Raw genomic sequence first — 121,896 nt, 5'->3', positions numbered from 1 at the left:
GATCCCAATTTCGTAGAGCTACTTCAGGCAAAAAAAAGGTGGTTACAAGTTTTCAGCTCAGCCAAAATTAGCAGGAAACCAGTCAGAAATGGTACGAATGACACAGTGGTTTGGCTGGTAACTCTTTAGTATGGCCTAACCAATCACAACTGTTTCGTGCTTAGCTTATAATGTTTTGCCCAAACAGCCCTACTGTGCCACTTATCCCAAACTTATGCAATGTCTACGGAGGTAAAAGGTTTACGGAAAGTATAAATGTATCATATATTAAAAACAATGCGACTAATAATAAAGTTCAAACGATCAAAAGCTTTTGAAGAAAATAAATGTTGTTGGTACCAATTCACCTTTCTGATATTAATAGTTTCGCAAGGAAACAACACAATTGTCGCGAAGTGATGATTTTTCATAGAACAGCCGCCTGTCAATATTTTGATTGGCTCAATAGAGGTTTTCTCGTCAAGACGTTTCAGATTAATTACGAACCGATCTGTTGCGATTTTGATAAATTTATGAGCAACAGAGTGAAGGCTTTCACGAGCTGGCTGATGCTCCGAAGGGTGACGTGCGTCTTAGGGACCGTGTCGCCCGGGCCTGGCGCGCCGTACTACGGGTCACACCCCTCAACATGTCGCCGCCCGCAACCGGTGGCGTCCGCCTTCTTACGCTCGGACTAATGATACCGACGAAAAAGCGATTCTCGGCGGGGAAAAGAAATAAAGCGGCTGATTTTGTTTTTTTGTGTCAAAAGCTTTACGGCCTACGGCTGTTTATGGTTCGATTTCATTCTACTTCGAATATCGGACCTTAGCTGCTGAGTGAGCGTAATAAGGCGCAATAAGTTACTTTGGCCGAGCAAAATGGCCGAGCAAAATATTTAGTTATTTATCAGGCGACCAGTTCCCAGCTGCGAATAAAGGAGTTGAAAACCATTTTTATTTCCCGCACTGTTGCTTTTTGATTCGGTGTTTGACAATGAAATCACTATTTCTGAGTAATATATCAAATATTAATGTGCGTCGGATTATGGCACTGCTTCATAATGTCTTTGCTGGAACCAAAACGCGGCGTCTGAGAAAAGAACCGAACCAAATGGCAACAACAAAATTGAGAACATTATGGAATTAAACGCCACTTTCTGAACATACAATAACTTTCAATGACGTCATCACCTAACCGACAATTCCAGTGATGAATACGTTAACAAGTCCATGTCGAAATAAAAGGGGAATTTCGTTTTCTGGCTCACGTTTGAGGTCAAGTACGAAATACGATTATCCCAGCATATTGGTATGTTATTATGCCGACAAATGTTGATTTATAGCCTTTCGTCTTTAAAAAACGTCTGCGTCAGAATTGGAACAGAAATTGTGTCAAAATGACACAGAAAAGGGTCAAACTGACGCAGACTTCGAGTTAAAATCTCATTTAGAACCACTTGATGTGTCGCCCTGACCCGGAGACTTATCAGACGGCCCCGGGGGTCACCTCCGACCAGAGATGTTTGACAGTAATGAATAATAACAAATCTGTTGCTGGCAGATAAAATACCGGATGTCCCTTGCACAATGGGGTCATCTCCAATCTACCACTGTACACGGTGTCGCTAGGCCAGCCAAGGATTAAAGACCAGAACCCATCTCCTTTGTGCTTAAATCAAATCAAATCACTAAAACTGAGGACCCCTGCATGAAAAATCGAAACATAGAATTGTCACCGGGCTGCGCCCATAACGCTCTTCGGCAATCTAGTGGCTGGGAGTAAATTGATACGGCCCTTAGATTACCAGGTGGTTCATTTCAAGTGATAATATTGACTTTTTTTATCTAAACGCTTGTCGCCATTCTGTTTGGACAGATCCAGCTAAACCGGCCCTCAGTCTGAAAGAGTGATATCATCGTATTATACCAAAATGCGTAATAATCTTAAAGGCACTGGACACCAGTGGTTATAAAAACATAATTGGTAATGAGCAACCATAGAGCAAGGACTTGGAGCAACGGAGAGGTGTTGATAGTATGTAACTCATTGTGATAAACGGCTCCCTCTGAATTGAAGTAACGTAGTTTTGAGGAAGAGTTAATTTCTAACTCATAATATTAAAATACTCCATGTAAGCTTTGTATAGGCATCTGAAAGCAAAGAAATTAATTGTGCAACAAGGTTGTTTTTTTCTTTATTTTCTTACAACTTTGACGACAAATATTGGGTCGAAAATTTCGCAGATTTGCTATTGTTACGCTATGTTGGGATAAACCGAGTGAGAATACTATAGTCTTTGACAATTACCAAAGGTGTCCAGTGCCTTTAACACAGGCTCACTGCTGGGATCGTCAGATAATAAATAGAAAATGCATAGGCCTAGGTTCCACACGGAGTCCACTGACAAATTAGTTTGACTGTCTGCTGAAAGAATGTGATTAGCAAAACCTATAAAGATGCACCGAACGAGAACTGACTTGGTTTCATTCATGCAAATAATTGTGACCCCATTTAGTGTCCGATGTCATAACAACATCGTTTTATCTGACTGCTTTTGGGCTGAATGCTTTAAACTTCCCGGCGTCAGTTTTCAGTTTGAGTAGTTTTATAGGTGAGCTCTGAAAAATTGCTCAGGAAAACTTGTTTAATTGATAGAAATTGTGCTATGGCATCATCCACACTGTTTTACTGTTTTAAAGTTTGTGTTATTGTGTGTGTATTGGGGGGGGGGGGGCACAAATATAAGGAAGCCCACGCAACTCTGTGTTGCAGTCATCCTGTGGTGAAAATCCTATTCTGCAACATCGTAAAGAAGCTGTGTGGACGTGTGGACGTCCACATAGTGTAGTCCCCATGGACCTCCTTTGTTCTCAGGTTCGCACTTTCCGGGGTCTCTGGGATTCGAACCGGGGTTCACCATGCAGTGAAAATCACATTGTTTTGGTCGGTTGCTTCTCAGCAACTTTATGCCAATAACCATATTCTTATTGCACTTAAGCTTTAAGTTGCGATGAGGGGATGGTCTATCTTATATTCGATAAACATCCAAGTTAACAATGTTTTTGCTTGTTAATATAAGGTTGTTTTGTAAGCTCGATCATTAAAAGCGCCTTAAAACACTACACAGTCGAAGTTGATTCAATAATGTCCACGGCAATCGATATTGGCTTCCTTATCTGTACCTGACACCAAAACAAGAACTTTATTATCGAATGTCAACAACTTGATGTTGTCATGACAACTGTCGATAATGTGTCAAATCATTCCCACCCCCCTCTCTCCGGAGAGCCAGCCCCGGCTGGACAGTATGGCGCGCGAAACTTTAAAATATTAAATAATCTCGCGCCGAACTGGAAAGAACGGCTATAGGTACACTTTTTGTCAGACAACGGTGTGTTGCGTGCTCCCTTCTCGCCTGACCAACAAATCTGGCGCCATTTTGACGTGACGTTTGGCGAGTTTCCTCATGTTTATTAGCGATAAAATTGGCGGGAAATGCTTACACCTGACCAGCTGATTCCACCTCGGACGGCTGATCATTAAGTGCAATCCAGGACGTTATAGTATAAAAAAGCAGGAATGAAAACCTTGCTGGATTTCTAATAGCTTGTAATGACGTTTGCGAGTTGTGCATCTCTTTCCCTTAGGGTCGTGGGGTCCAACCGCATATTTTGTTTCGTTCACAAGAAATTGTGGGTTTCTTTTTAATTCGTGAACTAACACGGCCCGCCATTTGTATAACCAACTGTTTTACTCCATAAAATTACAGACCATGTTTAGTTTACCAAAAAGGAAAACCACAAAGAGATTGTACGTTTGGTTATTGGAACCCACTGTTCGTTTCAATCTATAATTGTTCATTCATTTCAAAATGTGGTAGCGTTTTGAGATATTTCCAAAAATCTGGAGCGATTATGTCCACACCGAAAAAATAACCTGCTGTTGGAATACACCATCTGAGAAGCGTTACCGCTGTAAAGATTTTCAAATTCAAATATTTGGGGATAAACAGTGATAGCTTTTTCCATAGTACTTCTAAATGAAAACTTCTTAAAATGCATTAGCTGCTGTTCTTTTTACCAAGTAAGATTTGATTGCACTTCATCTTAAGAATCATTACCAAACGTACACAAGCACTTTAAGAAAAAGAAAAAGTATAGACCTTGACGTGAGATGCGTGAGAGTCTCCTAACGTGTTCAATAATTCATTCAAATAATTCCCGCCCTTTTCTTACAACAATGACGCCGTGCTGAGGTCATGGGTACTGTTGTTTACTCCCGAGGGATTCTTCCAAACAAGAAAGAGCGAATTAAAAGACAGATCTTAATTAATATTTATAAAGAACAGGTGCCAGATTGTTTTCTCCCAAGGCTAATCTGGAGTGCATGGTCACGGCTTAGAGACCCTAACTCATTTTTATTCTATCATTAACTGGAAACCAACTCAGAAATCCCTGCGGGTCCATCACCTGAAGTAAAGAGAAAGTGTAGGATGAGAAGAAACAAATTAAACCGATGACTATTTCATGATGGTTCTCTCATTCCACATCATTTGTTCAGTCAACCTGAAACCTATACATGCATCTATAAATAATTTACGGGCAAATCTCATTTTTTGAGTCACGCAAGGCCACGTTCACTTTCCGTTTCAGACATGAAACAGTCACAGTGCGTTGACTGACCAACGTGTAACAGTCAGCGCGTCAACTAAAATAGCAATGCAGTCAAAAACCATCCATCTTCGTTTTGCTTCTTCCCTGCATCTTTTAACATGATCGCCCAGGGGACGCATTACTCCCTTTCCATCACAAACCCTGTCTTAACTCCTCTGGGTTTAGAGTACTTTTCCTTTATCAGGCGGCCGAGGGGAAAGATGAAGAGAGAGAGAGAAAGGGTTGATTGTACTTTTGATTTTAAGATTTCAAGACACGTCTCTGTGACTAGGAGGGTATAAAGTGCTCTGAAATTAACTGAATAATTTAGACGTTAAATCCGTACACATTCAATGGTTTCGTGCGTGACGAGCCTGTAACTACCCCATAACACAAGCACACACGCAACCTTAGATTCGATTTGTGTGGTCCTTCCATTGTTGATATATTATTTCTCTTTTCTTATGAATTCCCTTGTGGGGTCCAAGTTGAACAAAGATTTCCCTTGTTGGGTCCAGGTTGAACAAAGCATTCCCTGGTGGGTCCATTGTTCAGTTGTGTAACTTCAACCCCACAATGACAAACCCGTAAGCCCAAAGCTCTGTGTTGCAGTCACTTTGTGGACATCCCTTTGTTCTAACTCAAGAAAATCCTGTTCTCCAACGCTGCAAATAACACTTTGGGGACGTGTGCGACTCCACATAGTGTTGCTTTTTGGTTTTGTTCTTCCCTTTTCTAAAGAATTCCCTTGTGTGGTCCATGCTGAACAAAACAATCCCTTGTGGGGTCCATTGTTGTGCAAAATACCTCACAAGGGCACTCCCGTATGCCCAAAGATCTGTATTACAGACACTCTATATGGACCTTCCTTTGTTCTACGGAAAATAAGAAGTAAGAACAAATCATTCTGACCGGATTCATGTGAAACACGTTCAGTTTCTTTGAATATTTGTCACGAACCGTTACTGCAGAGTCGACCATCTGTCAGTGTGTCTAAAAGCTTAAAAATTCCGCGAATCGCAGATAATATTTATTCAAACCATCCTTGCCTAAAGCAATCTCTATATATTTATTTTGACGGAAACGCTGAACAACTAAAACGTTCGAACTGGGTTAGTCTTAAGAAGCTATGTCCAGGTGAATCTATTTTGATTCTGCCCCGTATCATTGTTGCTCCCTAAACCGGAAGGAAGACCCATCAAGCTATTTGGGTCAAGAGGTCCAGTTTGTGATGAGAGTATTATTGAGAATGAAGTGCGTTAATATACGGCTCGGTGTATACATGCATATTAATCATTGGCTGTGATGTGTCTAGATCTTCAGGAACAAGAGTCAAGATGGAACTGGCAAGTAGCTTGGGTGGAAATTAGAATAGGCCTATCGTCTTATCGAAGAAGTTCCCACTCGTGTGGGGACAGCTCTTCGTGCTGCAGCCATTATTGTGTCTGTCATTATATAGGCCTAATATACAAAACAAATCAAGTGGAGGAAATGTGTCAACATTTTGGAGCTATGAATATGATCAAAATAATGTCCCTTGTCCATACAATCAAATAATTTGTTTTATGCTAACGTTTTGTCATCGATCTATGAATGGAGGTAGATCTATGTTAAAGTTTTCTGGTTGTCTCGCTGACTCATGCAAACATTTCCTCTCCCCCCCTTACTCTCTCTCTCCCCCCTCTCTCTCTCTCTCTCTCTCTCTCTAAAGTTTGAAACAATGCAGGCAACATGACTTAAAGTTAAAGGCTCTCTCCCTTATTGTTTTTGTAATGACCCCCTCCCCCACCCCCACGCCTACCCCCGGGCCGCAGTTGCTTATACGAGGGGCTGATGGTGGCTGCTTTGGCTCCCACATTCATTGACGACTGGAGGGGAAAGGTTGCAATCAATTCAGTGGAACCCCCTACCCCCTCTTCGATCAAACCCTTTAAACTTGACTATTATAGCAATCTCTAGTTGATGATCTCGAGTTAGAACAAAGGATATTTTTGATTTGATTAATCTATCCCAAGTTGAGATGACGGAAGCTATGCAGCAAGTGTGGATTTTCTCATCGGGTTGGACGGAGCTTTAAACGGTATGACTTGTCCCGAGGTACTTCGCTGACAAGTACTTTTTCTCGAGGGTGATATTTTTTTGTAGGTTGATGAATGAGAAGTCGGAACCGGATTAAGGCTTTCATTTTTTTTTTCAATACGGGAAACCTAATCTGCAGAATGATGAACGTCATCAAATATACATGCGAAGGATAGAGGAAATGTTTTGTTGTTCAGTTGATGAAATTTGAAGTAAAGTGCATGCATGTACATTGAATACTTTTTAGGAGTGAGACCAAGCAAAAAGTTCAAGTCATGTGCGTACGCGATCAATCAACGGAGTGAATTTCAATGTAAAACTTATAGAGAATTGACTTCCTAGTTCTTGCTGCCAGCTGGTGACCCCAACCCCCCGATATCCTCGACTTTACACTCCACACCAAATTGTTTGGACTAATATAAGATTGAAATGCCTGCTGACCAAGTGATAAGCAACAGTTAAAATGGACCCAACATGCCCTCATTTTGGGCAAAGAGGGTCTAGCAGGATTTGGGATGAAACTTAGCATTGGGTATGCATTTTACCGTCGCGTTCTCTGAGCCTATAGCCCTATAGTGAAAGTGTCTCGGAGACAGGGTCCAGAATAATGCGTTCTCATCAGAATTATTTCGATCTTGATCCAGTTCATATACACATTCAAACTCCTTTTGGGCCTTTTGTTTTGCCGTTCCGATGTCAAAGCTGAGGAATGTGGCATTTGAATAAACCTCATTCATAAATACCTCGGACAGTTTCGCTATCCTATTGGTAGAGAGCGCGTCACGTGGGTGTGTTTAAACCTTTGTTTATGACCGGTAAAAAGTGTTGAAACATGGGCGTAACACGCGAGCTTGCACCTGTGCTTTTAAGACAGTTTTTTCATTCCTATTGGTCGAGAGCAACGGCCGGGACAGTTGTGCCACATCACGCGATACGCGCGACGCGCACAGCATTCCCTTATAAGGAGTTGTTTACCCGAAGGCGGCGGAGGGCCTTACCATTTCAGAGCTGGAGGGGTGTTTTGTTGAAAGAAATCATTGAACAATATAATGTTTGCATTTATTTTACTTTTTGACCAAAAGTGTTGATGTTTTTTTACCGAAAAGGTATTTATGAATGGGAATCAAAGTGTGTTGAATCGGTTTTCAACTAGTGGTTTAAACCCGCCGAGGCCTGGTTCTTGATAATTTACCTCGACTTCGTCTCGGTAAAATTATCAAGAACCAGGCCTCGTTGGGATTAAACCACTAGTTGAAAACCTCTTCACCACACATTGATTCCATTATTAAACATTATTGATTCCCTTATTAAACATTGTGTTACAAATTAACGTTTTACGTGAACGTATTATTTGCCAAATTTGACAACTTGTTTGTATGCAAAATGATCCTATAGCCCATCAACATTCAGTACTGTGATTTCCCTTCAAATTGTTCTGTGTTTCAAATCAATTAAATTAAAGTGCATTCACTTTTAACTTTTAACAAGAACCACCAACTGGACAAAAACAAATTGGTCTGGTATATTATTTATGGATCCGTGATGCATTATGGATGCTATTAATGTCTCTGTGCATAGAGGCTCTATCTCTCATCAAATACTTAGTGCAGAGCGATCACAAAATACCCGACAATAATTCCGATAGCTCGGCATTGTCTGTTGTGCGCGAGATTTTACAATTAAGAGGCGACTCCCCGTCTCAAAATATACTTAAAAAAATATCTGTCTTCAACAAGAAAGCTGTTTGGGCACAGACAAAAGGCGGCAAGACCCCTTATATATACACTCACCGAGAAAGAAATTAAGGTCTTGTTTTTCTTGTGTTTTTACATGATTTAAACTCCGTCCGTGCATCCTTTGGAGGATATTGCTTTTTCTGCAGACAGAATGTCGCCTGTCTTTTCCCGCTTTTTTATTTATTTCTTATTTATCTCTGTTTATAATGTAAAATACCTTTGTACCCCGTAGGTATTTGCTGCCATCCAATGTCCATCAGGAACCAGGAATTTATTGAACTGGGCCTAGTTAAACGTACAGTGGTTTAGGGTTGTCCAGTGTTTGTTTGTTTGTTTATTTGTTTGTTTGTTTTTTCGTTTTTAACCGTTCATATTTTACTTGTGGCTATACCTTGTTGATAACTCGTGGTTTGGACAAAAATGAGAGCACATAAAATACAAGTTGTATAGCCTTTTTATATTTGGATAGTTACATAGAGCGAGAGAGTGTCATTATAACGGTCTCACGTCAGAGACTCGGAAAAATAAATTGATATGCATCATTAGGTTGTGATGAAGCTTGATTGCTTCTCAACCATTTTGTTGTTGCCGGTTGCTGGTGCTGTTGCTGCTACTGCTGTTGGTGTTGTTGTTGCTGCTGCTGCTGTGGGTGATGTTGCTACTGCTGCTGTTGGTGTTGATGTTGTTGTTGTTGCTGATGTTATGTGTTGTTGCTGCTGCTGTTGTTATAAATGTTTGAGTATATTATTGCATTATGCCACTCTTTAATACTGCTTGTTGATAGGCCCCAAACTGCTCGCTATACCGCTTTTGAATATTCGGCTTTTATTAAAAAGGAATTTCGGGAGCCAAGTCTAAGAAGTCGGCAATTTGTATTATCAGTAATCAAGCATTTCCACGAATTCTTGAACACAATGAATTTGACCCATCAGATGCACATACCGTTGACATCTTTATTCATAAGAAAGATTGATACCGAACTTCCACACAATGGCGCTTAAAATATGGTATTAACTGGTGAACAATGAAAATGTCGTCTGCCATATTATTTCTAAACGTAACTAATTAGGCGTATCCTACATAATGACCCAACTACGTCCAGCTTTGTCCTCCATGAGTGAAATTTGTTCCTCCTTGAACAATCAAAGATGCGGACAAGAATCCTCCGGTTGGGCCAATTATATTCTTGGTCTCTCTTCTCTTGACACTTTCCTCCCCGAAGACGTTGCGGTGTCTTCTTTGATCTCGATGCTCCTGTTGCTTGTTAACATTTCTCATTATTATACGTTTTCTCATCATCAAACAAGGCACCGACAAGATTGAAGCTCATCCTGCGTTTGTTATCAAGTCGTGGATCGTTCCACGGCTGTTTTATGTCTGATAGTATTGGTTGACCAAATAAGAAGGAAAAACAATTGTTTTCATCTTTCTTGTGTGTCTCATGTTTTATAATTATTATTATTTTGTACAAGAAATCATGGGTAAATTTGAAAGATATTCATAACTTAGGACTAGTCCTAGAGAGTCTTTGGGACTCATTAAATACTTAAGCTGGTTAGTCCTCGTCCTTACTCGAAATAAGACTAGTGAAATGGTAATTTTCCATTTACCGTTTTGATTGTGAAGCTGCACGTTACCTTGGTACTTTGCCACATAAAACGTTCGTTTGGTGACCAATTTACCCATCTTCGCCCTCGTTGATAACAAAAAAATGTCTTGGAGATATATTATTTTAAACTGTCTGGAAGTCATTGTAGCTCGGGGTAGGTTATCTGAGTCGGTAGGTCACCTTTGATGGCTTAATTGGCGCTCAGGTGGCTTCAATCCAACACGTAAAGCCCTCACTGTTAGGGTGGCCTAATATTTCTCTAATTTATTGCCGGTCTTTGTTTGTTTAAAAGATAGAAGACATATTCTCAATCTTGTGTTTTTATTCACTGTCCCAAATCTTCAGAAACTAAATCCATGTGAACGTGGATGAAGATAAATAGCAGCGGGAACTCTACATAGTGTGACAGAGTTTACTGTCATATAATTTGTCTGGCACGATCAAAACAAATGACCACCCGCTAGCACACAGTCGTATTAAGTTATCAAAATAGTGCAGATGACGAGCACTGCGCTAAATCTGTTTCCCGTTAATTATGAATTCAAATAATCCTGAAGTGATGTTATTAATTTCATTTGGGGGTGGGGACACGGGTAGCTTGGGGGGGGGGATAATGTCTAAGAAGTAAAGCCTAGGGAAGTTCTTTAGTTGAGCCGTTCGAATAATATGTCAACACTTTATACCATGTATATTTTTCCGTGTGTGTGATAACGTTGAGATCTTGGTCCCATGTACGTTTTATCCAAGAGTCAAAATTGAACAAAAGCAGCATTTCCCTTGAATGAGATGCACTTGTCTTTTGGATGAGGTCCTTTCTCTATGGTTGTACAAACTTATCCATCTAAATAGTTAACTACAAACAAAAAGGTAAACTTGCGGGGAAAACCATGTAATAAATCTCTTTTAGTGTTGGCTCTGAAGAGAGCCGGTTTGGTATCGACGTTTCGAACAGTATACTCTGCTCGTCTTCAGCAGAAAGCCTCCCGATAGTATCACGGTTTCCCTGACATTGTTCCTCCCAAAATCAATGCTGTATCGTCTGTAAACGATCACGAGTCGATCAGGTCTAGGCATATCATTTTGAAAATTGGCCGTCCAGAACAACGACGTTTTGGAACAGAAAACCCAATGAAATGTCATGTCATGTTTGTTGCTCTTCATAAACAGTGTACCCTTTGTGTTCTTTCGACCCGGAAAGTTGTTGTGGAAAGTGTTGAAAATGGTGCCGACACGGAACGATCGCGTGACTACCAGCGAAATTCTACACTGGTTCCCATTAAAAGAGTATCTTATCAGTAAATGGAGTCGGTATCTTTGAAAGACATGCGGTTTTGTGGGCGTTCTCCTGATCAAAAAGACCCGCCAAATTTGCGGTTGCAGCTTTGCAACAACCCCCCCCTCCCTCCCTCGCCGCCCCCCCCCCAGTGCGACCACTGTCAAGAAGAAACTAAAGTTTTAGCTAGGCCTATGACGTGTGTGTAGGCCTGTGCATCAATGACAGCTTTATAAGAGTACATTCATTTGGTGTTGTTCCACGTAAAACCATGGCGACAGTGGGCACTAACGATGTTTAGGGACATAATGATACTCGGAAATTGTGTTCGAATTCATACCGGCATAAATATATAGAACAGTTTCCTCCTTTGCTTGTTTTTGATCAGACACTAATTATGACTTTTTGAAGGTCAAAAAAAAATGATTTTTTTGGGGGGTAAAAAACTTTCATTAGCAACGAAGCGGCGCTACATTTTACACGGTTGATTAGTCATAAGGCGTCACGTTGCTTGTAAAACACGACACTCCAATTATCTATAGCCTACAACTCAAGGTTTGTGCACAAAATGCGGTCACTAATAATGATGTAGGAGACTGCTTCAATCAAAAGACATCCTACCACGGAAGCATTTTGAACTTGACCGCCGACTGACTTTAATGAGTGCTGATTTGCATACGTGCATTTTGAACATTGTTCGACAAGTTTTCGCGTTTATGGAAAGTCTGTGTTTTGTTTACATGTTGCGTATAGGGGGAGGTGCAATACAAACTTTGTTTAGAAGCCTAAAGGTGCACAAGATCTCTAACTAAACATACCTCGTGTTTTGTGGTTTTCACTGTTATATAATTTGATAATATAGGATTTGAGGCATTGCATGGTGAGGTATCAATGTATATTTAGTTTGCGGTAACACCATGTGTGTATCTACTTGCCAGGTAGAGCAAGCTAGTCGAAACGTTGAGACCAATTTCAGAACTGACTCCGCGACAGTACAGTTATTACGATCCTATAAGCTAAAGTAGTAGTCCAGCCTAATTTCTATACCATCCGCCCTGGTATTAGTTAAAAGCAGTCTACTCCACGGCAGTAGAATAAAGTAAGACAGTTCCCTAAGAACAACTCTACCTGGCAAGTAGATACACACATGGTGTTACCGCAAACCAAATATACATGATTTGATAACTTGTTTTATAGTTGTAAGACTAGAGGATTCATGGCAAAGAACAATGAAATTGTTATCCATTAAAATAAAAGTTTGGTAAGTTCACTCTTAAAATAAATGGCAATACAAAATGTTGGTAATGAAGCATACATCAACTTTCGACACCATAAAGCACTTTGGAAGCCTTTCACTTTTAAGTAAAATGTGGTTATGTTAAAATCTATCATCTTCTTTTCGCAGCGTAAATTGGATCTAAGAAGCGTTGCCCGCCAGTAACGTTTCTCATATGTTGTAGTCCTAATAGGGATTATTCTTCGTTCATTATTAGGAAAATAATCGCGCCAGATTTGAAACTATGTTTCCACATGCTTGTTTTATACATATTTTATAGGTCTAGGATTAAAACAATCGAACGGGTCCAAAAACCAAAAGTAAACTCCACCTTTAATGACAGGATATGTAGAACCTGATTTTAGAATGTTCATGATTATTGACGTCTGTTTTTTTAGGTGTTGTTTGACATTCAGACAGGAAATATTGCGGAACCAATCACGGGCGTTCCCCTAATACACGTCTATTTCACAATACCGAGTTTTATTTGGCAGCCGTGCTGGAATTTCGCCAACTTGTAGAGTTACCTGAGTACTATTATTAGATTCCAGAAACAATCGTCATCAGGAAACACAAATCTGTAACCACCCTGGGTTGATTTTTTGTCGTCATCTTTTTCTACTCAACATTATTGATTCCTTTTCTTCTGTTCCGTTTTTGTGTTTGTTTATATCTCACGTCGTTAAAATGTGTTTCTAAACAGACTAGTGATGTAACCAGATAATTTAAAAGGGGAGGAGCAAACGGGGAAAAGACATAAAGAGGGGACTTTTTAATGTATGAACAATGTCGAACAATTAATTTGGTATTTTTCGATATAATTTTACTCTTGGTTTTTACTATTATTTCCCCCCTTCAAGACACAGTGTGCAGCTGTTATTTTTTTTAAAATAACTATTACATTTGTTTGGAAATTATTTCACAAAATGTGAACATTTCCAAAAAGACAAGTACAGTGTCTTGCTTGCCAGAAATGACATGGAATTGTATAAAGTCACTCTTTAGTGTCAACAAATGTACAATGGTATATACACGTAACAAACATGTGAAAGTGAATCGCTTTCTTGGAGTGACGAGAAGGTTCTCACAACCAAGCAACAAGGATTTAGTTTTTCACCATGAACCCTTTACAACGTTTAATGCACATCTGTGAATAGTGAGACTGCCAACATGGCAGAACAGTTGTACTTGGTAGAGCGCCGGCACGTTCAACCGGAGGTCGTTGGTTCAAATTCCGCCATAGTCAATTGTTCTTTGTGCAACCCTAAATCTTTTTTAATTTACCCAGTCAGTTTCCTTTGTGGTTTGCAAGTTTACATTTTGTAGTTTCAATTCTACTGTTTTGCACACCCGAAAAATTATGTTTTGTATTTTGATTATTCACCATCATAAGTTATCTAACTATCCCCGAAATACATGATTTCCACACGTAATAATGATGTCAACACGTAGGCCTACTTGACGAGTTTATAGAAAGAGATTCAGAGATGAAAATTCCCATTTATAGTTTCATAATACCACTACAAAGTACCCGTTTTATGAATTGAATGTAAAAGGACATCTGTATTGTTAAGCTATATCAACAATCATATATAATTGCCAAACACGCGACAACGTATCCGAAGTTGGCTTTCTGCCAGACTAGTTCACGTTTTGGGTGGGGTGTGCTGTGTGCTGTGACGGCCCGGTTCGCCTGGCTGTTTCAACAAACATGAGTAAAGCAAAGAGCTCTATATGAGTAAACAAAGCCTGTTATTGGGGAATGGGAGTTGGAATCGGTGCCAAGTATTGATGATTATGTGTTGAAGAATGGCCCCAAATGCTTAATGAATTACAAGTGAAACATTTATAGGATATAGACCACAAACAGAAGTACCTGCAGTATTTAAATATGAACGGATATGATTATGTTTTTTGGGGATGATGAAATCGACTTTCCCCCAAAAATAAAAATTACATATTGGTTCAACTTTAGAAAGCGAGTATTTTGCGAATGAAATTATAGAGAGGGGAAAAACAACACCAGAAAACGGTCAGCACTCGAAAAAAACACAAGTCTTCCAACAACAAACAATGTGACCCTCAAACAAACAAACAAACAAACAAACAAACAAACAAACAAACAAACAAACAAACAAACAAACAAACAAACAAACAAACAAACAAACAAACAAACAAGGAAAGACCCAAAACAAGCCAATCAGCAGACAAATACCGACACTGTCAATGAAAAAAAAATCATCAGCTGTGAGCAATTTGTGTTATTATATAATTTGATATAAGGCACCTTGTCATAATTATATTGGTCCATTTCAGGACTAAAATAACCAACCCGTGTGTCACAGATCCCCCCCCCCCGTCGATCAGGGTATTTATTCCACATCAATTAAGCCCCAACTAAGGAATATGATTTCCCTACAAGTAAACTATTTTCAAGCATTCTCATTATTAGGTTTCATCTATAATATCAATTACGGTGACTGATACCAGGCGACCAGCAGCGGCCGGCCACACCTCCCTCTCCCTGGCACCTGTGAGCCACGAGCCGGCGTGGATTGAGCGCGCGCCGTCTGCAATTTAACAAGGGTGAAATTTGATCTGACCCACGGGTCAAGCCAGTCGGTAGATTTACGCTAAAACAAAAGACCACAATAGAAGAAACACTGGTTTGGTTTGACGTTACCAGGCAATCTGATTCGTTTCAACTCAGTTGGATATTGCTTGTGGAGAAAAGCTACTGTTTCGGTACCTATCCACTTTCATTTCTTGGTTTCTATATTGGTCGATATAAAAAGTTTTTCCATTTTAGTTAGTGCTCATGTTCGCCTTTAAGTTTTTACAAATCTTGTAAACAGTTTCTACTTCCTCAATTACATTTTCCTTTTTCCTTGAAGGGGCACTTTCTTCTTCTTTTTTAATGCTTGGCAGTTCCTCTTTTGTAGGCCTACCATCAAATTTCCTTTGTTGTTTTGTGCTATCTCAGTACAGGCCGTCCCAAATCAGCGGTTCTGATCTAACTGCAATTGAGTTTGGTAATTGTAACCCACTGTTTGTTTTACTCTTATACAGCTGTAAATAGGCCCTTTACACCATGCTAACCTGTGGAAATTTATTTTCAAAAAGTGGTAGCGTTTTTGAGATAAATTTGTCGAGAAAAAAACCTGGAGCGGTTTGTGTACGCTTAATCTTCTATTGGAATACATTATCTGAGAAGTGTTAGAAGCGTTACCGTGTTCTTCACGAGGAAGAATAATTACAGATTGATATTAATGAACAACGGAAAAAAAGAAAGGTTAATGCAAAACACAAACAAAAGTTTGTTTCTTGTAGATTGTTTTAAATCCCCTCGCAGATTAATTGTGAAAAAAACGACAACAACACCCAACAAACAAAAAACAAACAAGCCCACCCATCTTGATGAAAAAAACCAGACACAATCTGTTGTCAATATTTGACTTTAATAAAAACTGCTCACGTAAACACTTCAACAGTGGTGTGTCACTCCTGGGAGGTTATTGTTCTATCAAGATTCATCGATTACGTTGACATCACAACAATGAACCACAGCCCAGACCACCCTCTTGGGCTTTCGTGTGTGCGGTTTTAGGTCCCGCCAAGCTCTTTACGGCACCAAACCCCTCCCCCTACCCCAGGTTAAAGTTCACAGAGCTAATTGCTCAACGCCCCAAGTCGCACAGGAGCTGTTTCTCGTCAGGAACTGTTAACCAATCACAACTCGATGTGATGTGGATTGTTTGGTGACTCAATCCCTCCCATTTCTGCTTTGCAAAACGATTTCATACTAAGCACTTTTTTGTTAATAGACTCTTTGTCACCAGAAACTTAGGCCCATTACTCTATTAGGCAACCCCGTGCGCTTTTATTATTCTACTTTTTTGTAAATTTCGTCAGGACGAGAAAAAAAAAACCCATTTTAGATAACTTTTTGTATAACTTTTTTTTAAATCGTTTTAATGTTTTAATCATAAATGTAGATTTATACAATAAAACTAAGACATGGAAGTTAATTTCAAAAGATTGTCACGTTTTTGAGATATGGCCGGAAATCACAGTGTGAATAATAATGTCCACACATGAAGACTACTCCCTGATTATAGGAATACACAACCCGAGAAGCGTTACTGCAGTAACACTACTCAGATTTTCTCAGTGAAATGTTCCTCAAATTGCTTTATATTCTATAGAAAGCTGCTGAAGGCTTCTCACCACAGGTATTTTTTGGCCATTCATTTTAAGAGCGATTACCAAACGTACACATTCCCTTAAATTTTAAAGTGTTTGCTATTTCCAATCACCATTATGCAGGATTTTATAGTTTGCCAAAGATGAATAGTGAGTTTTATGAGGAGAAAGGAACACAGACTTGTGAAAGAGTAGGACACCAAAAATAACTTACAACAGCAGAAACATGTTCAATTATTGAATTTTAATGTTTTCTTTAATTCAATGAAATATTGCGAATAATTAAACATATTTACAATAAATTTACAATTACTAGTGCTTAATCTTTACAAAATGCATTACAAAAAACCAAAAGCTTGTCTTTGTTTAACTCCAAATTGTCCGCAGAATGTTCAATTAATGCTGTACATTTCATTACAAAATTGTTAACATTTCGGGGAAAAAATCTCCACGTTCGTTCTCGACAAAACACAGAATTTGCCACGAAAATGGCAATAATAATGTTTAAAAAAAAACATACCAACAACTTCAAAATGGCCCTTCAAAACTTCATACTTCCAAAATGCTCACTCGACAATAAAAACATGATAATAAATAAGTAACAATGGCGTAATTATTCATAAATAACGGATACAAATTCATTCACATCCCTTCTCGAACAAAGATTGCACCTTCTGCTCACAAACAAGAGTTGTTTAGTTTTTGTCAAAATTTCACTGAATGCACCAATTTATAGATGTTTATGATGTACGCTATAATAAACTGTATCTTTTCTTTCAAGGTCTATCTGTTAGTGTAGATATAAGTATCCACACAACTTTCAGAACAAACTATCAATTTGTGCTTATCCCCACCCTACCAAAAAAAATAAACAAAACCAAGAGGTGTCCGTGCATAATTATTGCACGGACACCTAATAAATAGGCCTAATAAATAATTAAATTGTGAAAAATATCTTGTGTTTACTCCAATTAAAAAATGCGTAAATTTTCATTCAAGAAAAGGCAAACTTTCAAACGGAAGACACTTTCTGTTTGAAATCGTTATCGCCCCTCAGAAACAAATTGTCCACTAAAATGTGAGATGAGCTTTTTCTTGAGTATATAACCAATGCTGACTAATCACATAATTCATCATAGAAGTTGCTTTCCTGACACTATACTACTGCATTCTTTATAAAAGATTTTCGACAATAAACTCTCTTCAAATTTCATCAACACACGACTATAAAACAGGGCCCAATTTCATAGAGCTGCTTGACCATAAAAAGTTGCTCAGCACCAATCAAAATTTGCTTAGGCTACCAGAAATAGGAAACCAGTCCAAACACCATTCTATGTGTACAAAGTGTGACTGGTATATAGCTGAGTTTTGCTAAGCAGAATAATGTCAAGCAATTTTTCTGCTTAAGCAGCTCACTGAAATTGACCCATTTTTCAGGCCTCGAGGCCAAACAACTACTTCAAACGTCCATCTTCCAACCATCTGAAATGTATACACAATGCACTTCGAGAATTGTATATTCATTAAGTCAAAAGTACAAATACAAACAGTCACATAATGGTCACTTGTCCAAATATGTGGTCAAAAATTTGACACAAAATTTCAGTGTTCGCAAGTCGATGTTTTTGTTTTGTTTTCGACGTCTACTATCAGTCTCTGTTTTGACAAAAAATTGTTTCCTCGTTCATCATCAATTAAAGTATTCAGCAGGAAGCACATTCAAAAGTCCCTCAAAAAAAAAACGAGTAAAAAATCTGTACATGTAAGAAAAAACTACAGAGACACTTGAAGGTCATTTACAAACAATCTGCTTGCTTTGGTTGAGAAGGCAAGTTCTTGAAAAAAAACTAGGCCAATCTTCCTAAAAAGAATTTTTCAAAAGTAATGAATGAATATCCGTTTGTCATGATCAAACTCTACTTTTTTTCCCCCTTTAGATTTTTGCCCTATGTTTAAAAACAAAACCGAAAGAAAATAGTCAGTCTCATTCTACTAAAATAAGACCATCTACTGTATTTATCATGGTGTATACAGGGTACATGACCTTTCTTTTGCAACATCACATCCCAAGTTTTGCCATCTGAGGTTGGCACACATCTGCCTTTTTCATACAACACTTGAAAGCCCCGTTTTATGAACGTTTCGGCTGACACAATGGATTTCTTATTTATTTAGTAAGATGGGTAATTTGAAAGCATCATGGTATTAAATGACAAATTATTGAATTTTCGTCAGTGATGCTGTCATTACTTTTACCAACTAATGGCTGGTAAAACTTGCGCCTATAACATTGCAAAAGAAAGGTCCATATGGCCTATTAATGGTTGATCGTTGATCTTCAAAATTGAAATCACACATTTGTCTGTATGTTAAATGAAAAACTGTCCTCTTATTATAAGCACCCCCTAGAAACCAAATGTACCCCTCCAAAAACTTGACCTGCGTTTTGGGTCTGTGCAAACATTGTAACGCACCATTTTAATTTGTAAGGGAAAACAAGTTTTTGGAAAAAGGCATAAAAACTAGAAACAAAACAACATGCAAATAAAAAAGTTCATTGGCTTCTTCAATTTGAAAAAAAAAAAAAGACATAATAACTGGATTGTTTCGGGCAAAACAAAAAGCGTTGATTGTAGAGTCTTAACTCTAAGCAACATAATCATTTATTTTTGTCACTGAATTCCTTGAGTGATTTCAATCATCAACTTTCCCCCAACTGTACAAGATTGTATATAGACCAAGCTTTAAAATAAAATAATTTATACTTTACAAAATACCTACAATTGTTTTAAAGTAGCATTCTACTTTTCTTTTTAAAGTTATTATATTACAAAATGTATAAATTTCTGTACAGACAACTGTGCATAAATTACATATTTGGCAATAATCTAGTCTCTCTTTTCATTGTCAAAATTAGGCTGACTTAGCCAAAGTCTCAGTAATTAAAACCAAAACAAAGAAAATACAAACAATTTAGACCTTAGCAGGATTGTTGGGTCAGAAATAATTAGTATGACATACGTAAAGAGAGCCAAATTTTACTTGACATCTCAAAGCCATTCATCCAAACCTTCAGATGCCAACATTTTTGTTTACAATCAAGAGTTCTCTTTAGTAAGTTGTTAGGTACAAAGCAAGGGACAGCATTAGTTGTAGTCTTTCCTCAAGGTGCACAATAGCTTGTTGCGTCTTGTTTTGATTTCTCTACTATACACGATGTGTACAACAGGTTACCGCCCACCTTGACTACAGGCTAGCTTCTGCCTTTTCACTCACAGTGAAAAAGCAGATGAACTTTCCAAACAGGATTTCACGACTTCCTAAATCCAAAATTTCAAAGTTGAAATGAGCTCACAATCACCCCCGCCCAGCTCAGAAGTAAAGTCAGTCACAACTCGGCTGGTCACAACCACTGTATGTTTTTAGAAAACTTAGTGAACCAGTGCCATCTCTTTACTTTTAAGTAAGTTTTACACACTAAGCCATTATACTGATCCGAATATCTAAGTTTAGCCAACACCTAATACTGGAATGGCATATCATTGGTTAACTTAATATCCCTTACATCCATGTTGTCCATCTAGTATAGCATAATGCCCAAATGAATCCTTACACTGTGGTATATTAGCTTTAATGATAGAAAAACACCCAATTCAAACAAACAGCACCAATCAGTTGGAATGTTGCATCAAACTCTACTGATCGACCATTCCATTCCGTATTACCGCCCGCCCCCCCCCCCCCATTCCTCCACCTACAAAACTTTTCATCTCATACTGATATTTATGAAAACTAGGCTGGCCATTCAATTACAGTCCGGTTCCCTACCAAATGACTGTTCAGTGCTCAGTACGATTTAAACAAAACAGAGATGGCTTAGGCATGAAGCCATCTTGTCTCTTTCCTTTTGAAAACCAATGGTGCCATACTGAGGCTGGTAAAGAAATAGTATGGCACCTTGCCTCAATGGAATCAGGTACATGTGTACTGGTGCATGGTACCTGACTTCTATGGCTAAGTAGCCTGGTCAAGGGCTGTAGTAGGTCTGACATTTTTACAAAATTTCTTGTTTCTGACTAAACCGTACCAAATAACTTCTACTCCGTCAGTGTTAAAACTTTTCCTTTTTCTTCTAAAGAGACAAATTATCCGGAAACTGTTCCAATTGGAATGTTGTCTATAAAGTGAATGTGAGTAAAATGTGCCCTGTTTGACCAAAGAGTCAGAAAACCAAATAATAAATAACCAAAATTATAAGAAAAACAATACCAATGCCAAACTTGGAAACAGTTACGTTCAACGGGACTTCCCCAAAACGCCAGCGTTCTTAAATTATGTAAACACAATATAGCACCTTTGCAGACTCTCAGCCTATTCAAAAAAAAACAATATATGTAATAAATACAATAAATAGCATGGAAATAAATAACCTACATGTAAATACACTTTGCACTTTATCTCTTTCTTCCCTCTGCATTGTTTTTGTCCCACACCCTCAAGCTCATTGAAAAAGTACTGAAAATCTTAATTTAAAAAAAAACAAAAAAACTTTGTTGTTCAAGTCTTTGGTAAGTCATGTCGCAGGAATTCCTCTATTGACTCCCAGTTGTCATTGCTAATTGGCAAGAAACAAATGAATCCAATCATTATTCAATCACTTCCTAGATATTGCCTCACACTGCCACAACACCCAGGTGCTATACACTGCCACAAAGTACCAGGGCACAACCTCATAAAGTCTGTAATCTCAGAAACTTACTAAGCACAACATAGTATTGCTTCGCAGAAACAGGATACCAGCCAAAACTACATTAAGTTAACATCGTTGCATCTGGTGGCAATTTTTGCTTAGCAAAGAAATTCGTCAAGAAGTATTTCCTGCTTATTAATTTTATGAAATTGGGCACATATCTTCCGGGCTAGCATGTGTTTGTACAACTGGTATTACATGAAACCCTTGATACTGTGGACTTGAAAGTCTCCAGGTTTCTGGGGGAATTTATTTTGTGGACAGAGCCAGCCATGGAGTACACTGATAGTAATGGTGCTCTAATGCAAGGGAACAACTCTGCACTATGTGATTTGACAGCCCCCCCCCCCCCCCCCCCCCAGCCACTTAATTTGAATGGCAAACATGTAATTCAGCTGGGTGGCAATTCATTGTTTCATATTTCAATTCCTGTTGACCATGTTTTTTTTTTTTTGGGGGGGGGGGGAAATTGTACTCACTTCAAATGAACAATGTACACAGTACTGACTACAAGTACTTTAAAGTAATTGGCAATAAATTAAAAAAAACAAATCAATTTGAATATTTGCAAGCTTTGTTGGAAATTGTTAAAAAGAAAAAAGAAAATATTATAATAAAACTAATAAAAACCATATCGGGAAAAAATATTTAACTACTTCTTTATAAACAAAAATTGTTTGGATAATCTTTGGAAAATAAATGTCAATAAGGCAACACTGCGGAATTATATGTCACAAAGCTTGTGAGTTTTTTTTTGACACAGAATTACAGCTACAGTCTACCAGATATTCATGCGTATGGATCTTTTATCATAGTGCAGCCATTTTGGCTAGTCTCTCATACAAACCAATGTACCAAAAAATGACTTTCGCATTTTCTGTCTAAAAATGGTGGTGTATTCACGACAAAGGCTTGTTTAAAGTCTATTAGCTTGATAATTTCTAGTATTTGATGAAAAATACAACACTGGTATTTCTTTTAGAAATGCACATTTTGAATGGTGCGGCCATCTTGTTTTTTGCCCACCTTTCAATGCAATGAAGTGACATCAAGGCCGGATAATAGTCTGGCTCCTCTATAGGAAATGTGAAATTAAACCATTATACAGGTAACCTGACAAAGATAGCCAAAAGTGTACTTGCCTTCAAGCCTCTGCCTTTTCAAAATAAAAGTTCCCAAAAATTGTAAATGCAGGGAAGCATTTAATTAAATTGTTTGAAACTGTTGGAAAGTTTATAACACTTGTATAACATCGCATCACATTACAGTAAAGTTCTCTTTTAATGCAAAGTGAGATGATCTCCTTGATTTTTAAAATAATTGTCAGTGTTGGAAATACCAGTATTGTAATTTCCCTTTGTGAAAATAAAACAAAAGCAAACATGTACAGGCTTTCAACTTGACTTTGGATCAAGTTAACAAATAATAAATAAAAACCAAGAGTAGCTTGATTTCCTTTAACACTTTTATGCTTACTATTCATAATTAAATTACTATAAGTTTCCATGGGCATTTTTACTCTAAGTAGTTATTTTACTTGTATATTACAAACATTTGAGCTTTCCTTTACATTAAATTCAATTTAAAGTGTGCATGGGTTTTGGGGGTGATACAGGAGCTGTATTGTTATTTCCTGACCAGTAGAGTGTGTAGAAAGTGATGTTAAATTGTGTCAGTTGGTAATAATTGATGCTAGTTGGGAAATCCAAAGGGTTTACCTTTTACTTGTTTAGTGACTAGCCAGCCAGATCAGGGAGTTTGTCATTACACAAGTCGGCAGCTTTGTATATGCATGTGTCCATTTCAAAGGTTTTCTTTCAACATTGTCATTTGTAAGGGACTTGACTTTGAAAGCATATGGGCATTCTGGGCCAGGAGACCAATGTGGCTGGCTTGACCACAAGAATTTTGACTGGTCCTCAGAAGTTTAATTGACATTTTGTCCTGTGCACCACTGTCTTAAGGAAAACACTGCGACATTGTTCATCATCCACTGTACTTCGTTCATCGACCACTAAACTTTGTTCACAGACAAAAGTGTACAAAGTTTGCGAGTAAGTAAGAGGAGGGCATGGTCGCACATGAAGAAAACAAAGCATGGCACAAGATGGACAGCAAATGTTTTGGTCTTTCCATCCAAGAGGGAAAATAAACCATTCCTCAATGATTACGGTACACTGCCTGCCACTTCGTATTAAAAAGGTGCATACCAAAAACACCAAGCTATATATTGTGCAACTGTCACTACCACAGACTTCGCAGTATACAAACATTGCATAATAGATTAATACTGGTCAGTGGTTAACTGCAGACATCTTTTAGTTTAGCGCATGGCTTTACAAATGCTTTATCAATAATTGAGGTAGCTTCTGAGAAAGCACATTTAAATAGGGATAGTAGCAATTATACTGGTATATCGCACAGCTTTTCAATAAAACACTGTGTCTGATAGGAGGTATTATAACAGTGATTCAAGCACTGCTTTAAACCGTAACGACAACTACTTAACATCAAAAACAGTCAAAGTGAAACATTTTCTGTACAAACATCTAGCGTATTATATTGACAAGGGAAATGGAAGAAGTTGTGGGGGTGGGGTGTGGGGGGATGATGGTGGTGGGGGTAAGAGAATGTAAACTTTTTGTATTTATGCAACCCCAATCATTGAAATGGGAACCGAGTAGGTTGGCCTTCTTGTAGCTTGGTTAGGTCTTGACTTAAATAACTTGAACCCTTGTCTTTATATGACTTGACAACCCTTCTGCACGCCTGACCATCAGCAGATCAGACACAAATGTCGATACTCACTTAAACATTACGCTTCCAACAAACACTGCTCCACTTATCACAATCAGAAGAGAAGTCCTGGGAATTCCAACTGGCATTTTGCTTTTTTTTTTGTAGCACACAAAGAGTTTTCAGTGTCTTATTGCAGCTAGAATGGACAAAAAATCATGCACAGTTTCTCAGTGTTCTTGTCTTTCAAGTATAAACTGTCCTTGGTCGAAAGTAGTTGTACAAAGAGTCGTTCCAACTCATTGTAGCAAAAAGGTATAAAGAAGCGTCCCTGTACACGTTAAGTTTAAAGTTTTTTTCAAGTGCACACACTTTTTAGGAAACAAATGTCCTGCGTAATTTAGTTGATATTTCTCGTTGATGGCTCACCTGGAACCACACAGCATTGTTTTTCCTGGAACCCTGGCAGGATTTCTCGGTGAAAAAGTTCGGTTCTTATCCAATAAAAGGCATTCGAGAATGTCTCCACCGTCCTCCACGTTAAAAGTTTCGGGGCAACTTTTCCTCCTCATCGCATTGAGCTGTCAACAATGTTTTAAAATAAATTGCGAGAACTGCCAGCTAGTCCAGGACATCACACGTAAATGCAGCATTTCAGGGGGTGAAGCCATGGACATGGCATTCACTGGTACTTTGTGCCAGTCTGGTTGGTTGATCAGACTGGACTGCCGTCATGGCGATCATGGCGTGGTTGATGATGGCTATGCAACTGCAGTATGGCCTGGAGTCGCTGGAGAAAATTCTGTTGCCGTCGGGCTCGAAGCATCTGTTTCGAAGAAGAAGAAAAAGAGGGCAATGTTAAATAACTCTTCCGCAAGTCTTTGTCATTCATAATTAAGGTGACCAAATCGAGGCTGGAAGGGAAAATAGTCTGTCCCCTTCAAGAGTACAATGAGAATCAGTACCCATTAGCACTATTGCATGATTGGGAGCATGACTAATCAATTGCAACATGATTAATAATGTGGGCACATCACCAATCCCTAACGGATTGTCATCTTGAACTTGTCAAAATAACAATTAGTACAAAGAGTCCCAAGATGACCCCTTGGTGAAGGTCACGATACAATGAGAAACAAAGCCATCATCAACACAAAGCAACACCTCAAATAGAATCCACACATGGCATGATGAGTGGGTCATTTCCAAGAAAGTTATCCCAGGCAGGGTAGGGCACCCTTTGAAGTTCAGTAGCATGAAATAAAATGTAAGGGAGGGGGAAAAGAAAAGTAGGATAGTATCTTTACGGTTGAGTGAAGTCTTCTGGTTCTCTTTTAAATCAGGAAGTTCCACTTAAAACTTAAAGAAAAAAAAAAAGTTTTAAGTTTTAAAGCTTGTTTTTTTTTTTTTTTTTTTGGGGGGGGGGGTGTTTTTAAAAGCTTGACTACATAAGTCTGAACCCATTTATGTCATAATAAATATTATTGACAAGTCTTTATCAATTTATGCATCTCCTAAATCTAAGAGAAAACAGATAAGTAGCTGGTGATATTTTGAGCATTCCACAGGAAACCAGGAAATCACCTGCCTTCCCTAACAGGGGTGATGAAATCAAGTACCATACAAAGCCTTATCTCACCTAGACTGATTTCTTTCTGTCCTAGTTTCCCAAACCACATTTGTTTTTTATCAGTATATCCCTTGTAAAAGCCCAACCGACAATGACAATGCCAATACCGTTCAGCGAGTGTTGTTTGCACTTCAATTGTTCCCTTATTTGATTCTAAATGCAGTGACACGTTATTGATTATCAATTAAGAGAGAGAATTATTCGCAGACAATGTTTTAACCTTGACTCTGTACAAACTGCTGGCAGTGCAGCGGCCAATATAGCTAGGGTTAAAAGAAGAAATCAATTAACCACAAGTAATTTGAAGATGGTCTGGAGAGTGAATGTTCCTTGACACAATTGATTTTTCTCTCCTAAGGGGTCAAGACCCACATCCTTGGGTTGAAGCCCTTCCATACGACAGGATGTCGTCGGTGTATAAAGGTGTACAAAGGCATCGCAGTACAGCCGAGGGTTCAGACGCATAACAATCAACCAGCCAGCGTTACACTCACTTTGTATGACTCATTACAAAGGCATGATAGACAACCTACCCTCATCCCTCTCTGGCATTGTTTCACAATGTCGTCATTACACTCAAATTTAATCAAGAGAGTTTTAAATGTGTATCAGATGCACGGGGACTCGTCTGCTATTACCGTAACCGGAAGCCGTGTATTAATCACATGTTTTTATTGGGAATTAAATCACCCCGTTGATGACTTGCGGGAAAAACATTGACATTTTGCAGCTTGCTGGGGCCTTTTTGTTATTTTAAAAACAAACAATTGAACTGTCAAAAACAACTGTCCTCAACACATGAACATTCTTGTTTTGAAACAGTCAAATATCACAAAGTAATTTTGATGGATACAATCATTTACATATTCCAATATTTAAATTTCAACTGAATATTTCCGGTCTGTAGCTACCTATTGTTTTCCTCTCTTAAAACAAACAATTGAACTGTCAAAAACAACTGTCAAAAACACATGACTAAATCTGATTTTGAAACAAGACTTATCTTGGTCTCAAACATTACAAAGTACTTTTGATGGACACAATCTTTTCCGTACTTCAATCTTTACATTTCCAGTAAATATTTCCAGTCTGTAGGTACCTGTTAGTTTCTTCTTATTGAGGAGCCATATCCTCCTCCTGTTGGACTACATAGTGCTTGCAGAAGTGGCAATGGACCTTTTTCTTGTCATTCATCTTTCTAATGGCATATATTAATGGGAAAATGCACCGCAGCACAACAAAGGACAACTTGTTACATTTTCCGTTTCAAACTTATAACACTCATACCACCCTCAAGACAAAATTTAAATTGAAGTATTTGTGAAGGAGCAAATTTTCACTGTGTGGCTATAAAAAGTACTCTTTGAAACCATGCCAATGTTCCAATTTTGTCAAAATATTTTTAAACACCCTTTTTTGTGTCCAATTACTAATAATTAGTGACCACAATTGCATGAAAACAATCAATAAAAAATGCTTTTTAAGGTCCCCTGTATTTTCACTCCTCCTTAACACAACGGTAATTATTTGACATCCTGACACCCAATCATAAAGAGGTGACAATATAATTCTATTAGACATCTACAATAAGCCACGGTAGTCCCTAAATAACCTTCCAATTTCCGTTTGCAGTGTCAACAAGTAAAGACATTTTCAAATCTTTGCAATCAGAAGCAACCAGATGTTGCCAATGAGGCTTCATTCCACTTCCTGAATCTTTTCCCCTACCCTGGATTCTCAGACCTCAAACTAACCTACTTAATTTACTGAGGGGTAATGTCTTGCTTTGGATGTGAACAAGTCACGCACACTACCGGTAATTTAGTGCACCATACTATCCAGCAAAAAAATACTATTGTTTTTACTCTTTGTTCAAGTTCTGAGCAAAGCATCAGACCTACAGTAAATTTTCCTAATGGAATTGCACCCGACTCCAAACCTGTAGTTATTTAAGTTTGGTTTTTGCACAGAGTCTGTCAACCTTCAGGTAAAATCTGGGAGGTTCTAGATAGCACCCATGTTCACAGAATTGCAAGCCAAAACAAAATTTCCTTCAAATATTATCCCTAAACTTTTGTTGGTGTGATTTAGGATTTCTTTTTGGGGGTGTGTGTTCTTGTACCATATGATTTCAGCAAATGTAAATGTAAGTCATTGTTTCCTATAAATTGATTGCGGACGTTATAAGCTGATAGTCTAAGGGATTGCGTTTGATGCAGTGTAATTTGATATGATATTACACCCAAGGCAGCATTGAGCGATCATGACAAGCACTCATGCGTGAAATGTGTCGTGCCGGCTCGGAAGACACTTTTGGTGTAATTCGGTTATGGTTGGAAATTATAGGAAAATTGGCACTTACCAGCTTTGGAATATTACACCAGAGGGGTTTAGGATTTAACTCATGAATCATGTCATGTGTAAACTGTGCCTGATATTGACAGACCATAATGAGTTCTTGTCCCGTCAACCATTTCAGTTTTTAAATCAGTTCAAAGCAACTTTGTTGTGTTAACCTTACTCTGGGATAACTTCAGACTTAGACATGGTGCGCTTTTTATTTTACTGCTTTGATCCAAAGGCTCAAGGTGATTTAGGGAAAACATCTGAAATCGGGAAACAAAATTCTGAAAAAAATCACACACCTGTAAAAAAGTCTTACCTGTCGGTCGTGGTACGTCAAGTGGAACTCATCACTTATTCTACGCAGCTCTCGGCCGACGCTTATCTCCGGTCGCATCAGGTTGGTCGGGGCTGAGTTGGAACGATCCCGAAACGCCACCACATCCGGGAGTGGCATTCTTGAAGAGGCTCCCGAATCTTCGGCCTCTGCCTCCTCTTCTCTTAAGTCATCACTGTTGTTCTCCGAGTAAGCTCGGTTTCGTACTCTACGTTCTGGATGAGGAACAACAAAACAAAACCATCTTTATTCTCTTGGAAAGAGGTTACAGGTTTTTTTTCTTGGTCATTCTCTGAGTGCTTTGCATCCTTTGGAAAAGGCACTTTCTAAGTGTTGTTATTATTATTATTATTATTATTATTATTATTATTATTATTATTTGTTGTTGTTAAGAGTTAATTTGCAGCAACTAACTCCTGAAAGTTGCAACTAGCCTGTCAAATCTTTGTGAATCGTATTTGTATCCATCACATCTTTAAGTAGGATTTAAAACTTTGCGTGGTGGAGGTTTAACTAAGAGAAGTTTGTGGTAACACCATGAGTAGTGTTGGTTCTGAAAAGAACTGGTGGTTGATGACTCAACACATCTTTGTTCTTTCAATCCTGTTTTAATTCTTGGTGATCATCACTTCGTAATACACAAATCCTAACAATGAAATCAATCACAACTTTTAGCAAATCAGTTTTGTTTCTGGCTCCATTCAAACATTAAATAGTCTAGTCTACTGATATGGCTTACCCAGAATTTTCTGGCTTACCCAGAACATTGCCATTAAGGTGACCAACTCTGCTATTAAGGTGAGCATTATGGCTTTGGATGAATCGTGTGTTGTCAAATTAAGTGAGAGCTCAACAACCGTGGTGCTTATAATTACAAACTGATTGAATAAATGTAAGACCCAAGTTTTTACATGAGTAATAGGTGGTGCTGGCCAATCAAAGTTCATTCTCTTAATGTAGCGGCAGATTTCCTGTTATGGTCACGTGATCAAACAAAGTTACAAGCTGAACGCCCAATAGTTTTTAATTTATTTGATTACACAGTACAAAGAGCGCAAGGGGGAAGCCCCGTTGCAATCAGGTAGGAACTGAAACCCAAACCACATCTAGGCTCTAGTTTGAAGATGGATTTCAACCGGGGTCCACTGAGGTGAATGACAGTGCAAAAAAACAATGGGCCAACCTGTTACACCATGTTTATCGATTCCAAACCAATGAGAGATGAAACTACGTAACTTTCTTATCAGAATAGATGTCTACTTGTAAAGTAGCCTTGATCAAGGCTGTGTAGACTAATAAAGCTAAAACCATAGAGCACCTCAGCCAGCCCGAATGTCCCCCGACTGACTCTTTACAGAATGGCACACCTCACTCTCACGCACACACACAGCGCCTGTGTACTTGTACTCAGCCCCATACACACACCGCTATTCCACACACCGCTATCGCCCACAATCCTAGCCCGTGAGCCGTCAAGGCTACTTGTAAAGACGTGTTTTAACTGCAGATACAAAACAATTGTGTTCACTTTAATATTTTCATTGCCACTATTGAAATAAACATCATTCTATTTCCTGATATTTTACTCAGAAATTCACATTATCTTTTGCGGATGTTGGTACATGCATGTGCTTGATACTCGGCAAGCCACCAAATAAAACAGTGTTCAACCAAAGTTGTTTTACCCTGCTGAGAACAAAACCTTTATTTTATCTTCAAAGCATGAATAATGTAAAAATATTGTTTTCTTCTTTTCTTTATCTTGAAAGCACTGTAGGCCTAATCATCTAATTATCGTATTACTTTCTATCTCTTCACAATTTCTTTGAATTTAGTTGTATATCTTATTTTTTAAAAGCAAATTTTGTAATATTTGTCTGTTCTTTGCAAATCAAGGAATGACATGAATTCCCTTTGTTTTAAGTTCCCGGGTGCAATGAGTAGATATCTTGTGTGATGATTTTATCGGACATCAGACTTTATAATTGAAAAGGAAACAAAAAAATGGGAAATGGGAAAAAGGAAATGAGCAAGCTTACAATACATTGTGGTATTTTCAGTTTCGCGTGGCTCTATTCTATTCTGTTGTTATTATCCATCGTCATGACTACATTATTGGCTGACTAGCTATTTTGACACTTGATTTTGTCTCCCCCCAAAAAAAAACACAACAACAAAAAAACAAAGAGAGAAGAAAAAAAGAGGAAAAAAACACAATCAAACCAATTAATTAAAAACAAATGTTAACCACATTGTTCTAGAACACACACCACTGATATGGGCTAAAACGTAAGAAGTGACACCATCTCCAGAGTTGTCATTAAGATAACCAACTAGCTTTGTTTAAAATTGAATTAAAATATTTACCCCATAACAAGTTAATCATAGGCACAACCATGGATGTATTATTAACTTACCCATTCCAAATAATTGTTTATCACAGCACATGCTTGTTTGTGTAAAAAAATATATCCAAATTTTCAGCCTACACGTGTGAAAGTGATTGCATCTCTCAGTATAACTGAGCACTGTTATGCACAATACTCCACACAACAGATCTTTATCTTGTAGAAACTTGTTTACAACTTTGACTGTACATTATTCAAATGAGCTATGACATCATCCCATACCAGGTTGCAACAACATCAATGGGGGGGGGGGGAGTTGCCTTAACCTCCACTCATTGGTTATTGATTGGTATAGTAAATGACTTGTCCAGACAAGTTCAGTGGTGTTGGGGGGGGGGGGGGGTGGAGAACATAAGCTGCAGTGCCTATTTTGTGATGGGTTTTCCCATAGATCACTGGTTTTCAGCAAGGGGGGATGTCTGTAGTTTGCCTGATGTATTGATTTCCACTAAGACCATTCATTACCACACCAATGATATTATGGTCATTCCCAAGGAAAATCATCACCAATGGGGAATACCCAATGAGGTTGCACAAAGGAGCTTCCACCCAACCCATAGCACCAGTGACTAATTCTTAATTGGGAGGATTGATAATGTTCCCTGATTGACAGGCTGGTGCTCCTCACTGGCACCCAGCAGGGGCAACCAACCAGACAATAATAATAATCCATCTGACACAAGCCCCAGCTAAAAAACACCACCAGTTTCTGATTGGTCCAGGCAGTGCTGGTCTCCGAGGGTTATTTACATACAATAGTAGTCATACCTTTAGCTCATACAGAGCTGAGTTTACCTTACAGCACCGCCTAAAATAGCCCTATACACCTCCAAGTTCTGGCCCCTTGGCCACAGGGCCAAGCAAAGCCCATCAAAACAAAAACACCACCCCTGGGCCCAGTGCATGCGCTGGAGCAGTAAATAAACCCACTTGGCACATGTGCCTGACCACAAAAGGGCATAACACAATGAAATCCTAGTTCACTTTCAGTCATCCTGACTACCCAGGTAATCTTACTGAAGGTTTCATGTCTGGCAACTTGCCAGGCTGTACTTCAGCGATCTAGCTTCTGTTGTTTTTGTATTCTGGCAAGAGCTGCTTAGTAAGCTTACTGCTTAGCTTAGCAAAAATTAACAGGATACCAGTTTAAATTGTACATGTGACATGGTAATTTGGCTGCTAACCCTGTTTTGGTTAGCATAATGTTGTTGTGCTAAGCAACTTTTTATGCTTGAGCAGCTCTATGAAATTGGGCCCTGATAGTTGAGCATTTGAGAAGGTGTGTTGTTTCACCAGGACAAAGAAAAAACTTTTAAAGTTATATTTTCCCATTGTTGGGCACTGGCTCATGGTTATTCCCCTATTCCTCATCCATTGTTTCGCAATGACTTTTAAAGTTTTGATACATCATCGATTATTTCTTAACAGTGTCTGGATTTCAACATTTCAAGAACTGTCCTGTAATAATTCACAAATAACAAAAAGTAACCTCGTTTTTGAGAAAGAGGTAATTTCTCACTCAAAATATTAAAAGTCAGGCCACACAAATTTGTGTGCAACAATCATGTTTTTTCTTTCATTATTCTTATTCTCCTGCAACTTAGATTACCAATTGAGCCAAAATTTTCACCGATTTTAATTGTTTATGCATATGTCAGGCATACCAAAGGTGTCCAGTGACTATTAAAGGCCAAGCTTATACAAGAGAGCATTATCATTTTGTACATTGACACAAAAGCTTCCTGTTTACCGTTACCAATGCATAACCGCTATATCCGGAGAAGAGAAATAGATATTTTAATGGACATGTTGCTGTATTATCATTGGAATTGAATACTCTTTTATTTGCTATTAAAACAGAAAACAAATACAGGGACTTTTAACTGTTACAACATCCAAGCAAAATGACCCGCTAGTTTGTCATCACTTTGTCCAAGCGTTGGCAAGTTAATGGAGAAGGGGCAGGGAGGGGTGGAGGGTGGACGGCAGGGGGCAGGAGGTGTAGGAAAGGGGAGTTGGGGAGGGAGACGGTACTGGCAACCCCAGTTGTCTATTTCACAAAACTCTTCCCAACTTAAGACTAATCTTAGGACTTAGGACGAGTCCCAACCCTGCACTGTAGCATGCAGACCTTAAGATTAATCCTAAGTTAGGACGAGTTACGAACTAGAGATAAGACGAGTCCCAACTCTTTGTGAAATCGACCCCAGCACACTTAGTCAGTTTTTAGTCACACACTTCTAGTTTATGACTTTTAAAAAATTCTATACGACCACACAGCAAGTCAGAGAGCACCCACAGAGCACATCCCTTGAGTTATTTTTTGTCATTTGGTAAAAGTATGAAATTCTCTACATAGAGACACCTCTTTACTAGTGGAAAATTACTTTACTTTCACAATATAAAGTTCACGGCCTGAAGCCTGATTAAGTTGTCACTTGCAAACAGCTAGACATTTTTTTTTTTGGGGGGGGGGGGGGGGGGGGGGGTTTAGGGGGGGGGGGCATGAGCTGTGCCTTCCCAACTAATTAATTATTTTTAAGTCAAACCTACACTAATGAGCAGCCTACCCTTGAAAACTCCTCATGTCTACAAATAATTAATCCCTCATTAACTCAATATCGACATCTGGTTGTCCTCTCTACTTAGTCTCAAACTGTACCCAGCTACACGGACTGCCAATTGAAACGAAACATTGAATGCGTTCAATGGATCCCAGGTCACACTTAAAACTAGTCAATTTACATATTATCGATAATTTACTGTTAGCCTTGATCTATTGTATTCATATCAACCTCGGTTTAATGAAAAACACAAAAACGTTTTGCTCGCACGTAGACAAATTTTATGCACAAACTTCAGGACAAAGAAGGCTGTTGTTTGAATTGCAGCAGTGCGCGCTGAGTGTGTTTGTTTACATATTCAATGTTTACATCATAGATGTCAGTCAATGCAAGCCCCTAGTTTATAATCCCCTGGTATGGTTGCCACACAGTCACTGTTTAACCACACAGTTTTTGTCCCCAATGTGTTGTTTAAAGGGCAGAGGGTGTTTTTGTCCATTTTGTCTACTTCTATAATAAATGCTTTATGCTTTGTTTTCTGTCAACAATGACTGCTGGTATGTGTGGTTGAAGCCACCAATTCATACAAGGCCATATAGTTTGGTTAACACTTACTTGTTATATTAGCAAAAGAAAATTGGACATGGCAATGGAAACCATACTCCTCCACCCCCCCCCCCTCCCATAAAAAGAAATGTATTCAGAACAGATTCGCCATACTATATTTTTTTGCAATATTATTTGTGTTTATGTTTTCAAATGGGAATTCTTTCTAACCACTCGTTACTTAAGTGTGTCAAATGGGAATTCTTTCTAACCACTCTTTACTTAAGTGTGACAGAAACTCTTGTTCAGGGCCCAGACTATTTTGTTCCTCAGTTTAAAAAGGCAAGATCGCTGCCCAAAACAAAAGTCAGATACAAGTACACCTTCCCCTTTAATTAATTTAACAAGAGCATCCCCCCACCACCTTTTGTCCTTCCTGTTGGGCGAGTTTCCGAATCGCGTGCAATGACACGACAGCAGCTGCCGCGGCTCCCAGCGACTTTCTCAACGTGTTTCTCTCGCCGAAAGATGATTGGTGTGGTGGCAAAAAAAGAAGAGAGCAGTTGAATGTGTCATGAGGCTTTATCATGTTTATATAGGCTGCGTAACTGGATGATTTACGGAACGAGGCTTTCATGTGGTATCAATTTCGAATTGATTATTTCTTCTGGTATTGATGGACTGGGTGGTCACGTCTCGTTAAGCACAATGGATTTTGACACCCAGGATGATAAATGGTGATGAGGTTCAGCCGCTAGGGAGATCAGATAATCAATAGCTCTCCAGTCAGCTTTGTTTTAGCAATATCAGTTTTTTTTGAGGGGGCTGTGATTAAGATATTGGCGGGGGCATAACAAGAAGATAACCTGAGTCGCCACCGATTCTTTTCAGAACCAACACTGCTCAAAGAGATATCGCAAACCTCTCTGCAAGTCCAAAGAGAGTGTCCCGCACACATATATTTCAGTCTAGTTTCAGAATTTTTAAAGGTTATCTTTCTTGTATTGAACCCAATAAAACAATCTGGGATTACATACTTTTTCTCCCTAAGATAACCACGCATTGCGTGCCAGTTCCTTATTACAAAAGCATCAGTACATACACAACCACACTCCTTCTATACCCAGCCTGCCCTCCAAAGGACGACAACCTCATATTTTGTGTACGTTTTCCAGGTTTTGGGGCAGGGGGTTAGTATGCTAATTTTCCCCCAACCAATAAATTGTGTGTTTTGATTGCCTATCAAGTCTAATCATCTAATGATACGGCTTTTACGTTTTCAAATGTTCAAAGTACACAATAACTCACAGCAAGATAAGCAAACACTTGCACTTCCTAAACATCAACCATACCATCAAAACATGCCTCAATCTTTCAAAAACATCCAAATCCTCCAGATGCCTTTCCCATGTCAGTTGATAGAGCACCATTTTCATCATGCACAAGGAATTTTGAAATAGATCAAACCAGACAAAACAACCAATGGAAATAATAAATAAAACTTCAGATAGGATCTGTCACATATAACTACTGTGCAGAACTTCAATTGGAACACCATTTTTCACAAACCAGACAAAACAACCCATGGAAATTATAAACAAAATTTTCAGATTGGATCCATTATCAAGTTTACTACTACTGTGACAGGATTTACTGTTGTCTCTATACCTTTAGTTTTGCTGCTCCCTTCACTTCTACTCGGTGAGCAGTCCCTATGTCTGCTTCGTGGTGAACGATCCACCATGATGGCTAAATCACTGTTATCCAACCACGATATGATCCAATGTGAAAACACTCCCAATAGAAAACTCCTGGTACGGTACGTCCTGTTGTTGTATTCTAATCCTCTCATAAAGAACAGCAAGTTCTGTCTCATGGAACTCTCACATCATGAACTCAAATGCCTGGCTCAGCATTCCTTAGCTTCTTGATGTAGGAAGAACTGCAACTCTCAGTGAATTACTATGGGGCAACATTCACTGAGGAAATCTTCAGAACTTTTACCAAGAGAGAAATTTAAACTGCAGTTTATTCCTTCTTCCAGGACGCGGATGTGAGTCTGTGTTCATGGGAAATTCTGCAGAAAGCAGGGTTTTGTCCAGCAAACACTATTAGAACTGGTATGTGGACTGTGTATGTGTGTTGTGTGTGATTGGTAAATAGATTGACCTTACACACACCACTGGATATCCACTCAAAAGATCAGACAGTCTAGTCTCACTCAGTTTTATCATACAGCTAAAAAGTACTCAAAAGTGAAAGAAAACCCCCAGATAAAACGCCCTTTTATGCAAACATTGTGTTGTTTGGCTTACAGTACAAAATAAAAAGTATTTTAGTTCTAAAAGAATACTTACCTGTATTTTGTGGCGATTGATACCAATATAAATTTCCAGAGTAAGTTAATTCCAGAGAAACTTCAAATAGTTTGAAAGCTAACTTTTTACAAAGGTGGGGATAAATGCACCTCAAACACCAAGGGGTGTTCTGTGGAACAGTGTTGACAATATTAAAAGGCAATGGCCAAAAAAGTAGTGTACATCGTCACATATGTGGATTGTCTGAAAATAGTTATCAGTGAAACAATGTATTAAAGTCCAACATCCAACTGTGGACATCCTAGACTATTCAAACATAACAACTACACATCATTCCATCACATGAACCATTAAACAGATGTTCAAGTAAAAGCAGATACCTTAAGCCAAGTACTTTGTGGGAAAACATTTCTTCATCTGCAGATCCAATTTCCAGGGGCGGGCAGTGTGTATTTTGTTCTGATACCAGCATGTTTCCAGTTTCAATGACTTGTGTTTATTTTCAGTCTCTAATATAGTTAAAGAAAGTTAAATATTACACAAATTTTACACAAACTAGTGAAACTAAAAATTCCAGCAGCTACGTTTATGTACTTGACAGTTCAAGTTTGTACAAGTAATTCTCCAAACACGGCCTATGGGAGTCCAGTGTTTGCAAGCTGACTCTACCACCAACAAGTCATAATAATGATTCATCCGCAACGCTTGCTCTATGGTAACAGTAACATCCATTAGGATGAACCCTAGGTTACCCCTAAGCTGACCCCGCATTCACCTTTTCAGTTCTTTCCCTGTGCCAAGTTGAATTTCTACCGCACCCTCTGTGTTCTTTTTATAATCCCTGTTGAAAAGTTGCCAAATCCTGCTAATTGGATTGCACAATCAGGTAACACCCCCCCCTCCACACACAAACAAAGCTCAGCAACAGCAACAGCCCATAAAAAAGTTGCACTTGGCCCACTCTTAATTAAGCGCTTAGTGGTTGTGCAGTTAACTACACACCTGATTTGAAAAGGGATTTTTATCACATAAGTACCTTTAATCAACCACTGAGGGGAGAGTTCAGCCAACCTTGGCAGAGTCTTAATTAATCACAGTTATTTTTTAAAGTCCCAGGGTAAACTTAAAAACCAGACAACTTGTTTTCTGTGACCCAGAGTGTGTTCAATGCGCCCTAATATATATTTGAACAATTAAGGGATAAAAGTCACTGAACTGGATTTAGCTCACAAAGCGAGTCACTCCGTGAGACTGGGGCGACAATGCAAACAATGGTCGGATTGAATTTCTGTCTGGGACAATCCAATAATCCTACACAGGTTATTTAAACTTTGTAGCTTATTTGTAGGAATTACATTAGCAGTTTCTTGCTTAGGAAGCTTATGCTTGATTCACAATGAAATGGAAGATTAGATTGTTGCTAAAGTGCAGGTTAAAAACATTCAAAACAACTTGACTAAAGGAGCATAATCGGACACATGAGTTCTGAATATCAGTAAAAAAACAAACAAACACAAGACCAGTTGGAAGTAGGTAGGCCCAACCAGCTCTTCTCAGATCCAACACTCACTCAAAAGAGAACTATTACATTTTTTTTTTTTTAAACTATTTCCAGTAATTACCAAAAGTGTCCAGTGCCTTTAGGTCACAAGCACATCATCTTTTTCAAAAGTAAAAGAACAATATTGCTCTTGCTAGTGTCTTCATTCCTGTCACCAGAGGGACCCAGCAGAAGGCCATAGGAGGTGTATTAATTTTCTGGTTGACCTCATTATCAGGTTGAGTAATCAGACCACAACAGACACTCTGAGTATGAGAACCAGATGTCAATTGGGCGGATCCCCAATCACATTATAAGGGGGTGTGACTTGACAAAGGTGTTGTTTTTTAGACTCCCCAGTCTGAATGTGTTATCATTGCATCCAGGTCTCCCAGGTAATGCTTCCTGAACCTCCTGGGTGTTTTTCAGGAAGATTATGTCACCACAAATCACAACTTAGTCTGTTTGGACACCACACCAGCTAATTGTTTTTTCCCTCTCATGTGTTGCCATGTTATGCACCTGCCATAGATAAACACAAAGAGCCCAATGTACACTGAGAGGGACAAGGCCCTTTTCATTTTGCAAAATTCCCTTCCATAGCAAAATATTCCAAGTTTAATTTTGAGAAAATAAAATCAGCTGATTGCAAACTGCTTACCAAAACCAAAAAGGACCCAAGGTATGAATTCAGGCCATTAACTATTTTTCGCAAGTTTAATTTTGAATGGGGCACCAAGGCCAAGACCAGGTCATTCCAGACCATGCTCTCAAGAAACTCTGTGCTGATTATTGTGTATGTAGCATTAGCATTTATGACATTTGAGGCTTCATCATCCAAAACACAAAGCTGTACTTAATAACCCTTTAAACTGAATATAACAAATCAATTTCAAAATCATACAGCCTAAATCTGTTTGTCATCAGCTCATTAGTAATAAAACACCCAGGTGTCCTCTCTAAACCATGTAGTAAACCTGTTGAAGAAGTCTAGACACCACCCTAACTAATTGCCCAGTTGACCTCTCTTAAGGTCAACCTAGCTCTCAAACCCAAGAGATCTTGGGGTCAATTTGTTCCCATCATCAGGGACCAAGGTCCTATGATTCTTTGTTTGAATACAATCTCAGCTTGACTCTTCTGGCGTTTATTACTTTACAATGATGTTTACCTTTACTTAAACTATTGCTGTCACAGCAATTAATCAAGTCTGATAATAAAATATTGATCTAAGCACTGATCAATTATGTATAGTTTATGGATTCATAAAAACTCGCTGGCTTTGCTTAAGTTGGGATTACCTCTTGTGGCCGGGTCAAATTTCAGCATTTTGATGTCTCCATCCATAACAATGTGATGGTACTGTGATTAGTATATTTGATAACGAGATATGGGTGGTTCTCTGAAAGCTTTAATCTAACTGAGGTCGTTGGCGGAGTAAAGTCTGTGTACCAACTTGAAAATTTATTACAACTTTTGTTCATAATATTTTGATTTTCACATTGCAAACAAGAATCTATTTTTAGTAACTGTGACTCATCAAGTCAGCCGCCCAACAATGTGCACTTAAACATTGTTTATAAAATAGTAAAGAAAACAAAATTACTTGGCGATTATCCATTTAAATCAATATTCTCAAAATATAACCCATTTTTAATTCAATAGGTATGCCCCCACCCAATACAGTCTTTGCTTCTCCATCTTTATGAATAAATGCATTTTTTTTTGTCACAATTTTTTTTTAAATTGATTTTTGTGTGTATGTGAGTGATCAAGTTTGTAGCTATACAGTGAAATGTCAAAGCTGGGCTGGCAGGCATGGACATGTTCAAACATGTTTTGGCTTGACACGTGTGAGGGGGGGGGGGCTGAAAATATCTCCTTTGATGGATTATTCTAAATGGGAGAATGAACACAAAATGCTATTGGATGAATCATATCACAATGGCTTGTCACATGCAGCATCGTACAATGAATTTATCTATAATTATAATTTTTTTTTTCAAGCTAGTTGAGAGCTGTATTTACAAATATTTTGGGGCGATTTCCAACGGTCCTTTAGTTTAAATTATTTTTGGGAAGCTAAAGATTTGAAAAAGAAGTGTGGTTTATATTTTTCTATTGGTATGGGTCTAATATTTTTTTTTTTTTGTGTCGCCATCGAATCTGCTACAATTCAAACTGTGCAATGATTGTTGCTTATTATTTATGGGCCCAAAATTTATAGAGCAGCTCCAGCAGAAAATATTGCTGAACATTTCCCTGCTCAGCAAAACTAAGCAGGATACCAGGTACATTTTGTATAAATGAAAGTGTGCTTCAGCTGGTAACCTTCTTTGGGTAAGCATGATTTTGTTGTGCTTAGCACTTTTTTATCTGTAAGCAGCTCTAGGCTACTCGGCCCAGGAAAGATCAAAGTTTCCTCTTAGGGGCGGGGCTCACTTCCAAAACACTGCATCAGGGACCAATTTTATGAAGCTGTTTAGCAGAAAATACTGCTTGACAAATTTCTTTGCCATTGTCTTGCCAAGTAAAAATTTAGTGGAGTACCAGCCATAACAATGCAAACTTAATGTAATTTTGGCTGGTAACCTGTTCCTGCTAAAAAACACTATTCTGTGCTTAGCAAGTTTTTTGGTGCTTACATGCTTTATGAAATTGGACCTACAAGCTCAAGCCTATTGTTTTCTAACTACATCTCAATGTCAATAAACAGCCACAGAAAACCACAAGTTCAAAGACATGCCCAAGTATACACCATTTTATAACTATATTGTATTTAAAAACGTACTGTACTTTCCGAATCGGATTATATAGTATCCTACTGTCCTTGAGCGAATCAAAATGCAGAGTAAAATGTGCTGGTACCCAAAAACCCATCGATGCTTTACTTTCATATAAAAAAAGTCTCACCGTACAAGAGTTTATCAGCGTTTTTGACCATGATGCGTGCAAGATGTATATTAAACCCAGGAAGTAGTTAAATTTTATTGAGTATTTTTTGGGGGGAAAAGTAGTATATTTTGAAAAGTTAACAAAACAACAATTGAAGTGCAACGATCCAAAAAAATTGATAATTTTGGTCTTTATTGTTTTATTCAGATACAAATTTGTAGTAAGAAACTTTGCGTACCAGTAAAAGTTGAAAACTTACTCTATGTGGACTTTCCTTACCTTGGGGTTGTATCCGCAGCCGCCTTGTGGCCTGTTGTCTCTCGTCACCAGAGAAACTTGAGATTCGCAGACGTATTAATGTCTCGCAAAACACGAGAGTTGATGGGGTTTGTGTCGAGGTGGAGTGGAAGAACCTAGAGGCCGAGCCATAGCCAGACGATAATGGGGAACCGGAGTCACTCTGGGCACCGAGGAACATTCGCCCGATATAACCCGGGCACTGGGGTGGCGTTCCTCCTGAGCTTGGGCGCTGCGCCCGCGGGGCGTGGCCAGAGTTTCCCGGGATGTTGATGGGAGAGGAAATGGCGTTGTTCAGGGAGTCCGACTGGGAGGAGGCACTCATAGGGGAGGAGTCAAACCCCTCAAAAGTGTCCGACTCCTCTTCGTCCATCATCACCTCGTCGTCTGAAATCTCAACGTCGATGACATCCTCGAGATTGTCCTTCTGCATTATATGGAAATCGTCCGGACACAACTCGATGGTCACTCTGTTTTTATAAACTGGGCGTATAAACTCGTCGGCCTGCTGGTCGCGCCGGTTGGTCCGAGTAGGGTGGCGGTCTGGTAGAATAACCTGGTCGGTGTCGGTCAGTTTTCGCAGTCGAGTCCGCACTCGGATCTTCAGCTCACTCATAATACAGCAGCGTTCTGTCAGGAACAAAGAAAAGAGAGTGTCTGATTTGTGAAAAGGACGAACGTGAAAAAGATGAGTCATCAATGAGCAGAGAAAAGGATCATCTTCAAAGGATGAAGACAGGTCAGACGGACAATAGCCTTTGGACAATTAGAACAGCAAACAAAACGATCGATACTTCTTAAGCTCTAACAATGACTTGAGCTTGTCCTACGTGTTCAGGTGTCATTGATGTGAAACCTATTGTTTTTTTCCCGCCACAACTAGCTCACGAAATTTCATCATGTTTCAAAACTCTATCTTCAACAGTTGATTTCATTCAAGTCTTTCAACATCATACTAATGTTGCTAGCAATTGACTCAAACAAATAAAAGAACATAAAACAGGTTAATACTTTCAAGGGCAGCCAGGCCCCAGGTTGTGGTTGACCCAAGCGCCACTACCAAAACCTCACACCCCGATGATAATAATTCAGATTTTCAGCATGTTACCTTCTTCCCACCACAGAACAAAGAAAATCCTACCCTGCAGTTTTCCCACTAGAGTTGAAAAACAGTGAGGGGTTGTCGACAACATAATATCATAATATGATCAGACTGTATCCATAAAGAGGGGCATGTCTGAACATGTCTACTGCTACAGGGGCATAAGCCAAAAATACAAGGCCGATTCCAAAAGAAAACAACAAATAAAGGTAGAAAATTTCTGTCAAAAAAACCTCAAAGAATATGATTTCCCCATGCTTGCTCATTGTGAAAGACGTTTATTCAAAAGTACGCTGTCTTAGCCTATCTATGGAACAGAGCGGTCTTTGTATTCCACGTAAGCCCCCCGGAAGAGATAATTGCGTTGAACTTTTCAACTTACTTATTTGTGTGCAGGCATGTATATAAAAAAATCAATAATTAGCTTCTAATGAAATGAGGTCTAACACAATGGGCCGAGGATAGCTACTGTTAAACCGATGGCGTTAGACAATCAATTCAGGGTCTGAATAGTGTCATAAATAGTTCTAGGGGTAGATGATGAGTAGAGATAAAAATAAGCATCTTATCAGATTATAGTGTATTGGTACAGGGTGTCCCGACTTACAATTAAAAACAAAATAACATAGAACAAGATTTTTAAGCTTTGCATGGTGTTGAAACAAGATATAAATTAGTTTCCCGAAAAATGAACCATAACAAAAAAATTGGTGGCTTCTGTAAAAAAGCAGAGGTGAGATAAGGGTCAATGTTTGAAACATTGCACTCTTTCCTTTCTTAAGGAGATTGCGAAGACTTATCCCAATTCTTGCAAGAGGAGATTTATACATGGCTGTCTTCTGTGAACTTGCTTATTTCTCAAATTGCTTTTATGCAAAACATGTGAACTTGTTTATAATATGGTTTCTTAAAAAGACATACAAATTAAAAACACGGCAAACAAACTCTCCTCTGACAAAGAACACACTTTTTAAATAATAACTACTGTAGCCTACCCATAAAATAATCTTTTATTTTAACAACTCTTAGGCCTATAGCTTTTTGTAAAATCATAGGTGTTAGGTTTATATAAATAAATAATTTGCAATATTCCACATACTCTGAATTATTGTATTTAAAGTACATCAAAAGACACTCGCCTCCAATCACAAGATACATTGAAAGGTATCCACACTCATCAGACAGTAGAGCATTTGGCAGATTTTCCTTGCGACCAAGAAATGTTGAATTGAAAACATGAAACTATTGAATTGGCAACAGTTATTGCATACATATTATTACAAATGTGAGAAAGAAGTGCAGACAAGTATTGGAAGTCTGCAATGATGGAGTGTAAGACGGCAACTGCTTTCTTGTATATATCGAACAGCATGGTCCTTTTCATTGAACTAATGCAATACAATCACTATCACTCCATCCTACCATGGGTCCTTTGAGTCCTCCATGACTTCTTTTAACAACCAGACCATAGCAAGAATAAAACTCGAAAACGACTTTTCTTCTGTTGGGGCGAAACCATCCAGAAAGAATAACAGTCCAGACAAACTGAATCAGTACACTGCAAATTGAGACCGTCCACGTTGATGTTTACATCATTGCTCAGCACCCAGCAGTTTTGCGGTCAGTGATCTTTCATAATAATTCACCATAACACAAGAAGCTCAGACAATGGAACCAGATCTCCCCAATACACCACCTTAGACCCAGTAGTAGTAAACACAGCTGGTTCACCAGGAGGTTACCAACTGAGGCTGCTGGACACTCTAGCATTGACAACAATCATGACAGGGACCTTTAAGTAACTCACTGCAGGGTCCCTTACCAGTCAATGGGGACTCACCCATCAAGAAACCCACTCAGAGCGGCATTAATTACCCGGTGCCCTGCCGGTAAAAAGTCTAACCTTTTAAAATTGTTAAAGGTACCCTTTGATGAGCGAGTTTGTTCTCCGTCTAGTTTAGGCTACTTAATTCATCGGTGCTTCATAACAATCAAGAGAAAAAAGTGGTCCAGTTTAAGTTATCGTTTTCCTTGTTTTGTTGGTATACCCATTCAAAACATTGCAACCCAATCAGAAAAATAGTCGGTCTCTTTTTGGTGTCCTGAGAATTTGTGCTTGCCTGACGAAAAATGGTGGCTGTATGATTATATTAAGAAGAATCGAGTTATCCATATGACAAGTAGTAAAGGTTTTCTTTATTCTAACATCTTAAGAGTTAATCAGAACTGTCAATGGGGTTTCATGTTTTCCAACTCTCCACTGGTAGCTAAAGTTTGTTTGGTAGCACTTTTGTGTCTGATATGCCCCACACCAACAATCAAGCATCCTTTGCTTAACATTTTAACGAGGATCCTGCCAAAGTCAATGTAAATGTAATCGTGAACATCAACAACACCAAGTTACTATATCAGCCACTGTCAGAAAATGTATCTGAAATGCATCATGTTTGGCTCTTACAAGGAGGAGGAAGATGCTATTTTTCCTCTCCAGACATCTGTAGGCATCCAGGGGAGAGGATGGTGTTATAGATCACACTCTCTTTTCTCTCTCCTTCTCTCCAGTCCACCCCAGTAATCCATCCCAAACACCCAACCCCAAACACCCTCCCTGTTGAAATCAATCCTATGGACGCACCACAAGGGGTCAATCTTACCAGATTACCCAAGTAAGGATTTGACCCCAAGTTGGGCGGGTCAACAGAGGACCCCCCACTGGAGGGTTTGTCTATACTTTGACCCACAGGGTTCTTTAAATGTTGTTTGGTACACAATGGAATCTGTCCTGGGTCAGGTTTGTTTTGATCCAAAGTTCAACTGTTTTTAAAGGAGAAACAAACGGAGGCCTGGCCTTTTAAAATTATTGTGGGAAACGGATTTGATTTGGTCTTATTATATATGAGCCCCACGCATTGTCAATATTAAATATTTGATAGCCTATATAATATCCGACTAGTGTGTTTGTCTTTGGAGGGAGTTTGACTTTTATTTTTGAGTAGGTTTGGACATTTATAATGTGGAGGGGAAACTCTTGACTGTTTAAGAATAATCACAGTCTTCCTTGTAAAGGCCGGGGGGGGGGGGAGGGGGGTACAAGGGACCAACTAACAGACTCACTAGGTATGAACCCTATTGTTATTATGGAAAAGGTGTGTCTGCCAAGAGCTACATCAAAAATGGAAATTTACCCAGTATTTCCTTTGCCACCCAGTATTTCTGTGTCCCCCATTGTGCAGTATCCCCCTCCCCTCACACAGCAACTTGGAAGAAATTTACAAAATAAAAATAATTTCTCACATAAATTATTAATACACTTAGTGACAGTGAAGCCAAGATGGAATTCTGACTTACACAAAAGCAATCCTACAGTGGAATTACTGACCTACAAGTCATTGAATGCCAATCTAAAGAGTAATATTTAACAAAAATATCATGTAAATATCAATCAACGGCTTATATCATACATCATCAAAAGTATTTGCACAGGAAAGATCATAAAATCCTTTAGTTAGTTATTAATTACTAGCTGGAGCCACTCATACTAAACTACAACATCTGGCGATGTCGTGCTGGTATGTAGAGATTTTTCCCCACTTGTTACCGACAACACGCCGCCAGTGAGCCCCACCCAGAAGCCACATCTGAGAGATCGTCCAGCTGGCCTCCCCCGCGCTTGCTTTTGTACGTCATCTGACACGCGTACCGTGACAACGGATGCGCATCGAGCTAACGGATCGAACAGACCCCATTATTCATTTATTGATCGGTAATTGCCATGGCTGATGTAATATGAATTGTGTCTGACACCACACCGGTAATGATTTTTTGATGATTTAATTATTATTTTTTTCTCTTGTTTCTCTCCGCTTGTATATAAGTCCAGCTCCCATTGTTAAGAAGGGGAAGCAACTGAGGGGAAGGCCTTTCAATTGGATTACGCAAGCGAAATCTATTGTTTTCCAATGTTTATTTTGTTACTAGGTGCGAAGTAAACAAAAACAAAAACAAGCCTCAATCAGTGAACAGAGATAATCACACAATAGTGACTTTAAATAAAAGCATTATCACCTGTTATCATATTAAACACACACTGTTCCTACATTGTATTAAAAGACTTGTTCTGCCTTTTCACTGGATGATTCTAGCCACTGTATTTCAATACTTGGATGACTAGTCTTATTTTGTCAACAATATGAACTGACTAAGCTTATAGTTCGTTTACTTAAACAATATTTCTGCGCCATATAACCTTGCTGTAGTAAGGCCAAATAATTATTTTAAAAACATGGTTAGCGTCCCGCCTGCTTCCTTTTTAGAGACCGCCTCCTTTTTTGTTAAAAAAAAAAAGAGAGACATTTAACAATTTCAGAAAAGATTTATTTTTTATTTTTTATAAAAATAGCCCAGCCGGTTGTCTTTAAAAATGTGTCAGCCGGCCATTTTGAAAAAAGAAGAAAAAACAACAACTCCTCCTCCTTCCTTCTTTTCAAAAAGGCAGGAGGAAAAACATATTTGTTTTTCTTTGGGGGGGGGGGGTGGCCTAATAAGCTTTGAATTACCATTGTGTGTTTCAAGTAAACAACCCACACTGTGCACCGTAGCGTATCAACACTCGCCCTATGCATGGGCAACCAAACTCTTGACCAATCAGAGAGCAGGATTTACCTGCATGGGGATAGGAGCTCTATATAAACCTCTGGTGCAATGATGTGGTGGTCTGGTCCAACTTTGGAATCTTTTATAAAGGATGTCTTTGTGTTGAATCACTGGTGTGTGTAACTTTGTATTGCAAATGATTGGATCAGGGCTATTATTTGATTACCTTGTCTGCTTACATCAGCGGAAAAAATCCCTACAATTGAGTTGTTATGCAATGCCAGCCCCCCCCCCCAAAAAAAAAAAAAACCCCAAAACAACAATCCCAAAGTACCCCCACACAACACCAGAAGTTGATTTTCAATCTTTGACTGTTTTTTAACAAAGTCAATTTCAATATGAGAATGTCTTGCAAAGCTAACAGTTGACAATTGAAAAATAACTAGATTTTTGCACCAAACTCAAGTTATATTTGACCACTTTACTACAATTCAATGTTAAATTCTTAAAACCATTGAATTGTAGCTTGATATAATGTAGATTTGTATGTTTGTTGAAAACTAGTATATCTAGGAATAAATGTTATTCTAAGAACCCATAGTATAATGTAACAGTAGCTTTCAAATAATCAATAACTTATAATAATCAGTATTGAAAATCAAGGCACCGACAGCCAAAATTCAAAAACACACACCGGGTGATTGAACTGTTCTGTTATTATGAAACAGCTCTAGAACAAATCAATCAAGATTTCTACAAACCAGTTATCAACAAACCCCCTATTACCGCGAAGTAATCAATAATTCAGTCCTTATATTGTTACTGTACTTGTTAATCTCGATTAAACACAATACAGCACTTTGCAAATAGAGCACTACATAGTCCAGTTCATCGATATGAACGTCCCTTGTTTACATAGAAATGGTTGGGTCTGTCGTTGACAAATAAGCACAGAACTCGCTTGTTTACAAACAAAATAGCAACCATACTTGATAGCAAAATTGACTACAATTGCTTTTTAAACGTCACTGCCCACAAAAACCACACATCAATGAGCACTACTGAAATCAAATTAAAATAAAACCCAACGTTATGTATTTACATTAATTTGTTTACAAAAAAATGGCATGTGTAACAAATATACCCAATAAAAAAGTATAAATTAAAAAACTTGCAAACTAAAGGCATATCAGGCATGCTTAATTAGTAAACAACGACATACCTTATAGCCAATGTGGCATCCAGATAGACCATGGAGAAAGAAAAACTGTTTGTGCTTTGTCAAGTTCTCCCCAAGACAAATCCCCAAAGAATCCAAAATCTTCTTTTGTGCGTCAAATAATTTAAGTCCTCTCTTCACAAAGAGCCGTCAAAATATAAACAATAGCTATCAATTGTCAAACATAAATATAGGTGTTCCTTACTGGCTCGTTCTATTCCGAATAAAAAGAAGATAACAAAACAAAATGTAGCCTGAGTCACCGCACAATCTCTTTATGATTTTCTGTTGCTGAGCAAATCAAACAAAAGACAAGGTCACTGCTTGGCTCTGACAGTTCTGTAAAACTCCTACTGTATAATTAGTCAGTGTATAATACATTTGTACACCCTCTATATAATAGACAATCCTATCCCCCTACTCCATGGATACAGCGTATGCGCAGCAGAGTGTGTTTACAACTACAGTGTGATGATGTGGCCGGGCGCTTGAACTAAGGTCACTGGTTGAAACTGTGCCAAGATTTGTTACATACAGAACACAGCACGAGCAGTAAGCCTGCCAAGAGCACGCCCATCCTATTCACTCCTAATGCTCATTGTTATCAGGATACTGAATGGGTAACACTGCGTATACACACACAGGACAATGATCTGTGACTGACTGCAGACTTTTTTTTACCTAGTCATGACAACACACTGGCCGGGCACAGAGTTTCTCAAATCAGTTTCTCAAATCATAACAAAAATAAAGTTAAAGCAATCAAAACATTTGGGGTCTAGGGTAAAATTTGACTTTCCACGCCTGCATGAAATGAATTTAGAATTTTCATGAGTCTTCTCCAACAGAAAAAAAGACCCAGTGGCACCAAGTTACAAGTAGCACAAAGTTATCAAGTGCCACAAAGTTTTTGACTTTCCAAAAACAAAACTCCAAGAAAAACAATGGAAAATTCAAATTGAATCGAGGGTATCTGTGGCAGAGTTGGTCTGTATACATGTACCTGTCTGGATAACAATGGGGATAGATTTGTACAATGGAAATCTGCCCCAGCGAGAGTAACCAGCACCAGAAAGTTTTCAAACTTTTCAAAATGAAAGCAGTTGGCCAGGCTGGTAGTAATCAGTTCTTGAACCCCTGCACTGATAAAACACCAGGGCTTTCTGACTACCCTCGGCAATCAGCTTCAAAAAGAAATTAATGTTTGACAACTGTCCAAAAAGCCTTCAAAACATAAATAAAAAAAAGTTGAGACAAAAACAATTGGAAAAGGTCACGATAGGGTAGATTTAAAATCAGTTTCCTCTACACCTGCACTGATTAAACATTGGGGAGGTTTGGCTTACCCGGTTAAATTTGCCAACTGAAGAAAATGGCCCAGTGCCAAGAAAAGTCATCAATCCCATGAAAACATGTTGAGGTTTAATTCCTGGACCGAGATACCTGTTTAATATTCATGAAGTCTAGAGAGCAGTAGACCCCTTCAAGAAACCATAGAGCAAGGAAGAAACAAAGGGTGTTAACAATACACCTGGTTGTTGAGTCTGTCTCATTTTGCTCTGAGGGACAGTGCCATGAGGGTATGTAGTACTCTCTCTCTGCCAGTAGGCCATTGTCCTGCTGTCTCACCCTCCTCCAACCAAACCCTACCAGCAAAGACTGGTGGTCCTTGCTCTCTATTCCTTGCTCTATGCTGCAGATGAGCAATCTCTTACACACATTTCAAAGAAAATGACAGCTTAACTCAATGCAACATGAATGTAGTTCACTTGGAGGCAGACACTCGCTTTTTACTACATGTCGAGAAACATGGCTCTGATAATCATGCTCCCTTCCAGAAAAAAAAGGAAGAACAGTTTCATGCACAGTGGTCTCTGCAATGCCATTGTCCCGCTGTCCCACCCTCCTCCAAACCCTATCAGCAAAGACTGGTTCTTGCTCTCTATGCTCTCAGCCCAATGCTCTTACACATTTCAAGGAACATGACAGCTAAAAGGAGCAGTACAATGCAACATGAATGTAGTTCACTTGGAGGCAGCAGACCCTAGTGTTATGAAAGAGCCATGGTATAATATGTACTACCTGTCCAGAAACATGGATCTGATAATGCTCACTTCCAGAAAAAAAGGAAGAACAGTTTTATGCTTTACATAGCATTTTGTCAATCAGCCGGACAGAAGATTTTGTATAGTATGACCACAGTAAATGGTATAAGTACAGAGATAACATTGATTTTTGTAACAGAACTTAACAAGTACATTAACCCATAAGGTAAGGCACCCATTTGAAGGCACATGACCTCTCATGTACTCCGACTGTGCAAATTACGTAGTTTTGGCTAGGAGGACTATCTGTTGGCAGTGATATGGTGTTTCATGCTCTGTTGGTGTGTTGCAGTAATCTAATACATAAATAGACTCCCCTACATCGCCGAGGTCAATCAACAGTAACTTGCGCCTGTATGTGCCATGCTCAGGGAGCGCGCTATCGGGCAAATAAGGGGGTCTAGACCCGGTCCCCTGTCTATATCAGCAAGGATATGACAGGTTTTGGTTTTACATGTTTACAATTGTACATCAGACTTGACTGTGAATTTCCAGGACCATGAAGGCCATGTAAATGAAGGCGAGGTCAAAGGTGATTATGGATGTAGGCTCAAGGCAGATCTCCTGCATAATTCATGAGCCTCGATTATGTGATGTTCAGGTGTCAGATAGTCGGATGTTCAGGCTATAGGGGGGTCTTCCTTTGACCTCAGTGAAGGTGCCGTTTCAGCTTGTGATGTCATACGCAATGTGTCTTACGCCATACGCAAAGTGTCTGAAGCCACAGTTTTGAGCTGCAATAATGCGTACCGGCTTATCATGCGCAAATAGAGGAAATGCATCAACATGTCAAAGACCATCAATCCCTGTGGTTCCTGTCTGAGGCCACCAGATGTAAAAGGCAATGGCAAAGTACTTAACAAACAAAAGGACTTGGCTCATATTTGCTCTCAAATTTCCTGGAAAGAAGTTGATTGACTTTTAAAGCAGAATCTTTTATGAATCAACTGGACTTGCTTTGTTTTGAGAGACGGTTCTGTTTAATACAAAAGAATGAGACAAAGAATGAGGTTTTTTTAAAAACAAAAATACATGTGGTGCAGCTACAAATGTAGCTAGGGAAAGAAAAGTATTTTTGGTATTTTATAACTGACAGATTGAAGAGGGTACCAGAATGCTTTCAATACACAGGTTAATGAAAAAGTTATTTTGTGTACACAATAGTGGTCATGAACCTTTTCACTTTCCTTTCCTGATTGCTAGATTTGGGTTTGAATCTTGGTCATGAAACTTGTGTGCTTAAAATTATCTCTTCAAAGTCTTCCAAAGATAAAATCTAGGTGCACCACTAAGTATCCGTTTTTTTATATGACATGCAAATACTCTTAACATTATCAAGTAGTCCAAAATGTGAAGTTATGCTATTGTAGCTCTTTTGTTTTGAAAGTAAACTGGATAAAGTTCTTCAAACTCAATTGACCTATCATGCAATAGAAAATAAGACAGAAAGTAAAGAAGGTTATGAGAGTTTCCAATGGCATTTTTTTTAATTCTAAACAATTAAAACGGACAACAGTTAGACAAGTTCAAACATGATTTTTTTTAGAAACTAAACTAAAATTTGTCAGGTTTTAAAACTCCCATCACGAATAAAAATAAACCTCATCCCATTTTGTCAATATTTTGATTGAAACTGAAACTCAAAGTATATAAAACTTGAAAACTTGGCTGCGTCATTAGTTATAACTGATCACAGATTTTGTGCACGAACTTTTGTGAACAATCTTGTGTACAGTCTGAAGGATTTTGATAGGCGTATCATGGCTGAGCAATCTTCTTCACCAGGCTCATATCCTGATGACCATTGGCTTCAAAGTGATAGGTAATACTGACAGGACACTTATATCATATTTTTGTTTAGATAATCCATTGTTCATAACATTGAAACCAAGTGTCCACAATTGTGGCGCTGCACAAATGAAATTGAAAATAATCATCCCTCTTTGTTTTGATTCATAACCTTTCGGAAAAAAAGAAAGAAAAAAAAAATACAAGATAACTTTCAGTAACTTTGTAAATGATACGCCCATGAGTAGTAAATTACGCATACAACCAATTACTGATGATCAGCTGATCGATCTTTACAGGATCAAAATCAGTGTGAAAAGATCGTAATGTTTTGGCAACTAGCCACAATTGAAACATCAGATTACTCAGATTGCTTCAAAGAAACTTGGCAGGTAATCAAAGGTTTTAACAATAGCATTATACCTTTTATTTTTGTATTTGTAGATACTTGAAACCTTGGCCACACATAACACAAAAGCCTACCAGCTTTGTTATTGTTGGGCCCTCTCAAAAATAGACTGCTTTAAGTGTAATTGGTGTATTGTGCAATACTAAAAATCAATCTAGTATTGTCACACGCCAGCAACCAAAAAGTTTGTCGCAGTTTGAAGATTTGTGAGCGGTAAAAATAACGTTGATAACAATGAACAAGTTCTCTAAACATGAACACATTCTCTAAACCTTGGGTTTTGTTTTCGTTTTTTTTGTATAAAGTTCAGAGTGCCAACTGGTTAAAAATACACCTTGCTTATTGCGTAACTGTTCTTGGAACAATGCCAATGAAAACCACCCATGTTTAGCAACCTCAAACATTGCTCATCTTTTGAGTCGCGGTGACTCAATGTTAGACAATAGAATTGGTAGGAGGTGGGGAATCTGTCACAACTTGGCTTTGAAAAAAAGAAAAAAACAACCTTAAAACTCGTTGGGGTAACCGAAGGTTATTTTCCAAATTCTGTAACATGTACGTACCCTACAGCAGAAGTTTGTCAACATGACTCAAATGTTTCTTCTTGGAGTCAAAATTAAGTTGAACTTCAAAATCTCACCTTTCACCAACAGTTGGTTTACGTATTTCATAGTCTATCTTGAACATGGCTTGAAACCTTTCACTGACACCGAGATACAAACACTGATGTATGAACAACCCATAAGCAGTCTAGGGGTTGATTTCACAAATATAGTCCTAACTCAGGACTATAGTCCCCGGAGAGTTAACAACTTTAGGCTAGGACGAAGTTAGGATGAAGTTAAGACGAGTAATTCAGCCTAACTTGAGATAAGACTAGTCTTAACTCTTAGTGAAATCTACCCAGTGAGCATTCTCCTGAGATCAGTCAAGATGAGCTGAGAGTAGGCCTTTTAATTAAAATTGTTTGAAATGTTGAGATAGCAATGGCTCTTTATAAAGAAATGTCTACATGGTTGTACCTCCGCATGTTTACTTATAGTTATAGTTACTTCCTACTATTATCCGCACCATGCTAATAACATCACTCAGACACAAACAAATTTTGACTTTTTGTTTTTCATAGTCTAACTTGTAGACAGTTTATTTTCTTAAATGCTGTCATAATTCACCTTTCAATGACAGATCCCAACTTTTGTTTGTTCCATAGTCTAACCAAAGAGTCAGAGGGTTTTTCTGGCCCTTTTCCCTCATTCTGGAGGTCTCCTATCCAATTCCAGACAAACAATGGTCCCCAAGGAATCTTAGTTGGAGTGAATGTCACCATAGTTGGAGTGAACGTCACCATAAACACCAGACAAACTCCGAACCTCAGTTCATGACCCTGTCAACGATAACTGGTCCCCAGAGACACCACTCAATGCAGCTGGTGCCCTTCTTGCCTGGCCCCAGACTGCTTCATAGGCTTATACAGACTGGAGCCAGCCAATTTTCCTGTAGCTAAACTTATAGCCAAGTACATAATTGATAATTAAAATGAGTGGTCTCATTTGAAAACTGTATTATTGTAAGTTTGAACCAATTACAATCTTTCAGAGCTGACAGATACCAACTTTTTAGTTTTTTTCCTGAGAGTAACTTAGAAATGAATTTTCTAGCTCCTCCCCCAATCTTTAAGAGCTGATTAGAGTACTGTTGAATTCTACTCTTCTCTTTCTCAAATGATAACCCAAATTTATTAGTGAAATTTTTACTGTAAAAGGCTTGCTGTACCCTCTCGATCTTTTAGCGTTCTCTTTCTAATACTAACTTCCTAAAAATTATCTTTGAAGACGTTTTATCCCTCAAACAATCCATAGTAATCCAAAGGTTTATTTTTATCTCGTCCACTCCAAAACAATTCCTGCTCAATCACCCTTAACAACATCGGACAACAAAGTTGTGACAACCATTCCTTCCGAGTGGTCTGTCACTACCGACAACGTCCACCTTAAAAGTTCTAATCATTATTGTATTCATTTTGATGGACAGGCAAACGCAACAGGAGGTCTGGAAATAACATCAAACCTTCCTCAAGGCTTGGCCCCCAATGTCAAGGATTGAAACCACTTGAGTGTTACAAAAAGCTCTTCTTAATCCAGGGGGATCCTGTCCTAGTGGTAAAAACTGACTGACTCTCAGCTTGAGCCATATTTCACACAGCTGTTGCCCATACTGAAATACTGCTTGACACTTTTTTTCGTTTTGCCTGACAAAGACTGAAAGGGTATCAACATTAGTATTACTTGTTTTTAGGAGTCGGTGACCCATAGTTAGTTTGATGTGCTTAGTCAAGTTGTTTTGTGCTTAACAGCTTTATGAAATAAGGCCTTGGACTCTAGTCAGTTTCCCAAGCATATATCCCTATAGGTCATATTTCTATATCAAAAAAATGAAATGTTTTCCTTTATTTTGTTGCTTGGCTAGATCATGGTGTGTACTCTCTTGCTAATTGTCTTTAGTCGAAGATGCTGCCATTCACAAAATTTCCCAAAAGTATCTCTTTCTAGTACTCAATTACACCCTAAGGTCTATGGACCTCATGCCCTGGTCATTGCCTTGGTGCCCCTTGAAATGTTCCAGTAGAAACTTGAATTTCAATCACAGAAGTGCCCTTTACTGAGGAAAAACTTCTTTTCCTTTACAAGAACAAAGTGTCAAACTTTCAATGAAGTCTCAAGTAATGAAAAAGAAAAATCTCTCAACTAAAATGTTAAAACTTTAAGTCTTCAAAAACATTTATGCAATTGCTGCATTTTTTATTCAAAGATCGAGTTGGTGCTTCTGTAAACACAATAACTCTCTTTTAAAAATGAAACTGAATAAGCTGAGTGACAAAAACTCATTGGTAATTTCCTTGTTTTTCACCGAGCATTATCTAAGAAGGTTTTTTTAAATGTTAAAACATTTTAGAACTATCTACTGAAGTCGCAAAGCCGCAAAGTCTTGTAACGTCTCAATTAGTATGTGCTGATTGTCTCTGGGTGATTAGCTGGCCTCTGCAAACTAGCCCTCACTTTGGATAAGATATAGTCATACTTAAAGGCAGATGGACCACGACCGTAATGAAGTCCAGGATTAGGCCACAATACAGCTTTAATTCCTTAAAGGAAAACCATCATCAGTTTCAATCTTGAGAATCTTATAAAGGCTCAACTGATTGTTTAAGATTTGTTTTCCCACAAAGAAAGTTAAACACAAGAGAGGGTTGATAAATTCTCAAACACACAGGAGGCGCACCGCTAACCAAATTATGATTTTCTTCATTCAGACAACTAGGAGCCAGGAGATGTCAGACTTGAGTCCTTAAATGCAGCATAATCGGAGGGAATTCTTTTCTTCTTCTCAAGGGATGGGTAGCCGTCCTTGCCAGGGAAAGCAATCCCCCATGGTCGCTCTCTGATAAATCCATGATAAGACCAAGGTTTTCTCCCAAGCTTGGTCGAGCCGCTGCTCGTCAGACATCCTGCCTCCAAGAAGAGCGCACCGATGTCTTATGATAGATACTTGACTGTCCAGTCAGGCATGGTCGTTTGTTCTTGTAGAGGCACTCCATCAGTCACTGAATCAAAGCCCGCTCCCTGTCTCTACCTGAACCAGACCCCAGTCCCCCGCCTGGCGTCATTTCTCTCTCCCCAATGTCAACATGAAACACCTGATGGTTGAGAGGGGTTGGTTGCTATGTCAACAGGTGCTCAGAAGGATGATGTCAGAACGCAAGCGTGGCCCATGTCAATTAGAATTAAAACTTGTTTTCACTGGGTATGAGCTTGAAGATGGCGTTTTGGAGGTGACAGTGTCTTGACAGCCCCCTGGAGTAACAATGTTTACCCAACCCTTCTTGGGGTTTAGGTTTCTGTGAACTGGGTGAGAGTACTTGAAAGATAACAACTGAAAGCAGCCAGGCTGGTCTTGTCTAACTCTTAAAGACTCACTTGACACCAAAGTATTGTTATCCCTGGAGTAGCTAGAAACAAAGGGAACCCCTCACAAAACTAATTTTGGCGATTTTGCCCCAGGGAAAGTAATAGATGCTGTTGAATGAAACCTACAATTGTTACTCTTAAAAATAATATGGTGTGATGACAGCATTTTGTAATTGGAGGACCTCAAAATGTATATTGTTTATTTTATTACACATCCAACAGCACAATTCGGGCCAATAACAGGATGAAGAAGACAAACGAAGGAATGTTCAGTTTTAGATGTTGGAGGAAAACCCCAATGATGAAAACCCTTGCTATCGGGTAGGGACTGAAAACCCAACATGTCTGATGTGGGATTCGAACTGGGGTCCACAGAGGTGAAGGGCGGGGAAGGACCCCCTCCCCATTCAGCCAATCTGATTCAATCCAATGTATTGTAGACTATTCCCCTTCCTTCAACTTCTAGTATACAAATGCTACAAGACTAGTATAGTAATCCATGATGTCGGATCTGGGATAAAGTTAAGCTTGCATCGGGATACAGAATATGATTTGGTTTTACCCCTACATCCAGGTGTGTAAAGATTTCTTTACTCAGTACTTTCACAAGTCCTGTGAACAAAATCAACAGCCATATTACTTGGTTGGGATTCGAACCCACAACCTTTGCCCTTCTAGAGCAGATATCTCATCACTAGACCACTGAGAATGCAAGGTAGCTTTAGACAGCTGAAATCCTCTATTACAGCAGTGAGTGCCGCAACAGTGTAAATTTGTATCGGGGATATAAAGAATATTGTTTGGTTCTTATCCATAATAATGTAGGTTACAAGCCATCAACCAATACTCTTCTCTTCATCCTTCACTACAGTTCTTTCCAAAGAAGTTTTCAATGAGCGCTAATCAAATACACACAACAGGTCAGGGGGTTTTAGAAAAGGCATATCCTCTTGACGCCAGCAAAATCCAGGCGGAAATTGAAGCGTGCACACCGCACGCCAGATATATTTTATTGCCCCAGACACCTGTTTGACGAGCCAGGGTTAAGTCATTTCATTTGGAGGGGGCCGCCGCGCCATGGAGATTTCTTAGCTTCTCCGTTGATCATGCATGAATTCATAGCTATTCGATCCTGTGCGCGCTAAATGGCTGTACCGGGTGGGTAGAAATGTCAACCATGGCGCCACGGCATTTGTTCTGACTATGGCTTTTTGCATCCGAAGGAAAAAGAAGAAGAAAAAAAAAAAACAATCCGAGGGTGGCGCTTTCTTTTCTTGCACTGATGCCTCATTTGCTTGAACAGCCTGTTAAGCAGACGGAAGTCCGTCAAGCTAGTAAAACATCGCCACCCAAAGAGATGGCTTGCGTCGACGACAGACTGAGAAGACTACAAAAATGAAAACAGGGTCACCTATAAGGCGTCGTCGGTACGCTTCTGATTTAGCAATTTTGTCGCATGGGGGGCAGGCAGGGAGGGAGGGGGACGGACGGTGATAACAACAAGCAATTATTGATTCAGTGCGGCCGCACACAGACGCTGCTATCATTTGGGGGATATTTGAAGAGACAGTTCGATGATGGCTTATGGCGCTAGACTATAAAGATACCTTGCCAGTGTAATTCAATGGATGGGTAAATCAAGCGATAATAGGCAATCACTTTACGGGGCTCCCGCCACTTGGCCGACTGTCAACAGGCTTATTGTACACAGGAAATTGTACAGCCCCTCTGTGAGAAACAAGATTTTGAATGCTCGCTCTCCAGGGTTGAGGAAAATGAAGGTTATAATTTTGACTGTCCCATTAAATTCCCCTTAATGTGTGGTTACAAGTCTGGGCGTTCACTTACAAGTTATATGGCACTGGTTTAAGCAAATACTTTGTTGTGAGTGAAAGTGAATGTGTTTGTTGTTGACAAATTTAAACTTCTTGGGAGTAACTTTGAATTTGGATTGTGGATACCCTTACTCTAGTTTTAAGCACTACTATCCTGTGGAGAAAAAAAATCACCTGTGCATCCTATCACTCTGCTGGGGTTCGAACCACTTCAAGCTTTTGAAACTCTAGAGCAGATGTCTTTCTGCTAGATCACCTGGCTTGTCCGGTATAAAAAGCTATAGCTAGTGCATTTATATTGAATTCTTAAATTATCTGTGATTAAATTTGGTAAATTATTTATTGTCCATACACCAACAAGAACATTGGACAATAGAATCATTAGATTTCTGGTACACCGTATTCATTACTTGAATTTTTTTCTTGAAGGGGCACAGCAATGGGAGACTTTCTGGGACGATAGAGGGCAGCAGACTTACCGGGTAAATCCATTGTTCTCAGAATTATGCGCATGTTCAGAACTACGTAAACAATGGAAATTTACCCGGTATGTCTGCTGCCGCCTAGCGTTGGAAAGTCTCCTATTGCTTTGGGTGCCGTGGTTATACCCCGCTCACACATAGATGCCACTTCTACTACGATGGAAAAGTGGCCGAGAGCATGAGCAATCGCGGACTAATCGTGGGCCAAACGTGGGAGGATGGTTTGGTCTCGGTGGGATCTCCTAGGTCGGGAAGCTGCAAGCTCTCCTCACTCTTATTTTGAACATGTTCAAAACAGGTTTGGCCAACAATAAGCGGGGCAAAGTCGTAGTGGGAACGCCATCTATCGTAAAAGCAGCGTGGTAGCATCGTGGTGAGATCTCTGTAGTTGTAATAAAAACGCAGCACCGTCGGCAACCATTTCCAAGTTGGCATTGGTCTTGATGTAATCGCCAGTAATCTTAGTGACAGCGAGTCAAAGACACTTTTTATGTAGAAGCAGTAAATTTGGGCGGAGTCTTCAATTTGCCAAATTGCTGGATTTTGACGCCGATCGTACCCCGACTTGATAATTTTTTGAGATCGGGGTGATTGGCATGATCTTCAAAAGATCGTAGTGCTGTGTGAACGGGGTATTATTTGGAGGCCTGAGGTGTCTGACTATTTTGTCTTCTTCCAGCCTCGCTCTGATATACACGCAATTGATTGATTGGCTGAAAGCCAAAGGTCTGTATTTTTGAGTCTGGAAGACCAAGACTGACAGGCAGTCAGCTGAGTGTAATGAGTGATGATCAGATTACGGTCTGCATGGCATGTCACAAACTCACTGTTATGGTTTGGGGGTGTAATTCCTGGGCAATCTCTTATTTATCATCTCCTCTAATGGACATTAATGATAACAAGATTGCCTTCTGAGCATGACAACAGGATGGGGAGAAAATGCTTGAGGGGAGGGGGGGGGGTTGGCTGTACATCATTGAAGCCAGGATATTAACATCAATTGGATTGGTCAATATTTGGATTGACTGGTTTCTCTGGATTGGTTAAAAAGGAGAACATTCATTCTGTTTCTTCCAACTAGTTACCACCTACAACTACTTTTATTTACTCAGTATTTAGGTAATTTTTGTTTTATCTACAGTTTTATTGTTGCTCTGTTGCTTGTTTTTCATTTGTTTCATAATTTTTATTTGTTGGGTCAAATGAATATAAAAAAACCAATAGGCCTATCAAAGATGGTGTTGGAGGCATATACTTTCAAACTCTCAAATCATACAGCAATGCTCAAATTAAGGGCATACTTCCGAACTCTCAAATCATAGAGCAATGCTCAGATCGAGAGACGCATAAAACAAGTTCTATATTCAATTTGTGTTTTAAGAAATACAATTTCTCCCAAACTGTGTCAGTTTCTAACTAAAGACATTGGGGGAACAAGACTGACATAAAACCAAAAGCGAAATATTCAAAAAGAATTCTTTGGCAAAAGTGATCAGGGGTGGATTTCACAAAGAGTTAGGACTAGTCCTAACTTAAGACTAGTCCTGGGAGATATTACAAACATATGGCTAGTCATAAGTTAGGACGAGTAACTCATCCAACTCAAGATAAGTATAGTCTTAACTCTTTGTGAAACCCACCCCAGGTCCTTGACTCTGGCAACCATGTCAGTTTAAGTCAAAATCCATCAAGGAATTCCTGGGATTTATGGATGTTATTGAATTGTTATTAAATTGCAATCACAATCACATCAACTATTGACAGTTTTAACCACCAATTAAATGATTCAATTACAGAGTTAATCTAATGGCTTTACTTTTATAAGTAGCTTAGAAAATAGTCTGCAGATCAGAGTAACCATGCTGTAAACAATACTCAAATTGTATAACTAGAGCCATACTGAAAAAAGTTATTAAAAATGTGAAACATATTCCCTTTAGCAATTAGGCCTATCCATTGAAAATTACTTTTTTATTTCATTTAAACCTGATCAAATTTTTGGAGCAACAGTTGGGGGTTAAATTTTTGAGTCAATTAAATTTATTATCGAAAAACAAAATAAAAAATGATCAAACAATATTTATTGTTTTTACAAACATACCCCTTTGAAATTTGGGGAGAAAATATAGAAAATTGTCAACCACAAAAGAATTTGTAGAGTTTTATACTTTTTAGTCAAAAAGAGGAAATCAGCTAATCAGCTAACATGCCAATATTTAAAGTCTACCACAACATCTGCAATTTGGTGGAATCGATTTCTTGAGTATAAATTTCTGTAGTTTTTTCCCACTTAATACAACACCACACAGTATCATTAATAAATGACAAACATCGACTGATTGACTGTACCACAAGGCAAATTAATTCCCCTGCCAAATTATCACATAAATCGTTAGCGTCGCGATGGAAGGAGGGGGGGGGGGGTGAAGGGAAGGAAGAGATGCAAGTGCATTATGACTAATGCCTCGTCCCCACTTCATCTTACCTTTGTCTTCTACTAGCAGGGATGATGATGATGAAGAAGAAGATGATGCTACACAAGTATGTTCCTCGTCTCTGTATTCAAAGCAGCACACACACACACGCTCACGGTACGGTCCTCAGTGTCAGCTAACATGGAGGATGCATAGGAGCTGTTTACTATTCCCTGGTAACTGGGTTGTCTGCGTCCCACTACGGACCGGACAGCTTTTTAAATCATCCGCATCATCACCATGGCCACCACCACCTCTACCTCTTGCACCACCGACCCAGGGTGAAACAGTCAATGTCAAAGGATGGACCGAATTCATGGTGAGATTATAGTGTTGATTTTTTTGTTTTGTTTTTTGTTCTATACAAAATTCAGGGCTCTTGTTTTTTGTCAGCTCCAATGCAACCTTCATCACTCTCCCTATACCCAACCCATAGCGTTTCCAGCCCTTCGTATCTCACATTGGCCCAGGTGACATCATCACCGGTGACCAATCACAGCGCGGCAAGGCACCGCATGCTGACAGCTATCTCATTATGTACACAGCATGTGTACATAGAAAGTGAGCATTATGCAAATGACGATATCGGGCTTGCAACCATGAACCAGGCAACATTTTTTTCTCTGTATTTTGTTATCATCTCAGTATGCGTGGGAGAATCTTAACAAGTGCCATACAGTCACCGAACGTGTGATAGCAGTCAGTACGCAGATTTTTGTGTTTACCCGCTTCAACCGGATGCACTTTGAAACTGATTTTTAAAGCTCTCGTGTCGTCAGCTTTTGTTTAGGATTAACCTCGTCAACACCCACTCCTCATCAGACTTATTGTAATAAAGCTTATGATGTTCCGTATGGTCATTTAACACTGACATTACTACCATCATAATGCGATTGTTAAGTCAATTCAATAATGCCCTCATCAATTTATTCATTTCCTGGTCTCGCCGGATTTTAACAGCGCCGAAAATATGCCGCACGCTTTTATGTTTGCATCAGTTTAATATATTGTTTTCCGATTGCAATTGGACTGACAATCCAAGTGTAAAGGCACTTTGCTTATCACAGATCAATACTTCATATTAAAACTAAACAAAATTGCTCTTTTAATGATGAAGACAAATTGCACAGAAAAGTTTCCAGGCTTTGAATTGTATTATGTCTATATTCCATTGAAGAGGCGCTGTGTCCCCAGCCAAAGCGCCAGACCAGTAGAGCTGATAATTGATTAATGACCAACATGTGTAATCAATTACCTCTCCCTCTATTGGAAAGGTGACACAGGGTAATTAATGGCTACATGGACAATTACAAGAATAATAGGATCAGGCTGTCTGTCAAGGACTAAAGAATTGTCTACATCATCAGCACAACTACCTCATTTGACCTGCCACTCACGCTCAAAGGAAAACTGTATCTATTTCTATGCCTTTTTAAAAAAAAAACATTAGTCAAATAAACTAGCTTGGTTTGTTTTTGAAAACTCTTGAGAAAAAAATTCATAAAATAAAATATAAAATACCGGTTTGATTACAACGAGGATTCCTTCTCCCCAAATCCCCAGGGTTTTTGTATTCTATTTTCTGTAATGAAATTAATATTTTAAAGGCTATGCAGATTTGTGAGATGGGGAAAGGGGGAGTGGATATCAACATGCTTTGAACAAGAGTGTGAGTTCCCTAATCCTCCTACAATTGCTTCAAGTTTCTACGGACTATTTTTATCAATACTAGGAATTTACAGACTCTCACTATAAAAATATACCGTCTTGAAGAGAGAGGTTTGAAGGTGAAGTTGCAAAACCAGATTTGGATAGGCCTATGATGTTGAGCTCTTACCACTTCGGTGTTGAAAATTCATGCAGGGTTTTTTGTTAGGCATTATTTAGAAAATTGACAAAGGTAAACTTCAAACAGCTGCTCATCAACTGTCACCAATCATTCAAAAACATAAAAGGGATCCGATTGAATTTCTTATACTTCTCATCAAATTTTACTTCGATCACATAAACTTTTACTTTGAAAGAAAGTATATGAAGTATTACAACCCTTAATTAAGTAGTTTTAATTTCGCGCTGGACACTATCTGCCACAAATCAAATATTTGTTTTTGGTTGTCCATTTCCTCTACTTGACCTCCTCACCATCGGTCAATGAGCTTGTTCCAGATGCGCCCTCTTAATGACCATCAGATAAAAACAAAAAAAGAGGAAGCATTCTTCATCATCCACCCATGATCTCAGAGAGAAACACCACAGAGTGACCATGAGGCTCCTCACAGGTGCCCGGGCAATACCCTCAAACAATGTCAATTACACAGCTGCTTGGCCCCTAAACACTTCTCCCCGCATCCCTGTGTGTTTGCTCATTGATGTTCTCCCCCGTCTCCCTGTAACAAGATGACACATACACACTTGAACCAGGTTCAGTGGGAGTTGAAGGATGTCCCGTCATTATTACATCTCGCTCATATACTGTTTTTGTTTACATTGTGCATGTTTCCACCCCCCCCCCCCCCACAATGAGTGGCACAACATTTCTGACAATTTCTCTCTCGGGCCTATTGATACTTCACGGACACAACGAAGGCAATTGCCTCCATGCCCCCTTGGTCATTGCCTTGGTGCCCTTGAAATGCTTCAGTACAATTTAACAATTTCCTCTTAGAGTGCCCTTTACCAAAAAGAAAATGCCTTGGTGCCCTTGATGCCCAAAACGAAGCATACATGTCAGCTCTCTTCTCCGTAACAAACGCAAAAATTGAGCAACAATTTTGTCTTATGTGTGTTGTGGTTTAGACTATTGAACTATCGACAGGAAATTGGTTCACAAAAAGTTGAAGGGTAAATCTGGAATTTCAATGAGGACTTGTTCCCGATTATTTTTTTCACTCGTAACCTATTATAAACAAACACGGTCAACTCAAGTCATCAAATCACAATGAAAATGCCAATCATTGTTGTGGAATAATTATCTCCTCGATTAAAACCCCCCATGGTTAACGAGCCGTAAATTAATTGGAAATTTGTAGCACTGGTTGATTAAGCAGAATAAAAATAATGAGACAGTTGAAATTCAGAATATGTAAGTTGATACCTGTACCTTCTAGTGAGAGAGCTATGTGATAATCAGTTCGGCAGCAGCGAAGGTAAATGGTGCATCATTCACTCACGTAGTGTAAGAAGATATTTCTTAAAGTAAACAATCTGGTTCATTGAATCAACTACAATTTTAGTATTTGATAGGCACAGGAAGCTTGACTTGTGACCACAAGCAACAATTTCACTTCAGGAAAGAAATAAACTCTACAAAAGATATCAAGAAATCTCAATCTTGGGACCGAACAACTATAAAGTAAAAGTTTTGACACAAAAAAAGTCAATAAAAAGATAAAGAGTAAATGTTCTCAACCAAATGTGATTCCTACACTCTATTTTACTTCGATCTCCAAATAAAACCATTGGCACATTCTGTACAAAAGATTGAGGAAATCCATGAATGTTTATTTCCTGTCAGTCTCATTTTTAAATTTTTTTTAATCAGTCTTGGAGGTTTGGAATTGAATTGAAGTTTGTGCTTCCCCTTCTCCTTTGTTTTGTTTATGTTCCAGGGTAGGGCTACGTACTGTTTACAGCAAAGGAGCTAGACCACCACCGTGCTGTATGATTAGTATAATTGGCAATAAAATAGGCCAAGAAATGTTTCACTTTGCAAGAGGAACAGTAGCGCATCCTGCAATACATTAATTCAATCAATTCATGAAAGTACTTTTCTATTCAACACAATGGATGTAACGACCCTGAACTAATGACTTTCTCCATAACATGAACTATTCACATTAGTGTAACAATTGGAGATAATACGGCTTTACTCAAATGAACCTTTCGTAACTTTGGATGTCCTTGTATGGTTGTTATCAAATGAAACATTAAAACCTTTATAAGCCTATTAGGATTCAGAGCGGAAATGAATTTAGGTTGTGGGTCTTTATTTCCTTAAAGCATGAGTACACCTGTGACGAGATATAGAGCTCACGTCCATCTGAGCAGAAAAGGGCAGGCCTGGAATTTAACAGGAGGCCACAGTGGCCCTGGTCATGGTGGCCCTGATCTTGGCCATGGTGGCCCTGATCTTGGCCTTGCTGCCCCTTCAATATTTAATAGGCCTACTCTCATTTTTATGTCACTTTTAAAGATTTGAGAGAACAAACCAAGAAATTTTCATCACGCTTGTAAACCGGCAAGAATGACTGTACAGAAGAATCACTATTGTTATCTCCATCATGCAAAGCTTCAAAGACCACAGAAAAAATTACTGTTCGATCATTGACGTTAACAATGACTTCTTAGGAAACCAAAAATTGCCAAAAACACCTTAACAAACTTCAACTTTCCCTTTTTCCCTGAAAAAAATGTCACATAGACCTGAATACTTCAATGATGTTTTTAAATGCCGTCTTTTATGAGCTATCCATATTGATGTTTAGTTTTGGGTGGAGACAGACAATGACAAATATGTTAAGCAGTGTCAAGCATTTCCATAAAAAGAAAACCATATTGTACAGCAGTGTAAACGTATGGCAAACTCCTAAAAATAGTAAGCTTCACTGTAATTTGATAACTCAAGGGGAACACTTGATCTCGTTGATTGTGCCCTTCTCTAAAAAAAACTTTTATTCTAAATACTGTATGCGATAAACAAAATATAAAAATCCTTCAATGCACCATCAGGAGTTTTGTTGGTTATATGGATAATTTGTAATAGGAAACATAAATAATGTATAAAAGTGTAATAAAATAAACAATAAAATATGATAAAACCATACAGTGAAATAAAATGAAAATAAAGTGAAACAAGATGAAATAAACAAAACTTTAAAAATGAAACTTAAAAAATCCATAAAATAAAGTTTTAAAAATATATTCACCATAAAGTAAAAACAAAACTTAATACTTCAAAACTGATTTTGTGATAAACTTGTGTGGACTGTTTCTGAACAAGCTTAACTCACTAACTTAATGTCAAAGTACAAGGGAAAAAACAAAAACACACTTCATCCAAACGACACAAAAATCAAGAATAATGCTTTCAATCTCATAACACAAGAGGGCGGTGTGCTCAATCGCTTCAGCCGAACCGCGTTGAAAAGGCCAAGGTTGTTCGTGATGCAAGGTAGAGAGCGAGCCAGAGAATGAGAGAGAGTGAGTACATCAGTCACCGCTGCTTGTGCATAATCCGCTCAGCGCTGTAACTGTACCAGAAACAAAACTCTCCTGCCTCACTGCGCATCTCCAGCCCTGCTCACGTACACACTCGTACACTTAACACAGCAACAGTGCTATAATGTTATGCGTGATAATTTCTACCCCTCTCATCATCATTCCCACACTGTACGGCCAGCCGCCGGAGTCCAATGGGTTTTCATTATGCATGAGAATCATATGTTAACCGTGATATTCTTAGCGGCATATTGATGTGGAGTGCATGGCTAGAATGTGGACTGTCATGCACAGTAGGCTTAAATAGGATCTGTTAACATGATGTAGCGGAGGGACACCATCAGTGTGTATTTGCTACCTGTATTTGCTACCATGAGGTTTTTTAATGTTACATTTTGTAGAACTTTTCACAAATTTTACTATTCAATGGTCATTTGGACATTGAATTAAAATAAAAAAGAGAGAAATTTTAATCAGTATTTCTTGTTATCATGGTTTTTGTATGATGTTCAATGCTTCTTTGTGTGTGTCTTGCACTTGTAATGATACGGCCTCGGAGAGTTTTCTAACTTGTATGATGCAATCACAACTAATGCTTGCATGCGCATTGCCAGTCAAACTTTGTTCCTAAATGACTTTTCTAAAAAGCCATCACTCATGATCCTTTCCAAAAAGAGATTTTTACATTCAGTTGTACAAAGGTACCAGTTTACTACATATATGTAGTTACTTCATTTTGTAATGCTATTTCTCTTGCACACATATGTAGGCTGATTCTAATTTAATAATAATACCAACTCTGGTCTGTAAGATGCAACCCACTTTTTATAATGAACACTTTCAACAAAAAATCTTTTTTTTTCTCGGTCAACTGACATGGCTTAAACCGTATAATGCATGGAACAATACTCTAAAATTGTTTGCAAAGTCGATTTAAAAAATATATGTATTTTTTTGTATATACTTTCTTAAAATGGTAAGTTTTCTTCAAGAAAAGAACAGATACAAAGTCATGGGTTTGTTGGGGCCTTTGTCTTTGTCAGTCCCTCATCGAACACAAAAGTATAATATAATTTGAAAACAATCATGCCTGTCTAAGAGAGGCCTGCTGTAATACTAACCAGACTCCCCTAAGTATGTGGTTGTGACCTGGGCCAAATTTCATAAAGCCTGTAAGCACAAAAATGTGCTAAGCACAGAAAAGACTTTCTTAGCAGAAACTGGGTACCACCCAATTGTTTAGCTAAGCAAACAAATCTGCTAAGCAGTATTTTCTGCTTCACCAGGTTTATGAATTTTGGCTCTAAACAGAGGGGCATCCACAGCATCCATCGAACCTTGCTCAAATACCAACAAGATTATGAGTACATATGATTGACCGATGGAGGAAAGTTTTGGGGCGTGACAGGAAGCAAGGGGGGAAACGTTTTTTATTAACGGCAAGAATGTTCATTTGTTTATTTTAATGACCTGTGAATAATTCCTTTTCAGAGGAGGGCTATAACTTCCCTCTTTGGCCCTCTCACAGAGTTGTAAAACTCATTTATTATGATTATTTTGTGGTTCACCTGTGGCAATAAATAGTACCCCGTCCAGATTCTATGTGTCCTTTATCACACCTGAATCTCTTCCCCACACGCAAACCACACACTCACACACAATCCCGCAAAAAGAAATTATCTAAGTCTGGAACACGAGATGAAGCAATAGACTGTGCAATGATGATAGGTGGAGTTATCTGCAGACCTTGACCTTAATCTGACACGAAACAGCGGTAGAGAGATGGCTTTATGGCTAGGTATCCAACAATCTCCCCCACAATAAAGATTCACATTAATGACATGTAAATGACATTGCCTCGCTGATGCTGTGCTAGATGTTGTGCTTCAATGCCTGCGACTGCACACAATAGCATACTTTAGGCATAACTCATGATTCTCCAAATGTCATTGAAAACACGAGGCTGGAAATATACCCCTTGCTCAACCACAACCTCTGGCTCCTATTATTTTAACTCAACCAGGCCTGGAATTTCATCTTTGAGAGGGCAAGGCCATTTTCATTTTGAAAAGAGCACTTTTATGGAAAACTTTTGAAGAGGCACCAAGGTCAAGACCAGGGCAACAGAGGCAATGGCCTGCTCAACTCAACAATCACTTATTTATTTTCTACACAAATGGAAACAAAATGCAATAAAAATTTCAAAAGTACAAACATGCCTCTAAACCACCCTAGTAGACTTACGGAAACAAGTTCTACAATCGTCAACCCTCTCAATACTTTTCTAAAGACAAAAACAGATGTTAAAATTAAATAAAAATAACACGTTTAGCAATGATGAGGAAATAGCTTGAAACACTGCCCTACTTTAGGTTTCCAAAGAAAATAAGTTGGGTTTTTTTTTTTTTGGGGGGTGGGGGGTGGAAGCCATTTCAACATCCTTTTACAAGTTCTATTACTTGGTGGATTTTAAAATCTGCACACCCCATTGTTATATTTATAGACACAATCATTGAATCTGGCAATGGACAAATTGGTACACACAAGGAGATAAGCAGCCAGTTTTTACCCTATTGAGTACTGCAATTCCAAAGTCAACAATCAGAAATTAAAGCATCATTATTAGCAAGGAATTGATTAAATCTGTCAATTATTGTCCCATCTCATGCCAATTAGCTTTTACAGACCTTAATTGCCCCTGATGCCCTGGTTTTCATAAATGCTGAATTCTTTTACATCCATTTGTTATGAATATATAGAACACAGTAAGAGAGAGGTCATTATAATGAGGAGATGAATAGATAAAAATCCACGTGCCCTCTCGTTCAACTCTAGCGCGAAAATTTGTCTGCTTATATGCTGATGGGAATTTTACGCACGTCGTGGTCTCTGCATTTATTAATATTGCCGATGCATCCTGGCTGTGCGCCTACAGTCTAAATTTCCAATTGATTTCCTCAATTTAAACCTAAATTGGCCTTCACCAGACGGCGAAGAAAGATCCTAAAATACAGACACCCTCATTATCACCAGGAATCAGTAAAACAGCACGGCTTACTTTAAGACATCCCTGTTCTAACCACATCAGGTGATCAGACAACCCGTTGGTTCTAACCACATCAGCTGATCATAAAGTGAAAGGGGGGGTGTTGATATACAGCAGGCAAGCGGGCAGTGGTCCCTTAGCAACAGCATCATCACAAACGCACCTGGTTGTCATAAGACAGAGAGGGAGAGAAAGAGAGCTCTACAAAGAGGGCCCTGGCCCACAGTCCAGACAGTCAGCCGTTTACGTAGTTCACAACCCAAACAAAATCAAATAATCGCTTTGCTGAGGCTTTGCTGGCTGCAGCTTTTCTCTTTTTTGGGCCCCTGGATGGTCAGAGATGAATGAGTCATCATCATCTTTACAAGATAACAGGGAGGGGGGGGAAAGGAACATTTTGTGTAAATAATCAAGCCTATATATCTACTGATAACAGTTAACCTATGCCTAGGATTTTTTTTCCCACGCTATGTATACAAAATGTGTCACCTCTTGCATCTTAATTCATTCTAAGAGTGACAGATTATTTTCACTGGATCCATAGCATTTTCCATTGAGTTAAAAAACAAACAAACATTTAAAAAACAAATCCCAATAAAAATAAATTTTAAACTATATTTCCAATTCTCCACTTTGGAGGGTGAGGGTCGCTTGACACTTAAGTGGACATGGTCTTTGGGTGTGGTCAATGGTTTTTTGGTGTGGTCACACAGTAAGGTCGAAATATCTTAAAGAGTACTCCAAGGGGCCTATAGGTAGAAACAATTTCACCCATTTTGTTATTAAATCAAATTTACAACCCCAAAAGCATTTAAACACTGGAACAAGTGAAATTATCTTTCCCTATGCAAAGTTTCGTCCAAAAAAGAAGGCGTGTCGTACTGTCCTCTAAAATTCAATCAGCAAGACACAAAACTAGCTCCTAGGGTCTCATTTAACACGAAACTATCTCCTAGGGTGTAGATCTGGAATTACACTTGTGAATGTAATATAAGCAAAAGTAGTTGTTCCATAAAAACTGAAAGGATCCAAACAGCTTACAAGGATTTTTTTGGGTAGAAAGGTAATCAGATGTATCAAACCACAGTAACAAGATACACCACAAAAGAAAAATGCCTTTACTATTTTTCTGAAAGCACAGCAATGATCACAATGCCATAACTCAGGTTAATGATATTTTTTATAAACGATCAGGAGAAAAATGAGTTCCCTCTCTATTTGCATCTCTCCCCAAAAAACTTTTCATTTTACCTCCACTTTCAGAAGTTTACATACCTCAACAATTTTCATTGGCCAATGACCTATGGGTGAGCAAGGATACTTTACTAAAATGACAATACTTTGTGCCCAATGTCACTCAATCCGACCCAGGCAACTTTTCTACAAAGATAATTTTAGATGGCAAGGCCACAGAAAAACACAGAAGTTACTGGTCTTACTCATCACAGGCAACCTTGCTTTACTTTTGTAGAAAACACAAATGTTTCTAGACTACCATTTACACAGGTAGGTTGCATCAATTCAGCGACAGTAGCTTACAAACAAAGGAATGACATTGCCTACATTTCTACAACAATTGAACAGTACTTCGACAAACTTCATTTGCGAAATGTATCACAATTAACCCAAATCTAATAGTCCACTAGTCATGCTAGAGTAGTAGGCCCCTAGTAGTAGTAGTAATTAATAATAATCTATACAGCAAAGTTAGCAATTGAAAGTCGAGAGTACACACAAAAACATAAACACAGCGCGGTTCTCTTGGTCTCAATTTATTTCAATTCTGGTATTTTTTAGTTTGTATCATTTAATCTTTCTATCCCGATATTTCCTGCGGAAAAAGGAGATAAATTAATTACAAATCACACACATCTGTGGTTGCCTCTGCTCTGTAAAATGAAGCCAGCACACGCACACACACACACACACAATATTATTAAAATACCTCACTTGTTTGAGCACACACCACTGAGACGAAAATGTCTATAGCAATAATTATACTCACTTTCCGATGCGTTGTCCAAGTGATGTTGTCATCCGCCCACGCACTCAGAATTTACGTCGTAACTGTCAAACAGGCACGGAAGATGGCGCACACACTCTGTCCAAACTTCTCCACTACACCAAGTTTTTAACGACACTGAGGTAAGCGCATGGAAAACGTTCATACAAAAAGCCGTTCCAGTGCGATTCTCTTGCATCCAATCGACCTGTGTTTAACGTTCATAAAATATTCGCATGTAGCTTGCGGAAACCTCTTGGTCAAAATAAGTATAAGAAAACGATGTACTCTTTTTTCTTTTAACATCAGCTAGTGCGCGACCCACCTGTCGTCACGAACAACTCCTCGGCAACTAATTTCCCGCGAAAAAAGTTCGGGGGTTCTTTGTTTGGGACACGGGCCGCAGCTTTCGGCAACAACATGATAAGATGATGTCAACCCTTCGCCATACATGGAGACATCATAGCTAAATATGGACCACTGTACAAAGGCAACAGCCAATGGAACGGTGACCAATGAAAATAGTGAATAGTAAGCAGTTGAAACATGTCAGGACACGAATTTTTATTCTTTTTTGGCATCAGCCCAGCTAGCTTGATGGCATGAGTTCGCACGCGCGCAAGGATAGTGGTGCGCATGTACTGAAGCAATCCACGGCACAATCTAGGCACGCGAACTACAGGCGGACTGTGCGTATCCGTTGCATGAGGGCGCTATACACAGCAACATTTAATGCAGTTGTTGATGAAGTGATGGTCATTTTTTATTCCTCGCCTAGCATTTTTTTCTCTCTCTGTCACGATCCACTGGCGTTATGTGTCACCAGCCAGTGTCACGAACACATCATAGCTTTCTCAGTTTTCGTCATCACTGATAAACCATGAGAAATCACTTAAAATGAGGACATGGTACATAAACTGGGAAAAGTGTGTTCAGAAAAAAAAATATATAAGTACTTTGTTTGATGATATTAATAGACAATCTGTGATTGTTGTAGAATTGATTTTTCTCATCACCTCCGGACCTGCCTCACGTACGCAAGTTCAGCTGGCTTACGTCCGTACTTCAATTCCCTACGTCATTCAACTTATTAATTTGGCGGCAGAAGAGATATAGCCGCACAGTTTCCAGTAATACAATAGTTCATGATACCAGAACAAAAGATGAACCAAAACTAATGTTGAACTCAATACCGACATTTACGTCAGACTATATTGAAATGAAGGTCGATTTATAGAGACAGCTAATTCACAAGACACTGTTGAAGAAATGTATATCTCTTGGCCAAAGCAGAGAAAATCCTACTACATGTATTTCCAATCTCTGTGTGATGTATCCGAAAGATTACAAAAAATATGCATACAGTTAAATGTTGTGCATAAAAACAGATTACCCATTTGGCATTACACTTTGTTTTTACGACGTGCAGCAAAATAATAGTACATTGAATACAATTGTAATACTTTCTTGTCACGCGAGGAGGGCATAGAACTTTCTGGCTTGTTTACAAACAAAGTTGACCTTAGATTGCCCTCTGAAAGTATTAAGCATCATGTAGATCATGTCATGTTTGCAATTCAAAGACCTGCGTTTTTTATTCACCCAGGTGTTATGTTTTGTGTGCTTCTTTAATTATTGATGAATTAAATTTGTGTCAACAACTTATTTTTGGTTTTATGGGTGGTTGAACCATGGTTGAACAATGGCAAACAGAACGGAGTGTTACGTACCGAGATAATCAATTGAAACATGAAACAGTCGTATGGTGGTAACCTGTCTGTATGAAAAAATGGCGGCTTCGGTGGACAGTTTGAAACAGCAGCAGTTTGCCAAAAGTGCCTTCGGAATTCCTTTGAAGTAAGTAATTTAGAATGAATTATTTCCTCATAGACCGATGTTCACAGTAACATAGAACTCATGTGACATATTTTGTGGTGTTTTTGCTTTCTACAGTATGCTTAAAACCTTCTTCTACTTGGGTATTGGCCCGTCTTGTCGTTAGAATTATACGTGAGAGCCTACGCACGAAATATTGCATGGTTGTCCGTTGCTCTTGCTGGCATTACGCGAGGCTTGTTGAAGTGTTGCGCAGACGGCAGTCAGCGTTGTAGTGTGTGTTTAGTATGTTGGTGGGTTGGCAACTGAAAACAGTAAAAAACATGTTCTTATGTGATATGTTCGTACGAAGGAGGAATACATGATAGATGTTCACATTTGGTTGTTTGTTTTCAATTCGGGGAATTGAATTGTGTTTAGTGTGTACAATTCACAATCACAACTCAGAACTCACATAGTTATTTTTTGTTAAGGCCTACAAATCTTACTCTGTTTGAGTTCACACATTGTTTGGAATTGCTTTATATTATCAATGAAATTCATTGCTCAACACTACTCTTCATTCAAATTCTACTTCCAAGTTTGAACACTAAAAATTGAGACTCGAATGTGTAATAATGATTTCACATTTGTTGTGAACCCAAACTTGTATGTAACCTGACCATGCTGACAGTACGCACATTACCCTATGCTGACCTAGTGAGCATTACCCTATGTGAGCATTACCCTATGTGAGCATCTAATATGGTAAACCCTTGTTAAAAAAATTATTACTTTTAAGAGACTATTTGCTGGTTTTTATTTGTGATTGATTTAATATAATATTAATGACGTCAAGCAGGCCCTGGGCCTGAAAGGTGTGGGGGGGGGGGGGCGGCTAATGCAGAGAGGTTCCAGGTTTCCCTTGCCTGTTTCTTGGTCTTGGTTCTCCGTAAAATTTGTTTTCTTTAGAATGTTTTGCATTTTCCTTTGGTACCTGTTTTGGTTAATACATTTTGGGTTTGGTTGTCAGGTTGTCAAGAAGGAAACAGGTAGTTGGAACAGCTAGGACCAATACACTTGCTCTGACCCTGTTCGGAAAGACTGACGCAGATCCCCTGAAAGCAATGCTCACTTCCCACAAGCTATATGCATTGATTATCAGAATCTTCAAAGAAATGTATTTTTAATAATTGAGCTATTTTTTTCTTGGGTGATTTATGAATAAAAATTGTTGTTATAGACTTTGCTTTCACATACTTTATGAAGTCCCTTGTTCCTCTGAGAAATGCCTTAAAGTAATGAGTACAGTTAAAATACACTCAAAATATGCTAGCTTTAAAGCTCATACAGTTGATGTTTGGTGTTTTTGAATGACATAATGACTTACCACAGGATAAAAATAAAATTCCATACCTGATCAATAAAAACATACAATTACAAGAGACTACAAAATATTAAAACATAACATTTGTACATAACCACATAACCACATTACTTCAGCGTGAAATGTTTCTTATAATGCGTTATACCATCAAAAGCTGCTATACATGTAGGCTTCTAACCAATAGTTTTTATTGCCATTCAATTCGAGAGTGATTACCAAGCGTATACCTTCCCTTTAAGTTGACTCTGTTTTTTTCTCTTCTCCAGGTCCAGCACATTTTCTCGTATCCAGCCGCCAGCTCTTCATAGGATTAGTTACTTGACCGGTGGCCTTGCAGAGCTTTATGAACACATTCAGAATCCCAATGAGGAATATAACCCAAATGCAGTGGGTGAGTTACAGATCACTCTCTAGTCTGTCTTAACTGCTGTTACCACAACTGCTCTTCGTGTGGTGGAAATGTGAAATTTAGCTAAAGGACTGATGAGCAGAGTATACTGTTCGAAACGTCGAGACCTAACCGGCTCTTTTCAGAGCCAACATTCACCCTAAAAGATTTACACATGGTTGTACCCGCAAGTTTACTATTTATTTATAGTTTCTTCTTATAAAAGGACTGACGTTTGGACTTGTGATGAACAGAAGCAAAGTATCTTCAAATATGGACTGTACGTCTGATAAAATACCTTTCAATTCTATTGAATAATGAAGTATACTTAAAGGCAGTGGACACTATTGGTAATTACTCAAAATAATTATTAGCACAAAACCTTCCTTGGTAACGAGTAATGGGGAGAGGTTGATGGTATAAAACATTGTGAGAAACGGCTCCCTCTGAAGTGCTATAGTTTTCGAGAGAGAAGTAATTTTCCACGAATTTGATTTCAAGACCTCAAGTTTAGAACTTGAGGTCTCGAAATCAACCATCTAAACGCACACAACTTTGTGTGACAAGGGTGTTTTTTCTTTCATTATTATCTCGCAAGTTCGAGCTCAAATTTTCACAGGTTTGTTATTTTATGCATATGTTGAGATACACTAACTGTGAGGGCTAGTCTTTGACAATACCAATAGTGTCCACTGCCTTTAATCCCCTAAGACAAATGAGAATTTTTGTTTTACATGTCTTTTTGCTTGATTAAATAAAAACAATCAAAATCATGTTTTGAAGAAGAATTGAAGAAGAATTGTTTTAGTATTTTTTTTTCTCATTTTGCTGTCCGGTTTACATAAAATCAGCTCTGTTCCAGTAATTGTTTCGTATTACAAGCCCTATCTGTGGTCATGTCAAGTTTGCGCCCTTCATGTTCCATGGTTTAGAGTACTAATTATTTTAATCGAGTACTAATTATTTTAATCATTATGTTGGCCATGTTGTTCTTCAAATAGATGCAATCGTTGCGTCATCAATTAAACTCTAGACTTTGCAATGTTTAGGGTCTAAAATAAATTGCCAACTCATAACTCCGAATAGTAAATGTATGTATTTCCTCCTGCAGAAGCATCCTGTATCACCGATGAGAAAGGCGCATTCTGTCCTACTAAACAAGGTGATTTTAAAATATCATGTTTCCACCTGCAAGCTATGATGATGAAAACACCCTCTTGTCGGGTAAAGCTCATAACAAACTGAGGAATGATTTAAGAGCTGTATTTTATATCAATGAATAGTGAATGGAGTAGGCACATCATAAATGGAATAAATTATTATTATCGGCATTATTCATTGTTTATAAAGAAACAATACAACTGTGCAAAATTATGTATTAAAGAGTATAATAAACCTTGCATTGACGTTATCCAGTCGCCATCTTAGAGGCAAACTGATGATGAAAGGCACATACTTATTGCCGGCGTGCAGGATTTCTCAATGAACAACCGCTTTTTGAACTCTAGGTGAGGGCGCCCCACTCAAAAGAAGTCATTTGCATAGTGTCTTTTACTGACACAAGTGATATTGCTTTGATGAGAAATAGGTGTGTAGGTGTGTAATTTGCTGTTTGTAGGGCCTATTTATTGTTTTGCAGCATTAGCACTTGCAACAAAATACAGCAATCATTGCAAATTTATAATGTGGCGACTCTCACTCTCAAACTGACAAAGCCTGTAGTGTAATTTGATAACCAGTGTACCATTTTTTTTATCATCAGTGATTATATGGACTAATTTGTGTTTTTTTCTTTTCTTCTTCTTTTCCCCAGTGCCTCTACTCGCCAAACGATATCATTTCATTAGGATTCTTGGCAAAGGCTGCTCAGCCACACTCATTGAAGCTGTGGACACATTCAGACCAGACAGTCACCATGTGGCCATCAAAGTACTCAATGAGGAATATTATGCCTTGGGATATCAGGTACCAGACATTAACATCCCTATAGATGGATTGCACATGACGTCATTGACCACCGTCTTTGTTGAAACGTGCACGCATGAAAGGCTGAGAGTTGTGCGCAGCACGTACACTCGTGCAATTTTCCATTGTTTATCATCACATATGGCGGTTGATTGCGCTATGTGCAATTCACCTATTCACACTAAAGCCTTTAAAGTTAGGCGTTGCTACATTTAATTTTTTTTTTTTTTATATCGGTCGGGACGGCACTGCATTGCCAATTCAAACAATGATTGACACAAGGCTCAGAACCAATTTCATTGAGCTTGCTTTTAAGCACAAAAAGCACTCAAACACAACACAATTATGCTTGTAAACCAAAATGAGGTTACCAGCCAGAATATATTTTCAAATGGGCTGTCCCTGACTGGTATCCTGCTCATATTACATGTAGCTTAGCAGAACTGCTTAGCTGCTTTCTGAAATTGAACCTAGGTGAAAACTTTATCAGAGTCCAAGTTCCTTGATTAACAACATCCTTCCCTCGTGCGAAAAGCAGGTGAAATTATTGTCGTCTAGTTACTGAATCACAATTTCTTGATTTGTGCACTCCTAGAGGTTAAACCAATGTTGTCGAGAGAGAAATTGGCTGTTGCCAGCTCGGTGTTTATATTCCCTTGTGAGTTTGCTGAGTTCCCTTGATGAGAAGATCATCCAAACAAACAATTTGTTTTTGATCAATGTAGAAAAAAATTACTGCATTTTTTAATATATTAATATTGAGGACATTGGCATGCAAGTTCCTCTCTGGAGGTTGAATTTGTTCACAATGTATACAAGTGCACTTGTAGTAGTTCATGTATTGAGGAAATTGCCAAAGTGTATCAACAAAATCTGTTACAAAGGCTTGATCTAGAAATCATTTAAAAATAATCTAGGAAATGATTAAAAACCTATAAAATCAGGCCTGAAAAATGTCATCTTTGAGAGGGCACTGGCATTTTCATTGTGCAAAGGTATCTCTATTGGAAAATTGAATTTTTGAAGAGACACAATTGAAGGCCAAGACCAAAAAAAAGAAAAAAAAAACAGAGGCAATGGCCTCTGTGTAATTCCATGACTGTATCCAGGCATGGTATTCTTCATACTTGAGTCTGATTTCAGATTGATTTTTTTGCCCTTGTGGAAAAGAATCAAACAAATTGAAATTAAATAGCATGAAAAGCCTATTAAGTCTACACCCCCATATGTCAGCCCTTGTACTCAATAAAATGTTCCTACCTGTTCCCAAAGGAACAAGTATCATGGCTGCCCGTACCTTAACTAAAAACATTTGGATATCTTTGCCCTGGAAATGCTGTACAGAAAGGAATGAAACAATATGTGACAACAAAGTAGAACACCTGTGTAGGTTGACATGCTTAGGCTTGTTACAAGGATCCACAACAGAATGACCAATAACGTAGTTTAACCTGAGGGGTTTATAAAGCTAATTCTAATGTTGCTTGACCTAGAAGCATTGAACTCTATTCTATCAATGTAAGGACGAGATTAAGCACTGTAAAGAAAAAAGAGAAATACGAAGAAAACCCTCCTGAAATTACCAAATTAAATATTGATAGTGATGGAGGGACAGGCCAAATGTTTTGGCAGTACATTCATTTTGCGCCGAAGGTTATTATCTTTCTTTGTTTGACTTTGAGGGAGAATAAAGGATCTCATCTGGTGTTCAATGCTTTCAGTCCGTTGATTTTAAGTGGGTAGACATCTTTTTTTTGAAAGACCACATCAGTTTCAACTTGATGGAAAAATGGCTTGAAAAGAAACCTGGGAATATTTCATAATACAAACAGCTGCAAGCATTTCAGCGAAACATGATATTCAGGACACTTAAATTAGTTGCTTTTTTGAAAGTAATTTATTTAATTTGATTAGTGTTCATTTATAATAAATCAAAACTTATAACATTTAGAACGCTCATTGCAAAAGTAAATTGTTCTTTGCAGTTGGTCCTTTGTTCACCAAAATCAGTTAAATTTTACCCAGTCATTTTCTCTTGTGGTTTACTGTTTGTTTTTGTTCATTGACCTGAACATCAAAGAGTACCAAGCCAAACTAAACTAACCCCAGTTTTGGGGTGTCTTATATTACATGTACATGTAGGTCAATCATATTAACTAATTGTTTCATTCTGTGAGGTTTGTGCTGATTGAAAAATTGTGTAGAATTAGGTAATTGACACAGAAACGGAATGTTTCTATTCTAGAGGCTCCTAATTAGCTACAAGTGTATTGCAGTAAAATTGCTGAGTGTACGTGACACTGTGACAGATAATAAATTGACGTACAATGCTCACAAGGCTGTATGTAATTTACATACAATGTTGATGGATTATCTCTTTTTGCAATTAAAAGCGTCTAACAGTTACACCCAACGGTATATGAAAAATGACAGACATCTTTCACAAAGTTGACAATATTATCATTATTATACAGAGGGATAGCTTTTTAATGGAACTTCAATTTATTCATGAAATTATTATGTTTAAAGTATTTTTTTTCTCCAGTTATTTTTGTTCAGAAACGAATTTGCATGTTGTGATAAAGCACATTAATCATTGATGCTTATTCCTTAACTTTTCATATGATTTTGAATTTACAGACTGTATTTAATCTGACATAAAGCCACAATTTTTTTTCTGGGATACTCTTTTATTCCGTTTGCAAACGAGGGTTGGTCGGACGGATGAGAACAAGTAATCAATTTGGTTTTATTTTTCGCCTTTAATTCAAGAAAACAGAGCATTGATCTCAATAAAATGTTTCAAAGTACTTTTAATAGCTTTATGGTTCAATGTATGCATTTTTTGAAAACAGTGGATTTTAAAGAAATGTTTCTTAAAGTCATACTCATGCTTAAATTGATTGTATAAATACAATCGAACACATTGGTCCTCACACTTGTCTCTCACGACCTGGCATCTGACTACATCAAAGATCTTCTTCGAGTCACTGTCTGTCATTATCCTCTCCTTTCTGCTGCCTCAACCTGACTTGTTGTATCTAAATCTTGTACCACCCACTTGCCTACATTGCACCAGTCTTTTTAAAACAAGCTATTCAATGACATCAGAAACACTCACTCTCTCAACACATTATAGGCTCATATCCGGAAACTTCTGTTTACTACAAATTAATAATATTTCTGTATTGGTGTAATTTTCAGTAGAGCATTTGTTCACTTTTGTATTATATTTTTGTGTAGTGCCTTGAGTAATGTATGCTTTATAAGTTTTTATTTTCTTTATTAGTATGAGTAATGTATGCTTTGTAAGTTTGTATTATCTTTATTATTATGAATATGATTGATTTCAGGAAAGTAACAATGTGGAAAGACTAAACTGTGCAGATCCTCAGGACTTTTCTGGAACAGTGCGACTCTTGGTAAGTTTGCAATTCTTATTTTCAAAGGTTCACCACCTACTGTGTTTTAAAATGTGTTGTAAAAGCTGTTTGTCTTTAGTCAATGTAATCTGGTAAACAGCGAAATGATATTGACCATAAATAGCCTATTGATTGATGGGGCTGAGCTTATTGTCGTTAATGTGTTTGCTCTGAATGACAAAAAAAAAAGATGTGCAAATTACTATGCTGATTGTATGTAAATTTCCATCGCAACACATGATGTGATTAATTACTTGCCAAATTAATCTGGATTTATGTGTTAAAAAAAGGCTTTCAACCCTTTACCTTTTTCTCAAAAATTACAATTACTTCAGAGGGAGCCGTTTCTCACAATGTGTTTCAAAAGCTTTCCACTGCTCGTAACCAAGTAAGTTTTTACGCCTACAATCATTTTGAGTGATAACCGATAGTGCCTTTAAGAACATAAATGCTGTGGCTGGTCGCAGCCCCTAGTGGTTACTCTTATGTATTTTACTCTTCCTGTACTCTTCTCTAAAGAGTTAAACTATGCTGAGGGTTTTTTTTAAAGAAAGAGAGAAAAAAGCGAATTAGATTTGCTGAGAGACCTTGAGTGGATTCGGTAGAATCATTCATCTTCATATTACTCAACTCAACCATTGGATTTATTCCCAAAGAAAAAAATCATCCAAATTAAATCCGCCCCGGTGTGCTGTAAGTTGTTCAATATCCAGCCATTCTCTGACCCCATCTAAAAGTGCATCTTCATGGTAAAACACTGCTGATGATCAGATAGGCATGATGTATTGAGAGGGGGGGGGTGACGGGAGTTTAGAGGGAGGTTTAAAGGCACTGGACACTATTGGTAATTACTCAAATTAATTGTTAGCATAAAAACTTACTTGTTAATGAGAAATGGAGAGCTCATGTTTGTTTTGCATCTTAGTGTTTTGTGAAATCATGCCCATGTGTTCTGAATGACTTTGTGACTTGATATCACCAAATATGATAAGTCACAAAATCATTCAATTTCTGATGATCAGTTTAGTTAGTTTTAAGTTGCTCACTGCTTGCAGGCCTGATTCTTCATGGAGGCAATGAAGGCAATTGCCTCCATGCCCACTGGTCATTTGCCTTGGTGCCCTTTAAATGCTCCAGTAGAAATTTACAATTTCTTCTCAGGGTGCCATTTACCAAAGAGAAACTGCATTGGTGCCCCTGTACATTCAAAAACAGAGGCCTGTTCTTGTACATCGACTGAACAAACTAAAAAATGTGATGTTTATAAGATGTGAAACATCAACACTTAAAAATTACAATCTATAAATCCCCCACCCCACACAGTATCTGCTATACCAGTGTGAAATGTTGACAAGTTTGTATGGTATCCCCAAAGGTGTGTAATGGGTATTTGTTTCAAAATATGCCAGAAATGTGCTGTAGAGTCATTCATTTGTCATTAGTACTTATATTAGACCTGAGGGACCACAATAAGGTAAATACAAAATATGTGTCTCACTCTCAACAAACTTTGTCAGGGTTTATACCAAGTAGTCCAAATAGTGATTTTCACCCGTAGCCTTCCCCATGGACATGTACATAGAGACGGATCCTATTTCATTGGTCCTGCCAACATTTGACTGCCACTACCTGAACAAAAAATATCCAATTTCATAGGAAATGATTGCAATTAATGACACCCACATTTCATCAAGTGTCTCCAATGAACCACAATCTGTTTATCTTTCCCTCGTGTCAAAACACTGGTCCTTTTTACAAGAAGACAAACATCAACTGATTTTTAACAAGCTTGAACCCTGTGAAAAAGTGCAGCTACATGGTTGTCCTGGAATAGAGAGAGAGAGAGAGAGAGAGAGAAAAAAAACCTGTCTGTCTGATGGATGCCGTCAAGAATGAGCAGACACTATTGTATGTCACGCTTTGATTGTTTCAGTTCAGTTGACTTTCTCTCTAGTCCAGCCACATCAAAATTCCTATTACTTGCTCAGATAATGTATGGGTTTTTTTTTTTTTACTTCAAAAAGGTGAATAACCATGATTGAATAAAGACCCTCTGTGTTTGATGCAATACCTCGGCACTCCTCAAAAGATTATTTTACAGCCAGTTTCTTTTGTTTAAATCGTCAATTGGTAGTTTAATTGTTCTGACTTGTTTGTCTTGTGTTTTTATCTGAAAGAAGGTTGTTGTACTTTTCTAGATTTCCTTGAAGGCATCAGTTTTCGCTTTTGACCTTGTGGATGTACTATTCTGGGATTACATGAGGAAACAAAACACACTGTTTTTTGATGGTCTGTGAATTGGCATGTTGGCTAAATATGTAAAAATTGTCATTGAATAATCAATCAGAAAAGTTAACACATGGGATTCAGTTTATGTCTGGAAAATATTACTGTATAAATTATCCTATTGATTGATGTGTTTGACAATAAACACAACTTATTTCGTTAATGAGTTTGCTCTGAATGCCATTAAAACAAGATTTGCAATTGTATTGTAAATTTCCATCACATCACATTAATAACATGTCAAATTAATCTGGATTTTTGTGTTAAAAATAGGGCTTTTAACCCCTCAAACTGCTGTCCCACTTACATTTTTAATTGACTAATTTGCATAACAGGTGTGATAAGGTGTTAACAAGTATTCTTAAATGCGCAAAATTGTTATAACCTGATGTTTGAAAAATACAATGTGAATGGTGTTTCATTATTTTGATGAATGTTTATTACCTGTCAAATTTATCTGGAATTTGTTTAAAAATGGGTTGATAAACTGCTGACCCCTTACACTTTTAATTGACTAATTTGCATAACAGGTGTGAATAGGTCTTTACAAAGGGGTTTAAGGTTGAATTAAGCTTTGTGATGTAGGCCTACTCATTTTATTCTTTACAGAAGTGGACAAGAATTAGAATAACTGAATGTTTAAAAGTTCCTAATGTGAATGATGTAACACAATTTTGATGAACTTTTTTGTGTCAGAAAATTTATGAAAATATTGACAGACCCTGTGCATACACCTCTCCCCCTCCACCCCACCCTCATGCTCAAAGTCATAATGGAAACACCTGCATGTGTTTGCGACACTATGCAACTGTCAGCCAATACCCTCGTAGGGGGCACTGTAGGCCTGATACTTTACGGAGGCAGTGAAGGCAATTGTCTCCATGCCCCCTGGTCATTGTCTTGGTGCTCTCGAACCAGTAAAAATTGAAATTTCCTCATACATGTACGATGTAAACCAGGTGCCTTTTACAGAGGAGAAAATGCCTTGGTGCACCTGTCTTTTCAAAAACTAGGCATACATGCCTGGCACTGCATACTTGTGATACTCCTAATAAAATATATCCCCATGGAAATTTTCTGACAGTTTGGAAGTTGTAGATCAGACTAATAGGTCTATCCAGGCCCGTATGCTTTGTTTTTGAAAGGGCAAGGGCACCAAGGCATGTTCTCCTTGGTAAAGGGCACCCTGTAAGGAAATTGTAAATTTCTACTGGAGCTTTTTCAAGGGCACCAATGATCAGGTCTGTCTATCTTACGAAAGAATGAATCATACCATCAACATTTCTTTATTTGTGTATAACACAAAATAACAGCTATGTCCTGTAGGTAACTGATACAACTTGCCTGACTGCATAGAACCTTGAAGTGAGATTATTACATGTGGATTTGCCATTCATGTTTTAGAATAATTAAACCCCACTAAACATCAACATTTTCATGTGTTCTGTTTTCACATTGAGTGCAGAAGGCAACTATGTCTGGGCTTTTGTTCATCAGAACCGAGTCATAATGCTTCATTCAATAATGTCAGGCCTTGGAATAACCCACGGCATCCACAGAAATTGCTGCGGTGCCCTGTGCTTTTGCTGTGGTGCCCTTTGCAAGTTCCAATACAATTTTAAATTTTCCTCCTGAAAAGTTCGCCATACCACAGGAAAATTGCTGTGCCCCTTCAAGAACGAGATTCAAGGCCTGTAATGTCATTTTCCCATTATGCACTCACTGGGGATAAATTTGTCAAGAGGGACGGGGACCAGACTTTTTTCCTACCAGCCTCAATTTTGGTAACATTTATTTGATTGAGAGAAGGGGGAAAAAGGTTCTCCGAAGGGCCCAATTTCATAGAGTCTGCTTTAGCACAAAATGTAGCTAAGCACCAAGTTGAGCTCAGATTAACTTTCTTAAGTAAAAAAAACCCAAAAAACAAGCTGTGTAAGTCTGATAAAAAGAAGATAGTTATGGTACAAGAATAATTACATTGTGTGTACATTTATAAAAACAACCTGTGTACACGTAAGCTTTCGTAGCAACAACTACTTCAATAGATGCAAGCTAGATAGAATGTGCCTGAAGGTAAGTGTGACCATCTCAAGTAGAAACTTTTTAAGTCCAAAGCTTTATGTTCTTTTAGAAATAATTTCCTTGAATTTCCGATAAGTTTGTTCTTATATTCCAGAATAAATTTACATTTGGAAATCACTTCTGTCTCGTCTTTGAGTTGCTTCATCCCAAGCCACTGCACCAGTATTTCAAGCCAATCTCCCAGGGACCGAAGGTATTTAGATTTATTTAATCACCTAATCTTTTTTTCCACAGTTCTGGTTATTATCATCCTTGTGCAATTTGATGGAGTTAATATGCATTTCATAAGAAGGCATTACTTAGATAGATATAAAGGGGCTCAGCTGAGCCAATGTTTAAACACAAACCAATGCAGAAAGGTTTTTCCTTTGCATTTTGAAACATGAAATAAGAGCTGGTTTTGCTGGTAACTGCAGGTCTGGAACTACATCTTTAATTCTTTCCTATAAAGGGAATTTCCTTAAAGAAAATCTTGAAGAGTTTACAGGAACTTTTTGAAGGGGGCACTAAGGCCAAGGCCAGGCCAGTAAAGGTCGTGGTGTCTGTGTTATTCCAAGCCTGTCAAGTAACTGGGGGAAAAAATGGTTCACATGTTGGAAGGAAAAGCACTGTCTTACAAAAAAAACAAGTAACAGGCCCTAACACACTGAGTTTATAACTGATTGTTTTTCATTGCACTTTGTCATGCAAACTTGTGGGGTTGTGTATTGCAATTAGTAGGGTGTCACCATACACTTGGCAATTGAGCCTGCATATTTGCACACACACACACACACACACACAAGACCTCTCCGAGAAATAAAGCCCACCTCAGTTCATGTAAGATATATTCCATATTTACGGGGGAAGAATAGTCGGCGCGGGTGAGTGCAGTAATCACCCCATGAAATAGATACGCTTAAGTGGAACCACTAACGTTCGAAGCATATTAAAGCAACTTACGTAAGTGGAGTTTTTTTTCTTCAGCTCCACAAAACACCAACCTTGATAGTGGATGGTCGTCATTATCTCAAGTCTCCCAGTACGTGACCATTGATTGGTCTTGTTATATAAGCCTGGCCCTGACCTAGCCCCCTGGATGCCAATGAGGGGAGGAGCTGAGGCTAATTCCCAGGGTAGTGTGTGATTACTGTTGCCTGGGTGAACAACTATGTTTTCTGGAACCCTGGGCAGTGGGACTGAGCATCTGAGAGACGAAGTCCTGTCATGGTGTTTTGGCGAGCATTTTTAATTTAAAGTTTTTTGTCTATACCGATTGGAAATTAATTGGAAAATCACATAAACTGTGTGTGTGAAGTAACCCAGGTAAAGCTATTAAAACGTATTTAACCACTAGGAAATTAAATACTTTAAAGTACTTTAAGACACTAGGCTGTGCGTATGTGTAATTTACCAAATGTCTGTACTTAACTATCGAAATACCATCTGGTCTATATGAATACAACGGTCAGATCCCATCGCCTGTTTGTTTTTCCTCTTTTTTTTTCCCCCAATTTTTTTCCCCCCAATTTTTTTCTTCTTTCGACACTGATAACCTTTTCTATGGGACAGACACTTCAATATTGCGAGCACATAAAGCCATTAGACGCTCCTTAAAGAAAAATTGATCCGCAGTCCCACCTGAGAAGGGAATAATTTTTCAAATGTATTTCTTGGAGTGCACAGTCCTCATTAGAGAGAAAAGCCGCGGCTGTAAGATTTCCCCCATTTTTGAGAATTGCCAGGGGACAGAGTGATCAAATTAAATAGCGGGTACCGGTAAATCACTCCTCAGGGTTTTATAGCTGGCATTCTTTTTCTTAAAGATCGCTAAACAGCATCATTTTTTTTTTTTCCCTTGTTCCCGGTCTCTTTTTATGATGCCTTCAATCCCTAAGTGCACTTGCAGACACCGATTTATCGCTGAAAATGAGAAAAACTTTTCAGAGACCCCAAAAATCTTTAAGAAGCCTGCGAGGGATGTTGTCCTGTCGCTGAATGCATCTTCAGAGGGAATTAGTTCAGTACAATCTAATAAGGTGAATATTGAGATTTGAACGGAACCAGCTGTAGCACTACTATGATTCGATCTGCCTTAGAATGATTTGGTTGAGATAATGTGGCTTGGGGGTGTATGCACTAATTGACGGAAGGTAATTTTGTTTCATGTTGGAGGGCATTATTAGTAATAGGCACTAATATGGTATGGTAAAACCAAACTACAAGATGTGTGAATGTTGGTTCTGAAAGCCCCTTTTTGATCCAGAGAAAGGTTTAACAAGTAAATATTTACAAAATGTGAAATGAGAGAGAACAATTGTTTAATAGAAATAAGGAAAATGAACATAGAAAAGCTTATCATTTTTTTAAGTTTTTAAAAGTGCAAAAACAATTCTTAAAATAAATGGAAAGCCAATAAAAATTAAATGTACAAATTTTGTTGAAAAATTGACAAGATTGTTTTAAACAAGTAAATAGAAGAGCAATTAATAGTAATGATCTATAAAAAAAACCAATTTACTTAGTCTCAAAGCAGCCCTGACAACAAATGAAACCAAATGTATTTTACATGCCAGAACTTTGTGGGAAGTGAGGCAGTCAAACTTGAATATTTGATTAATTACATTTGATATATAATGAATTGTTTGTAGGCCTATGTGGCTGCTTACTGCGGCATTCTTTGCCTTCAGTCGCAGATCTGGGTCCTATAAACAAAGGTGCTTGACATTGCTATGAAAGTCGGTTATTAGTACAACTCATGGTACAACTGATTTGCAACTACACCACACTCCTTCCCCTGAAATAAAACAAGAAAAAGATAATAATAAACAAAAATATATAAAAATATAAGATTGAATGGAAAGGGAATTTTTCTTTTTTTTACAGTCTCAAATGGAGCGAGTGTGATGATTAAACTTTTAGGGGAGCTGTTCAGCAGATTGGAAAGGCACTCTAGCAGTAATAACATTACTCTGCTTGACTGCATGTTATATTACTACCTGTCCGAGCCACCCCAATCCACAAGACAGAAGACGTTTCAAATTACACCGACCTGAAACGGGCCGCCAAAGAGGCAATTTCCCTGATTTGCTCCGCGCAAGCGAGCGCCGTGTACTTTACCTCGTCCGAGCGCGTTCGGCTATCAGGCTAACTAAATGACTCTTTGTGTTCAATTTCCATCAAGCAAGGTAGGAGGACAGACAAACAAAGAAGAAGATTCCTCACTTGTAGTATTAGAATGGACATGGGGAAGAAGGCCCCGTAGCTAAGAGGTATCAGTTTACATAGTCGTTTCTAAACAAAAAGAAGAAAATTTAATTTTTTTTTTTTGTTTTTTTTCTCTGGGTGCTTTTTGTTATTTCATGATGTCGCTCAAAGAGATAAGTTTTTTTTTTCGGGGCTGTTTTGGTTTTTGATTGATTACAAAGTTGGGGAGATTGTCACGTTCAGCAATTGTCAGGAGGTCACGGTGATACAAACTGCTTAATGAAATTGGATGGAAACCGGCTCCGGGGGCAAAGAGAGAGAGAGAGAGAGAGAGAGAGAGAGAGAGAGAGAGAGAGAGAGTCGGTTTTCATTTAGTCAAAGAATTAAAAAGTCAATTGATCATATTTAGGCATCAAATGTGTAGTCTTAAGTCTTTGAATTTAATGTTGGTTTAGTTCATACATTGAACAATAAATTCTTTCTGAATGCTGTGGTTGAGAGCTCTGCAAAATATTGTATGTAGTGAGTTAGGAATAACTGAAGAAGTTTTATTTAAGCAAGCCGACTGGTAAGAGGAATGTCAGTTCTTACCTTCAGCTCCACTGAGTTTCTGCATGTTTATGTTTTCTTCCTTGTAGCCTTGAACCTAGAGTGGCTTTTAGTCTTGTTTTGGGCGACTTGCATAAAAAATAAAAAAAATTAAAAAATGTTTATTTTGCTGTAAAGTGCTGTACTCATTTACGTGCAAATTGGAGTAATCAAGTTGATTTGTGTAATTTTAGTCAACAAAAAAGAGAGGGCAAAACTAAAAGGTTTCTTGCCATATTCAACCTTGCTTGTTCGACAATGTATTAGAACTGAGGCCATGTCAGAATGGGCGCTACAGCCATGGCTCTGGCTAGACTCATCATCATTGGACGTCCTTAGCAACAACCGTAGCAACAGTTATAGCTGTAGCTGTAGCAGCCAATTTGGATACTATGGCCCTAGGGATTCCATCAAAATGACAATGTCTTTTTGTGCAGAGTTCTAATTAACTGTTTCAGTGCCAAGGTCATGATCTAGTTTTTGATTCAGAAAGCGCCATCATCACGTGTACGTTTTTGTTGTTGGTAGACCTCCTCAAAAAGTGTCGTCAGTTGTACCTGTTCGACCCATTATATTCATGCCATTGACTTTGAATTGTACCAAGGAAACACAAATTAGCAAGATATATTATGATTTTGTTTGTGAAGGAGACATTTTTTCTAATTCAGAATTTCAAAAAACCTTAAAAGCTGGTAACTTCAGGTTCAAAATGTAACAAAATAGCGAGCATGAGTTAAGCCTCTTAGTAAGTTGGCCAACTCTCGGATTTAACATCCTTGTTTGGGAGAAGGGCAAAGCAAGATAATCCTACGGTTAGCATACATACACGTGTTCACCTTCCCCCAGGAAAGTTCCATAAGTGTGAAGTGAACATTGGATGGTGATGTTTGAGATTAGACATTTCCCAGGAATTTCCTGGGGTTTTATTTCCATGGAATCATGTCTGTTTAGTGTTAAAAAGGCTGTACTGTATGTTAGATGATTGGCATTTTGAGTTCAAAAGAAAAGGGGGCAAACACAGTTCAACTTTTTTTAACTACAGCTCAATTTCACAGCCAGTATCATCAATACAGAATTTTAATGGTAATTCAGAACTCATTAAATAAACACCATTTAAGAAGTAGTTAAAGTTCATCAAGTTAATAAGAAGTTAAAGTTCATCAAGTTATAGTACCAGTGACAATCAGTAACTCATGTTTTTGTTACCTCGTAATAATTATGGCTAGGCAATAAAGGATGGCTTATGCTGGCAGAACAGTCCATCTTACAATGCATCATGAGATTAAAAAAAAAAAAAAAAAAATCCAATCAACACAAACAAACCATTGAAATCCAATACCGTTGTATTGGATTTTAAACTGGGGAGGAAGGTTGGTGGTAACCAATTGGATTTTAAACTGGGGAGGAAGGTTGGTGGTAATGTAAGTATGTGATAAATATTCTCTCTTTGTGGTGGTGCTGAAAAGAACTTGAGTTGTAACCAGTGCTCTGATTATCTTCAGGAGAAAAGTGATGGAAAAGTATACATTTCAGCCCAATTTCAAAGTTGTGAAAGAACTTATAGGCTACTTAATGTGATTGCACTCGACTTTAAAGGAAATTTTGCTTTGAACCTGGCTGTAGTTGTCCTGAAAGTGTTTCCACTGCACTGTTTGTGAGATTAGACCTGTTTTTCAGTTTTAAAACCTGTCATGTAATACTTGACCTTTTCAAAGAAGATTTGGGATCAGAAATCTCACCAAATTGGCAAAACTTGAAAAGTTTGAGCGCAATAATTGGAGGGAGTATAAGATCAAGGGACTTGTGAGTGCTCTGGCAAGTGCCTGAAATGACTGGATTCAGGCCTGAAGCGTAGTGAATATTAAGAGCTCCATGGATAGTAGGGGCCTTGTAGCGGCATTTGACTTGTGGCGAAAGGCGCTCATCATAAATAAAATGGTAACTGGAAATACACAAGTGAAAAAGTTCCCTTTAGAGGAAGTACTGTCCTCTAAGCTATTGACTAGAATACCAACTTACCCTGTATTTATTGGGACACACCCAGGCCTTGAACTTGGGGAAAATGTAAGTTTGCATTGGACCCTTGCAGAGAGGGTACCAGAGGCAATTGCTGTGGATGTTGTGGGTTCATTTGATGCCTGCACACTCATCTAGTAATGTAAAAGCTTGAAATTTTGCACGACTGTTTAATGGATATTTACTCAGTGCTTTCATTCCTTTTGTGTTGATTATAGAACCTTTATGAGTTGAGCACACAGTGTGAGTTCTTTAGCCTGAACTTATGCACATTGTGTCATTTTCTTTGTAAGTTGAATACATTCCTCAGTCTTGCACGAGGCTGTATATATCTAGTTAGCATTCTAGTCATTACGTAGCAGTGTGCTTGTACCTCATATAGCACCACGAAACCTGTGGAAATTACACTAGCTTCAGTTTTTTGTTATTTTGTGTAAACTTGAGGGTCAGCGAACATACATATTAATTTTGATAAATCAATGCCACACTTCATTCCATTTCATCAGACCCAATCCCTTAATAATCTCTCCACCTGCTACAGGGAAGACTCTTGCTACACACTCATTGCGCCGATTGACTACAAACTTACTCAAAAAAGGCACTGGACACCTTTTGGTAATTGTCAAAGACCAACCGGTATTCTCTCTTATGCATAAAAAAACCAATTCTGTGAACATTTTGACTGAATTGGTTGGACTCAGAGTTGCAAGAGAATAATGAAAGAGAAAACACCCTTGTTACACATTTTGGTGTGCTTTCCGATCCCTAGGAAAGGCTTCAGGCCCGAAGTCTTTTAATATTTTCAGTGAGAAATTGTACTCTTACCCCAAAATACACTACTTCAGAGGGAGCTGTTTCTCACAATTTGTTATTCCATCAACAGCTCTCCTGTGCTCCTTGCCAAGTAAGTTTTTATGCTAACAATTATTTTAGGTAATTACCAATAGTGTCCAGTGCCTTTAATGTGAGAGATGTTGATTCTACTGATAATACAGAAAAGGGAACCGGAGTGTAGTTACATAGATCCGCCTGATGGGCCATATTTGGAAAAGCTGATTGAATCGGGTGTGGATTGTCGGGAGCCCCTTTGGTGTCGTCTCTCTTCCCACTCTGATTTGATCTGTAGCGGATAGATATCGGACGAGCTTTTGATAAATGGCAGGGGACTTCATGGTCGGAGCGTTCCTCAAACACACTGGAGCTCAGCGACATCAATATTTTGTTATAATTTTTTAACCCGGTACCTTCACACCCTTTTTTAAAGGGGAATGGCACTCCATCGGAAGTCAACCGTTAAAATAAACAGTGCATCGTAATTGCATGAAAAGCTTGTTTTGTTGTTTGGTCAGCTTGTACTGAGGAAAAATTTCATGCATGGTTGTACATGTGTTTGTTGTAAATTTTTGAAAATTGTCGTAATAAAACTGAGGAATCCTCTTGATATGAATGGATTGTAATCTTTAGATACCAGGCCTGGAACACAAGGAGGCCACAGAGACCATGGCCTCCATTGCCCCCCTGATATTGGCCTCCGTGCCAAGGGGCTTCAAAAGTGTCCCATAGACTTGCAGATTTTACAGTTGAAGTGCCCCTTTGCAAAATGAAAATGGCCTTGCCCTCTCAAAGACGAAATTCCTGCTGTGAAGAGCAGACTCTAAAATGAAAAGGTATCAGGTAGGGCTGACAATCCATTACATACTCAAAACTCTGATCTGAGGCAGAATTCTAACCCAGGTCTGCAGAGATAAAAGGCAGGGAAAAGATAACCGTAAAACAACCTGATCCTCAATAGAAAACACAATCACATCTCAAATGATCCGTCGTAATATGACCATATTAACAAATGATATATATTTTTAAATTAGAATAATAACACTAAGTCTGATTACGTTTCTGTGTTTTTGTTTCCTTATTTGATGACACACAGTGCGCTTGACCAATCAACAATCACATCTCCAATGACCCATCATATCATGACCATATTAACAACTGATATATTTCTAAATAAGAATAGTTACAACAAGTTTGATTACGTTTTATTGTTTTGTTTCCTCATTTGATGACATAAGGTGAGCTTGACCAAACAACACTCATACCTCAAATGACCCATCATATTATGACCAGCTCCAACATAATGATATATTTTTAAATTAGAATAAAAACAACAAGTCTGATTACATTTCTTTGTTTTTGTTTCCTTATTTGATGACACAAGGTGCACTTGACCAAACAACGTCCTCGATAATTACAGTTTAGTTTAATAATAACATTATACAGATCTACGTACATCCTCATATAAAGATTGGACTGTGTTTGTAAACAGCAGTTGTCAGATATATATCAAGGTGAATGAATAGAACGAGTTTCCTTTAAATGCCGCACAGTGATAACGCTCTGTGTTTATGATGTACATATCACAATACGGGGATGCTATCCCCTCGTATTGCTTGTGGGACTCCAACCAGCTGGTCCTAATTACTTTTAATCTCCCGGCATGGGTTCCCGTATTAACCGAGAGGAGAATGATTGATTGGTCCATTATGAAGTGGGGCCTCGCTCTCTGATTGGCCGGAGAATCGTCACCGGCCAATCAGTTCGAGGCGATGATGGGATTGTATGCAAATGAGGTATCCGCTTACATCGGGCTGTGAAAGTACGATGGGAGATTCTTACCCTGGGTGGATGTGTTATTGTAACGTGTAGATGGTGTCGGGTTTATCGGCGGCGGCGAGCTTAAATCGAGCCGGTGGAGTAGATGGGGAAGTGTAATGTTGCAGGAAGATTTAATATTTGCTTTCAATGACTACGGAAGGTGGATACAATATCAATGAAACACTTCACAATATTGTGTAGCTCTAAAAAGCCATTGAAATTTGTTTTATCACAGGGATTGTTTTTAGATATCAAATAATAAACCACAAGGGAAACTAACTGGGATTGTTTAAGTGGGAAGATAGTTGATTAGATTTGCAAGGAATAACCAATGAATATTTATTAGGCTTTTCACTGGTCTAAAGTTTATCGTTTATGGGTTTAGTATTACTGCGATTGGAAAATATACAGCTGTGGCTTAAAGAATGCGCTATAACAGCAGGCATGTGTGCAACGATTTTACAAAGGGCAAGGACGCCAAGGCATTTTCTCCTTTGTATATAGGGCACCCTTTGAAGAAAATGGTAAATTTCTGCTGATAGCATTTCAAGGGGACCAAGGCAATGACCAGGGGGCATGGAGGCAATAGCCTTTGTTGCCTTTGTGAAGTATCAGGCCTGTAACAGAACATCACTTTATGTTTGTCAAACAATAATGATGATAAACTTCAGTTGATATCAGACAAAATTGCAGTGCTAATCTTAAACATCGTTTTTCTTAATAGCAACAACAGAAGAGACACTCTGGTATTAGCACCTAATGACTCCTAAAACTATCAAGTAATCAATACTCATCAGAAACTCATCTGTGGAAAATTGCCTCCACTTGATCCTTGTTACAGCGCGGATGATTTGTCTTAATCATTCGCAACAGGTCTCCCCTGTTGTTACAAGACAAACAACTTTTGCTCCTTCCTGGCCCTGCTGGGCCTGGAAGAGGAAGAAGATGCCACCAACTACATGCTACCGACCACCGGGGTTTTTCCCACGGATGGAATCTGCCCCCGTCCCGGCAAAGAGTGATTGAGGATAAATAGAATAACCAGAAGGCTATCAGTTTTGTTTTGATAAAAGAGATGCAGCGGGCCAGATAATGATGAATCCAGACGAGAAACATGTGCGTTCCTCTTCTCCCTGGACGCTATCTTGCCTTGCCTCCTCCTCCTCATCTGTAGGTAGTAACTGCTGACTTAGGATGTGTATACACTGTGTATACAAACTTCACTCTCCGGGCGTCTAACCCGCTGATAGGGGAAGAATGCCTTCACATGGCTTTAGGCTGGGGCTCGATAAACACGATCTAAGGATTTTTCCATTCAGTGGTAAACACCATTTAGGGTTCCCACGTTCAGGGAATCTCCCGATTGTCTGTGTGTATTTATGTCAATTTAAATATTTGAGAGTGATACCAAGCGATAAATCTTGTCATTATCGGGATCTAGATTCTCTCGTACCCTGTGACTGTGACATTGTTAAGGAATGGAAGAGGGTTAGCTTGGAATGTTTTCTTCTGATTCATCAGGTTGGAATAGCTTTGATGACAAAAACAAAAGTCATTGAGCACTTTCTTGGTATTGTTTGATGATGATGATGATGATGATGATGATGACTGTCCTAAACTTTGAGCGAATGTTTTTATTGTGGATACATTGTGTTCTTTTTAATTGATTAGCAAGGTGACTTAATTGAAAAAGGTATAATTGCACATTTTGTGATTGTTTGATTATTACTTGTTCAGGTGTGATATTGTTGGTCTTGTAGGGGGGCAAGGCAAAGTAAAGGGCCCTCTAAAGGGAATGTAAATTTGTACTAAATTGTGCAAGGTGCAGCAAGGGCCACAGAGGCACAGGAGCAGATGGGCAAAGAGGCATAGATAGGGGCAAAGAGGCATAGGTGCATAGTTGCATATGGGCATAGGGGCATATGGGTATAGGGGAAGAGGGGCATAGAGGAAGAGGAGCATAGAGGAAGAGGGGCATAGAGGAACAGGGGCATAGAGGAAGAGGGGCATAGAGGAAGAGGGGCATAGAGGAAGAGGGGCATAGAGGAAGAGGGGCATAGAGGAAGAGGGGCATAGAGGAAGAGGGGCATAGAGGAAGAGGGGCATAGAGGAAGAGGGGCATAGAGGAACAGGGGCATAGAGGAAGAGGGGCATAGAGGAAGAGGGGCATAGAGGAACAGGGGCATAGAGGAAGAGGGGCATAGAGGAACAGGGGCATAGAGGAAGAGGGGCATAGAGGAAGAGGGGCATAGAGGAAGAGGGGCATAGAGGAACAGGGGCATAGAGGAAGAGGGGCATAGAGGAAGAGGGGCATAGAGGAAGAGGGGCAAAGAGGAAGAGGGGCATAGAGGAAGAGGGGCATAGAGGAAGAGGGGCATAGAGGAAGAGGGGCATAGAGGAAGAGGGGCATAGAGGAAGAGGGGCATAGAGGAAGAGGGGCATAGAGGAAGAGGGGCATAGAGGAAGAGGGGCATAGAGGAAGAGGGGCATAGAGGAAGAGGGGCATAGAGGAAGAGGGGCATAGAGGAAGAGGGGCATAGAGGAAGAGGGGCATAGAGGAAAAGGGGCATAGAGGAAGAGGGGCATAGAGGAAGAGGGGCAAAGAGGAAGAGGGGCATAGAGGAACAGGGGCATAGAGGAAGAGGGGCATAGAGGAAGAGGGGCATAGAGGAACAGGGGCATAGAGGAACAGGGGCATAGAGGAACAGGGGCATAGAGGAAGAGGGGCAAAGAGGAAGAGGGGCATAGAGGAAGAGGGGCATAGAGGAAGAGGGGCATAGAGGAAGAGGGGCATAGAGGAACAGGGGCATAGAGGAACAGGGGCATAGAGGAACAGGGGCATAGATGCATACTCCAAATGAGTTGAGCTGGATGCTAATTGGTAGGGGCTTTGAAGAGCCTACTGGACTTAAACAAAAAGCAGATAATGACATTTCCATTTCTATTACAGTATGCTTGATTGCTTGTAAGACCAAACATCTGACCGTGATGCTCTGTGGCGTCCAATTTGCTTTTGAATACCATTGCTTTTTTTTTAACACTGACAAAACATCCATAAATGAGTTTTCTTTGTAGGATCATAAAGCAGCCTGGTGTAACTTTGAGCTTCAACTAAGTGCTGTCTCTTTGTATACTGTATTTGTTCTGAAGTTACTGTCAAAAATAGATGCGCTACTGGATGAAAGTCTGTGGGCATTAGATGATTAAGCACTTAACCTCATGGGATAATTGAATGGTTACAAAGACCGGAACACTTTCTTCTCTCTCAATCCTTTGTCTCTGGCGTCTGATTATGGTTGGTGACACTCTCTCCAAAGGAAAGCGCCAAACTCTTGTTTTAATAGTAATAAAAGACTCTGTTTTGACGCGGATCGTTAGGGATTGGGGGGAATATTAAACCGGACTTCTCTCTTCTGGCCGATCTGTGGCTTTTCTCTTTGTTTACCTTCTGGTATTACGTTACAAAATGTCAGGAATTAGTGAATGGCATTGTGACAGTGACTGGAATATGACTGTATTGTGTGGTTATCGAGCAGCAGTCAAACCAGATTTATATTTCAGATTAAAAGTTTTGTTTAAAATTTAAACAGATATTTACATATATATGGAGTTTGTTTGATAGCATTTTCAATATTTGTTGTTGATTTACTTAAAGTCACCTGGAAATAGAATTTTTTTTCTTTCAAACATAAGAGTATATGCTTACGAACAATAAGTTTGTCACGATTTATATGTTTAAAAAATATATAAAGTTGTTTGGGGGCTGACTCCGCCTACCCCTTTTGTGACATCAATCGAGGCAGACTTTGCCTGCAATGCGTAAAGTAAACACACATGCAAAGTACATGTACGTCCAAGTCGTGAGTTGGTACATTTCAAAAAGTGTTTTTCTGCATTCAGCAGCAATACACCTGGTCGGCATTGCCGAAAAAAAAAAGGCAGTCGTCTGCCTCGTTTGACGTCACGAACAGCGCCAATTTTTAAAACCTTAGTTAACTGTTTATTCACATTCCACTCATCAAAACACATATATTAGTGACAAAAGCTTTATTTTGAAAAAATACCACTTCCAGGTGACTTTAATGTTTATGCAAAAATAATCTTAAAGAACTTTGCAATCAAAATGCAAAAAGATACATTGTATGCATTGTATGCATTATTAGTATCAGTCACTGATTGGTATCAGTCACTGATTGGTATACTGTGTTGAGTATGCAAAGAACATTTATCATATTAGGTGAAGATTTTTATTTTATTGTTCTGCAAATTTATAATGGATCAGTTGATTTCCTCTTTTAGTAACATGGAAAACTGTTTAATATGGTACAAAGTAAGAACTTTGCAGTATCCTCTTGTTAAGCAAAAATAAATGTCTATGTCTGTAGAGGTACTTTTTGTAGTAGTGGTAAACTTGTTATCTTACACAGCATTATTTCCATGTTCAAATACAAATTTCCAAAATGTGAAGAAAAAAACTAAGTTTGCGTCCGAATTGGTGGCTATGATCACAGCTGTTGGTTAGGTCAGCATATGCTTTGGTCAATGCATTTTGAAGTGGTGTTGCTGATATAGCAATAGCCGTAGCCACAGACACTGCCTAAGTCTTTACGGAGGATGCCACGTGGCATGTGTACATCATTGGTATAATTCGCCTCCCTCCAACTATTAATGTATGACGTTATGAGCCTTTAAAAGATATTTGGATTGACAGTGGTTTCAGTTTGCAGTAATGTTTACAAACATAACGTCTATGTAACACGAACCTGCGAAAAATTTCATAGAGCTGCTTTAGCAAACATTGTTGCTCACAAATTGTGTGCTTAGCAAAAAATAGCAGGATACCAGTCACAAATGGTACTATGACATGGTAATTTGACGGACAACCTTATTCTGTTTAGCATAAATTTGTTGTACTTAAACACTTTTTGTGCTTAAAGGAACGTTACAGAATTGGTAAGAAACAAAAATCGTGAAGATCACAGATTTACATAAAACTTACACGGTATGATGATGATGATAGTAGAAAACATCCAGTGAAATATTTCTGTCTGAAATTTCATATTTGATGAGAAATAAATCTTGTTTCTTGTTTGGAGTTTATCGTTCAGTGACTATTTATTCAGTTTTGTTTTGGCATCGATGCAAAAGCAAAAATTGTTTTTTCACTATTCTCTCGTGACCCAGATGGCCGATCGACCTCAAACTTCTACAGGTTTGTCAGTTTATGTATATAGTGGATTACATAAAGTGCTTACACTGCCAGCAACTTTTTTGCTAGCAAAACCAACTCTGTAATGTTCCTTTGAAAGCAGCTCTATGAAGTTTGGCCCTGCTATAAACAGAAACCAATATTATCCAGTTAGGTTTTGAAAGCTCTTGTGTTGTACTGTCAAGCTGGTTCAAGCACCACTTACTCTCAACTTGAAACACTCTTTAAAATTATTGATGACTCAATGTCAAAATATAGAATAAACTGAACTGGTGGCAACATTTCTGGGTGACACATAACAGGTGTAAAAGATATCAAAATATTTAACCGCTATACAATGTTTTGTTTTCCAAGCACGCAAGCGTCTTCATTAGCAAATATCCAGAGGTAAAGGCTGGTTTCTTGAAAACTCATGCCGTAATTAAACCACAACAGCCCATGGCATTTGCAGTGGGTACTCCTTGCTTTTGATGAGGTGGCCTTCTGTGATATTCTGAATAGAAATTGTAATTTTTATTCAAGAAGTACTGTTAGTCTGGGGGGTTGGGAGGTATTGCAGTCCCCTTTCAGAAACAAGTTTTGACTTAAAGACAGTGGACACTATTGGTAATTGTCAAAGGCCAGTCTTTCTCACTTGGTGTATCTCAACAATGCATAAATTAACAAACCTGTGAAAATTTGAGCTCAATCGGTCATCAAACTTGCGAGATAATAATGAAAGAAAAAAACACCCTTGTCACACGAAGTTGTGTTCTTTTAGATGGTTGATTTCAAGACCTTAAGTTCTAAATCTGAGGTCTCGGAATCAAATTCGTGGAAAAGTACTTCTTTCCTGAAAACTATGTTACTTCAGAGGGAGCCATTTCTCACAGTGTTTTATACTATCAACAGTTCCCCATTACTCGTTACCAAATAAGGTTTTATGCTAATAATTATTTTGAGTAATTACCAAAAGTGTCCACTGCCTTTAAGTGTCTTGAGTAATAGTTGCCTTATTCTTGCCCAATACACATCATGGCCTGGGCCAGTTTTCATACATGTTGTGTACAGAAATGATTCACAGTAAATTTGTATGTCAACCAATCACAAACAATTCGTTTTTTTTGTGGAAACTTTTTTTGTCCTCTTTGCTACATTTCCTTGCACGTTTAGGAAGTTTGTGTGTTATGTACGAAGCTCTATCCCTATGATAATTTTGTGGTTTCACCCGGCACCAGAATGATTTGCACCGCACACTCACTGCCTTCTGATTGATGAGTTTCTGGATCCACAGGCATACATTACTCGGGCCAGATTCAAACCAATGACCCCTCGCATTGTAGAGCAGAGGTGGGATTCGAACCAATTCGCATTACAGAGCAGATACTTTTTCCCATAGTTTGTTGAAAATTTATTTAAAAATGTAGGTTTTTCAGTTTTATTAATATCAAACGATTACACTAAGCCCCCCTAAAATATGATGTGAAAAAATAGCATTCCATAGGACTTCTAACCACCACAGAGTGTGTCCAGTTTGACTCAACAGATATGCGAGAAGCACGGTTATAATTAGCTCTGTGATGTTTGGCCATGCTTGCTATGTGCCGCTATCATTCACAAAATCTTCTAGAAATGGAGCTGCCAGACAACTAGTTTTTTTTCAGATTGTGAAGAGGGCTTGAGGCAGCTGAGATTGTTCCTCATGTTTCAATCCGACAAGACAACTCGGTTAATTCTGAACATAAATATTGTGTCTAGCCACACTGATTAATAGTCCAAAGGGGGTGGGAGTGCATCTTTAGGTATGCTGTTCTACACCACTGGGGAAAAGATGAGAATTATTGGGGCAACAGAGCTGTTGAACTCTTTGCCATTCAGTCAATTTATTGATAAATCTTCGCCCGTAGAGTTATTCAAGTAGCGTAGACTGCATATAATTCTGTCACAGGTCTCCCCGGAGTGTGGTGATTTTCCAAACATTTGTGAATATCTGTAAACGGAATCTTGTGAAGAAGGTTAAAACAGAGACGTCAATTATTCTTCAGAGAAGCCTGACCTGCCTTAAGCCTGGAGTTTCATCTTTGGACATGTTGAAAGGGCAAGGCCGTTTTCATTTTGCAAAGGGCACAAATCTCAACGTCAATAAGAAGCTTTTGAAGGGCACCAAGGCCAAGACCAAGGGGAACAGAGGCCTCTGTGGTCTGCAAGGAATTCCAGGCCTGCTGCTTGAGTCACTTATTGGTTTGATATTTTAGGACTCTTTTTCTCCTTGCTTTCCTTGGAGACTTTAATTAGTTGAATCTTATCATCATTGTTGACAAACTCTTGACCACCCCAGCTCTTGTCAATTTTCAAAATGGCAGGATCATTGAGTCCTTATTGACCAGTCCTGAGGTAAGAAGAGAAAAAACTGTCAATGAGAGCGCTTTGAATATTAACTGGAAACATGAAGGTACTCCAGACGCGGTAAATTGCTCGGATTTCTCTGACGATAGAAACACCTTTTGATTGCCTGACCACTCAGGGGGAAAAGACAAGCCATCGAAATTTGGCCAAAGTTAAGCTGCCAACCAATTTATCGCTCTAGTTTTTTTCCCTTTGTCATATCCGTTGAGACCATTGGACAGTACTGAGCAATGAACGTTGACTTTCTAGGGGTTTAAACCAATTTTGGGTTGTCTTGTTTTTTCTCTTACAAATTTGACTTTGCCTCTAGTTTTTTTTTCTTGAAAGAAGGTATTGAGCCACAAAGTGGGAAAAGACATGGTAGTAACCTGATGTTAATGTAGAAAGTAAAAAATATGCCAATTTCATAGGCCTAAAGCCTGTAAGCACAGAAAAACCTGCTAAGCACCACTTTTTTTTTCTGCTCAACAGCTTTATGAAATTGGTTCCAGGTATATACACAAAATCAACCTTTGCCACTGTTGTGTTAGTGAGTTTGTAGTGTTAAATGGATCAGTTGTGCCAAGTTTAATGACAGCTGTAGTACCCTAACAGCTGACCTGTGTACTTCCCACATTTTTTAAAAGCCGTTTTTCTCTTGGTCATTAGCACCCGAGAACCGCCTCATTCCACTCAATAATCAATGCTTCAGTCAACAAGCAATATTTATGGAACTTAGCCCTAATCATAACAGCTTTTTATTAATTCTAATTAATTCAAGCATTTTTTTACCCAATTGATTGAAAATGTTCGCGATAGAAAAAACCTGCTGTGAGGAACTAGGAAGAAAATCAGATTAAGATGAATCGGTTGTCAGAGCATTCTCCTCAAGCTTAGCCTAACCTCTAAAAGGGCTTTCCTGTAAACTTACATCTTAAGAGAAAAACCACATATTCCGCTGTACATCAATCAATCACGTTCGTACCCCTCTGTCAGTGCGCATTTTCATGGAACAGGGATGGATGGATGGTTCGAGTGAGAGGGAGCTTAGGCGACTAGATTGTACATTGAATCATGAAAGCGTCACCTGTAAATCCCTAGCCAGGGAGGAAAGGAAAGAGAGAGAAAAAGCCTAATGGATACCTTAGAGGCATATACTGATGAGTGCTGCCAAGCGCTGCTTTACGGATGCCCCTGCCACCTTGGCAGTGTGCATTGATCGAAATAGGTCAGGTATTGCAGCTAGGCCTTTTCCCTGCCTGCCTGCCTGCCGCTTGCCTACCGCATCCTAATTTGTTCTCTTTTCGTCGAGATGTAGGACATGACCTGTTTTTTGAGACAGACATTGATAGAGGGAGGGAGAGTGATATCCAATTAGGATGCATAATTTGTTGTAGATTTGGTGTTTAACAGGAGGCAGTTTTCTCAGGATTGTGGTTGAGGGCAATGGAGGGGGCGGGGAGGGACTGATAAGTGGGGGGAGGATTGGGTGTTTGACGTACAGGACTTAGAAGTTCCGGTACAGAAATAGCATTAATTGCTTTTATAAAGCGGGTTACCATGCGCAGAAAAATACACTGATTCCTAAGCAGCGTATTTTACTATAAGACTAAAAGTATTGACAGTGATATCACAATAAGTTCTTTGACTTATTGAATGTAATAAATCCTAATGATGCGCACGTAACTCTCTCATTGTTTGTATTTGCCAATAATTGATTGGTGTATGTATTGTAATGTGTTTTGTGAAGCATGGCGTGCCTTGAGCTTTCCTAGAACTATGACAAACAAAAGAACTTGCAGTCACGTTTTATTGTCTATTGCTAATGTCGTAGTGAGTGTCATTGTTGCCTTTTGCATCATTTTCTTTGACATTTTTCCTCATTTCTTGCTGTGAAATTTTGGTTGAGCTTTTCATACTTGAATTACCACTAGCCCCTGACAAAGTCCCGGAAGTATCCATATCGGGGGAAATAAGTACCTTGTCTTAGTCTTAGGAGAAGGGTTTAGCGAGATAAAGTTGAAGGAAAGAAATTCCAGGAAAACAGCATCAAGTGTCAAACAAATTTAAGGTAGCTGTGGGGTTAGGGTTTAGAATTCCCTGGGAATTAGTGTTGTCGTTGATGCCTAAGTTGCATAATTTTCTTTTACATTTTCCCTCCTTTCTTACTTGATGAATTCCCAAGAAAACTCCCGGAAGTAGCCATTTCCCGGGAAATACATGTAACTACTTCCGCGACGTCTTGGGAGAAGGGTTAAGCGAGGTAATGTTAAGGAAAGTAATTCCTGGAGAGGGGCATCAAGTGTGAAACGAACATGGGTTGGTGGTGGGGATAGGGTTTAGAATTCCCTGGGAATTACCTGGTGTTTTATGTCCTAGGAATTGGCCCTCCAGTGGTAAATTGGCTTTTGCTGTTGCTGTCTTTATATCGTCCTTGCCTTTTCTCAATATTTATAATTGTGGATGGAACAGCTCTAGATTGCTTTAATTGTGTTGTAGTGAGGCCTGTAGGATTGGCCGGAGCGTGTCTACCCACAAAGGATCCAGTTGTTTTGATAGAGTGAGGATGTCCTCACATCACATTCTTGTACTAAACCAAAGGGGACAACAACAAACACCCAAACAATCGGAGAACAAGGAGAAGTCGATTTTACAAAGGTCACCAAACATGTGGTTGTTTGGTGTAAAAATAAAATATTTCTGCCTTCTTACAATCTCTAATTTTTTCAAGATTCATATGTTTTTCTAATTTTATTTAACATTCATATGTTTTTCTAAATGCTTTTTGTGTTCGAAACTTTTGTATGTATACATACATATGTATTTTTTGGGTCATTGTTTTTAGTGATACATTGTTTTATCTGTTATTGTATGATCGCTTAAAATAGGCTCTAATAGACAAAGGAAAAATATTTTTTTCTGAAGCAGATTTGGAAAGTAAGGAGTTTACTAACTAGCCCCTAGGCTTTACTAGGGTTTATTTTAAAAACTAAACAAGATTTTGCTCTCTCGTGGTTTTGGATACATGGCTCAGTTCTGTATGCTTCGATATTGAAAGGGCAAGGGCACCAAGGCATTTTCTCTTTAGTAAAGGGCACCCTATGAGGAAGTTGTAAACTTATACCGCAACATTTCAAGGGCACCAAGGCAATTGCCTTCGTTGCATCCATGAACTATCAGGCCTGATGGCTTCTATCATTCTAGTCTGCGCTGTGATAAATGGAATACCCAGTACATGTAGCTCTATGGAGTCATGCTCTGTCTTTCTGGCGTGACAGTGATTTGTAGTGATCCATGCGTGTTTACTTAACCATGTTGAACTTGTTACACACAGACCATGGCTGTAGCTACACACTTAGTGCTCCACAAACACACATTCTCTGCGTCCGCGTTGTGTGTGATACAAATTCCTCTAGTTGCCCCCCCCCCCCCCCCCGCTTCCCCTGCCATCTTGAGGGATGGGGTGTCATCAAGATTGACATCAATGGTATTGATGCTTTTTGAGATAGCGAGCAGATGTACGCATCAGGCTGTCATTGAAGACATTTTATTGCAACGTGTACAACAAATAGTCTAAAGACCAGAGGTAATTAGATAATTAAGATGAACGTGTAACTCTCTTGTTTGGAAAATTTTAAATAGTAATAAAAAAAAAAGTTTTTTCTTTCTTTCTTTCTTTTTGAAAGTGTACCCATGTATTGTAGGGAAGATTACTGTAAGCATACACCGAACTTTCAAATTGTTTGGTTGAAAACAAAACACACTCACCGCATCTTAATATGAGTGAAAAGTTACTAAATTTGATGATCAGCGGTTTTCATACTAACCAATCAGAAACACATTGTCTCTCTGTCTGTGCTGTAAAGTACAGTGCCATGGGTTGATTGGTATGATTAATTTGGAGTTCATTTTGAAAATTGCAGTTTGTTTTTTATTGTCTGTAACTTTTTGAGTGGAAACTTTTGTATATTGATCAATATGCCTTGATTTGACTCCCCCAAAGTACAACTTCACTGTTACATGTATGGTGTACATAATGTGAGTGCAACTGGGCATCCTGTAGAAACGCAGCTTGCACATAAATGCCTTACTTTAAAAGGACACGTTGCCTTGGATCGGGCCAGGTGGTCTTTAAAAAGTTTTTGAAATCGTTTGTTATGAAATGCACAAGTAAAATATAATGATCCACACAAATATGCCTTGAAACTGCGTGGCTTTCCTTTTATTTTGCGAACTAACACGGTCTCCCATTGTTGGGAGTCAAAAATTTGCTGTGTTAGATCACGAAGCATAAGGAAAACCATGCATCCCCCACTCAAGTTTATTTGGATCAAAACCAAGTGTTAACAGGTTAGAACAAGATTTCATCCAATTAAAGTTTTGAGTTCAAACAAACACACTAAAATCAAGTGGAGTCCATGCAAATGCCAACTCGATAATTTACAGGTAATTAAATTAAGGTTTCTCGTTTTGTCACATCTGTTCCCTCAGATGATGCTCACTTTAATTGAAGCTGAAGTATTTGTCTTCCATTAGGGATGTATAGACTACCAAAGATGACACAGGGAATAATCTTATAAGACTTTTGAATGGGCCTGGTATCTCAGGAATTGTGCTGCATATCCTTGACATTTTTTGCGATGACAACTGCCGCTAAATAGAACAAGGTGAAGTAATTTACAAGTGGAGACTTGGGTGGCCCTGTGCTTGGCTGATTGCCATTACACATTAATTAACTTGAAAACATAGAATTAGCTGTTGCAATAAACCAAAAGGACTTATGGTATAAATGCAAACAGTAGTTAATGGCCTGACGTTTCAACCCTAGTAAAGTCTTTCTGAAAGGCTAAATTAACTTATTAATTTTCTCCATCTCTAACGAAATCACACTTTGGTGAAGGTACAATGTAAATTAGTTGGTAAGGCTAAAGTAAGTTTTTAAGGGGATGCCTTCCCTTGCAATACTACACCACTACCTTTTTGTCAACCTTGCCTCCTGAAAACAAATCAAAGTTCAGCAGAAGTTTTTTTATATATCACCGAGTCCTGTAGTTTGTGGTTACCAGTTTCCTGACAAATGTAAACATCTCGTGTGTTGACACTATCAAAGGTGGGGTTTACATCTTGAAAAAAAAACCTAGAGAGTCCTCTCCAATGTTTGTACCTAGACTGTGAAGGACAGACAGTAATGCCGATAATATTGATGGAGTGCAATACTTCCTCTTCTAACAAACATTACAGAGCTATCAAAAAGGGGCCTGGACGGAATCGGGTGTTTGGTTACCCTTAACAACCCAAGTATAGCGGTTCGGAGGCCCGGCTGAAATCCGGTGGTGTCCGCCAGGGAGACCCCAGCCTTACTCCCCGCCTCTTAAGTATCTCTAGTTACGCGCCGGTGACAGAGGAGCGGCTAAGACGTGTTTGCGTAGCGCGTAAGAGAGCGCCAAGAACTCATTCATCAACACGGATTCCCCATGCCGGAGCGCAGCTTCCCTCTCTCAGTCTCCAAAGAGAGCATTTGTCTTAATATTATTGGGGTTTTCTTACCATGCTGGGAAGTGTTGCATATTTCATTGTCTGCGGCTTGTGCTGTGTGTTTTGTTTAGTTTTTGATGGGGGAGTATGGTGCGAAGTGGTGTTTGTCGTAGAGAGGGAAAGACAATTTAAGGAGTGCTACTCGTGTTGCTGGGTTCCGTTGTCAAATGTTTGCGGTTAAGATTCCTGTCGTCTGAACGCTCTCTTGGAGGCAGACGAGAGAAATATTATGAGCTGTGAAATCTACCTGATGAATTGAAGCCTGTATTAATAATGTAGATCAAGAGTCCTTGAGATAAAGGCAGTACTTGATGGATAGCATTACACTTTCAGAGAAAACGTATTAAAGCGTTGGTTTGTAAAAACGAGAGGTGGTGCCAGTCTATTGAGGAAATCCTGTAGGCAAGCCACTTTTTATTTTTCTTAAGGAAAGTTGAAATATTTCTCTGGGCGGAGTATGGTGTCCATGTTCATAAATTGAAACAATTAAAAGGTCATAATTGAAATTACATGACATTGTACAAGTGACTTGCTTAACTGTTCTGCTCCCAGGTACCCCTGGAAGCAGTATGTTTGTTGTTACTGGTAGGGGTAAGAGGGGAAAGTGTTGGGCATCATCCCACAAACCACAATCTGGAAGCAGTATGTTTGTTGTTACTGGTAGGGTAAGAGGGGAAAGTGTTGGGCATCATCCCACAAACCACAATCTGGAAGCAGTATGTTTGTTGAGTAGGGGTAAGAGGGGAAAGTGTTGGGCATCATCCCACAAACCACAATCTGGAAGCAGTATGTTTGTTGTTACTGGTAGGGGTAAGAGGGAAAGTGTTGGGCATCATCCCACAAACCACAATCTGGAAGCAGTATGTTTGTTGTTACTGGTAGGGTAAGAGGGGAAAGTGTTGGGCATCATCCCACAAACCACAATCTGGAAGCAGTATGTTTGTTGTTACTGGTAGGGTAAGAGGGGAAAGTGTCGGGCATCATTCCACAAACCACAATCTGGAAGCAGTATGTTTGTTGTTACTGGTAGGGGTAAGAGGGGAAAGTGTTGGGCATCATCCCACAAACCACAATCTGGAAGCAGTATGTTTGTTGTTACTGGTAGGGTAAGAGGGGAAAGTGTTGGGCATCATCCCACAAACCACAATCTGGAAGCAGTATGTTTGTTGAGTAGGGGTAAGAGGGAAAGTGTTGGGCATCATCCCACAAACCACAATACCAGGGCCTCAAGCAGATAATTATGCATACCGAATTTCTGTTTTAAGTCAAAATAAGCAGGATCAGGTACAGATTGAACTTTTGACATGGTAATTGGGCGGGTAACCTTTTTCTGGTGCTGAGCTACCACTGTCTGTTCTTAAAGGCACTGGACACGCATGGTAATAACTCAAAATAATCGTTATCATAAATACTTACATGTACATTGTACTTGGTTATGAGCACTGGAGAGCTGTTGATAGTATTAAATGTTGTGAGAAACGCCTCCCTCTGAAGATGTCCTTATTATTATTATTATTATTATTATTATTATTATTACTATTATTATTATTATTATTATTATTATTATTATTATTATTATTATTATTATTATTATTATTATTATTATTATTATTATTATTATTATTATTTGTTATTATGTATTGTACCAGACTGTAGGCATTCCAAAGATTTCAAGAGGTTAGTGATTGAAGAAGTTTAATTGCGGAATGATTGGTTGTCAGGGTAGGGTAGAGGTCAAACAAGGTTCACATCCCTTCTCCGTGGAATATGAAGCCATTTGGACTCTCTTAGTAAGTCGTTTTTGTCCAGCAATTACTCAAAGGATAACAACCGAGACTAAGCAGTTTCGTACTGATGTTGTTTTGAATACAATAGTAGTCAAATTATATGAAGCAACTTTAATGCAACAGTTTTTTTTCAAAGGTACCACCAGTAAAACAAAAGTACTACCAGCAAGGTTCGTGACAATAAATATAAGAGGTAACTTCATTTACCTTCTGTAACCATTGTCATCAGTTAGGAGACAAAATAATATTATATTATGATGGACACCCAAGGACGCCAGCAAATTATGAATATAATGGGAAGGGTCTATTTTTAGCTGTAAAAATATTATCTTATTTTCATAAATTTCTTTATTGACTGCCAGTATTTTATTGTTTTCTTTATTTATGTTATTTCTTGTGATAAGGTTACATCAGTAATCTTTTATTTTCTGTTTGTATCCTCTTCCTCTTGTTTCCTGTTTGATCTTTCAAGTGTTTTGGGACTTGCTACAGAGTCAAGGTTACTCTAATTGGGTTAGACCTGCATGTACTTCAAAAGTCAAAATGTTATGTTTAGTAATAAGTGCAATTATGTATTTAAAATATATTGTTTTAAATACTGAGAAAATAGAATTAGCTGTTGCAAACAACTTACCAACCAAATGGACCGAGAGTATAAATGCAAAAAATAGTTAATGGCCGGACGTTTCGACCCTAGCAGACTCTTTCTCGAAGGCTAAATGACAACACAACAAACATGAACATCCTAGCAGAGTCTTTCTCGAAGGCTAAATGACAACACAACAAACATGAACAGGCGAAGGCTAAATGACAACACAACAAACATGAACAGCCTGTTCATGTTTGTTGTGTTGTCATTTAGCCTTCGAGAAAGACTCTGCTAGGGTTGTGTTGTCATTTAGCCTTCGAGAAAGACTCTGCTAGGGTTGAAACGTCAGGCCATTAACTATTTTTTGTTTTAAATACTATAACAAATAGCTGTTTCGAACAGATACCTTGCCCTTATTCCAGGCCTGCCCTACTACTGTGACCCATGTAAATCGCCCATACACACTCACTCCATCATGCCCTCCAATGCACCACTCATCATCAACGGGGTGTGATCCTCTCCTCATATCAACAATCTCCCCCCCCCCACCCCCACTCCATGCTGAGATGGTCAATGCTAGCCCCAACACAATTTTTTCCAATTTTTTCCTGTAGTATAGAAATGCCATCCTCAAAGGATTCTCTTAAAACAAATTTTTATTTAGACAAAAAAATTCCCCATTGAAAAGCAATAAACAAGGATTGCACGCATCTTGCACCTCACATGCAAAGCTATTACCACTATGCCCAGGTCACAGTTATCTAACAACTGAGCAAACCCCTGGCAGGGCTATTTTTAAAGGTATGACCAAGCGATGAGTCATATGATTGGAATGTATATCATATCAATCATACAGACAGTTATCACACTCTTCTGTGTGCTGGAGGTGTGTACCTATGCATAGAGGAGAGAAGAAAGAGCAGAAGGGATGGGGGATGTGCAGGGTGCTTTCATCAGATATGCTCATTATTGACCCCCTGTTTTCTTGCTGGAGGGGTGTGTGATGACATGTAAAAGATATTATTTGGTTACAGGGGAGGAGGGTTTCATCCCATTACATCATCCTGCTCGTATAGATCTCAACCAATCTGACCATCAGCAGATCCAGAGAGGGTTGGTTGGAGGAGTTTGGTTATCTTGTTACATTTTTATTCATCTTGTCTCCAGGCAAGTGTTAAGTAGTAATGAAGTAGTTATCATGTGCTGCAGGCTCAATCAGGCCTATGCTTCGTTTTTAAAAAGGCAAAGCACCAAGGCATCTTCTCCTTGGTAAAGGGCCCACCCTATGAGGAAATTGTAAATTTCTACTGGAGCATTTCTAGGGCACCAATGCATGGAGGCAAATTGCCTTCAATATTGTGTAGTATCAGGCCTTCTTAATTTCTCCTTACCAATTCCTTTTAATGCAGACATTCCTCTTGCTTAATAACCATGTTTCCTCGACCATGGAGGAAAGACAGTCCTCCCTCCATGCCTTGACTTTGTCCATTAGCTGCTCATTTTTGGTCTGCAGGCGTCAAATTGGTTTGGAATGATGGTTTGTTTACCGCCGTAGCTGTAAATCAGCACGAAAAATTCCATCAGCTTAATACGCCCAGTCCAATTGTTTTCAATCATCTGTTGGTTGGTAAAAAAAAAAAAAAAGACCAGACTCTGCCCTTGTATCAACCTTCAGTCCAGATGAGATCCAGTTACTCAAGGGTAGCAAAGGCTCTCAACCTTCTCCCCATTGTTACATCACCATAACACAGTGAGTCATCATTGCAGGCTCCACTACTAGCTACGGGGCTGCGTCAGTCCGTCCCCTCCTTGCAGTCATGGCACATCAACCTAACTACATCAGACAACATCATCATCATCATCATCATCAACATAGCTGGGGCTTCTCATACTATTACAGTCTTGAGAACACAGCCTGATGTTGTGGGATTGCGTGCTTGTGGTTTGAAGTGTGTGTGAGGGGGGGTGCCTGAGAGGATGTGGAAATTGTGTTTAAGTTCATGAATGCAGACCAGGGTGACGACTCAAGGTGTCAAATTGTGTGTGTTTTGTTTATGGGTTTTTGGCACACAAGCTTGCCTTCCATTTACTGATCGGACGTTTTTGTGTGTGTGTTTATTTCTTGATACACTTTAGGAGTATTGCAAATCTGTGTTAAAAGCTATCAAAATAAATTAGATTGAAAAGGGGGACAGTTATGACACACAAACTTTTCCTACTTTAACTGCGGTCCAATTTCATCTTAAAGATTTGTTTAGGTCCAAATAGAATCGTTTCTATTGTCCGAGCAATCGTCTTAAGACTTAGTTATCAAGGTGTCGAATGGTTACATTCAGATTGCCCAAAGGGTTGAAGCTTTAAAAATGAGCTGTTTTGGGCAACCGTTTGCCCAACTTTTCTATTTAGACCGTACGCATTTAATGCAGCTAGTATTACTTAAAGAGTAAACAGATTACCTCAGGTAATGTTTTGCCCAGATGTTTAAGTAGCAGGTTATATGCCAAAATGTGCCATTATCCATGTTTTGGTCTGGTTTTACCTGCATGCTAGATAGTTAGATGCATTATCTTAAATTCATGACTATGGTATATTAGGGATTTATTGGGATTATAACATTGGTTCTTAAAATAATAGGAATGTCTGTACTTTACCAATTCATCCATCAATCATTTGATAAGATCAATCACAGTGGCTGTTTGCTGTTTTGATCCCGCACAGTGAAGGGTGTATGTCAGCGGCTGTTTGTTGTTTTGACTCTGCACTTTTGTTTCTGTAGTGCAAATGAAGCTATGCTCACTGGCAAACCCATTCCTTTGTTAATTATTTAACTTTAGACCAATCACAACAATCACTGGCTGTCTGTGGCTGTTTACTGTATTGGTATAACCTTTTCATCTGCCAGTCATTTTGGCTAGTCTGTGGCTATTTGCTATTTTAATACATGTAGCAGTGTGTACTTACTACTATGTATCCAGTGATACTGTTTATTTGGTTCTGTCAGCCTGTCTTGTCTGTCTATCAATTATTGAAACTTTAGGCCAATCATAGAAACCTTTGCCTGCCTTTGGCTGTTAACTGTTTTGGTACCTTTTTTATCTGTCAATCATTTTGGATAATCTGTGGCTATTTGCTGTTTTATAGCAGTGTTTACTATGTATCCAATGATACTGTTTATTTGGTTCTGTTATGGGTTATGCTTAACCTGTCTGTCTGTCTATATTTATTCTTATGCCAATTACAGAAACCCCTGTCTGTCTTTGTGGCAGCTAACTGATTTTATACAAGTGCTGTTCCTTTGTATCTGTAATGGGGCGGTGCTCAACCTTGACATCTGTCAATCATTTCAGATTATGACCAATCACAAGGTTGCTTTGGTTTTCATGTGTCAATCAATTAACTTTCGACCAATCACATGGAAGACTGTGTGTCTGTGTGGCAGTGAAGTGATTTTATCCAAATGAATACTATTCCTTTTGGTTCTGTAATGGGAAGGGGGCTCAACCTGTTTGCCTGTCAATCATTTTTATTTAACTTATGATCAATGACAGGGAAGGCTTTGTGTTGGTGTGGTAGTGAAGTGATTTTACCAGAGTGCTCTTTAGGATTATCCAGCAGAAATTTACATTTTTTTATATATTTTTTTTTGAGATATCGCCTAACAAGGCCGGATGGCCACTTCAAGATGATTGGTACACCTTAATGATTTTGGCTGTCAACCTAATTCAACTGTCACCAGTGGCATGTTGCCACCTACTCCTGGGGCTGAAACAGGGTTACCCCCTCCACAGTCCATTTAATTAGGATGAAGGTACGGCTGTCATCCACTAGGAGCTTGGCTGGCACTGCTGGCGGAGCAGAATGCACTACCCTCCCAACTTGCCTGACTGTCAATCATTTAGCTTCAGACCAATCATCAGTCAGCCATTTAATTTAATCACAGTTCACGTTTTCATTAAATTTTAAGAGACCAGACAATTTGTTACTTCGGGCCTCAGTTAAGTTTCATTGTCTCGAGTGGAATAAAGTAAAAATTTCCATTGGCTGCACCTTGTTTTAATTCTGAAAAGTCTAAAATATGGATAAAAATGTATGAGACTGTTTTTTCTTAAAATAAACTTCATTGAATCACTGACTTCCATTAATGTTTGTGTTACACTGCGTCTTGTTTCAAAAGACAAAATGAAAAACAGCTGTTTTTGTATCGATGCTCCTCTATAGTTTTGGGTGTTCTGAACGCCAGAGTCAGAACCCAGTGTGTTATGTGAGAAAACAAGCTGCCTCTTTGAGCTAACCATCCATCATTTAATTGTCCCCAAAATGGTTTTTAAAGCAATGATGGATTGACAGAGGATTATGTTTTCATAATGCCAAGAGGGTGTTATTCTTCGACCGAAAGTCCATTCTCAAACGACGTGGATGGATAAATATTTAATTGGTCTGTGTACGCTTCATTAGCTTCCTGTACAAAGGACTATTCACACGACCATATAATGCGTATTTTCTCGGGGAGAAGAAGATGCGTAGTGGCCGCATGTGTGCAGGATATGAGAACCGATTCATCGTTTTGACGCTCTTTGTTCACGGGAGCATGTTTGTTAAACAAACAATGAAGTCATTTTGGCGTGTGCTTACTGTGTGTTTATAGTGCTATTATTACACCATTTGGTTATTGAGTCCACAATGACTGAGTCCACTATGGTGTGTATTCTATTGGTGCTGGTATTGGAGGAAGGAGAGTTTGCTTTGTACAAGGAGTATGGTGTACTTACAACACACAATGCCAACACCCCCCCCCCCCCCCCCCTATTGCTCACGGGAGTCAATGAAAACCAACAACATCTGAGCATGCTCTGTTTATTCATGTCGATGCTTGACCTTGTTCTATTCTGACGAGTAGAAAGTGCAAAAGCGAAAAGAATGGACCAATTAGTGATTCACTGAACACAACCAGAGTCGACAGGTATTAAAGCATTTTATAGATCCTCTCTGCACTTTTAGTGAAGCTTTTTTGTTTTATCCTCTGTGGTTTGTATTTTCCTCCCCCCCCCCATGTTTTTTTTTTTTTATCTAAAATTCGGTACTGATCAATAACGAACAGTTATTTTCGCACATGTGTGATGCACAGGCTGTATTAAATGACCAATTGAATGGAAGGTATTGAAATTACATCGCCAGATGGAATACTTGCTATGGAACCCTTTACTCTGCTGATTATACACAGACACAAAATTGTCAACCTTTTTTATTTGTTGAAGAATGAGAAAGCCAGCGATACCATCTCCTGTTACGAACCAGCGTTTCATAACGTAGATATTGAGTTATCTTCCACAGTAGACAAATTGAGCCATTCATGTATTCAAGCCTGCATTGTTATCGTTTCATGCCTGTTTAAATATCAAATAATGATTTAGCTATTCCTAGTCCATCTTATACTCCTTCCGAGCTAGACTCGAAGCGAACAAAGCAAACGAGAAATGAGATACACATTCATGCCTCAGACACCCGTGTAATGTACCGAGACTGTGTGAATTTGCGGCCCACTAATTTTGAGCTCTTCAAGACAAATTTGTCAGGTGAGACTTTCGTGCTTAATTTCCGAGGCTCTGCATCGAGGCAGTGTTCATGCAACGAAACGTTCATAACAAGGAATAAAAATGCACGCATTGTTATTTTCCCCCATTGTTTGGGAAAGATCTCGTTGTGAAAATGTATTTTGTTTTATACATGATATGTAATCGAGGAAGTCCTTTGCAAAACACCATGACAGGTAACAGGTAGTAACAGTAAATAAATAGTAAACAGGTAGACAAATTTACACACATAAAAGGAACTAAACCCCCCCAAAAGTGGCAGTTACCGGAAAAAAGAAAAAAAAGTAATTAATAAATGTGTGTTCTTCTAAAGTGAAACACGCAACTTTTCAGCTGATCAGCTGATTTCCTCTTTTTCTTTTCAAAACAGTGCCATAGAAAACTAAAAAACACTGCACAAAAGTTAAGTGTGATTGGCCATTTCCTTTTTTTTTCGCAATTAGAAAGTTGCAGGTCTGGTTAGTGGAGCAATGATGAATACTCTCTTTGTATGAATATTCATTAAGAAGATATTTCCAAGAATACTATTGGACAGAAAGTTGGTGCTTAATAGATCCATTAAGCCGCACCCACCATAGCACCTGTATGACAACTGTTCCCATATGGGTAGCATATACACATTGATCTGCCACCTGCAGCACTCAGCTTACATCAAGCAGCAATCCAATTGAAGGAGATTTGTTTACACTTTGTAATGAGATTTTAACAAGTCAGATTTTTGTCATACTTTGCAGCGTGTGTTTGCAGATTTGGTTAGTCAATGCATTAAGTGGTGGACTTAATGGTCCAATCAGGGCCTAGTTTTATGGGGCTGCTATCAGCACTCTGCACTTGGTCAAACATGGTTAAACCTTAAAGCGCTAGGTTCTGTAGGCTATAAACGCAGAATTCCATTGTGAACAGTGCCGGTTGAGTTGAGAGTTTGGCACGGGCCTGGTGCCCTTTTCTTGCATGCTGTGCATATTAATATGTGTTATGCACTTTTGATCATTTGTATGTAAAGGGCGTAATATAAATTGTACTGTTAATATTATTATATGGAAAGGTTTGTGGTAACACCATGTAATGATTATCTCTAAATGAGTTGGGGTGGTTCTGAAAAGAACTGTTGGTTTCAACTCAACGTTTGCTATCAGTTTGCTCTGCTGAGCCGTTTGCTATCAGTATGCTCTGAGCTGTTTGCTATCAGTATGCTCTGATCATCTTCTGGAGAAAAGCCAGAAGTTTTTATCAGAACCAGCCAACTCATTCAGAGATAGTCATTACATGGTGTACCGCAAACCTTTCTATATCGTATTTCCACCATGCAAAGTTTGAAATCATACTGAATTAATATTATTGTTATTACATAAAATTAGCATGGGGGGGCTTCTTAAAACAAGCTTCAACTCAGATGAAAGGTATTACCTTTAAATAAACAAAACTGTAAAAAACAATAATGAAGTAACCGGGAGCATTTTACTTCCACAGCCATGACAGAATTTCACCTTCGAACCACACTGTTGAAAATATATCAGTGAAATCTGATGGCTCTAATGAATGCGTTATTGACATTGGGAGGTACACTGAAGTATGAAGGTAAACATCCCCGGGTGCTAATAAAAAAGTGCTTTGTCCTGTCACTCCCTTTTGAATGATTTTTGTAGGTACATGTACATGCATGGAGGGAAAAACTCCATGGTACATGTAGCTTCAAAGAAAAAATTGCTTAAAGATGATTTTCGCTAAGCAGAAATGTGTAGAGAGGCAGACTCAAAGCGTGCACAACAGGGGCCAATGTCATAAAGCTGCTTCTAGCCAAAAATTTGCTTAAGCACGAAAATAGCTCACTTGTTTTACACATGTTACTGGCCAAAATTTCATGCCATATACATTGCTTGTAACTGGTATTTAGCTGTTGTTTACTGAGCATAAAAATTGAGTGGAGTCTTGGCCGGTAATCTGATTTTACTAAGCAAGGATTTGTTTGCTTTTAAAGCAAAACTTTGTGCTTTATTTTAAGCAGCTCTATGAAATTGGGCCCAGGTGGTTTGTTACAACAGGCTCCATGCTAACCAATCAACAAATGTCATCCAACTTAATAAAAAGTATTGTACTCTAACATTTTTCCAAGTTGTACAAATTAATTTTGTTTAAATTGTAAGTCGTTGATGTGACATTTTGAAAAATAGTATTAGGTCTTGTAAACTGCTTTATACCAACCAAAAGGACCGATGGTATAAAAGAAGAAAACTTAAGTATAATAGTGACTTGACGTTTTTTACCCTAGCATAGTCTTTCTCAACAAACATAAATAGGCATACTGGTGTATAACAAAAACAAAGGGGAAATAGATGATATCATCATGATAGAGATGAAAGCATACAGAAAAAGCAGGGATGAACAAAGAAGGGGGTAACAGGGGGGGCGGGGCTTGGTGAACATTTATTAAAAAAATATGCATGTATAAACAAAAGATGCGCTAGCCGCGAATAACGTATTTGTAAATGATTCTTTAACTTTTTTATCTGATTTAAAAAAAACTTTTTCTTCTATATTATTATTGTTTAAGGGGTAGTGGATTTAGTTTGTTTGTCATCTGATGGTTGATTGGATGATAGCAATATTTAACCTGCAAGCCTCCAGTTATCAAACAACTCGACCTACATGTAATTGTGAATGTGACTCATGTATTTAGAAGCCCCCCCCACCCTTGCTGTTGGATAAGTTTACCTCAAGGTGATGCTCTTATTGACAGACGAGTAGATCCAAGATAATGGCTGGTAGATGGATTACACCTAACGCTTGAAAAGATTCTTAGCTTAGCTAGAGTAACTTGAGATGGGTTCCATCCTTCCAGAGATTGACTATCAAAATGAACTCTAATAATATTATGGAACTTCAAAGATGACAATTTTTATTTGGATAATCAAACTTGTGGTCACAGTTTACTGTTTGGGAATGCAAAGTGAACTGACAACGTTTCAGAGCTTTTTGTGAGAAGTTACTGTGAAAAAATAAGTCAAGCACTTGGTGAGACAATCCGATTTGTTGTGCATTTAGCTAGCTTTAAGGTCACCCTCTGTTCTTGGCTATGAAGTACATTGCTCGCTATGACAGATCTGCTGACAATTAAAGACACTGGACACCTTTGGTAATTGTCAAAGGCAAGTCTCCTCACTTGGTGTATCTCAGCACATGCACCAAACAACAAGTCTGTTAAAATTTGAGCTCAATTGGTTGTCGAAGTTGTGAGATAAAAATGAAAGAAAAACACCCTTATCACATGAAGTTGTGTGCTTTCAGATCTCAAAATCTAATTCTGAGGTTTTGAAATAAAATTTGTGGAAAATGACTTCTTTCTGGAAAACTACGTTACTTCAGAGGGAGCCGTTTCTCACAATGTTTTATACTACAACAGCTCCCCATTACTAGTACTCATTACCAAGTAAGGTTTTCTGCTAATAATTATTTTAAGTAACTACCAATAGTGTCCACTGCCTTTAAGCAGTGTAAGAGTTTAAAGTCACCTGGAAGTGGTATTTTTTCAAAATAAAGCTTTTGTCACTAATATATGTGTTATGATGAGTGGAATGTGAATAAACAGTTAACTAAGGTTTTAAAAAATCAGTTCTTATGTTATTTAAAAATTTCAGAGTAGACCCCGACCCGTGAGGGCGCTGTTCGTGACGTCAATCGAGGCAGACTTTGCCTGTAATGCGTAGAGTAAACACAATTGCAAAGTACATGTATGGACCAAGTCGTGAGTTTGTACGTTTAAAAAACTTTTTTGTTTTTTTCCGGCAATGCCGACCAGGTGTATTGCTGCTGAATGCAGAAAAACACTTTTTGAAATGTACCAACTCACGACTTGGACGTACATGTACTTTGCACGTGTGTTTACTATACGCATTGCAGGCAAAGTCTGCCTCGATTGAAGTCACAAAAGGGGTAGGCGGAGTCAGCCCCCAAACAACTTTATATATTTTTTAAACATATAAATCAGGACAAACAATTACTAAAAAAATTGTTTTATTGTTCGTAAGCATATACTCTTATGTTTGAAAGAAAAAAACCAATCTATTTCCAGGTGACTTTAACGTTTCAGTGAAGCCGATACATTACATGGAAATTTTGTGCACTTTGTTGTAAAAGCATGAAACTTGGCTGATATGTACTTTACATCAAACAATAATTTCTGTTGGCTTTTGGTGGCCTTGACAGCCTTTTTAAAAATGGCCACCAATTCAAAAATAACTTGATTGGCCCAAATAAAAAGCTCAATTGGGATCATCCTGAGACTTACACATTAACCTAAAAATGGCAAATTTAAAAAAGCACATGGTTAGTTCAATTATTCAACAGTATTCAAACCTTTTTCTACAAAAGGGAATCCTCCTAATTGTGTTGACTTTTTTTAAACTTCCTTAACATCATAATAACACTTACCATCACACCTAAGAAAATCCCGACCTATCATCTAAACGGGAAACTATGCTGTTTCCTGAAATGCCTCAACCATCCTAGGAGAAAAAAAACCACAGTCACGGTACTTGATTTTATGCCTAGAATAGTTAAGGAGATGCCTCAACCATCCTAGGAGGAAAAACACACTGTTACCATGTATTTTTTTATTCCTAGGATGGTTAAGGAAAATGCCTCAACCATCCTGGGAAAAAACCCCAAAGTTACCATGTATATTTTATTCCTAGGATAGTTAAGGAAATGCCTCGACCATCCTAGGAGGAAAAACACAGTTACTATGATTTTTTTAATCCTTTGATAGTAAAGGAAATGCCTCAATCGTCCTAGAAAAAAAAAAAACTTTTTTTTTCATCCTAGTTAAGTTCAGGAAAACCACAAGCATTATTAGGAGGAACTTTGGATGCACCTTTTTGTTTAAATTCTGGACAGAATATCTGAGGGAGAAACAAAATAGAGAACAGTTTTTTTTTAAATCATACAATGCTAGCTTTCTTTTAATTTTATTTTTCATAATTCAGATAGACCCATGTGAACTTGAAATTAGGATTGCTGATAAATTGTATTTTGTTTCCTTGGTGGATTGCAATGTTATGACAGTCTCTTTCAAACTCCTATTGCGTATGACACTGTATCACTATACCAGCCATTAGAAAGCTTGGGCCCTAGTGTCAGCTGTACCTCCTTCTCAGATGCAGACTATAAAAAAAAAGTAAGTTTGACTGGAGGTATGGTTAAAATAATGCGCACCTCTTATATAGCACTTAATCTGCTATGGATGGGCGTCTTAAAGACATTGGACACTATTGGTAATTGCCGAAGGCCAGTATTCTCACTTGGTGTATCGTAACATATGCACAAAATAACAAACCGTTAAAAATTTGAACTCAATGGGTCGTCGAAGTTGCGTGACAATAATGGAAGACAAAAAACAGTCTTGTCACATCTGCTTTCAGATGCTTTGATTTCGGGACCTCAAAATCTAATTCTGACATCTCGAAATCAAATTCAAATTAAAGCCAATTACTCAATAATTGTTAGCATAAAAACTTACTTAGTTACAAGCAGTGGAAAGATGTTGATAGTATAAAACACTGTGAGAAGCGGCTCCGTCTGAAGTAATGTAGTTTTCGAGAAAGAAGTAATTTGATTTTGAGACGTCAGAATTAGTTTTTAAGCACATTTTCAACTTGGGAAATTTGTTATTAGATTTACATAAACGACGAGTCACTCTCGTCAGACTTCAATGGTCGCTTTGAAAACAAAAAGCTGTGAGTCCTGAGAAGATTCATCATCAAAGCACAACTTAATCTCAACTGTTGATTTATTTGGCATTATTATTTATCATGCTTTATAAACCGACTTTATAATTCCATTCCCAGAAGATTTTTTGATTAATACCGGATTATCATTGTACTATAACCACAATCTTCGCTGTCAGTGCCGACAAATCGGGAACAATCAAATGATTTACGCTAGGAAATCCTATCAACCATTGATTCTTTTCTCATCAAAAGAGAAAAGGATTTCCCCCCTCCCTTTCACATTACTAAGAAGAAGTGGAAAGAAAAGAAAGGGGAGAAGAAAAAAAAAACGTTGCTGAAATTAAAAACAAAAAACTCATTGTCAACATTTCTCCACTCACTCTGCCCCAAAGTCTGTAATTCCTCAATATCAATTTTACACACCCAACACCCCCAAGGGGAAAGACCTCCGCTTGATAAAGACGGAGCAAGAATAAAGTATCCTCCAATCCTTTGCATATATTTTCTGCATTATATATCTGTTTTTTTTTATGAACTGCCTCTCGTAGCCCAGGGCCGTATTTCATATCATTGATTAATTGCATCTCGTGGGCTCTTAGGGAGATTTTCTTGCAAGACAGGTCAACAACCCAGAGAGCATAGACCCCAAACTCTTGTGGAATCAAAGTAAACATTGTGGCGTAAAAGGAGGGGGGGGGGGGGGTTTCCAGCGGCTGGTCTTGGTCTGACAAGGAATGAACAGTCAACAGAGGGTTTAGGGAGGAAAATTGAATTAACGTGGTTGATGAGAGAGGGAGGGATTGGGGGGAGAGAAAGTTGAGAGCGGCGATGTCCAATAATTATAGCTTTTGGGATTTAAGGTCTTTATCACTCACACGACCGAGCAAGGGGGTTACTGTTCAGGAATTCCACACACAGGATGCGCCTGGTGTGATCGTAACGTGTTGACACTTTTAGAGTGCCTAGGATGAAATTATATCAAAATCTAATTGGAAGATGGGAAGTTTTTTTATGAAAGTATCTCATCGCGTGGGGAAATATTAAATGTGTGAAAACCAGCAGATGGATATTTGACTTGGATGTCGATAACTTGTTTAACTTCTCTCAGAGAGTGTTGGTATTACATATTAAGTGATGGAAAAGAATTCAACGCAGTGGTGCCATGTCTTGATGATATTAAACAATTTTAATCTTGTTTGAGTCGTTAAAGTATGAAGTGAATGTTTTTATTGGAACTACGTCATTGGTAAATTTCAGAATAACATGGCAACGAAGGGATTTATATATGTTTTTTGCTATTGATCAATAATTTATAAACGCATGGTTTTTGCTCAAAATTCATAATAAATTTGGGACTAGAAATTTGTATGTTTCAACAAAATTAAAAAAGAAAAAAGAATTGGAGATCAAAACTTTGCCTTGATACTTGCCATGTGTAACAATATTGATAGAAACAGCAAGATTAACATTTATAAAACAACCACATAACTCAACTAGTGTTTCAAAGTTTGTTGACATTTCTGATTATTTTTTTAATGATCCATGTGAAGTTTAAGGACCTGTATTCTTAAGTGTCTGTTCGTGGAAAGTGTGTTCATTTTTTCTCCCCCACTCCCAATTCCATTGCAGAGACCTGCTGGAAATGGTATTTTGCCACCGGGCAGATGTATAAATAATGGGCAGCTATAAATGTCTACCTTGTCATTGATGGAGGATAATATAGTTATAGTGCCGTTCCTCGTTCTGCTTGTGAGGGACAATTTTCTTCCTGTATGTTAAAGGCACTGGCACGTTTGGTAATAATTGTTAAAGACCAGTATTCTCACTTGGTGAATCCCAACATATGCATACAAAAACAAACCTGTGAAAATTTGGGCTCAATTGGTCATTGAAG

General features: G+C 38.6%; 2 protein-coding genes across 3 annotated transcripts; one reads left to right on the top strand and one right to left on the bottom strand.

Moving 5' to 3' along the window:
• Window positions 1-17,039: 17,039 nt before the first annotated feature.
• On the bottom strand, window positions 17,040-61,275 carry LOC117288395 (the record flags this gene model as incomplete). Its single annotated transcript, XM_033769280.1, has 4 exons — window positions 17,040-25,125; window positions 28,592-28,824; window positions 41,160-41,807; window positions 61,161-61,275. Coding segments are annotated over 4 exons (1,107 nt in total), but the record flags the coding sequence as incomplete, so codon positions are not given.
• Window positions 61,276-73,140: 11,865 nt separating this feature from the next.
• On the top strand, window positions 73,141-88,591 carry LOC117307267 (putative dual specificity tyrosine-phosphorylation-regulated kinase 3 homolog). 2 transcript variants are annotated; one of them, XM_033791979.1, is made up of 8 exons: window positions 73,141-73,271; window positions 74,883-75,007; window positions 76,116-76,166; window positions 76,818-76,969; window positions 80,323-80,391; window positions 84,854-84,952; window positions 86,637-86,777; window positions 87,625-88,591. In XM_033791979.1, the coding sequence occupies exons 1-8, from the start codon at window positions 73,177-73,179 to the stop codon at window positions 87,643-87,645; spliced, it is 753 nt and encodes a 250-aa protein (XP_033647870.1). In that variant the 5' UTR covers window positions 73,141-73,176; the 3' UTR covers window positions 87,646-88,591. The 2 variants fall into 2 exon arrangements, with proteins under 2 accessions (XP_033647870.1, XP_033647879.1); XM_033791988.1 differs by lacking the exon at window positions 86,637-86,777.
• Window positions 88,592-121,896: the final 33,305 nt, after the last annotated feature.

Source organism: Asterias rubens, chromosome 1 (assembly GCF_902459465.1).
Source record: "Asterias rubens chromosome 1, eAstRub1.3, whole genome shotgun sequence".
In the NCBI taxonomy this organism is placed as follows: domain Eukaryota; kingdom Metazoa; phylum Echinodermata; class Asteroidea; order Forcipulatida; family Asteriidae; genus Asterias; species Asterias rubens.
Note: the sequence above shows the minus strand (reverse complement) of the source record. Positions and strands in the feature narration are given on the sequence as shown.

Coding starts and splice junctions, on each gene's coding strand:
- LOC117307267 (XM_033791979.1), top strand. CDS start 73,177: ATGGTGGTAACCTGTCTGTATGAAAAAATGGCGGCTTCGGTGGACAGT. Junction 76,167..76,817: donor ATTCTGTCCTACTAAACAAG/GTGATTTTAAAA, acceptor TCTTTTCCCCAG/TGCCTCTACTCGCCAAACGA. Junction 84,953..86,636: donor CAATCTCCCAGGGACCGAAG/GTATTTAGATTT, acceptor TCAATCCCTAAG/TGCACTTGCAGACACCGATT.